Below are 109,734 nucleotides of genomic sequence, written 5' to 3' on the forward strand. Positions count from 1 at the left end.
AAGCAGCAACTTTCGAGAACACGTCACAAGTTCAGTAAACATATCAAATAAACAAATAAATAAGGTAATTAAATTACGGAAAAAACACGGTTCTCCGAAGCGACATATAAACATATCTGGCGTCCTAAAAGTGAGACTTAGAACGAAAAGTAGTACATAATGCTGTACATATGTCCGTCTCTAAACAAAACATTAGACAAAAGTACGATTTTTCGTGACCTTTTGTTTATTTTCCCTTTTTGTATAATGTCAAAATATGTCTGTGTCTGTTGTGAAGTTATAAATTTCAATTAACTTGAGATCAATTTAGAACCTGTAAATTATTAAGCCAAGACTTCGTTGTCAAAAGTTTACTAAATTCTGTCAAAGATTTGATTTTGAAGAAGTTTAATTGTACCTGCACAGTTTAATTACAAACATGATATCACATACTCATTTGTATGGTAATGTTATTTATCAAGCGCGATTCAGATCAATTAATAGTCGTTTGGATAATGTTATTCCTTTTCAGACAATATTAATTTAACATTGCAGTAAGATCTTTGAATATTGTTTAATCCTGTACTAACATTGATTACGTTTTTGAAAATCAAAATACATATAAAAGTCTATGGTTCTACAGCCTGTCATATACCATGAACTAACGTGTTAAAATGGCACAATACTATTAAAGTATGGTATGAATATTGCTGAAGGCCGTACAAATTCTAATAGAGCTTGAAGAGTCATTTATTGTAAAAATGCACATCTGATGCAGATAATTGGTACCGTTAACCGGTGATCATAAATGTTATCAAATCAACGTCATTTAGACCCCAGTGAATAGAGGTACCAATTACAATCATGCCGATTCTCTTTATTTTATATATTTGAAAAAATCAAAAATAATCAAAAAGTATGTACTGCAAAGAACGTTGACCAATATGAGTGTGCAACATTTGGAGTTACAAATGAAAAAAAAAAGATTGAAATAGAATCATGGTCAAATAAAATAAAAAATTACTTTACTTCAACAGATGCCTCATAACTGAGGTTTTCTCATGCATATGGAAAGCCACAGTGAACCATTTTTTTGTATCCGTGTATTTTTAAAGGAAAAATAATAATAATCGGGGGTCCACTGTGGCTTTCCATACATGCAACCTGTTGAAGTTGTTTATGTTATTTAAGTATGAAAAGAAATGACTTAAGACAATATAATGTCATAAAATTTTATATTTTATAGTCTTTATTCCTTGTAACGGTCTGTTGGATTGTTTTCTGATCATTGAATCGACTTCAGCAAGAATTCTGTAACTTTCACATTCATGATGGCCGACATTTTCTGGTCTAAAACACTATGTCAATCATATGTCTCCATAAATTTGCATGTAGAAAGTGGAACTACTATGTAATAATGCAGATAAATGTAATCGGTTGCTTGAAAAACTTACTTTTTATCTGTCTCTTTTCTGTTGAGCACGGAAGTGATTGTAAATACATTTTGCTGTTTGTTATAATACATACATAAATTGTATGTACTAACGTGTACACCTGATGTCGAGGATACTCTCAGCTTCTAAAGTCGTATACTATTGGAGTTTGCGAATCGTGTCAGTGTTCCAAAACATAAGCTTGGTTTTTTTGATTAGTTTTGTATTGAAGTCCTGTATTATTATGTTGTCATTTTTATGTTATATTTAACAATGCCATTAAAGTGCGAGGTTTGGCATGCCACAAAACCAGGTTCAACCCACCATTTTTTTCTTTAAAAATGTCCTGTACCAAGTCAGGAAAATGGCCATTGTTATATCTTAGTTCGTTTCTGTGTGTGTAACATTTTTACGTTGTGTTTCCGTTGTGTCGTTTGTTTTCTCCTATATTTGAGTGTGAATTCACATTACTATAAGACGTGTCACGGTACTTTTCTATCCCAAATTCATGTATTTGGTTTTGATGTTATATTGATTATTCTCATCGGATTTTATCTAATGCTTAGTCCGTTGCTGTGTGTGTTACATTTTAATGTTGTGTCGGTGTTCTCCTCTTATATTTAATGCATTTCCCTCCGTTTTAGTTTGTTACCCCGATTTTGTTTTTTGTCCATAGATTAACGATTTTTGAACAGCGGTATACTACTTTTGCCTTTATTTGACAACGTCTTGAATCAAGTCAGGAATATGACAGTTGTCATCTATTCGTTTGGTGTGTTTGAGCTTTTGATTTTCCATTTGCTTTACGACTTTCCGTTTAAAAAGTTCCTCGGAGTTTGGTAATTTTGTTGTTTTACTTTTGACCGGTGCAACTGCTGCTAGGGGTTCGGTATTATATATATTAGTAGTTATAATGCAAATATTCAAAACGCTAATGTACCCCTAACTCCATTAATAGATTGTATAATCCGTGTTTGACACAACTTTATGAATTTTCGGTTTTTAATGTTCATCAACTTCGTTATTCATTTGACCTTCCAACTGGTTTTATTCGAGCGCTACTGAGGGATTTTGTGTCGACAAAACACTACTCTGTGATACCGAATTTCAAGCCTTGTTTACCTTATGAGTTTTAAAAACAACTGGGACGATCCAACTTTATGGTTCGTTCCCGAGGATATAAAGCACGCCAGTATTGACATGAAAATTCATTTACATATAAAATTAAGAAGATTTCTAATCAGACAACTTTCTACCAGATAACATAATACATTGAATTTATACTAAAGGTCACAGTAGACCCTTCAACACTGAGGAATACTAACCCTGCATAAAAGGTCCCTTTAATGACAAATATAAAAAAAATTAAAAAAATAAAACTAGAAAAAATAACGGCATGACCTATGTTCAAAACAATAAACGAAAATCAAATATGATATACAGCAGCAAAACAACAATCAATAGATTATATAGGGTCCTGACTTGGGAGAAGCACATGCAGAATGTGGCGGGGTAAAAATAAAATTATGGCGCCGAACCCTCCCCGCATCAGGGAAAATTGTGTAACAGTACGTAATAAAAACAAAAAAAAACTTAAAAAATCAGTCGAAGGGGCTTTTCTTTCAGTTCGAATCAAAGCAAGGCAAAAACACAAAAGACAAGACGTGCTGATCTGAGAGTATTCGCAGTTACTGAAGGCCAGTTCAAAGCCAATAACAACTTATTCAAAATTTTAGATAGAAAAAAGACTTAGACATCGATTAGTACACATCCATTACTGAAGAATTAAGCGCAAAGACATCAACATCAGTCAGCGAAAAAACATGACTTTGTGCAATGTAAAAACATATAGGTATCAACAATGTAAATGTACGTATGTGTATAACAATAATATTTAGTTTAGTTTTATTATACTGATAACAAAATCATTTTTTATACTGATGAAAACAATATTCATGGATCTAATTACAGTATCGAATTGGTAATCTTTTGAGATAAGTATATATATAGGATCGATTAGTTTTCCAAGATTTGTTCATTTTCTGTAAATTTACTGTAAGTGGCACAACTTTTTGGGAATTTTTTATTTTAAATGCTTTCAACATTACTGTTTCATCAGTGTTATTGTTTGATCTAATAAGATAATGTATAAATTTTTCATTGAATATACATTGTACTATTATTGTAGTAATGGCTCAAAAGTTAGATGTATAAAGCTCATCACTTGTAATGGTTTATTTGTTAAGTGGCAGTACATTTTCTGAATGAATATGAATCAAATGAAATGTATGTACATGTAGTCATATGTATTGACATTAATGACTGTGTAATTTTTTTATATTGAAATATGTAACGTCATGCTCAAGCTATTTTTATAAGTGCTTGCATGTTTTTTTTTTCCTAAGAGATTTTAGTTTCTTTTTAAAAATATAAGAGGTTAATGTATTTATTGACTTAAATTTTATAAAAGTTGTAGTTGACTTTGTGCTGTTATTAGATCCCATGGTCAGAAAGGCCTACAAGAGGAATGTACTATCAACTAAACATCCAGAGAATTTTAAAGATGATAGGCATTATATAAGTTAGCCTTTAGGCTTGAGGATTGAATCTGAGTTTATCGACACTTGTTTAACTGAGCAGCCGTTATTTATTATGTTAGCCCCAACAGTAGCACTATCAAACCTTTTACATATATGTTTTTATATCATAGTTTTAATTGTAAGCTCATTTATATGATTTACTGATTCTGGAATTTAACCAGAAAGGACCCTCTGTATATAACATTTTTATAAACTTAATTATATTTTGATGTATTTGCTGAACTCTTTCTCAGCTGTAACTCATGTACTTTTTCCTGTATTCAGGTTTGAAATAGACCAGTTAGTTACACCTCATGATCATTTATTAGCCAATAGATTTATTTAATTATCCTGGGAGGTATATAAATTCAATTTATTTTATTGATGTTGTTGGACTAAACAAATCCTTTTGTAAAAACTTCTTTATAGAATACTCAGAACTTTTAGAACTAGTCAGTTTGAGGCATATTCATATCAGGAACCGAACAACATGTGGGGTCATATTCATAACAACATCTTAACCCATCAATATACATTAAAAAGTTAAACAGATGATCTAAATATTAAAATAAATACAGATTTTTTACTGGACAAACCGAGTTGTTTGCCTTTCAAATCAAATTAAGTTGAAAGTAAATGTAGGTCTTTTAAGTAATCTAAATATCAATAGATTATATTCAATTGTAAGATTTGAACACATTTCACACAGATAAATTTTCTTTTTCTTTTTGCTCTTTATTTGCAATGATGATGTACACCTCTGGAGGAGAATAACTTCTACAAATAAATCTCTAAAAACATAATCAATTACCAAATTTTCAAATAGACTATTGATACTTCAGGAAAGAAATTGAAATAGCAACAATTTATATAAGTTATCTTTTTAAATTAAGACTGTAGGAGACAAAAACACATCTAAAATTGAAAAAGTGGTTGAAATTGATAAGATAACACATCCAATGGTTTTCAAATTTGTTAAATCATGTACATGTATGTGTATAAACATGGCTTGAAATTTTTACACTCTATCATATTTGTTCAAACATAAGGCATTTTTGACATATTTTCTGTTTGTTATATATATCAATGTGTATTGTTTAACCCATATCCATTTTATATTTATTTTCAAAAACAAATATTTTTCATATAGAGTGTCATTTTAAAATTCTTCGACTTGAAAAAAATTGTGAGATGGGGAAAAAAAATTACTCCTAGCTTTAATCTTCCATTTTCTACATATGAAAATACCTGTACCAAGTCAGGAATATTATAGTAGTTTTCCATTTGTTTGATGTGTTTGAACTTTTGATATTGCCATTTGATTAAGGACGTTTTGATTTGAATTTTCCTTGGAGTTTGGTATTTCTGTTATTTGACTCTTTATTCTGGACACTATTCAATGTTAAATGTACATTCATACAACAACTTGTTAGTATTGTTAGGATTTATATGAGCATATTTAGTTGATAAGTATAATAATACCAATAATTTCAAAGATGTATGATAGGATGCAAATAAAGGAGAATAAAGAGCAGCTGTGCAAATATCAATTCAGTAACTGTTTTTATTATTCTATAGTAAGCGAGTGTCACATTTTCTTGACCATGTCTATTCATCTGCCCTTTGATTTTAATTTTTTTGATATTAACTGTTAGAGAGTAATACCTCATAAATAAGCTGAAAAAATGTGGTATTTCTATGTGGTTTCCTGATAACAGTTAAAACACTTGACCAAATCTTTTGAACACATCACTATGGATCTTAAAATACAATTCAAGAGATATTTCTTTTAGTTTCCTTGAAATATAGATTTTTTTTGTTCCAAGATAATAATGAAAAAACAGTTTTGATTTTTATTTAAGACTGATATAATTTTATGAAATAAAGTCATGTTCAATTTTAATTTTGGTTTTGAATTTCCATATAAAGCAATTCTGCAAGCAGGGGTATCTATGATCACTAGATCACATCATTCTTGTTTTACAAAAGTAACATAAATGTATTTAGAATAAAATTCAAAACAGTGTAGCTGTGGCCATTGATTGACACATTAAAATCATCCATTAACTGGGACAATTTAGGTGAACGTTTGTATGTAACGACCAATGCTCACTATGTACTTTTTAAAGACACTTAAACTATGGGGTCACCAAAGGTTCTCAACACCTAAATAAAGTAATTCGAAAAATTAATCAGAAATAACACGATATTTTGATTTATATCAATAATATAAATCAAAACACAAAGGTTATTCCTGATTAATTTTTCGAATTATTTTATAATTAAAGGCGTTAAGAAACCTTTGGTGACCCCACAGTTTAAATGTCTATCGTAGGTACGTCGTGAACAGTGGTCGTTACAGACAAACGTTCGTGTAAATTGTCCCAGTCAATGGATGATTTTAATGTGTCAATCAATGGCCACAGCTACACTGTTTTGAATTTCATTCTATTATAATTCTAGACAGAAAAACCTATGAGAATCATGAGAATAACTGAAAATTGCTAACTGTTTTCGTAGAAATGCTGTATTTTAAGTTATGATAACCTGGAAGTGTAAAAGGCGCAACTTAGTGCACACAAAGAAGATGCTTGTGCAAACATTTTTTTTTATATCATAGCCATAGCTGCTATTCAATCAAAATCAGAAAAAACTTTTTAAAATACAGATCAAGAACAAATGACATTTCATGTTGATTGGTATTTGCAAGGTGAAATAATTTATTGGAATTGCACTTTGCATAACCTCTCACATTTTAATATAGCTAGAGCAAATACAGATTTAAGAATTCAAGTTTTAACTTTTAAAAAATCATTTCATAATGCCAAGTTCTTGATATTCTCCTTTAAGAATTTTTGGTGATGACCCAAAAATACCACACATGGCTTCCATTTACACATGGCTTCCATTCACTAAACTTAGATACTGGATGAAAATGAATGTTTGTTGTTGAGAAATCAAGTTAATGGCTTACCAAGTTTTGGATACAGTAGAATTAAGTTGTTGAATATCTGCTATAAAAAAAGAAAACTAAAAAAAAAAACAATTCAAAAAATATTGAGCTAAAGGAAGTCTGAATTTGAAATCCCATATAATCAACCTCTTCTTAATATTCTATGATTTTTTATATTGTATTTTAGTATCATCGATATGCTGTTTATTTTTATTTTTCACTCTTATGGTAAATTATCAGGTTTTAATTTAGTTATTTTGATCAAATGATATATTTGTATTGTTATGTTACTGTTAATTATATCCTAATTCTGTTCATTTTAATATACAATCATGATCAAACTCTTTCATCAATAAATGAATTAATTTTTCAAATTGATGTTTTTATTTATAAGGGAAGTACAATTTTTCAAACAGCTTGGATTTGTTTCAACAATATCTCTTGAACATAAAGCCATGATGTGTATGACTACAGTGTAACTGGTTGGTACAAATCTAAAAAAAAAAGTTATTTATCACTGGATCACATATTCATATCATTCAAAAGCATGTTTTTGGGTTAATGAAGGCAACAGTACAAATGTAGTACACTGCTGTTTAAAAGTCATCGATTTAGAGAAGACAATTCTGGGTTATAAAACACTCGCTCAGACCATTCATTAGACTGCTGAAATGAAAACAATTATCAGTAATTCCTTTTGCTATTTGGACATTGAAACCAATAAACTTTTTTTGTGAGGTAACCTTGTGAGTATATACATTTTTTAAGCCTCCAATATATTTTTTACAACATCATTATCTGACACCACTTCAATGCTTACGACAAATTTATAAATGTGTAATGTTCCTTTTATGCATAAACTATTGGCTGCTTTGGGTCAATCCAGCTGTCGTGGCTTCTCCTGATTCAAGGTTTTTTTCCGTTTAAATATTTAGAATTCCTGTAAAATCGTATACGCATATTATCTATACTCCTTAACATCTAAAACTCACTTGGCAAGGTTTTATTAATTTTCCTTTGTTGACCCTGTGAAAAAAAATACATGGAAAATAAAGGCAACAGTAGTATAACGGTGTTCAAAGTCATAAATCGAGTGAGATAAAACAATTTCGGGTTACTTACTAGAACTGAGGGAAACACATCAACTATTAGATGAAAACAAAAGAACAGGAACACTGAAGTACATCAAAACGAATGCCAACTGACATATAAACTAACTATTTGATAACAACTGTCATATTCCTGACTTTGTACAGGACATTTCAAGAAAAAATGGTGAGTTGAACCTGGTTTAATGAATAGCCAAACCGCCTGCTTTATGACTACAGAAAAATATTGCTAAATTGTGAACAATACGTGACAGAAATACAGCTCAATTCTGTTTGAAGGCCAGTACCTAATCATTGGGTTGTGAAACTGTGATGTGATTGAAAATTCGAAGAGACACAAAAAGAGGCAACGTCATTATGTCAATTATGATTATTGTCCATTTGACTTCTATATATTTGCAGAAAAAATTTCTTAAAAATTCATTTTTATGAATTAATAATATTTTCCTTGATGTATGTAAATATATGGTATATACGAACTCTGACTATTAATTTCATAATTTTTGGTCAATATTTAAAAAAGTTTCCCATTAGGTCTCTATGTTAATTTTATTTTTTGAAGTGTTGATTACCTGATGGAGTAAGTATAAGTAGTGTAACGGCCTTCTAAACAAAACAAAAACAACATACATGTGCTTTTAATGTTTGTTTATTTGTACCATGTGACTTTGCATATTTAAATATTAAGATGACCTCTACTGACCATCAACTAAACTTATATTTCATGCCATGTGATTGTAATAGTTGTTCTATCTATGATAAGAAACTGCAATTTCCATTTTCTTTTAAAAAAAAAACCATAAGATATAGTATAAACTAGTAAAATAGTACTTTATATGGAAAGGATATGAAAATGAATATGTTATGTTAGTGGACATTTAGAGATGACAGAATTTACCAACTATAAAAACATTTTTTTTTATTTTCCTAAATTGTTTGCTTCCAAGATGTGCATTTTGCACATTAATAAATAACTGAATGTTTATTAACTGAAATCTGTTTTTTTAACTATTCAGAGCCTCTTTTTATTGTTATACAACTCACCATGCTAAAAGCATGAACAGCTTGTGTATAGTAAGTTAACTTATATAATGATATAAAATCAATAATCAAAACCACAAAGTGATGATCATTTTCATTGGTGTCCTTTAATATTCAAATTGGTATAGTCACATGATACAAATAAACAAACATTAAAAGCACATGTATGTTGTTTTTGTTTTGTTCAGAAGGCTGTTACACTACTTATACTTACTCCATCAGGTAATCAACACCTCAAAAAATACAATTAACATAGAGACCTAATGGGAAACTTTTTTAAATATTGACCAAAAATTATGAAATTAATAGTCAGGGTTCGTATATACCATATAATAATATACATCAAGGAAAAAATTATTAATTCATAAAAATGATTTTTTTAAGAATTTTTTTCTGCAAATATATAGAAGTCAAATGGACAATATGTAACACCTATTTGGCCATCGATATGTGTTATTGAGGAAGTCACAATATCTGGAAGCCTTATTGTAGCCAGATGCAGCCTTCAGTTGTTGAGCACATGTACGTAATTGATTTTACATCTTGTTGAAGGTAGACAACGTACTAAATTTTTGAACATTTATCTCACATGGCATTTGGTCTTTGACATTACTACTGTTATCACTTGATTCCATTTTTTGTTCGTCAGTAAAGGTCTTAAATTTCATAATGCCTTAAACAATTATACATGGAAGATTCTCTACAAACGATGTTCATTCCGTCTCAATCATGCCAACAAAAAAAACTGGCCACCAGGAGCAATCTAGTTGTGATTTAACAATTTCTGTAAATCTTCTACGAACGTTTAAAGTCATAAGAAACAAGTGACCGGTGAAAAATAATGTTCTTCCAATTCTTGAACCAATGCATACTAACATCATAAACTAGTCTTCTGTGCACGAATTTATCATTTTTTTTTCGCATAAATTTCGTATAATCGTCAATTTTTTTTTTCAATCGGTCAGTGTTGTTGTGAAAATATGGCAGGTAATTAAAGTTCGTGTTTTGAAGCCGAAGTTTAACGATTGTCACCTGTTTGTCAACAGTCAACAAAAAATCAACAAAAAAATATGGAAATTGAGCACGTTTTTAACATGCAAATTCAGATAATAGTTCATTTTAAGGACATCCATGCGTATTGCGATCACCGGATTTTTACGGGATGGGTCACACTGAGGTCACTTTGCATACGGAAAATATGTCGGGGGAATTGCTTCCTTCAGGAAGCAATTAAAAGTAAACTTCTTCTAAATATGAATATATTAAAGAATTTTCTTCAGAAAAAAGTATATGTACATAAGTTTTATAATGAAAACTATCCATTGAGTTATAAAAAAACATATGCATTATTTTTTTTAATTTGAGGTTTCTTGTGACTTTAAGGCGAAATGTAAATAAAAAATATTGATGATTCGATAACTCAGTATAAACTGTCTTCAATTAATGTTGATCTGGTGGGAAACATGGTGCGCACATATCCTTTTTGTTGACGCCCATATGCAATCATATTTTTCGCATTTTTTTTTAAACCACAACCACAAGATGATTTTATATCCAAGTTCGGAAAAAAGTTTCTCCTTTTATCATACCTTTTATGTTTCATAAGTAAATCATATATAGGTACAGTTTGGTTTTAAACGGACTTCCTTTTCCATCTATTTCTTGATTAAGGATATCGATAAAAAGAAGGAAGTATTTTTGAGTAGGACATGTGTCCTTTTGTAGGACTTCGAGTGTCAAACATTATACAGTAATCCGGATATCATTACTTTAAAGGAAGTCTTACTAGTCTGTAGAAGTACTGTTACCTCTTATGTCAGCTTTAACAATATAAATCCAATAAACTTTGTATATATAAGCAGCAACTTTCGAGAACACGTCACAAGTTCAGTAAACATATCAAATAAACAAATAAATAAGGTAATTAAATTACGGAAAAAACACGGTTCTCCGAAGCGACATATAAACATATCTGGCGTCCTAAAAGTGAGACTTAGAACGAAAAGTAGTACATAATGCTGTACATTATTGTAACTTTCATGGTGCCTCTGAGGTCTGAGATCCATTTTGGAAACGCTGCTGTAAGAAGAGAAGTTACCATCTACAAATAGAGCTGCTCTTCTCTGAATTCCAAAAGCAAGTACATCTTATGCTTTATACACACAATGATTGACAAATTATTTAAACATGCACTATATCACATTAACAGACATATGAAAAAATCTTTACAATATTTAACTTCATTAAACCACTCTTTTATAGATTGTACGATAACAGCATGACATGAAATTGTTCACAATTAGCAGCAATATTTTAATCACATAGTTTTCTTAACCAATTTAAAGTATTTACTAAGATTGTTTAGTTCTGTAATATTTTGCATATATCAATTGTATCAATTTATAAGTAGAGGGGTGTCTCCAATAATATTGTTGATATAATGTTCCCCAATGTCAACATATTTATAACATTCTAATAAAAAAGGAAATTCGTCTTCGTTGGATCTTGTATATCTTTTTTGTAAATATTATAATATCGTCCTGTCTCTCTATTAAATAATCACAAATACGGTAGTTACAAATATAAAATTAATAGATATAACATACAAATATAAAATTAATAGATATAACATTGTAAAGTATGTATCAAACAAAATTGAATAAATATAATTGACATTAATTTTAAACACCATTTTCTACATAAAGAAATGCCTGTATACTATTTCAGCAAAATGACAGTTGGTTTCTATTTGTTTGGTGTGTTTGGTGTGTTTGAGTTTTTGCTTTTGCTATTTGATAAAGGACATTCCGTTTTGAATATTCCGTAGAGTTCAGTATTTTTGTTACTTACTTACTTTTGGAGACTTCAAAGAAATAATTTGCCTCGCATATAATTGCAGACTTGTTCCTATAATTTTTTGTAACACAGTTAATGGCCCAAACCAAAAAAGATTCATCTAAATTCTTTCCAATTGATAAATTCAATAAGATTTACTGTTATATTGATCTCTGTTATGCTTAGAAAATCAAATTTCTGATATATACATAAATCTGCCAAAATTTTCTAAAGAAATCCTACATTCAAAAATGGTAATATCAAAAGCTGTAATTGTCCGTCTCTAAACAAAACATTAGACAAAAGTACGATTTTTCGTGACCTTTTGTTTATTTTCCCTTTTTGTATAATGTCAAAATATGTCTGTGTCTGTTGTGAAGTTATAAATTTCAATTAACTTGAGATCAATTTAGAACCTGTAAATTATTAAGCCAAGGATTCGTTGTCAAAAGTTTACTAAATTCTGTCAAAGATTTGATTTTGAAGAAGTTTAATTGTACCTGCACAGTTTAATTACAAACATGATATCACATACTCATTTGTATGGTAATGTTATTTATCAAGCGCGATTCAGATCAATTAATAGTCGTTTGGATAATGTTATTCCTTTTCAAACAATATTAATTTAACATTGCAGTAAGATCTTTGAATATTGTTTAATCCTGTACTAACATTGATTACGTTTTTGAAAATCAAAATACATATAAAAGTCTATGGTTCTACAGCCTGTCATATACCATGAACTAACGTGTTAAAATGGCACAATACTATTAAAGTATGGTATGAATATTGCTGAAGGCCGTACAAATTCTAATAGAGCTTGAAGAGTCATTTATTGTAAAAATGCGCATCTGATGCAGATAATTGGTACCGTTAACCGGTGATCATAAATGTTATCAAATCAACGTCATTTAGATCCCAGTGAATAGAGGTACCAATTACAATCATGCCGATTCTCTTTATTTTATATATTTGAAAAAATCAAAAATAATCAAAAAGTATGTACTGCAAAGAACGTTGACCAATATGAGTGTGCAACATTTGGAGTTACAAATGAAAAAAAAAAAAGATTGAAATAGAATCATGGTCAAATAAAATACAAAATTACTTTACTTCAACAGATGCCTCATAACTGAGGTTTTATGGAAAGCCACAGTGAACCATTTTTTGAAAAGCCGAAGATTGTAGAATTTATAATAATCGGCGGGATTGTAAGAGCCGAAGATTTATTTGTATCCGTGTATTTTTAAAGGAAAAATAATAATAATCGGGGGGTCCACTGTGGCTTTCCATACATGCAACCTGTTGAAGTTGTTTATGTTATTTAAGTATGAAAAGAAATGACTTAAGACAATATAATGTCATAACATTTTATATTTTATAGTCTTTATTCCTTGTAACGGTCTGTTGGATTGTTTTCTGATCATTGAATCGACTTCAGCAAGAATTCTGTAACTTTCACATTCATGATGGCCGACATTTTCTGGTCTAAAACACTATGTCAATCAGATGTCTCCATAAATTTGCATGTAGAAAGTAGAACTACTATGTAATAATGCAGATAAATGTAATCGGTTGCTTGAAAAACTTACTTTTTATCTGTCTCTTTTCTGTTGAGCACGGAAGTGATTGTAAATACATTTTGCTGTTTGTTATAATACATACATAAATTATATGTACTAACGTGTACACCTGATGTCGAGGATACTCTCAGCTTCTAAAGTCGTATACTATTGGAGTTTGCGAATCGTGTCAGTGTTCCAAAACATAAGCTTGGTTTCTTTGATTAGTTTTGTATTGAAGTCCTGTATTATTATGTTGTCATTTTTATGTTATATTTAACAATGCCATTAAAGTGCGAGGTTTGGCATGCCACAAAACCAGGTTCAACCCACCATTTTTTTCTTTAAAAATGTCCTGTACCAAGTCAGGAAAATGGCCATTGTTATATCTTAGTTCGTTTCTGTGTGTGTAACATTTTTACGTTGTGTTTCCGTTGTGTCGTTTGTTTTCTCCTATATTTGAGTGTGAATTCACATTACTATAAGACGTGTCACGGTACTTTTCTATCCCAAATTCATGTATTTGGTTTTGATGTTATATTGATTATTCTCATCGGATTTTATCTAATGCTTAGTCCGTTGCTGTGTGTGTTACATTTTAATGTTGTGTCGTTGTTCTCCTCTTATATTTAATGCATTTCCCTCCGTTTTAGTTTGTTACCCCGATTTTGTTTTTTGTCCATAGATTAACGATTTTTGAACAGCGGTATACTACTTTTGCCTTTATTTGACAACGTCTTGAATCAAGTCAGGAATATGACAGTTGTCATCTATTCGTTTGGTGTGTTTGAGCTTTTGATTTTCCATTTGCTTTACGACTTTCCGTTTAAAAAGTTCCTCGGAGTTTGGTAATTTTGTTGTTTTACTTTTGACCGGTGCAACTGCTGCTAGGGGTTCGGTATTAGAGATATTAGTAGTTATAATGCAAATATTCAAAACGCTAATGTACCCCTAACTCCATTTATAGATTGTATAATCCGTGTTTGACACAACTTTATGAATTTTCGGTTTTAAATGTTCATCAACTTCGTTATTCATTTGACCTTCCAACTGGTTTTATTCGAGCGCTACTGAGGGATTTTTTGTCGACAAAACACTACTCTGTGATACCGAATTTCAAGCCTTGTTTACCTTATGAGTTTTAAAAACAACTGGGACGATCCAACTTTATGGTTCGTTCCCGAGGATATAAAGCACGCCAGTATTGACATGAAAATTCATTTACATATAAAATTAAGAAGATTTCTAATCAGACAACTTTCTACCAGATAACATAATACATTGAATTTATACTAAAGGTCACAGTAGACCCTTCAACACTGAGCAATACTAACCCTGCATAAAAGGTCCCTTTAATGACAAATATAAAAAAAATTAAAAAAATAAAACTAGAAAAAATAACGGCATGACCTATGTTCAAAACAATAAACGAAAAACAAATAGGATATACAGCAGCAAAACAACAATCAATAGATTATATAGGGTCCTGACTTGGGAGGAGCACATGCAGAATGTGGCGGGGTAAAAATAAAATTATGGCGCCGAACCCTCCCCGCATCAGGGACAATTGTGTAACAGTACGTAATAAAAACAAAAAAAAAACTTAAAAAATCAGTCGAAGGGGCTTTTCTTTCAGTTCGAATCAAAGCGTGGAAAAAACACAAAAGACAAGACGTGCAGATCTGAGAGTATTCGCAGTTACTGAAGGCCAGTTCAAAGCCAATAACAACTTGTTCAAAAAATAGAAAAAAGACTTAGACATCGATTAGTACACATCCATTACTGAATGAATTAAGCGCAAAGACATCAACATCAGTCAGCGAAAAAACATGACCTTGTGCAATGTAAAAACATATAGGTATCAACAATGTAAATGTACGTATGTGTATAACAATATTGGTAATCTTTTGAGATAAGTATATATATATAGGATCGATTAGTTTCCAAGATTTGTTCATTTTCTGTACATTTACTGTATGTGGCACAACTTTTTGTTGCTTTTGGCCTTCCTACAGGTGAGTATGAATGACGAAACGTGCATTTGGTATACCAATTTATGAGCCAAGTAATCAACACTTTTGTGAAATGAAATATTATTGATACTTATTTTCTATAAAAAAAAAACTGTACATAAAATGTAATTTTTAAATTATAGCTCTTCATCTTTTATATAAGCTTTGGATTTCAAATATTTTGGCCACGAGCATCACTGAAGAGACATGTTTTGTCGAAATGCGCATCTGATGCAAGAAAATTGGTACCGTTAATTTTATTAAAACACTTATGATTAACTACCCCTTTAGATTTTTCGTTTTAAATTCCTTTCAATTTCGTTTTCTTTTGGCATTTCAACTGCTTTGATTTTGATTTTTGTGCCACTGATGAGTGTTGAAGTCCAAAATTATAAGTGGTATCTTCGGTAAGTTTTACAATATTTTTATATCTAATTCAAACTTCGACATTATCTTTAAAATTTGACTTAGTTTTTTGGGGGTACATACATTTGACCATGTCTGTGAAAATGATGAAACCTATTCTAATGTTAGTTACCCCCTGGCTCCAACTTATAGGGTGTGAATTTCTTATTTGTTTTTTTGTGCTTACAGCGAAATTTCATGTTTCAATAAACGAATTACATTTAATTATAACAACTTTTTCAGATGGTCATTAATTGTGAACGCTTTTGCATTTTTTTTTTATCATTTTTTTTAAGTGGAAGTATGATTCAAGCTGTAAAATTTAATAAAAGTGGTAATATTCACACAGTGATATCTTTCCTAAAGATACGAATTTGAAATTGATCTTTATTTTTCACGTTTTGCCTAAAACACTTATTGCTAAAGTTAAGGGGTAAGTTGTTGTTCAATCATTCCATTTGATTTTGTTGAGAATACTGTGGATTCATTTATTCTCGTGTACCAATTTTCGTGGATTAAAGAAAATTTACATGTTCGGAGATGTTTAATTTCGTGGTTTTGCCGAGGTCTGCATACAACCCCTTTAGAAAATTTGTCATTCGTTAAACATTTAATTTCGTGGTTTATCTGTGCCCACGAAATCCACGAAAATTGGTATCCAACGAATAATAATGAAAAGTAAAAGAAACTCGCTAATTTATAGTTTGAATTAAGACAAACAATGTTCCTTTTGTTTATCTACATTGAAGTTTGTGTATCAGAACTACTATGTAGTACTGCATTCGAATGTAGAACAACATGATTTCTTGTAGTTTCTATTATCAAATACTTTGAGCCTGTTTCAGTTGGAGCATTGTTTCTTACGGTATTTTTTATATTGTCTTGTTCGTACTTGAGTCTTGTGTGTACATGTGTCTTGTTTGTAGGTGTATCATGCTATGGAGTTTCATTCCTGTTCTGATTTGTTTTACATATTTCACTAGTATTAATACACTGATCTAGATTATGAAGAGAGTTGAGATCTCACAAAATTAGTTTTCACTCACTACAATCATGATTAAGTGTCTAACACACTGTGTAAAACCTGTCTACTGTCGGGGACTGTTAATTGCTATAAAGTATCGTTTAGAATTTATTTTGTCGTGGCGTTGGGGTTTCAGTGTTCCAAATGCATATGTTCATTAAATGTACAGATTTTGTGCAGTGGTTAGAATAAAGCATAATAGTAACATATCCCCAAACTACGTAACATTATTCCAAATAAAGCGTTAAATTTGTGACATATATTGTTTTTTATACGTTATTTGACATAATTTTCAACAAATAACTATTCAATCGCCAACACAAGTTTTAATTTCTGTGATTTCATATGAGTCGTTTCTATTGTCAAATGAAACTTGATTATTTACAGCTGTAGCTTATAAATTTATAGAATTTATTCCCTTCGGAACTACCATCAAGCATTTCCGTGACAATGACATACTTATGAATTCAGTTGATTATATTGTTCAGTTCTAGGCTTGCCTATTTGTATGTCATGATGCTGTTTGTAGACAAAGGTGGAAGCTTTGCTTTTATCTTTCTAGAATGATTGAAATCGATGTTTTTACTGTTTTCTACTTGACATCATATTTTTCTAATTGGTTTTACAATTGTAGTACTTGATATCCATCAATTATTTTCAGTCTGCGATCCAAGACTACAGTCGTACGTACATGCTTACATTTATAGAAATAATGACAAAATACTTTGGCATTCGTTATTTACTCTTGTTTTCTTTCTGATCCCTCCACACAACAAAGAAAGTGTGTTTATTAATGTGGGTTTTTTTCTATTTCAATTTAGTATATTTGATAAAACTTACTATTGTCTTGAACATATTTTCCCCTTAGATAACCAATTCTCAAAATTATACATGATATTGTAGAAATTTTCTAAACGGGACTAACTTTTAAAAATATTATATAGGCATCAATGATTGTCCTTTTCCAAATCACCCCCAGTTTTCGAAGGGGTTCGTGCGTGTTCCTTAGACTTAAGTTTTCTATGATGAGTTTTTTGTACTATAATTTGTCTGTTTGTCTTTTTCTTTTTTTAGCCATGGCGTTGTCAGTATATTTTCAATCTATGAATTTGACTGTCCCTCTGGTATCTTTTGCCCCTCTTTTGGATATTTCAGTTTTTTATATTTTTTTATTTAAAGTACAATTGGTCGAATTATTTGTGTGGTCTTAGTCATTATAGCTTAAAAAGAACAATGGGAATATCTAAAATTAACTTCCATAAACTGTGTATTAAAATGGTGCGTATAAGGAAGTATACTAATTGATAACTGAGAACAGTACAACACTAATAGGCTAATAGCTGTAATTCTAAAAGTGATGCGCCTTTCAACACTGTTACATCATACTTTCCACCCGTTATTGACTTTCAATGATACATCTATGAATATTTTGGAATGAATTTTTAAAATAATTTTAGGAATTTTCTTTCCATATTGAAAAGAACCTGTAGATTTTTAAAACAAGCTTTCGAAGCTTAATATACTGAAAACATGTATGGTTCCAATGATTTGATTTTGACAAATAAATATTTACCTGGCTGCCGATGAGACGCCTAGTCTCATCACCTAAGTGGAGAACCCTCGCTTCACATTCCCCGGCTGGCGCATTGTCGGGCAGGCAGGTTCTTCCTTACACTGAAGTTGCAAGCTGACTTGCTCAGGCAGGAACTCAAAATTCCGTTTGTATGCTGAGTGTTTCTCAAGGGCCAAAATTAAATGATTTTTTAATAAATATTATTATTTATTCTAACTGTCCTTCTGCTTTAAGCCAGTATGATTTGCTGAGACTATGTTTTGGTTTACACACAGAAACCCCTTATATTTGCCTTGTTTGCAGTTTGTTTTGGAGCAGTTATTTGGTCTTTTTTGCTCATTTATGTGGGCTAGCTATCAAATTGCCATGCTGACTTTAATTGAGATTTGCTATATCAGGATCCCTCAACAGTTACACAAACAAAAGATACACAACCTCCTACTGACACTACAGAAATAATATTCCCACTATGAGACTACAAGAAATATATAACAAGAGTCTACAAGAAAATACAATAGAACATTACAAGAAAATACAATATGAGATAGCAGAATACAAACACCTTTGAAGTTTTGTATAAATAAAGGTTAATCCAAATAGTTATTCTATTAAACATTTTCACCGTAATTTAGAACATTTTTGTGTTGGTAAAGTGTTTAATATCCGCTCCACGACAGTATTTTCGTTGCTTTGGTTTATTCATGACTTAGTGTTGTTGTTTTTATTCAAAATGCATATCCTAAATGTCATGCCAAACGCTGGTTTGAAGAAGAGATTGAATAATTGATTATTAACTATCATATTTAAACACTGTAAAAGAAGTAACATTTTCAATACTCTAGAGACAATAGAAGAATTCGTGTATCATAACCTTTTTCCATTCAAAACTATTATTTTAACTTCCATAAATTTCCCATTGGAATAGATTTTATTAACATGTTCTTTTTTTTATCCAACATATATGATATACAACAGTACAGTTATCAAACAGTAAGTAATATAATACAACTCATCAGAAAATGTATAGAATTTGGAAATAACATTTTGTTGCGATTTTATAATGTTATCTTATTAAGAAGGACAACAAAAAAGTAAAGAGAATTATTTAATAATAATAAAAAAGAAAAGATGGTTAAGAAAAAGAAAAAAAAAATATAAAGAAACTAATTTTGTATAGTTGCAAATCCATCAAATTATCCTGTAAATCCTCCTGGTAAAGATCTCAAGCTTGATTAAACTTGTGAAAACATTTATTCTTAATTGATATCTTCTTCTCCAAAATATAATGATTGTTTATTTTTTCAGTCAATACTGTGAAACTTAATTCTCCTTTAAAATATCTTGTATTATATATATATATATATATATATATATATATATTGTTTAATCCAGAGAAAAATATTGTTTTGAGGGTCACCTTTGCACATTCGTGATACATTTCCAAACAAAGAAATATCTTGTGTAAATGGTATACTAATACCATTCTGGAGAAACCACATTTCAGTTTGCTGAATAAATTTTTCTCTACATAATAACAGTCCCACTACATGTTTTCTTTACATTAAAGATTAGCTTTAGTAGTATGGGTAATTTATTTGTATTCAACACAATCATATACACCGTGTAGAACGCCACATGCGGGGTGTCAGTTGTGTTTGACACGGGGTGGCAGTTTCGAAGCGGAGAAAAACTATCAAAGGAAGTTCAAGTATCAAAATTTTTTTTTTTAGAATTATTAGTACCATATAATGTATTGCACGGAATGAACTGAAACATAATATATTTTCTGCAAGCAGAAGCAGTCGTTTTCAGTGCTCTGTTTCCTCAAACACCTCTCCCTAGTTTTCCGTGTTGCAGATTTTTAGGCCTCATATGCAAATATGCTTTATCTGATACTTTTTAGTTCAAAAACATCTACTATATTATGATAAGACTTTACTTTTCGGTGTTGACATGAATATCAATAATGTGGTCATTTTTATAAATTTCCTGTTTACAAAACTTTGAATTTTACGAAAAACTAAGGATATTCTTATCCCAGGCATAGATTACCTTAGCCGTATTTGGCACAACTTTTTGGACTTTTGGATCATCAATGCTCTTCAACTTTGTACTTGTTTGGCTTTATAAATATTTTGATATGAGCGTCACCGATGAGTCTTATGTAGACGAAACGCGCGTCTGGTGTACTAAATTATAAGCCTGGTACCTTTGATAACTATTTACAAACTAAAGGTACTTCATTATGCTTGTTTTGTTTTTTGTCTTTTAAGACAAGTGCTTTTGATTTCGTAAAAAGTAAAAAATGACTCAAAATACTTTGTTTTAAAGCTGGAAAATGATTTCTTTTCCTGTTCAGTTACTATCATGGTCAGAAAAAAGTCACGGTTGAGGTTCAATGCACAGAAACATGGAGGAAAATCACAGAGCAGACCTCCAAAAAAGATTTGGCCGAAACCACCAACAGTCAAACTCCATCAAAGTGCATCACCATGTTCCTCTCAAAAGCACTCGTGCAAGCCGCAAAAAGCAACCCCTCTAAAACAAACTAGATTGCTCTCTCCAATGAAACACTCACCGTAATCTATTCTTTAACATCAAATGACAATACAGCTTCATGGTATCATAATTTTGCAGTTCCAAGTCAAAAGATACTAATCAGACTTCATCGCTATGCCGTTTATATCCCAAAATCTGACCTCTGACTTAGATATCTTGGTTCTAACGTTAAAACAATTCATCATGTTCCACGAGGCTGTCATGGTTTCCTTGATACGAGATGTCTACTCTGCTTTTATTAACATAATGTGAATGTGTTCCAAATATGTCACTTGCACTAGAAAGAACCGAGTTGAAACAAGTAAGGTCATTTCCCACAAGTTCCGTTAGCTGCAACAATTACGCCTGTAATCCACTGATCACAAACACAAATCTTGATTAACGCCAATTGTCACCTGCAGATCCAATTTCTGGCTTATGGCTAGCTCTTTACAGTCTTTCAGATGTAGAGCTATAACATCTCGTATCAAGGAAACCATGTCAGCCTCATGGAACATGATGAAATGTTTCAACGTAAAAACAAAGATACATAAAACCGAAGCAAGTATTTGGGATATCAAGGTCCATGGCGATGAATTCTGATCGTATCTTTTGGCTTGGAACTGCAAAATTAATTCCTGCGTCTTGGGGATCGCCATTCCGCGCTCACACAATATTTTTTGTAATGTGTCCAATACTTTTTGGTGCACCCATAAAGTATATAAATAAGTCTGTAGCCAGTTTTCCAAAACCTCTTTGTTGTTTCCTTATACCACATTTCCGATGTTATTCTTTTTGACATATGTCTGACCGTCTCCAGGAAAAGAAAGAGAGAAATATTCTCTAAAGAATTACCATTTGGATTAAAGATAGAAAATCAGCAGCAAGATTATTTCTTTTTTAAATTTTGAATCTCTGTTTTGAAATCCTTAAGAATATTTAATAGTGTCATCCTCTTCATGTCTCCTTGAAGCTGTACTAACATTTAATATGAAACATTCCGGTGAGTGTTTCCTTAAAGAAAGTAATCGAGTTTGTTTTAGAGTGGTTGCTTTTTGCGGCTTTCACGAGCGCTTTAGAGATGAACCTGGTGATGTATTTTGATGGAGTTTGATAGTAGGTAGCCTCGGCCAAATCTTTTCTGGAGGTCTGCTCTGTGATTTTCCTCCATGTTTCTGTGCATTGAGCCTCAACCGTTAATTTTTTCTGACCATGAAAGTAACTGAAAAGGACAGGAAATCATTTTCCAACTTTAAAACGAAATATTTTGAGTCATTTTTAACTTTTTACGAAATCAAAAGACAAAAAAAAAAAAAAAAAAAAAAACCGGCAAAATGAAGTACCATTAGTTTGTAATATCTTATCATAATATAGTAGATGTGTTTGAACTAAAAAGTATCAGATAAAGACCGATTTATATACAAATCTATTCTATTTTTATTAAAAGCCTGTACCCCTTGAGACGCAAAATCGGACACCCGAAGCGGCACTTCATATTTTGATGAAAAACTAGTTTCAAAACCAATTAATTTTAAGTAAGAAGCTGGTTTTTGGTTAAATTCTATGAAAGGAATTCAATTTTATATAAATGATACAGGAGGAAGTCGTCTAAAGTAGTTTTTTATCCAGAAATTTGCATATGAGGCCTAAAAATCTGCAACATGGACAACTAGGGAGAGATGTTTGAGGAAACAGAACAATGAAAACGGCTGCTTCTGCTTGCAGGAAATAAATTAAGTTTCAGTTCATTCCGTGCAATACATTATATGGTACTAAGAATTAAAAAAAAATTTGATACTTGAACTTCCTTTGATAGTTTTTCTCCGCTTCGAAATTGCCACCCGTGTCAAACATAGCCGACACCCGCATGTGGCGTTCTACACGGTGATATACCAAATTCAACATATCAATCAAACTTCACCATTAAAATGAATTTTCTATGGGAGGTTTTAATTCAATTTTTGTCTACAATACGATTATATCCCTAATGCAACATAGCTGCGCAACTTAATTATGTGTCGGACCAATGAAGCTTATAAACTTTTTGTTTTCATTTTATACTCACTTGGTTGATACTGCAGCTATCAGTCCCCGATAGTTCATTGGTCATCATTTACAACAAACCTTCCTAACAGTATCGTGTTAACAAATTTAGGAATTATGAAGAAACTAAGGTTTCAAATCAATCCTTAGATGGATTGGGCTATTATTTTATATCCTTTTTGGTCATATATTGCTCTTCGACCGTTTCAGTTCTGCTACATTCTTGACGTTCAAATATTTGACTTTGACCGTTCCTGATAAAGGTAAATTCAGGAACACGGTTCAGACGCATAGACATTGGTAAAGTGTTGTTTCATTATCTAATCGCTTTTTTTTGGCCCCTTCAACTACGACTGTCATACAAGTAAGAGTTGTAGCTAGCTATAAACCAGGTGTAATCCATCATTTCACACATAAGAAAATGCCTGCACCAAATCAGGAATGTGACAGTTGTTATTTATTCGTTTGATGTGTTTGAGCTTTCGATTTTGCCACTTGATTAAGGACTTTCAGTTTCGTATATCTTCGGGGTTCGTTTTTTGTTATATTACTTTTTTCGATACGAAACTGTCTGAATTCGTCAACCAGATTGCTATATCATAGTTTAACCACTGCTTTTAGTCTGTGAGTGTAATGAACAGAGAAGTAAAATAGTTTAAAATTAAGAATGGAAATGGGGAATGTGCCAAAGAGACAACAACCCGACCATAGAGCAGACAACAGCAGAAGGTTACCAACAGGTCTTCAATGCAACGAGAAATTCTCGCACCCGGAGGCGTCCTTCAGCTGGCCCCTAAACAAATATATACTGGTTCAGTGATAATGAACACCATACTAAACTCCAAATTGTACACAAGAAACTAAAAGTTAAAATGATACAAGACTAACAAAGGCCAGAGGCTCCTGACTTGGGACAGGCGCAAAAATGCAGCGGGGTTAAACATGTTTGTGAGATCTCAACCCTCCTCCTATACCTCTAGCCAATGCATAAAAGTAAACGCATAACAATACGCTCATTAAAATTCAGTTCAAGAGAAGTCCGAGTCTGATGTCAGAAGATGTAACCAAAGAAAATAAACAAAATGACAATAATACATAAATAACATCAGACTACTAGCAGTTAACTGACATGCCAGCTCCGGACCTCAATTAAACTGATTGAAAAATTATGTCTTCATCATATGAATATCAGGCACAATCCTCCCCGTGAGGGGTTTAGTATCATACCATCATAACATATATGAGAAGAACATAACCCGTGTCATGCCAACAACTGGTTTATTAAGAATAAATGTGTTTAGTTCCGATGCAAAGACCCTATAAGTGAATCAATATTAACACCAAAATATGCAATCTTTAATGACCTGACAACAGTATCGTAACTATATCCCTTCTTAATAAGTCGATTTAAAGGTTTTGTTAGCTTCTGAGGTGAATACTGACATTTTTGTGCTTTATAAAGAATATTTCCATAAAATATTGGATGTGGAATACCTGAACGTATAAGAAGTCTGCATGTTGAGCTATATTTACGAATGATGTCCTTATACCTTGATAAAATTTAGCAAATGTTTTGACTAGTTTGTGATATCGAAAACCCTGGTATAATAATTTTTCAGTAATACATAAATTTCTCTCGTTAAAATCTAAAACATTGTTACATACACGAGCGAATCGTACAAGTTGAGATATATAAACTCCGTAAGATGGTGACAAGGGAACCTCATAAGGATAATTAACGATAGGAAATGAGAAATCCTCTCTTTTATCATAAATGTTAGTATTAAGCTTTCCGTTAATGATATATATATCAAGATCGAGGAAAGGGCAGTGGTCATTGTTAGTATTAGCTTTATTTAAAGTAAGTTCAACAGGATAAATTTCTTTAGTATACATACTGAAGTCGTCATTATTTAGAGCTCAAATATCATCCAAATATCTAAAAGTATTATTAAATTTGTGTATCAGATGTTGTTTCGATTGGTCTTTGCTGATTTTTGTCATAAATTGTAACTCATAGCAATACAAAAACAGTTCCGCAATAAGTGGTGCACAGTTAGTCCCCATTGGAATTCCGATAACCTGACGATATACGGAATCTCCAAAGCGAACAAAAATGTTATCTAGTAAAAATTCAAGAGCAGATATAGTATCAAAGCATGTCCAATTGAAATAGTTAAAAATACCATCAATATTAACAAAACTTAGTATTACTGGTTGTATACGATTGGAAAAAGATCCTTGTAATTTAAAATTCATTTTTGATACAAACCGCCTACACTAGAATATGTAGTTTCGCAGTAGCTCTGATGTCTAGTTGATATTCACTGTAGAAGTGTTAATACTTTAGTTATAATACTCCTTAGGCGTTTTTTTCATATATATATATATATATATATATATATATATATATATATATATATATATATATATACAACTCGTCTAAACATCAACCCAACAATGTTAGATCTGTAAATTTGCTTTCGCAAATTTTTGGTTCTTCCCTCGCCGGGATTCGAACCCATGCTACTGTGATATCGTGACACCAAATCGCCTGCACTGCAGCCGTCCCGCTAGACCACACGACCACCTGGGCTCTCAAAAAAAGAGCTTTCGGTGGGCATGTGTTACCTTTCCACGTCAGTTTTAATCTAGCGGCGTACTACAGTACATGATATATAAGGCATGAAGATGTTATTGTTACAGATCAGCTAAATTATCTATAGTAAAGGATCCTACAAATTAATGTAAGATACAGTCACAGAAAATAATTATATTCATAAGTACGTCTGAGTCAGTGACAACCCTACAACAGATGTATCCATCGGATCGCCATCAATGATGGTGATACATGGCTGTGTACATAATGTATATACAACTCGTCTAAACATCAACCCAACAATGTTAGATCTGTAAATATATATATAATTAAATATTGCTTGTAATTTAGGTATCCACTGGAGTACAGAACGATTCCGTTCTTAATGTTAAGTCTAAATTCAAGAGTTAACAAAACAAACCAGGACCCCCTCCTTGTATATATGTTGGTTGTCCAAATGAGTTGTCGATTCATCCTTTCTTTATCAAGAAGTTGATACTATTTGATTAATACACAAGAAACGATAATGTTAGATGATTTTTTTACAGGAACAAATAGATATTCATCATGAATATAAAAAGTCAACAAGAAAATCAAGCCTATCAAATAGGTACACCAGACGAGGGTTAGGTTTAACAAGCCAAATATAATACGAAGTTAAAGGGCATTAAAACCAAGAGTTCCAAAATGTTGTGCCAATTAATGCTAAGGCAATTTATGATCTTGGATAGTAAAGCCTAATTGTTCCGTTTGGTCCAAAATTTCGTAAACAGTACATGAGATGAACATGTCAATGATATTTCATTTTAAAAATAATAAGTACTGACAACTGTTATACCTCGGTGATCCAATGGTGCAAACACTCATCAATGAGACTAGGCTGATATATTTTCTATGCTGTAACATTACATTACTATTTTAGGTAAGTGTGAAGGTGGCGACTGTTAAAACGTGTATACACGTTGCTTTTGTTTGCCCCTGTCCTAAATCAGGAGCATGTTGTTCAGTTGTACACGTTTGTTTATACAGTTCATGAGTGTTTCTCGTATTTAGATTGATAATAGACAGTTGTTTTTCCTGTTTGAATGCTTTCACACAGGTCATTGTTGACTCACTGAAAATTTATTTCGTGCATTGACTATCTAACAATGTTATAAACCCTAAGGCATGTGAATCAAATACTAATTGTGTTAAAATATTTGGGTTTTGTTGTCGAGAAATAATGACATTGTTAACCTTAATTGCACTTTTAAGAATTTTTGTACTGATCTTTTCAGCTTGCCAGTATGTCAAATTGATATTCATGAAGTCTAACAGCAGACCTAGTAGCTGAAACCTTTTATAGCACACGCTAACAGAATCTGGTTAATAAGTTATGTCATTTTGTCGGCTGTCTGAAGACTATGGAATACAAAATAATGTAGAACTGGTACACATATCATTTCTATAATATTTTGTATGCCAATAAAAGAACAAAAAAGTAACAGATAGCTGATTTTTTTTATGTTGTTGTTGTCAAAATTAAATTGCAGATGTTAACAATAAATATGTTAACAATAAATGAATAACAATTTTAATCTTAATTTTAATTTTTAATTTTAATAGATATTAATAGTTTAAACTGACTTATAAGAAGTTAAGAAAGGTTCTTTTACTATATAGTGTTTCTTTTGGTATTGTCAGCGACATGGCAGACATAAATTCCACTAGAAATGCTATTTATTTAGTTTTTTTTTATACAACTATAATAATTATAAAAACTGTATTTACCGAACTAAAAAAATAAATAAAAAAGGTGAAACCTAACAAAAGCAAATGCTCGACTATGTGAACCAAAGGAGCAAATGAAGAACAACTGTCATATTCCTTACTTGGTAATGTTGTGTTGTCATTTTAATGTTATATTTCACATGGCCATAAAAGAAGAAGGTTTGGCATGCCACAAAACCAGGTTCAACCCGCCATTTTTTCCTTTGAAAATGTCCGGTACCAAGTCAGGAATATGGCCATTGTTATATTAAAGTTCGTTTCTGTGCGTGTTACATTTTAACGTTGTGTTTCCGTTGTTTCGTTTGTTTTCTCTTATTTTTGAGTGTGGATTCACATTACTATAAGACGTGTCACGGTACTTATCTGTCCCAAATTCATGCATTTGGTTTTGATGTTATATTTGTTAATCTAATAGGATTTTGTCTAATGCTTAGTCCGTTTCTGTGTGTGTGTGTGTGTGTGTGTGTATGTGTGTATGTGTGTGTGTGTTTGTGTTACATTTTAATGTTGTGTCGTTGTTCTCCTCTTATATTTAATGCGTTTCCCTCAGTTTTAGTTTTTTACCCCGATTTTGTTTTTTGTCCATGGATTTATGAGTTTTGAACAGCGGTATACTACTGTTGCCTTTATTTGGTACTGGTATTTTCCGAAGAACGCTCTAAGTAAGCAACATGTATAATATATATAACATAAAGAAACAATATTTTGTTCAAAATGTGATCAGTGAAACTATATTTATTTTTACTTTATGGTCATATAAAGGTTACATATTTCACACCTGCCTAGTGCATGGTAATTGTCAGGAATTATCCAAAATAGAGAACTGCTTCAATGGCAGAATTTCATTTATATGTTAAGGCAGATGTCTCCATGAAATATAAATGATAAACGATTGATTATAAACTTTGAATTGTTCCTCAACATTCATGTCATTTGTCAAGGGAGAAGCAGAAACATATATAAAACTATATATTTTTATTGATGTAATCTATAAAATGACATTTTCTATCAAAATCTATATTATAAGTCGTGTACGTGTCTAATAGTGATTCTTGGATACCAAGACCCCGCATGTTTTTAAATATCAAGGAAAAAAAGCCTTGAACATCACAAAATCCAGCACAACTTGAGCAAATAAGCTGAGTGTAAATTAATTTTTTCCTGACCTTTCGATCACACTTTTTTAAGTTGAGGCTACAAAATTGTCCGAATCATACCAAAAGTAAAGCATCTGTACTACCGGTGGCAGTCCTTTTGCACCTAAAATTATTTAAAGGTATCAGTTGCACTGATATGACAATAATCCAAACGTTATTTTCATTTAATCTCTCCGACAGTTGATAACCCAGTTTGTTAGTACAAACAACATTAATATCTAGAAGCCTGAATCACGTATGCTTTAAAGGGTCGTTTGGAAAGCAGACACATACAATGTTGAGGAGCATCCGAACCAAAATTGGCCTAAAATATCTTTTCTAGCATGAGTGGCTTTCCTTAGTTGAAATACAATTACAAACTTTAAGGCAATAACAATGAAATTTACATAATTTATTGCTTTTTAATGTAACAGAATCAAGTTATTCATATAACACAAACAATCACTGTAAAATGTCTTAGCTAGTAGACATGTTTTTATTTTCTAGTAGTCTAGCACCTTTTATACTGTTCACACTATCAATAAATGTTTCTTAAAGTTGCATCCTGTACAATTTAACGAGCTGCCAAGAACTTTTGACCTGAAAATATAAAACAAGAAAGCATATAAATTAAGTTCACCAATGATATATAACATAAACGTATTGAAATTTACGGATAAACGTCATTTGATGAATTTCAAAAGTATAGGTAATGAATTCTGCAATGCAATAGACCATAGGTAAGACATTGAGCGACGAATGATTTGCATAGCAGTTATAACTGGTCCAATGGTCTAGGATAGTATACAGAATGCAGCAGTGGTTTTTCATTGATATTTCAAAAGCGTTAATTTTAATTCTGTAGAGGGAAAAATGGATATTGCAATACACAAAATACCGCTCTAGCATTGTTCGGCTGAGTGTCAAAAAAGTAAACATGTTTAGCGAAAATAGTAAATTTAGTTAATCTAATGTGGTTTTTTTTTATTGTAAATAAATTTACATTTCCTTGAAAGCAAACAAGGGTTTTTTGACAGTTTCAATAGACATAAATTCCTAATGGATTTACGAAATTAGAACATTTTAAAAGTCTGTCGCCATAATTTTCAATATTTTTAACATGGTGAAGCTAGTTATTTTGGTCGGGTTTGTATTTAGTTTTTCAGTGTATTGAACTGATGTCTTTTAATGAGGTGGAAGGCGAGTAAATTTATACCAATATCTTAGCAGTGTTAGTTTTGTAATTTCGATTTTGTTTTGATTTTTTTTTTAAAGAAATGCTATTGAAACAAAATTTAAATTACCTTGTTTTCTTTTTTGTTACATTGACTAATGTTTGTCGTTTTAATACCTTAGTTAAACTATTCTCAATATGATTCAAATACAGATTATGTTTCCACAAAATGTCAACAAGCAAGTAGCGTGGATACTGAATTTGTATTTTAATCAGATTGAGCGTTGCTTTCCTTGACCCAAAGACGCTATATGCTATTTATCTAAAAAGAACACAACAATAGCTTCTAAGACTTACACTAACTATTAAACAATAACATAAATTCAGCATCAGTGCTATACATTTAAATAAACTACCTATTCACAACACCTTCCTTGGTTATTTTTTTTTTCGAGAATGCGAATTTTCTAAAGATTGTTAGTGCTGAAAAAATTGTTAGTGGTTTTATGGCGCGAATAGACATATGGGCTATGATATACATTGAGTCAATGTATTCTAGGAAATGAAAACAACGCATTAGAAATTTCATCATGCGTCTGAAGCGCTTTCCTAGATGTACCTTCATCAGGAAGGTCCAAAGCCGAATATTTGAAAGCAAAGGATGGACATGTGTAAGATTTATAAAAAAATACAAATTACTTTGTTTATTCCATGGAAGTATTTTATAAATAACTATATCGCGACGACTTTGCTTAAAGAAATATTGAACTAAAAACGTAAATGCATAATGACACGGTTAGTTTTTTTTTCCTTGTCTTTTCTTCTATGTTTTGTTTATTTTCTGAATCAGATTCAAAAGGAGGTGGTTGAAAATATTTCATAAACTCCACATTTCCGAGCGCATGTTAATGTTTTTGTAATTTATTCAAATGGTGTTAATGGCAGACGGGAAATTGTCTGTAGATAATTTTGAGTTTGACAGATATTTTTGAAGTCTGTTTGTTGTATTTTTAAAAAGGGGCATTAGCTGTCAAATTCATGTTCACCGATTTTAATCAAATTCTCATATTTGATTCATTACAATGTAAAACATTTATCCCAACTATTAAAAGACTAAAATAAACAATTAACAGGGCACGGGCATGAAAATACGTATCTTCGTTTCGTGTGTATTTTAGTCTAGACGCTATCTAAAGTCACCCGATGACCAAATAAGCGATGTAAACACAAATATAGATATGAATAGATTAATCAAACTCGTGCTGTTGGATTATTCTAAGTCTATTAAATTTCATATTATAGACGAGAAAAATGTTTATCATCGTTTTTACCTATATAAGAATTTTTGTGTGGATTGAATCAGTCATTCAAATGATTTACCTTTGTTTCACTTTCAATGTTGACATTCTTTTTCTTTAAATAACTTTACACATACAATTCACGTGTTATTCATCTCAAGCGAAGGGGTTTAATTGAAGTTCACATGAATACGTATTCAATGAGGTCGAATTATTCACTAGCAAGTGAATAATTCATAATCAATGTTTACGATGTTTAAAGTTATTTGACTGTTTCACTTCAGTGTTCTGTTGTATCGTTGTTTTCCTCTTATAGTTGGTGTGTTTCCCTCGGTTTTAGTTTGTAACCTGGATTTGTTTTCTCTCAATCGATTTATGACTTTTGAACAGCAGTATACTACTGTTGCCTTTATTTACCGTTGGGTTGCAGTGTCATTGTCGTATACATCGCGTTTAACTTATACTTATATACATTGCACAATTATATAACCTTCCCCTCTAAGTCATACACAAAGCCACCAAGTGAAATGAAGTATATACAATTTCCAGCACCATATAATTCTATATAAACTATCTACAGGTTCTAATTTATTTCTAGTTCTACTATATTCTCGGTATCTTACCTGCAATTCTCCTAGATTCTAAATATTCATCATTAAATTTACTTACAAATATTTAGCAATTTTAATCACATTAACAATGAAAGTATCAGCCAATGTCTCAAAACTACTGTTGAAACGCCTTTCTGAAACTTTAATACTATAGTATACACTTCCTGTTTTGCAAATCAACTGAATACATTTCAACTAAAAAAGTATTCACCATTCTTACTTTGCTATTAACGCCAATTAAATTACTGAACTGGTAATTGGCCAATTAAAATGTCGTAGAGGGTATTTTGGAGGATAAGCGGCATGAGGCTCGGGCAGTTATTTTATACTTGCTTTTTTTTTTTTTATCTCTTAATGATCGAAATGACAACAAATAAATATAAAAATTTCTGAATGTTCAAAATGAAATTAAATCTTAATTACCTGTCATAGATTCTGGTTTAATAAAATCGGCCATGGCAGTAGTCGCAAAATTATTTCCTAAAGATAAAATAAGTACATAATTTACAAATATACAAATCAGTCGTATACAGGTTTTTTCATATTTACCTTTTAACAATTGTTATGTATCTATTTGATAATAGATTATATTTCAAAACAGATGTTTTTTTTCTAGTTGAAACGAAATGAATATTGAAACACGACCAATACAAATAAAAAATAATTTAAATATCCATATAATCTAAGTATCATTAGTTTCTGAAAATGTAAAAATGTCTCTGAATACCTTTATCCCAGGCATTACCTTACCCGTATTTGGCACAACTTTTTGGAATTTTGGATCCTCAATGCTCTTCAACTTTGTACTTGTTTGGCTTAATAAATATTTTGATATGAGCGTCACTGATGAGTCTTATGTAGACAAAACGCGCGTCTGACGTACTAAATTATAATCATGGTACCTTTGATAACTCTTTAAATAACGACATTATGTAAATGTGTATAGATCTTTTAAAACATGAAATCTTTTGCAAAAATGCCAATCATCGAAATGCACATGAAGATTAACAAAAGCATTAATAGGTACGTACGTCCAGAATTGTCTGTGTGGAACAAATGACTTGAAGATATTGGTTTCTCAAATTTTCTATCACAGTCCATTATAGTCCGTAGTTCTATATTTGAAACACTGAAAAGAAAATTATCAATTGTTATTTTAATGTGGTATAGAATATCATAATGTTTGACACATTGACATTGTACATCTAGAAGTTTCTTTGCAAAATGCCAAACTTTCAATTAAAATATAATGTTTTGAACATTGATGCTTATTGTAGACAAATAACACATATTCATTCTACTTTCTACGATCTCATTAGGATTTTTCTCCTGCCTTCCATTTAGTTATACATTATGATTTCCCCTTCCCAAACTCTCTTTTTTTATGACAATTGTCCCTAGTCTTTCTTTTGTAGACACTTTGTCTTTGGTATTTGTATTTGTGATTTTAGCCTAAACAAGGAGAATGTACAAGACATGACATCCCTCAAATTGAAGTATTTGAACGGATACAATCTTACGTATAATGTTCACACATGGCGCAGGTGACTGTTTTTATACTCCCTTAATAACCTCAGAAAAACGACGCATCTGAATGCCTACATGTTTAACGTAAAACGTGTTACATTTGAGTGTTTTACCCATTTGGTAACGTTTCCGATTCAGTCATTTAAAAATAAAAGACGATAAGATACTAAAAGGCATTACATCTATAACATGTTTTTTTGTGAACATCAAATTATTTTACAAAATTTCCTTTCTCGGCACAGTATATAGTTATATGAAAAATAATCGCTAGAAACTAAAGGCGCACATGTCCGCTGTCAATGAAATTAACAACGTTATCATAGGTAAAATAGCTATAACAGATTAGTATTTGTTATCTCAACTCGCTTGCTTTTCTCACTTTCGCCGTAACGACTCAAGCGGGAAAATCAATATCGTTGAGATTATTAACGATAATCTATAAGAACGCGAATCTTTTCCAAAAGTTTTATTTACATAATAATTATTTGCTCAGTACTTGATACATTCAAAACATGGAAACAAAGGTTGTGAACTAGACTAGTATAAAAGAAATGTTTAGCCAGTCTGATAACTATTGCATAATTATTGACATGATTAGAACAATGTTTTATTATCTTCACACATAAAAATAAGCTATATGTACAAGTCTTTCTATCCTAATTGGCATCACCAATGACTTACGTTCTTGCTTCAAGGGGTGTAAAATCTGACTTCATTACAGAGTTCCTCATAGCATGTTCCACTGGCAGACGACAGTGGTTATCACGTGCTCTTAAACTTTCATTAGTATTTACTGTATATGGATCATTTGCTTTCAAGTCTTGGGTGTTTTGGCTGACAAAGAAATGCAGGAAAGGTTTTCCTTCTTGTTTTTTCTCAGTCTTCCCAGCAGGCGGGATGTGTCCATCATTTTTCTGGTCTCCTTGATATTGAAGTTGTGATTCGGAGGCGAAGTCAAATGGCTGATAGCCAATAGTGAAATGTGTTTCTTTGCCTTCATTCAATCTTTGTCTGCATACATTTTCTTGTTGTCTGCGTCTACCAACAGCATGCTGCCCAGCCATCAGACTACCACTAAAGTTTGTCTGAAATGACAACAATTGGCGATCTTAACAGTTTATGTTTGACAGCTTCAAGTACAAATTTTAGAATTCAGAATCTGCTATAAAATTGATCTGTGTTCAACACTCTTAAATTCTCAACAGTTTGCAATGCAGGATCTCGTATCTATAATTATTTCTACACTTAAGTTTTTTAATGTTAACATAAGTTAGCACTAGACACAAGTATTATTCGATCAGTAGTGGCAATTCGTGCTCTACCTTATATCATATTCTATGATCATTAAATGTTCAAACGGATTAAATTGCTTTTCCATATCGAACACACACACTTTCACCATGGCTTTGAGGGCACATCATAATTTCTGCGAAATGACTTGAGGACGGATAACTAGTTACTAGTTATTCATTTATTTATTTTATTTTTTTTTATTTTTTTTAAATTGGATGTAAATTTTGTTCTCTAATACTGACGGGTCTAATGCTAATTTAAAGAATAACTGCACTTTCCAAAATTAATTCCTATGTTCCTTATTAAAAAGCATTTGAGAATTGTATGTACCTTAGCTTCTGATGTTCTGTCCACAAGTCCCGGATAAGGTAAGGCATCATTAGGTGTTAAGTAGTCAAAAACTACTCTTGGCTTTTTCATTGCTTCCATCGGTTTGTATCCCTTGGGTGGACCTTTGTAATCTGCATGTGCCACTGTATGATAATAGAAAAGGGTAATAACGAAAACATAGGTTTTTTTTTCATATGAATAAAAAAAAATTTCGCACATGTGTTATTGTTTTCCTTATTCGTTTTAACAAATTGATATTTCCTGATACGGATGTATTTGTGTGCACTTTAGGATAGAAACAAGAATGTGTCCAAAGTACACGGATGCCCCACTCGCACTATCCTTTTCCATATTCCATGGACCGTGAAATTGGGTAATTATCTAATTTGGCATTAAAATTAGAAAGATCATATCATAAGCAACAAGTGTACTAAGTTTCAAGTTGATTGGACTTCAGCTTCATCAAAAACTACCTTGACCAAAAACTTTAACCTGAAACTCCCACTTTCATTTTCTATGTTCAGTGGACCGTGAAATTGGGGTCAAAAGTCTAATTTGGCTTAAGAATTAGAAAGATCATCTCATAAGCAACAAGTGTACTAAGTTTCAAGTTGATTGGACTTCAGCTTCATCAAAAACTACCTTGACCAAAAACTTTAACCTGGACAGACGGACGGACGAACGGAGCCACAGACCAGAAAACATAATGCCCCTCTACTATCGTAGGTGGGGCATAAAAAGATACTGGCTAATTGTTCCTTGGTGAAAAAAAATATTTTTTTTGTGGAACCCATTTCATATAAAAACCAGAAAGAATTGAAGAAACCTTGATAATAAAGCTCTTCAACTGTTTCGGCTTTAAGCGTTCCTGATGAAGGTAAATCCAGAAAATCGCTTCGGACGCATTATATTCATAACGTCTTGTTTTCACTTTCTACAACAGCCTTGCACTTAAAATGTACCTTTATTGTAATGTTTCAGTATATTTAAAACATAAGATATGTAATATGTATTGATTAAAACTGTTGATTCCCAGGGCAATGTTCTGAATCTATGTCTTCCAACAGATCTATTGGAGAAAAAAACTGCACTGTTTAGAACAATTCAATTAACAACACAGTTCAAAGACACAGGAGGCCTTAGAAATTCCCCAGTCCTTAGGGATGTCATTGTTTGGTGGACAAATAGGTAAGTCAAAAGCAAGAATGACATGATTCTTGTCTCAAGTTTAACTTTTAATGTAACTCACAAGAGATTTGTCTGTCAAATGTATGACGATTTGGATCAAAGCTCATTATAACGTTGTCTGTGTCACGTTTTTCTAAGTTCATTTCCATTGCTGTCTGTCCTTTAGAGTTCTGAAGAAGAAAACACACATTTTGTATAATTTTATGAAATTTCTAGTTGTAAAAAACTTAAAGGTATATAATTTTTAAACGTTGCTGTCGCGTTAAAATTATGATAAGAAGTGGAACAGAAACTGAGTTCCTTTCCAGAACTCAGATTTATCCCTATGTTTTAAGTGTTTTTGAGTTGTATTCAACAGACGTTTTTACGCTGTCTTTATTTTTATTTTGTCTTGTCTTTCTTTTGTAATAAAAAAAAAAGAAACAAACGTTCACATGAAGGAGTATGGTTGATGTTATAAGTGGTCAAACATTTTTTGTGATATTTGTTTTCCTTAATATGTAGTTTACTGTGTAGTGTTTTGTGTTTATATGTAAGATTAATTTATGAAATGGTGATGACAGCATTATTTTTTAAACAGAGATAAGGTGTCGTTGTAACACACTCACTACTGGTGTGTGGGTTTATCTTACAATTTACAATTTATTGTTTCGTTAAGAGTTTTCTGTTTGAGTCTTTATCTTCTCTTTTCGTAGGAAATACAAAGCATCTTTTTGACATGCTTGATTCGAGCGACATTGACGATTTTATTGTAGACGAAACATGCGTCTGGCGTACACAATTTTAATCATGGTATTTATAATATTATCATTGTTAAGAAAACACTTATCAGTTGGAAAAAACTGGATCAACCTCATACATGCAACTACAGAGAGACCGTCAGAAAAAAATGGATATTACTCGTATAAGGGGAACTAATTAAATTAACGAAAGCTTAATTATAAGGTTACAAGAGCGCAATTATTCGTAATGCATTTTCCATAGGGTACCACTGGTGTTCCGTATTTTTTTTTTCACGAAGACTACACAAACTAGGGAAAAACGGGTAGCAGTTTCTATTACTAGAAATGCCAGTGTTGCATTACAACCAAAAAATATATAGGGTCATGCAGCTCAAATTGACTTAAAATGCAGTTGAAAAAGATCGTCTATTTTTTTTCGCTTAATGAAAAAAGCATATTTTTAATGGTTCCGACGTGCAGAAATGGAAGATATTCTCTATACTTTGTAAAATGTAAATATGATTTTCGACAACTTTTAAACCTAATTGGATAAGCTATCGATTAAATGTAATTCCAATCTTGTATCATCTTGTAATCAGAAGCCGTATAGGATTCTATTCTGAGTACCATCTTGGGGTAAAAGGTAAAATGTAAACAAATAATTGCGCTCTTTAACCATAAGGCTAATACTCCCAAGAGTATCACCAGCCTAGTAGTCACCATTTTTGTGTTGAATATCATTTATGCGTTTAACAAGTCAGGAATATGACAGCTTTTATCCATTAGTTTGATGTTTTTTAAGCTTCTGATTTTACGGTTTGGTTCATTTTGTGTAAATTTACTGTTTATGAAATGTTGAATTATTTGCATCAACAAAATATTTATTCTCCAAGGAATAGATATGCTTAGTCGTACTTTGCACAACAATTTTCTATACGTCAGGCGTATGACCTTATAGTCCAACCAAACAAGTGTTAATTTTTACTCGAGAAGTTCTATTCATGTATTCTATTGATAATTGTAATTACCTTCCATGGCATCGCAGGAGTGTAACTAAAATCTGTTTTGTTTGATGTAGTAGGTTCTCTTAAGTACGAAGGATCATTGTGGAATAACTGAAAATATATAGTAAATAATGCTTATTTAGAAAATAATCTCGCTTAAAATTTCCACTATTATTTACTTATCTAACAATAAATGAAATCTTCAATTAAACAAGAAAGCATCAATAGTATGATTCATAAATGTAAATGGCCAATAATTTTTTCAATTCAAAACACGTATTATAAGTCGGTTAATAAGAAACAATAACATATTCGGAAGTTAATCTAATTTAAAACAAATGTATCGTATATAAAAACAAACTTACGCTGCCAGCATCAGCTGTTATCATTTTACTGGGAGGACCACGTGTTGTCATAGATCTGGATATGAAGTCCTTGTTGTATATAGAATGTGATGTATCGGGATCGGTTCCAAACTAACAAAATAAAAGCCAATTTTAAACATTAGTATATTATCAATGCTATATAAATTATGTTAACTTATCATTATTTACAATTACAAAAAGAGTAAATGAACTGTACAGTTAATCTTAATTTCAAGACAAAATTAAGGCAATCATTGTCCTGATTACGAAGAAATCTAAAGTTTTTTGTGTGATGCTTTGCAGATTATTGTGTACTTATAAAAATGTTTTTTGAATGCCTTATTCAATTTGGTATGTTTTACTATTAAAAAACTATTTATCCGAGGATTGTAAACGTGTTTCCATCTTTCTTATCTGATTGACAAAGTGTTAACAAAATGAAATAAAGAAAAGATACTCATTTGTGCCTACATAAACAAGTAAAATATATAAATCAAAATTGTAAAAATTTGAATTATTCAATAGTTTTGGCTTTCCATAGTTTTTGTTTTGGGAATTGTATTACTTACGTGGAAGTGGGCTGACGTTTGGTATATTTTGCCGTCTCCTGCATCTGTAAATAGATACACTCATGTGTGTGTTACATTTTAATGTTGTGTCGTTGTTCTCCTCTTATATTTAATGCGTTTCCCTCAGTTTTAGTTTGTTACCCCGATTTTGTTTTTTGTCCATAGATTTACGAGTTCTGAAGAGCGGTATACTACTGTTGCCTTTATTTTTGATTAATATAGAATTAATTGAAATGCTCACTTACAGAACACATTTTTGTTAATAGTATATTTTTATTTTATAAAATGTATGTAAGCAATGGAAATAGTTTCTGAAAAAAAAACCAGAGACCATGGAGCTCTAAACAAAATTCAATGATAAATGGAAAAAGACAGAACTTACAAAAAAATACGGATAAGACTGTGTGTCCTTTTAGAATAAGATAAAGTGATATACGCGTATTCATAAGTATTTGAACACAAACCTTTTAAAACGTTAGGCACAATAACTTGTCTGGCATATTCTGCTAACTGATTACTGTCCTCCTCTGTCTCATTCTTTTCTGAATCCTCCTTAATTCTGATGTGTATAAAAGTTAGAGAAGCTAATGAAATGTTAGAAATAACACATTATAGGCTAGTAATATGACCAAAAGTTCCTTGACTTTTTGAAACAATTTGTTAATATTGCAGCAAACGTTTAATTTTAATGTACTCGTCAATTTTCGTTTTTCATTTTGGTTATGTTTAAATAGAAGTTTGATATGACACATCAAAGATACACAACTTAAAATTGATTGTTACACCAGATGTGCGCTCCAATCACATAAACCTCATAAGTGGCGATCAAACCGAAACAAATGGAAGGTCAAATCAAATGAAAATGTTGAAAATAAAAATTTCCAAGGGGTAGAAAGCAAAAAGTCAGCAATAACAGCATTTTATTTTTTTTCAAAAGTTACATAATGCCTTTGAAATCATCTTAAAAAATCCAATTCTAAACTGCGTAGATTTCTTTCTTGTCAATTTGACAGCTGCGTTAAGGAAGTCCATTTCATTAATTCTACATTTATGTTGTTGATTTGTGCTTAAAGTACATTGCGCTAGATTTAAAAAAATATACTCATATGACCTTAATAAAAAAACAGAAATGAATCATTAATACACATTTTAAGAAATAAATTCAAATATGAAAATTCCTTTTCAAGTAGGATTTAGTATTATGGAAGTTTTTTTCATTATTCTATATTTCATGTACCAGTTGTCTGTTGGGAAGAGGGTACTTTCAGTTTGTTAAATTAAATATCATTCTTGTTTGTATTTTCGGTTTTTAACATGACACAAAATTAAAGTTATAATACAAATCATTACCATTGGTAAACTTAAAAAAAAAATAACTCATCAGAGATACCAGGAGGAAATTGTATAAACCAGACGTGCGTTTCGTTTAAATAAAAACTTTTAATCAGTGATACTCGAATAAAGTAAAGCGAAAAAGATCAAATAAAGCACGAAGTTGAAGAGCATTGAGAACCAAACATTTGAAAGATTTTGCCAATTCAATTGACGCTCAAATTATTTATATGTTGGATAGAACATCTTAGTATTTTGAAAAATTTAAAGTTTTTAAACAGTTAATTCGAAATTTTCATCATATCTATGATAATTCCTATCGACACAAAGTGCTGACTATCGAGATGTTCGTCTGATAACGTTATGCAAACATTCAATTATTCAAAATATTTTCGTTGACACTTGAATATATCTGGTGTGTTTTTTTTTTTTGTAGTCCTTTTTTTTTGGTGGTGGTGGGGGGGGGGGGGGGGGGGGGGTGAAATATGGACACTCAATTCTAAAACGAATATTATGTTTCTGTTCTAATAACAAGATTTAAAATGAGTCAATATTTGTAGTTTTTACACGAATTTAACAAGTCTGAAGTTCTCAACCAAATATGTGACACCATTCAAATATTTTAATACAGATATCCGACAGGAAAATGTTATATCATATCTTTAAAAAAAAAAAGGGAAAAGCATTAATTGTATTCAATAAACTTAGTTTTACCAGTTCATTACATAGTGGGCTGTTAGCTGTTCGTATAATAGTTCTTGTTCAGGTCAATTTCATCTCCAAAAAATCATGTGTAATTGTAAAAATTATGTGTTCTTGTGTTTTGTATATTTTTTTTTACTCACTCTGAAAGTTTTGCTTTTCGAATTGCTGCTTCTCCGGGTGGAAGAGTTCTTGGTCCGTAATCGTCATTAACAGTTGATTTCATTTTGCCAACTTAGAAATAAGAGAAAGAAACCAAATAAAGATATCTTTCAAAACACTTTATAATATCTTATACATTTAGATATGTTTACTTTTTATTACTTTCTCCAACATAAAAAATCCTCATTTCGAGTGTAACATTTTTTTTGTATTTTTCTCTGGTTTTTTATTTTTTGGCTGAGTAGTCCTTCCCTTGAATGACCAAATGAAGATATTTGCTATTATGTTCTGAAATGTATTATTTCTTGTTAATATTCTGGATCGGTTTCGTCAAAGTTTCAAAAAACTAGAATAAAACAATAAAGTCACTGGCTATCTCATTATATTTTTTAATAATTCTGAATTGGTTACACACCCAAAACAATTGTTTGATGTTATTGCTTTATTTATAGTATTTTGTCATTACTGATAGCCTATTTCATTACATTCAAATTGTTTGGAGCTTTGCTCAGTATTTTAGCATTCTTACCAAATTTCCTTGGGTTTTTATATGTATATTTTGAATATTAAAACCAGTAATTGTGCTTATAAAATATCATTTACTTTTATTGTCAATATCCCCCATCATAAGAGTTATTCATATGTTAGAGTTGTTCCAATTAATCGTTTGATTTGGTACGTAGTAACTTGCCACGATCCTCTATTCAGATCATGATTTGTAATTTACAGGTAAGTATAATTTCAGGATTGTACTTATTTGTGTGCTTAATTATTGGTTTGTCTACGATTCAAAACAATTCGGTGCTTTGTGCCTATAATATATCAAAGGTAACTTTATGTTGTTAATCAAATATCATACATTTATTGTGTAATGCTATCTATCCAACCAGATTATGGTAATTATAAGAGCTTATCATACTATCTATCTATCTAATATATTCTTTTATCTACTGCTTCACACGCAGTTTTTACAACCCTTGGTCATCATAATTCTATAAATTTTTCGGTGATTAATCTTCATCATCATAATTACCAACCATTATCGGTACAGAGATGCATCTTTATCATCATCATGAAACTTTGTCTTAATCGTGTAAAGGTATCATCACGGCGTTTTATAATGTAACATAATGCTCTCTTGGTCAATCACAAGGTTTATCAATGGTTTACCTATATTATCATAATCTCCTGTTCTGAATACATGTGATTCTTTCTCCATCAGCTTCATGTTTGTGATAACGGAGTTTTTGCCATCATTTAATCCTTCCATTTTACTTGTAGGTTCATCACCAACACCATAAGCTCTTTGAAATTCGCTAAATACTCTGCATACATAAAGTATATAAATATTAATTATTGCAGACATTTGTTTTGGGAGTATTTGGAGAATATCTTTCCTTTTACTGTATGCCTATATGCATAAGGTTAGTTTAATCCTGTTAAAGCTAGTAGTTTTTTAATAGAAATTGTTTGCTTTCAATCTATAATTGAAATTCACTCACTTGGAGTAGATTTTAAATTTTACACTTTGTCATGAAAATAAAGAGAATTTTCACAGCATGTCATAAACTTTAGCTTTGGTTAAATTTTACTCTTTTTGACTTACTGTGGCTCGTCACTTCCAAATGCTATACTAGTTCCTCGTTGTGGGTGAACATGTTTGGCAGAAAGTGGTAGTTTCATAATAGAAGTGTTTAGTCTAGGATGGTTTGGTGGCAGCGAATTAGTCCTGAAAAACTGAAGTTAGAAGAAGAAGACTCATTAAAGACCCTTTTTTTTCAGAAAATTTCATATTGAAAAATCTATAATTTTTTTTCTCAGAATTTCATATAGAAAAATAGTTATTTTATATCGAAATTGTAATGAACTAGTTGACCAATAATAATGGATCTTTTGCATCTGAATTTTTCGATTCCTTTTTTTCTTTTCTTTGTTTGCCGTTCTATTATCTTAAATTATAAGTATTGCAAATAAACTGTACAAGCGATATCATCGGAGTATAATTAATACAAGCATTAGCCTTTCAAAAAGGGCTAAGTCGACTCTTAGCTGATGAAAATGGAAAGTGCTCTCGCTTTGTAGATTTATTCATTTACTAGAATAGCCACGTGCACCAATCAACAAATTTTACCACACACGTGAGGTCACACGTTATGAAGTAGTATATATCGTTTAACGTTGTTGTTTACGAAACTCCAGAAGATTCGACTATTTATAGATAAAAGTTACCTGTGTACCAATATCATGAATATGCATGATTAATGACCAAGCAAAATCTAATTGCTAAAATGGAGAGGACAAACCGCCGATACTGTACGGGATTGAAGGATATTTACTAGGTTTGGATTGTCCTAACCAATCAATAAACTTTGATTATTCACGTCTCGTAATATCTTCCAATCAGGTAGCAAGGAAAATTCACGCACTGACTGTCCATCGTTCAATTCTTAATATCGACTCCTAGGAGTCGATAACAAGTTGGTGCATCATATGTAATGTCTGAACTTTAGTCAAAATCTTATTATATCGGACAAATATGTTGAAATCAAGTTACTTGGCCAATGATATAAAATGGCTTGAGTCTTTAAAGAAATAGAGTACAATATCTGATTAATTTTGACCTCAGTGACTGTGATATTTAAAGTGCTTCTTATTTTTTTACAACACCTACCTCTGGGATATAAGCATTGGAGTACTCAGAATTTCCAATCTTTCTAGAGGTCATATATCTTGGAGCCATATCCTGAAATTAAAAAAAATAAAATAGATATAGTTCAAATGATAACAATTGTATGTTAAAAGTTCAGATATCTTACTGAAGAAGCTTCTATTGTAATGGTAGTAACAGGAACTAATATATGACATCAATTATCAAACACATAGCTTACAGGTGTATCTTTTAAATTATCGGAAGTATATACTGTTGTGGGATAGATAAGACTAGATAATTACACTTAGTGCCAGAAGGTCAGAGACATATTGATGACACGTAAATTAAAAAGATGCCTTAAAATTGGAATATTGCATTTCGTTTCTTTAAAGTACTTTTTAGAAACAATTTAGAAAAGTGCTAGCTTAAGAATGATAAAACATAGTACTAAGGTGTCAGACCATCGATATTCCCTCAAATTTAGAACGTATGTGAAAGTAGCCCTTCTCTAACACAAAATAGTGCTTTTGATGTCCTTGTTTACCCTAACTAACCAACACATTTGATAAAAACTTTTGGTGAAAGAGAAATATAGTCAAACCATTTTGAGCCAAAAATTATTTGTCTTTGAGTTTGCATTAAAAATTCAGGATTCATGCGCTCCATAGTATTCTACTTTAAGATTTCCAGAAAACCAGGGTTTATTTTTTGGAGTACCTCTGTTCAAAGGTCATTTTTTTCTTTCTTAGAAGGCTTTAAAGGTATGTTGAAAACTTGCATGTAGAAAACTGATACATGTACAATTCAGGATATACCTGGTTTCTATGAAGTTAAACTTAAGGTCAGATATTTAGAAAGCTGTGAAAATTGCAAAGTTCAAAAAGTTCTAGCAAGGTTTTTTGTTTTGTTTCGCATATATCCTTCAGACATTCAGTATTTGATATCGAACGGTTAGTGCGTATTATTATCTAACCTTGTTTTGCCGAAGCTTTTCTTTGTGAAAGTTTTCCTAGAGTTATATTCTCAGGATTTTCTGTTCGATTTTAAATGAAGCGATACACAGACTCCATACCAGTGTTATTTACCTTTCTTTATTTGACATTGGTGATATATATAAATGCTACTCAGTAACAGTAAGTTTTAGAAACCTATTGTACTTTGATTTGAGGTCATTGGTACACCTAAAGGAATTTGAGGTCAAGGTCATATCTTATGAAAAAAAAGATAATTAATATACATTGTGGATAAATCTACAGTGTTTGTAAATGTTTTTCGAAATAATCTTGAGTTTAGAAACTACCTATATGATATAAATGTGAACCAGAGTATTAAAACATGTTCGTTTTTATTTTTGAATTTGTTCCTTGAATGCTTTTGGCTCTTTCACTTCACATTTACGTTTCTAAAAATTAGAAGAAAATGGAATGCTACAACTGTATAGACCAAAATCTGATTTAAATAACAAAAATGTAGTATTTAATATAAGATCATATATACTTACAGGCCAATTTATTATCTTGCTATCCAGTATCATCTCAGGCTAAAAATAAAATCATGAGTTATTATCAATGACACAAAACAGATTTCTGCAATTTGGAATTTCTTTTAAGACGTGGATAATGAATGTATGGACCTTTTCCCCTATGGATATCCTCGTTTAATTGTTTTGAGTTCTTCAACCAATCCTTATTTTCAATTTCTAGATTTAAGTCAAGATATCAGACAACCTTTACCGGATGGAAGGCCTCAATGTTCTTTGAGATGAAGAACAGCAACAAAAGCGCGGTTTCTTTGGGTTTTTTTTTTTTTGTGTGTTTTGTTGCTCTGCGTGAACTGATTGTGTGGATATTCCATATCATTTGTTTTTCTATTTTACTGTATCTGTTTATTTCAATTTCGTTTTGATAGCTGACATATCATGTCCAAAATCGGAAAATCTAGTTAGAGGACATCATCAGTCTAGCGTAAAGTAAAGTAAAAAGGAGTTAAAAAAAGGGATGATGCTAGCTTCTTTTCGTTATTCATGAGAAGCTCGCGATTAATGTCCGCTTCAAAACAAATATGAATAAGGAATAAAATCGGTAAGAAGTGCACAGCTGGTTCTCATGTGATTGTCGGTTGAAAAACATAACGCATATGTTGTCAATTAGAAAATCAAGTCAGTGTCTTTAAATATGTCCGTGAAAGAGGTATACAATAAGGCAATCCCATTAAAGCTCTAACCATAGTATGAACAATCACAAACCTCAAACTCGTGGCTTTAATAATAAGCCTAATGTATGATGATCATTCATTCTTGCTGTCTGCATGGTGTGTTTTGAAAATTTAACTTGATGCGGAACAAATAAACATTTTGATTGATAAGGAAGAAAATTCAGTAATTAAACACGTTTTTATACTAACCTTACTTGGTGGTTTAGTCAGGAAATCAGCTTTAGTCGTACTGTCTCTGTATGTCTCCATTGGAACATTTTTACCACTGTCGTTTCCAATTTCAAAATGGTGAGAAAGCTTAAAATATAAAAATTCAAATATTGTAGAATTTAGAATGGAAACGGGGAATGTGTTAAAGAGTCAACAACCTGACCAAAGCATAAAGCAGAAAACGGCCCAAGGCCACCAATGGGTTTTTAAACCAACTCGAAAGTTCAGCACCTGGGTGCAAGCAAGACTAGTAAAGGCCAGAGACTCCTGATTTGGGACAGGCGCAAAACTGCGGTGAGGTTTAACATGTTTTGTGAGACATCAACCCTCCCTTATACCTGTAGCCAATGTAGAAAAACACACAGCAATACGTACAGTAAAACTCAGTTTAAAGGAAGTCGGAGGTACGATGTCAGAATGGGTAACAATATAAACTTAGCAAAATGACAATGATACATAAATCAACAAAGGACTACTAGCAGTTACTGACATGCCAGCTCTAGCTTCATGTTTGCTTTCCAGCAATTTTACACTTTTTCAAAATAATTGTATTGATATGATTAAAAAAAAAGGTTACAACATAAAGAAGAAAATACTAATAAAGCAAAAGATCGTAGAACTGATTCTTAGGTAATTGCTTTAGGAGTGATTCGTGTCACATTCTATAACTCACTAGATGAGGGTGTTTTGTTCTTTTTTCCCGTTGGTGATTTACGGCCTGTATATACTGTGACGAGTCATGGTAATTTTGTCCATTTTACGTGAAAGTTATATATATCACATAAACAGCCATTAGCAATTAACATACCTGTTCCTTTGTTTCTGGGAAAAAACTGGGGTCCAAAGACTGTCCCTGAAAAAATACATACGTGAAAGAGTTTACGTCAAGATATTGTAACATATGTCTTGCATGCACAGCTTGCTCCTGTTTTTATACTTTGTTTGGACCTGTCCTTTTGTTATTTGCTTTCTTTAATTCAAGGAGAAAAGATAGTATACGTGTTATATATAAAGGAGATGTAGGTATACTTCAATTAGAAAGCAAAACATCGAAATAAAAAAAGTTATATGCGAGTCAATGTAAAGTTTTTAACAAAAGACAAATGTCTTTACAATATGTTATGTTTTAAATCGGTCTGCTGAACTGCTCCAATCCAATAAATGCTTGCTTTCAATTCCAAAAACATACTACTTTATTTTTACTAGCATACATTAATCTGAAAATAAGGGGCAAAAGTATGGAACACCACAACTTAAAACATAGTGCCGCTGCTTTGTGTGTCTGTATTTAATTAAATGTTTCACATCGGTTGATGAAGTGTATACATAAATTTCTATTGTTTGTGACTTTGTATTGAAAAGATATTCTTGTGTTATATAAAAAAACTATGTAACATTCTTTTTAGTACTTTTAATTTAGGATATTTTTAAATCTCCTTGAATGGAATACAATCAGTTCTGTCATGGACACCTGATCAAAGATACCATTTAATTAAATAAGTTTATTAACGTTTGACAAAAGATAAGATCTAAATTTATGTAATACAGCCTGCATGAAAATACAATTCAATTCAATTCTTTATCAACGAAAAACGTGATAAGAACAAATGTGACATAAGATACTATAATGAATATATCAAATAAAAAATAATTAATCACAAGTGAATTTCACTGAAGGAATAAAAAAATCAAAAAAATCTGTACCAATCACTGTGTCCAAACTGTGTAACCATAAACAGACAAAATGTGCAATCGACTATGCTTACGTAAGTGCACTTTCACCATTGCTATATATATATATGTGAAGCTCAAATTTCAAAACCATAAAACACCTAAATGAACTAGTAATGTATTTTACCCGAGCATTCTCATCATTAATAGTTCGTTTCCACTGAAATATACATAAATTGATGATGACTGTGTTCAGTATTTAAGACTCAGTTCCCATATTAGAAAAATGAAATCAAGGGGTGTTTTAATATAGATATTTATCGGTCGTCCCTCTGTCTATATCACTCTGTTCAGCTCTTAATATTATTCCGTATCATGTCTTTGTGACGTCAAATACGTTGACCCGGCCTTAATAACTTTGACCCGGACATATCAGCGACGTCATAATGTTTGAACCGACGTTAATAACTTTGACCCGAACTTATCAAGTCATCTTTTGTGTGCTGGTGAAACAAAGAAAACACTTCTGAAACACGCAAATATAGCCCGATAAATCGATTATCAGATTATCTGCATATTGATATTGTAAAATATCAGCTGCTTGACATTATATGAAGGCTTTTTGATCTCGTTCGCTACGCTCACTCGACAAAAAGCTTCATATTATGTCTCGCAGCTGATATTTTACGATATCAACATGCAGATAACCTGATAATCGGTACATATATAGAAACAAAATTGTATTGAACGTCTTGCATCCAAATCAGCCGTTACATCTTATTTTTGGAGCTGTGCCTCTTTTGCATGATCAAATGGTCATTATTGTCCACATATTGTCCAAAATATATGGTATGATTACCTAAGTCAGACAACTATCCATTGCAAGCCTATAGGACAAGAGTGTTAACAAAAACATGCCACCCTAGGGCCTTTGACAGTGAGTACATTCATCCGGTTACCGTATATCGTAAGATTTGATAAACACTCTTGATCTACCGTTTTAAAGTTTGGTTATGCTGTTGCCTGTTTTTATTGGACATACAATTGTAGATAGCCCTCAAAAATTGATATTCCTCACTCCTTTTTCAATGCTTAGTTAACAAATTTCTAATTCTCATCTATAGCTATAGTCTGTTATCCCCACGGGGTCATATTACATATTTTGGGGGTCTCAATACTTTGATAACCAAGCTTTCCGCGATGATAAAAATTATTAAACTTGTTAACATGAACATAAGCAACTATATTTATTAACAAAATATACAACTTGAGTAATTTGACGATTCAATATATATATATTAAACAATGCAAAACTATACCTGCAAAACATCTTCATAAATAATGAATGCACATAAATTATAAACTTACAGGAAAATCTGTTTCATAACTGGTGCCGAATACACTTTTTGAAAGTCCTTTTGGAGTAAAATTATATTCTCCCTCCTTCAGAACACAACTTTTAGATAAATTTCGTCTGATTTCTTCCACTCGTAAATTCCTGTCTGGACCATATAAACGATTTCTCCTTGCATCTATGGATTCCATTTTGGTATGTTTCGAATTCTTTACTATCCCAAATGTAGATTACAATATCCTAATCTGACAACATCATCGGTAATGTTGGTTTGTTTTTCTTTATCTTATTGGGATTATATTTTCACCTGTTACATACTTAATAATTTAATAACAAAGACATAATGATCCAATTTCGAATTAATACTATTGTCTTCGGTCGCCAAGGAGATGACCCGCTAATCCACCCGAATAATGCAATTAATACGATACTTTTGATTGAATTAAGTAGACGTGTGATCCCTTCGGTTTCTTTATGCTCTAACGGTGCACTTCATAAATTAAGAAAATATTTCATTAAGGCTGTTAACATTTAGTTACTGATTTTTAATTTTGTATATTAGTATAAAATTTAAAAGTCCGATACGGTTCCACCAGACAAAGTCAATAGTTAATACAAAGCAAGTTTGATAACATTTGGGATATTTTACAATTGAGCACAAAAACATATGATATTTGATAATAAGGTTAAATTATTTAACCCTTTTCTTTATTAGCATGTTTATCATACTCATACAGTGAGAAAAACGTTAATTCAATGGCTAATCTGGTCTGTGCTTCATCTAGGTTTAAAGCTGCCAAAACTACAATGAATTAAGATTAAAGTTAAATTCATTTTAGAAATAATTCTCAAACAAAATATGATCATTGAAATAAAGTTAATGCGGTTTAGATTAATGAAATGTATTTTAATGTATTCGTCTGTTTAGGAGAGAATATATTTGGGAACAATTGTTTAACAAAATTTTGAAATGTCTGTCATATCATTGAGTTGTCATCATAAATTTTGAACTGTTACGTAATTGTATTTTTCTTCACACAATATATACCTTATATGGCTTGTTTATGATTGGCATATATTCATATTAGATAACGTAAAGTTTTAAGCTCAGAGGAGGTAATTATAACACTAGGTATGTTATATCATTCTATACGTTGTCGATGGTACAATGTACTTCACAAAATACGGTTATTACATGCTCTGATATATTGTGCATTGTCATTCTATACAATGGTCGATGACATTCAAATATAATTTTGAGTACTAATAAATATAGATTGTTTTCATTCCTGTCTCAATATCAACCAAATACTCCAATATTTTTTCAATAACTTGGGCCATACGGTCATGCAGGATCTGAAATGGCACACTGATCGATGATGATGTCTAACACCGTTGCATGAGCATTTCCTGAAGTGGATTGAGATTATATAAGAATTAAATAATTAATCACATGCAAAGTGATTTGCAGTTTTTAAGTATATATAGTCTCAACATTGTAACTGAAGATGAATGAAGAATAAGAATTGAAACAACAAAAAATAAAAAAAAAAGAGTAGAATTGATACTTCAAATGAAGATAGCCTTATTAATAATATATTACATGTGTGTTATATGGGATAAAAATGAGGATATAAGTAACTGAGACCAAAAACTAACACATTTGTGAAATTGTCATTTTTAAACAATCTAAAATATGCTTAAAATGAAACTAACACAAAGTGAAAATGCAAAAAGTTTCGTCTTCCACAATTGAGAAATGTCTATTCCACTACGCGAATCTTAATGTTATCATACTTTTATTCACATTTTTATTCACATTTTTGTATGGTTATATCTCTTATAATCTATCAAAGGATACATTTGAACAAATAATCGCCGAGTACATAGTGAGATCAGAAGAGGCAAACGGTTAAACTGGACAATTTGAATAACCAGCGATATCTATATACATCATCAAATATTATCATGTGAGTAATACATCAAATGTTACAGTGAGGTATGGATTTTTGTTGCCTGTTTGAAACTAAGTTAGTGTGAGAACCAGGCGTAATTGACTTTGAGCACGGTAAACTTATCATGACGAGAAGCGGTTAATCGTATGAACAAACAACAGATTTTTCTATAAAACAATATTTCCCCGTGATTTTTTATTTTATTTCTGATTCTTCCATAGTATGCTATCTGAGGCTTTTGTTACATTGACTTTTGTTTCATTGACATTTGTCCCGAGTGAATATCTAGAAGTATCATTTGTAACCCATTTGTAATACTAGATATACAAGTTCCGAGGGAAATTCCCATGTTCTACCCGATGATAAGCCCTTTCCAATATTTTGTCAATGAGTATTGTGGCTGTATTATGGCTGCAATAAATTAATGTATATATAAGCACCTGCTATATTGTTACTTTAAACTTTATTTACTAAGCACACTTATATTATTGATCACATATGTTATCATACTTAAATAAGAACAAAACTGTTCATGACATTTAAAACAAATGTACTAAACATGTGCACACTTTATATGAAACAATTAATAGAAGATTACATATGCACATATTAAGGAATGAAACAATGAGGAGAGATTAAATATGCTCCAGGACAACGATTGATAGCCTTATTATGGAAAGCGCAGCTAAAGTGTTAAACACAGGGATCGTTAATGTTCTTGCTTCAAATGTATCAAACAACACAGGTTTATTATTCCCACATTTTAAATTGAAGGTAAACTATTTATATCTATGACACAGTAAGATATTTTCCGGAGACAAACCGACATCGACTTGAAATTACTTTTCTCAACCTTAGTTTTCTCCCTTAGATAAACACATTCCATGACAGCAGTAATATTTGTAAATTGCTTCAGTTGATCACTTAAATTACAACTCATAGAAATGGCAGATGATTTTGATTTTGGCGAATCAAAGAATGCTAAGGTAAATTTAGGTTATACCTGTCAAGAAAAACTGCTTCCTACACGTAAAAATTATAACCTGATCATGAATTTATAAAAATATCTTTGATACATTTCTGTGAGTTTTTTTTTGTTAGAATTTTGTCTTTAGGTAAGAGGAGAAGGAATTGAGAGTAGGGAGAGGGAAAAGAAAGTAGGAAAGGGGGAAGGTTAGAAACCAAGATACTCCTTGCCCCCCCTTTTTATTACAATGTATCTACAGAGGGTAGAAATGCCATGTGTCAAACAACCATTTGCAGCTACCGTTAGCATAAAATTGGTTAAAGTTTTCCCTTGACTTGTCAAAATTTCCCTATCAAAATTTGTTAGAGGTCTAAAATAATAATCTTTTGTGTCAATTTTGGAAAAAATGAATGTGATACATTTGTAAGTCAAAATTAGTTGATTTTTCTTTTGTCTACAAAAAAGTGTACATTTTATCGTCATGCACCAAAGAACTTTTACCCCTATTCATCATGAAGGTACCCCCATTACTACTGTCATGTATGTGTCTTATCATTTTATTTTGATTATAGGGTACTGCTAAAACAGGGAGAAGAGCCCAACAGAAAACAGCAAATCCACCAGATGCTCCTGATTTTGAAGCTAGCGTAGAAAACTCACCAAAGGCACCAAAGTCAAGACAGCCGGCTGGAAGACAAGAACCTGTAGGTTTTCTTTATAGTCGGACAACATTTTGACAATAAAAGAAAAAAATGTCCCATTTTATACATGAATTACCATGATTACCCAAAAACAAATTAAATTGAGAATGGAAATGGGGAATGTGCCAAAGAGACAACAACCCGACCATTGAAAAAAACAACAGCAGAAGGTCACCAACAGGTCTTCAATGTAGCGAGAAATTCCCGCACCCGGAGGCGTCCTTCAGCTGGCCCCTAAACAAATATATACTAGTTCAGTGATAATGAACGCCATACTAATTTCCAAATTGTACACAAAAAACTAAAATTAAAATAATACAAGACTAACAAAGGCCAGAGGCTCCTGACTTGGAACATTAATGAATTTACATATATAAAATAAGGATTTATATGACTATCAGTCACATTGAAATGAAGATCCTGTGTCCATGTTTTACTACCAATATATGTATATGACAAAGCTCAGCTGACGCTCATGTTACATATTTAAACACATTATATTGTGAATAACATTGGTAGATTTAATGATTATCAAAACAGAAGGTAAAATCAAGTACTAACAAATCATCAAAAGTCAAAAATTGACTCCAGATTTGTATTTGAATCAAATTACTATGTATGAAATATTGAAAATGATGTTGACCTGTCACACCTTAATCTAAAAATAAAAGTGTGCACCTGTCTGATATTGCCACTCCAGCTGTGCATAGTGTCCTATGGGCACATATTCTTGTTATGACATGCCATAATTATAAGCAACCTGAATTTAGTAAGAATATATATTTTGAATATCATCATTATTTTGCAAGTCAAAGATACTTTCTACTTCTCTTGAATGGTTTTATATACAAATATAGGAAACAAGATACATTTGTAGATTTCTTTAAGTGTTAATATTTAGCACAAGTTCATAAATAATTAATTGTATATATATGCTCCAAAAAAAAGAATCATCTTATCCATTTTAAAGATCTGTTAATATTTCAGGATGAGCCGCCAAAACCCTCAAGAGTGTCTGGATGGGGTGAAGATAATCCTCGTAAAAGGTAAGCAATATAAAGTATTAACACCTTAAATTGAATGTTATCAGCTACAATGATTGAAAATGCAAATATTTAATTGCATAAACTTAAGAGACAGGAGAAAATGCAAAGGCTTTGTGAACTTTTCACCTAGTACGTAGTGAGCATAAAGGAGTATCATATTTTTGACATTTCAATAACAAGACCCCAATAATTACACTAAAATGAAATGTGACGTAAACTGTCTTTGAATATATAATCATTTGCTATTAAAAGCAGCATTAAAAACGTATACAAATATGACATTAATTATTTGTGCACTTGTATTTGTTTGTAGGATAAGAAGAAAATATAACATTAGTACTTGAGGCGGCAAACTTACAAAAAAGACTTAAATATGAATACTATAAGGACAGGGCTTCCAAAAAATATTTGAACCACTGATACATTTTAGGTCTTATCATTAGGCCATCTTATACATTTACTCACTAGATTCATATACATAAACATTGCTTGTTTTTCATTTAAAATTTCAATGAAATAATTTGTAGTATGCAAAACATTAATTTCTCTCTTCATGTTTCAGTCGGAAACTTGGTGAAGGATTTGAAAACTTTGAAGAGTAAGTGTTGTTAAATTGTTTACTTAATAAACAAGTCAGAATCATTGCATCAAAATATGTTCATTTGCACCATGATCAAATAAAAGTAAACATATGTGTAGTTTTGATATTAGTAGATGAGTGCATTTTCATTTAGATGTTTGTCTGACCATATATGTTAAAGAACAAGCGTATTTGAAAGAAATTTACCTGAAACACTAGTCTGATATTCTTTAAATCTAGGTGAATTTTAGTTAAATTCCATTTAAAGTGTATTTGATGGAATATGAGTATTACATTTGTTGGAATAAGGCAAAATTGTGAAAGTAATATGTATAATATAAACTGATATATGGTACTTGTGATAACATTTACTGTTTGATAAAATCGGTTTTTTTTTCAAATACTTTTGTTGATATACAGTTATATAAACAGATTGATGATATTTTGAATGTTAAGTGTTTGCTTTGACTTAATAAATTGTATATATTTAGAGGCAAATAGCAACCTTTGTGACATTTTACAAAGTCAAATATCAAGATGAACTTTGTTTTGTTCAATTTTCAAGAAATGTCTTGAATAGCATTTTGAATACGTTTTTTATTTATGATAGAAAGTACTTATTCCAGAAAATTAACAAATAAATCTGATGATACCTATAGCCTGATTAGTGATTTGTAATTTAACACACTACAAACAACAAATAAATCTGATGATACCTATAGCCTGATTAGTGATTTGTAATTTAACACACTACAAACAACAAATAAATCTGATGATAAAATTGAGAATGGAAATGGGGAATGTGCCAAACAGAGACTACAACCCGACCATAGAGCAGACAACAGCAGAAGGTCACCAACAGGTCTTCAATGCAACGAGAAATTCTCGCACCCGGAGGCGTCCTTCAGCTGGCCCCTAAACAAATATATACTGGTTCAGTGATAATGAACACCATGCTAAACTCTAAACTGATGATACCTATAGCCTGATTAGTGATTGTAATTTAACACACTACAGGCAAAACAAAAATAATACAAAAATTGCCTTAGCAAATCAAAATAGAAAAAACTCTCAGGATCTGTTCACAGAATAAAATGACATCAGATTGAAATGATAAAGATTATTTTACTATACTAGCTCCTTATTTTAATGCCTCCAATATTTTTAAGACAATTCAGATTTAGGATATGATACTACATGCATCTAGTATCAAACACAGCTACTACTGCAGAACTTTTTTTGTACACTGAATGATTATGCCAGCTTTAACTTAGCTAAACCTAATTCAGCTCAAGAGAATTAAAGTTAAAAATTCTTCTCTTTTTTAACTACATAATACAGTTGTACTGCACTGCTAGTCAGATCAATAGTTTGCTCCGTCAATCATGTCAATGTTCAAGGTTGTAATCTAGAAAAACTTATTAAAATATAAATGTACAACATATCATAGTACATGTATATATATTATATTAAAGCCACTATGATTTATTCTTTGTGTATGATTGTTTAACACTATAGTGTATTCATCCTTATACTTTAAGTTTTGTTTCCACTAATTTTCTAGAATTATGTTTTTGATCTTTTCAGCAGCAAGAAGTAAGCTGCATGTTCACATATATCTAGTCAACCATCTGCTTCATTTACAGTCAAACTCAGCAACTTTGAACTAAAATATCTCAATATCGACTAGAATAAGAGTTTAAAACTTAACATCATACTTATTTTAGGTAAAATCATTAATGGTGCAAAATACATTTAAAAATGAATTACATATTCGTCAACAATTGATTCAGTTCTACATTTTTTCTTTGTCCAGTGAAGGATTATAATATAGTTTTGTGATGAGGGAGAAAAGAAAGTCTAAATTCTCAACTAGATAAGAAGATATGGGAATAACTTTAAAAAGATTACGTTTGCAAAAAAACATAAATCTTTACTTTTAGATCAATACAATTTGTTCTATTGAATATTTGAGGTCAGACTAGCAGAGTTTGATTGAACTTTTCTCTATCAAGATTCTGGAAATGTCTCTCTGGAATCGTGCATACAGCTCTTGCATGGAAGCAAAATTAGTCTTTAACAAGATGTTTTAGTAAAAATTAATTTGCAAATTGGACAAAAAATCTTGAAAATTGCATGCAAATGACAAAGTCAGTCTTAAATTTAATGCCTTAAATTGTTCTAGTTTGCAACAGATATTTAATTGATAATGCAGGTAGATTGTATGAGGAAATACAGAACTAGAGTTACTAGACAGCATACAGAAATAAGAAGATGTGGTATGAGTGCCAATGAGACAACTCTCCATCCCAGTCACAATGTGTAAAAAGTAAACAATTATAGATCAAAGTACGGCCTTCAACACAGGGCCTTGGAGGCACACCAAACAGTGAGCTATAAAGGCCCCAAAATGACAAGTGTAAAACAATTCAAACAGGAAAAACAATCTATATAACAAACAAGAAACGCTTATGAACCACATCAACAAATGATAACCACTTATCATTTTATATTTAACATACGACATAAGATACAATAGATAGAGAAGAAAAACTACTATTTTTTTTATATAAATTTAATAACTATATATATCATGTATATTGGTGGAAGGTCGCTTTCAATGCTTATGGTTGTCCAGGTTTCAATAGCTAACAAGCTATATAAAAATATTTAACTTTTTTTTTTTTTTTTTTTTTTATGTTTTGTACTATAAATCATACATGTATAGAGTTATATATTTTATATTATTCTTAAAATTTTGCAAAGCTTCAAATTTATTTGAAAAAAATGTAAACAAAAATGATTAAATTTTGAAAGTATCAAAAAGTTCTAGAAACCCCTTGAAATTTTTGGAAAATATTGCTGTCTGATTTTTTTATCAAATATGATTATAACAGATTTTAAGTATTATGAGATTTCAATTATAGATGGAAATTGTACAAATACATTAGATCTGACAAAATTTGAATTCGATTAAGCTATTCATTTATTTGAATAATATTTTTACCACAATGACATCATCCGAGGATTGGTCTATATTTTTTAATGTTCTTTATGAATTTTATATTTGTTTAAAAAAATAAGCATGATTACTTTTAACAGGTTATCAAATAATTGCACCCTCTATTGGTAAATAAGAATGAGACAGCCAACACATGATAACATCTTTCAACCAACATTTTCTCTCTTTATAATTCTCTGCATGGTACCTTTTGCACTTGGGCGCCCGCAAGTTTGAATAGAAGATTGAAAAAAAATGTGTAAATACATGAATTTTTACTGTAAATATAATTTTGATTAATATTCATTGTCAATGAATAATTTTCTGCATGATTAAAAGGACTTGAATAATACATTTTATGGTGGTAGATCTGTTTCTGCTATTAAGCAGTGAGTATTTTAGTCTTGCATAAAATGTCTTAAGGTGAGTTCCACTAGATGTCCACCACCAGGTCTTGTACAGGTGTTTGAATGCTAAAAACTGTACAAATTACAGGATTCATGTTTTGTATGCTGAATAAATTAGAATTTATTACATAACCTGACATATTGGTAACTTTGTCGAAACAGACAGATTAATATTCCCCATTGTCTAGAAATGTGGAAATATGTCTCAGGAGGCAAATTTTCAGGTGTTTTGCTCAATTTTTTTTCAAATTTTAATTTATCACCTTAAATATTTTGTTTATTTAAGTTCATTAATTGATTTTATTTTCTCCTCAGTGATGTACTAGCAGATATTGACGATATTGTTGGGTAAACTTTTACAAGTTATTTGTCGTAACTTTTAATAACCTTTCTATCAACACAGTTCACCGAGAGCACCTGTCTTAATATTTTGGATTTTTGAACTTATATATCATAGTTTTCAATATGGGAGTATTTTATTCCATTACATGAACATTGTCCATCTTTATTATTGAAATGAATTTGAGTAAAGGTGGGAGTTCAGTATAACAAATTGATTAATGAAAAGAAGCAATGTTAATTGTGTAAAAGGTGATGTGGACAATTGTCATGCAATAAGGCTACATATTGTAATGGGAACAATTCTATACCGAAATAGAAAATTTTGATAATGGGGATTTTGGTAACTTAATAAACTAGATTTTACAGCTCTTTTGCTTAAAGAATATGGTGATGTATTAGAAGTCTTAATAGAATATTTTAAATTAAGTCTAATTCATTAGTTCTAAGTAGAACTTTTTCATTGGACACAGAACACCAATTATATAAATTATTTAGTTTATTTTTAATCATAGCCTCAATAGATTTGTATGGTGAAGAGGAATCTAGATTAATTTTGATGCTTAAAAACACAAAATCATTTGTATTAACCTCACTTAGTCTTAAACTGAGCTCATGTGAGCTGTTGTTGTCACTTGGCATCCTTCATCTATTATTTTATGGATAGCCTTCATCTGAAACCACAATGGAATCTTCAAGATCTTCAAATACCTTCATTGTCACCAAGACTTGTCTGCTGGCCCATCAGAATTTACATTTTTAAATGTACATGCTTAGTAATTGTCATCTAAAATGGTTTCTACTCCCAATTAATAGTTTACATGCCAGTAGTAATTTGAATTTGATATATATTTATAAGGTGTAATTTTAAACCACCCACCAAGTTTTGGCAATCTGTATAATCCTTAGGGGTGTCTCTATTAAATTCAAGCCATATTATCTCATTTAACAACTGACTTGACATTTGCTGTATTTTTTTCAAACAATGAATAAAAAAATTGAAATGTTATAATGCATATATGTCATTCATATGATCAGCACTGAAAAAGTTTTATTTAAAAAGAAAACAAGATCCGTTTTCATACATAAAAATTGAATCAATATTTTTCAAAGATTGAGGTCAGCAATACATGCTCAGACAATTTTATTTATGTGGAATTAAGGAATAAAGGAAACCTTTAGATACACATTTAACTCAATTATTTATGATTAAAATAAGAATTATTTGCTTCCTTTTTTGTGTATATTTTATTTCATTTATTTAATAAGAAATGCACCTTATTTTGTTGTGTGATTTATTTAAATACCGAGCGTGATTCCTGTTTGACCCTTTTGCCACCATTTTTACCCAGTTTGTTTTGTGTTTTTATCTAATTTAAAATCATAATTTTATTAATTTAATGCTACTTAAGTTTAATGAACCAAGTTGTATTATTTTAATGCTGGTTTTTTTTTTTATGTAACATTGCAATATAACATCAAAAGAGCAGTTTAAGATACAAGATGGTTATTACATGAATTAAAAAGAAAACATTGAATACATGAATTTCATAATTATAATTATCAACATGTACCTTTATAACCCAGGATTGTTGATACTATATCAGTTAAAAAAGAAAGCCATGGTTAGTTTTTTAGTTGCAGAATAATTTTATATTTTCAGTGAGAGATTAAGACCTAGAACTCCTGAAGATGATAATGAATCTGATACAGGTATGATTATAAGTTTACATGTTCAGTTTTAAAAAATACTTTGAAAGTTTAAGAAATACTGAGATTTGTAACTTGAATGAAAAGATAGGGCAATATTATTGATAAATTGTCTCATGAAACATACAATTCTCACTAACATGCTTGATAAATTTTCTAAACAGTATCTAATACACTCCATTTCATAAAAACAATGTTTGGGAATAAGTATGATCAGTTTTCTTCAGACGATTTATCTGTCTTTTTTAGATATACCTGTTATACCAGATCTAGAAGAACAACAAGATGATGATATGACAGTTAAAGTAGCTATAGCTCCTAAGTAAGAACATGTTTTCTCGTTTGTCTGGTATACTATATAACACAGTTATATAACATGAGTGAGCAAGCAGTTTAATGTTTGAGTTGGCCATTATCTGATGCATGAGCTACAAAATAAAATTTTTGAGAAAATACTGACAATTGTATATACCTGTTAACAAGATTATGTACTGGCAACATGTATAGCTGAGAAAAGATGATTCCTATAAGGCACAGTTCATATAAAGATAAAAAAAAAAAGAATTGCCATTGTAAATGTAAATACCAGCTAATTTGAAATTGCTACAGTGCTTTGCAATTGAACCTATGATAGCACCTAGCACATGGAATAAATTAGATACAGGTGTATTATTTAGAATGCAACTCAAAATAAGAAAAATTGCAGTAAACTAAGTATATTGAATAACCTTCATTGATAGATTTGACATAGATTCAAAATAAATATGTAAATATTCACATTCCTCCTTCAAACTGTTTTGACATTAAGAAAAAATACTGGAAAAGAAAAAAAATGTGAGATCCAAATTTGAATAAGATTTTGGGCCTCTCTTACACTATTAGGACAGTTCTATATACTGAGTATGTAAACTATCAACTTTGATTGATTCTGTGAACCTCAATCAAGAAAAGCAATTCAGATGCACCAAAATCATTATCTATCAATTCTAAAAAATGTAAAATATTTAATTGCATTATTGTGATAAGTTTATAGTAGGACATGTTACTTGTAAGTATATAACTTTATCAAACTTTATTAGGTTATAACATGTTAGTGTCATCAACCCTTTTCTCTTATTTCAGTGTTGCAGTTAACAGAGTAGCAACTTACAGAGAACTAGATAATGACCTTTTAAGACAGGCAGCTTTTACAACTCTGGTATAATTATTATGATTTGTAGAATTTTTACACTGCCACATACCTTTAAATACATTTTATTTTGTCCATGTATTTGTATAGGCTCAGCAGCCTCTGCATTTTATACAACTTGTATCAGTACCATCACTATTGGTGTACAGTTCATCTGTGATTTTACCTTGTCAAATTAAAAGATACACAAAGTGTGAAAAATACACAATGTTTTATTATCTTAGTCTCAGTAAGTCTACTTTTCTAATACTAGAAAATACCTGTATTATTCACTCTAGTATAAAACCTTTAATTACAAATTTTAATTTTTTGGTCTGTACATCTGTAGTTTGTTTATTCATTCGTATGCCTGTCCTGCTTCAACTTAAAGTTTTTGGTCAAGGTAGTTTTTGATCAAGTTCAAGTCTAATCAACTTGAAACTTAGTATGATACCATCTTTCTAATTTAAATGCCAAATTAGAATTTTGACCCTAATTTCACAGGTGGGGTATCCTTGTACTATTGACACATTCTTGTTCAAAAACATATAGTCTACATCACCATCTAATGCCATTAATGCTAGGCAATACTTGCGATTGAAAATTAAACAGTTTCTCTTTTAAAAAAATATTGGATCTCATTTAATAGAATTTGCATGTAGCTGTATGAAAATTAAGATAAATACCTAATTGTTATTTTTCAGGATAATGATATAGATCTTAAGTTACTGACTAAGAATTTATCTACAGAAGCAGATTTAATAGAGGTGAGTATATCTAAAATTCCCTACACACACTTAATTTTTTGGCAGTTGCTATTTGTCCGGCTAGCCGGACGAATAGTACCAGGACTATTTGTCCGGCCAATACAATGCGCATGTCATTATTTGTGTGTGCGTGTTATATTATCTTCAGCAGCACCAGGGGGTAGCACATGTTTGTAATCTTTATTGTTAGGGCCTAATCTTGTTACTAGTAATTGAAATTGTTGTTTTCTGCATACCAGAATACATTGTCCAATCAATGACGAATAATGATAAAAAAAATCATGTATATTCCATATTTTTTAAATAAGTAGAGAGAAAAAAATACTAGTAAACAAACTTAAGTATTGTTTGACTCAGTAGAGAATTTTAAGTTAACGTAAAGGATTTTGCGTAGCTCAAAAAGGTACAAAATTATTATGTCTGTAGCTGTCAAATAGAATTATAGACCCCTTGACATAAAGTTATCCATATTTTGAGTGAGAGATGGGAAATTTTTCTATAATGCCCCCCCCCCCCCCCCCCCCCAAAAAAAAAATAAGAAAAAAAAAGTGAACAACACTGTTAAAATCGTGTTTAGACATTCTAGGTTGGATTTTATTTTATTTACGTCAGGTGACACGGTGTGCTTCTTTTCCCAAATTACTCTTTTCTTTTTTCTCCTAATCCCATCTTTGTTGTCCCCTGTATTTCATTGTCCCACTATTTATAATCCTATATCCAACATCCCCACTTCAAGGTTGTAAGCTCCCCCCCCCCTTTCTTTAGTCCCTTTCATAAGATAATATCATTTTTTGAAGTTCATACTATCGTTTTTCATTGTCAAATTCCGAAAACTGCAAGATTTATCACAAATATTGCTATCGCCGTTTTCAGCCATGATTTTAAAATTGAAAAAATCAGTGATCGGATTACACGCGCCCCCTCGGTGCTACTGAAGATAATATTACACACTTCCAAAAGCACATTATATGACATGCGCATTGCAATGGCCGGACAAATAGCCCTGGCACTATTCGTCCGGCTAGCCGGACAAATAGCCACTCCGTAATTTTTTCCATGTAAAGTTATATCAGGCATGACTGTTACTGATTAATCTATCCTGATAACTGGACATTGGGGCCGGCATGAGCAGAAATTTTCCAGTACAATGACTTTTTGTCTTGCAGGCAGAAATGAGATCATGTTACTAGGTATAATGAAAACTTGAACAGAAAAATTGTCACTCAATGCTTTGCTTAAAAAATGGAAAAAACACCCTTCAACAAACTAATGTAGCAATATAATTTTAATTTTTTATGATGTTAATGGAATGGCCTTGACAAATGAATAAAAAAAAAGATTGAATGAAACAATTATATATTTAAGGCATATAAGAACTGTAGTTGAAGAAATCCCAGCATCAATGGGGAAGTTGGCCCTAACAAAACAGTTTTATAGATGAGGCATAATATTGTTTTAATCTAACATTTATAGGATTCCAGCAATTTAATATGGCAGCTCAATCATTAGCTACAATATATCAATTGTTGATTTGACAGTAAATTTCGACCATTGAAAAAAGTTGTTACATAAAAATTGCATTTTAATAGTAACTGTTTAACTGTACCTATATATACAATTTTTCCTTGTAGGAGGACAAGCCATGGGACTGGGATAGACTGTTTACAGAAGTGACGTCAGAACTGTTATCACAACTAGACACTACTGAAGAAACAAGTGATAACCAAGAGATCAATCAAACCGTGTGATATTGTTGTTATTTTTGTTATTATTTATATTATTAATTTTGAATGAGAAGATATTGTATAAAATAATGGAAGTGACTAGACATCATGTGATATTGAAGTTTTCAACAACATTCCCATTATTGATACAATTCTGTAAAGAAATTGGTGTTTTTAAGAATGTCAGTGATTGTTGTGTGAAGATAATTCTTTAAAAGATTTTTGAAAGAAAATTTACACCTGATACACACATGTGACATAACATTTTAACAGAAATTCTTCTTGTTAGATCCGTCCAACATAATATTTTTCATGTACTACAACAATAAATTCATATGATACTGTATAATAATGTTGGATATTAATTACAAGGCAAAGAGTTATTCATCATACCACTTTCAATGCAATGACAAATGTTTTCACTCATCCTCAATAAATTGTGTGTTCACTACAATCCAATTAAAGACACATGGTAATTCAATATCTTGTTTACATAAAAGACCACTGACCATGAAACATAAGTTTACTATTCTTGAAAGATGACCACATGGACAAGTTGTACAAAGCTTTGTATTTCAAAATAGATGTAAGAAGATGTGGTATGAGTGCCAATGAGTCACAATTTACAAAAGTAAACCATTATAGGTCAAAGCATGGAAGTATTATATTGACAGGAACTACAACGATTAATTAGCATTTATTTATAACCCGGGTAGCCCTGAAGAAAAGATATGGAAACTGTCTAATTAGTACGCTGTCGTTAATTTCTTTTGTGACTATCTGCGATGCCGCAGTCATAAATTGACAAGAGATACTTCTTATCAATCACATGGTTTTAATCGTGACAGCTTTACAATATTACCTGTCGGAAAACACCTTTACTTATTTCAATCACGTCGGTAGACCTTTATTCGTGAACAACTTATTTAAACAAATCGACTGATGCATAAAAAATGAAAATCGGCCCAGATTTAGTTATTCTACAACAATTTGAAATAGTGAGTGACATTATTTTATTAGTTTGTGGGTGAAGTTTAAATCGCGATTAAGGTGTGTTCCGGTTACTGCCGGTAATAATAAATATATTTGATAAATATTAAAACTGTGAAGTTTAGAGTAATATATATGGTTTACCGTTAAGTTACTGGATAATCCTGGAAAGTAGAAATTTCCAGTTTACAAAACAAAAATTAATCGAGCAAGTACCAATCAACAAAATACAGTAGAAGAAAACAGAGATCTAACTACGTTATATAGATATTTATATTATACATTTCTGTCCCCTAAAATATGTTATCACTATCCGACCAAATGAAACCGTCCAAATGATACTGGTAAATATTATTGAACAGTCGCACAAGAATTTGTACAATGTCACTATACAAATACTTCAGTCGCAGTACTAAAAAAAATTCAACACATTGGGGTTCAGCTGAACATTCGTATATACCAACCAATGATCTTACCCTACCTTTATTTAAAATCTCTTTGATCTTTGATTTTATCAGAACGATCATTTACAATCATCTTAAATATGCAGGAACGTGTGCCACTCAATGGAGTAAACAGTAGTTATTATATAATCACAACTTGCGATATATATTACATATAGTGCAATTTCTACCGAAAAAATAAATCAATAAAAATGGGGCATTTATTCAATAAATTTGGTACAAGTTTCCATCGTCAACGTGTTTTTCTATAGAATTAATGATGACTCGCATTAATCCATCAATCACTCAATCGGCACAGTTAGGTAACGGAATCTGACGAAGTTTGCCGATTGCTGTTTTCTAAGAATTTATCACAACTTTCGATTTCTTCGTTTATTTCCGTAATCCTGAAATCAACTGAGAATGACAATATTGTAGGGCACCACACGCTGCTATGTAAATAACGTGCCATGTTTCAAGTTAACTAACATGTCATTAAATTGGGCGCGGCATCGCAGATGAAACGTTTGAAGTCGGGTCGTAGTAGTTCCTGTCAATATAATACTTCCATGGTCAAAGTAAGGTCTTCAAAACTGAGCCTTAGCTCACACTGAACAGCGAGCTATAAAGGGCTAAAAATTTTACTAGTGTAAAACCATTCAAACAGGAAAGCTAACAGTCTAATCTATATAAAAACAAGAAACGAGAAACACTTATAAACCACATCAGCAAATGACAACAACTGAATATCAGATTACTGACTTAGGACAGGTGCAAACAATTGCAGTGGGTTTACATGTTTTAATGCCACCAAACCTTCAAAAGGCAGGATAACTTACAACAAAAGTGCAAATGCTGAAATGTCTCACCTGGTTTACTTATCATTGAATTTATGTTGAGAGTCTGTACAATGATGGTAGTTTTACCCCAAGTATCACATATGAATCTTCTATGCTAATGATGTCATGATCAGACGAAATAGCCAAGACAGACATGAACACCTTACAATCATTCATTACACCAAAATTGTTGACCTATTGCTTATAATATAGACTGATAAAAATAGGAAAATGTGTCATTGACCTATGAACAATGAAAATGAGGTCGAGGTCAGATAATACTTACCCGACAGAAACGCACACCTAACAATCATTTCATACACTAAATTTAGCTGAACTATTATGATAACAATTTGTAAAACAGACAGAAACACAAAAACTGAACTTGAGCCAATGAACAATGAAAATGAGATCAAGGTCAAATGAAACCTGCCAGACTGACATGTACCTATTACAGTCATACACCACATATACCGGTAATTATTCTTCTGCTAATAGTATTTGAGAAAGGATCTTATCATGCAATTTTACCTTGATCACTGATCCATGAAATGAGGTTGAGTTCAGGTGAATCCTGTCTGATGGACATGTAAATGTTGCATTAGGAATCCATATACCAAATATAGTTATCCTATTACTCATAATAAGTGAGAAATTCACATTAAAAAAAACTAAAAAAAAAGTTGTCACTCTTACATACCACAACACACGGACTGAGTTGGAACTTGATCATTAATGGCTTACAGTTCTAGAGTTATGCCCTTTATAACTTGGAAAATTGCAAATGATTTGCTTCCACACTCAAGCTTTAGTCAGCCTCATGCAAATTTTATAAAACTCATATACAATGCTAAGAACCACAAAACACAGGCAAAAATTTAATATGGGTGGCAGTGAGTCATTTACCTATCTAGTGTTATGCCTCTTTTAAACTTTAAATGGAGTATTGTCTAAGGAGTACTTGTAGTAGCTAATAGCTATTTCAAACCAAATTCAACTACTCTGGAATAATTATTATCCGAAGGATATCATAGGATTGCATGGGTATATAAGGTAAACATGAATTTAAATGTTCTACAAAGATAACATTCCTTTAGGCTTATATGCTGACTTCCAAAACCAATATCAACAAAAATGCAAATGTTCCTAATCCACAAAAAAAATAAAGTAAGTTATAGATTACATTTTTCTTGGCTTGAATTTAGAAAATTGTCTCCCCTGCTTCAATATCAGAACAAGTGAAACTGCGAGCTACTGCTCACTGATGATACCCCTGCTGCAAGTGGATAATCTTAATAGTGTAAAAATATGCAAGTGTTCGGTAAACAGGAATTTGTCAAGTGATGAATCTGAAAACGCATCACACGGTAAAGCAGACTTATATAAACCCTGAAATCAAATTTCTGAAATCCTTGTATTGTAGTTCCTGAGAAAAATGTGACTTCTGATCTGAACAACAGGACAAATGTGCCCTCCTATAAAAGTTTATATGCTTCAGTATTAATCAATAGAAACTTTCAAAACAGTTCTAGTGATCCAAATTCCCAAGCTTTCTATCAATAACAAATCTACCCGTATATTTCACTCATTGACAGCTATGAGTAGGAACTATTAGGATTCAAATATGCACAACTTTCTTGTACATACTTCTCGCTAGGCAGAATAAGTGGTTTTATAGTTCATGTATACCTTAAAAAAAAAATTAAAACCTGACCTCAAAGTATATGAAACTGAAATCATTTAGGCCAATGTCATTAAGACTTTTAGTAATTTGTGTCATTGAAGCTGTCTCAGTAATGTATACCACACTTCTCCTTTATTCAGACATGTAAAGTAAAAAATTGTAAACTACCTCTTTGCTGGCTTTAGAATGTCAAATTAACAGATAAATAACTTTATAATTTTTATATCAATATGTACTTCAACAAATTTAGATTCTATCAAATAAAATAATATACAGAATTATCACAATATCACATTTTATTCAATTGCTAAGTAAAACAGCACAATAAATTACAAACAATATTAGATATTAGCTAAGACACCTTATGCTATTCTTTTTATTTTTAAAATGACATTTCTCAGTCACTATATATATGTAAGCAAAAATAAAAATATCACCAAAATCTTTTTATATTGCTTGTTTCTTATACAACAAGATAATTAGATAAATTATAAGACTTTCCTAAAAGATAACTAGTACAAAAATTAAATAAATTTTGTTTTGGTGTGTTAGAACAACATTTTTTATTGTAATTTTGAGGCAAAGCAAAGTAATCAATAAGTCTTCTATGTCTCAACTATGTAAACAAAGATCTCCTACAACACCTTTTCTGTCTCGATTCATTCCTCTGATTCATACATCTTTTAATTGTATTTTGTATTACTGATTAGGAATATGTAGGGACAAAATCTGGAAATCCAGTAAGTTCCTGAAACGTTTCATGCACTAAGGAAATATGAGTAAGAAATTGAATCAAAGGACACAACTTTAATAAAGAGAAGCGTATAAGTCATTACTTACATAATGGAATAGTTCTTGAAACTTAAATTTGTTTTTCAAAATTTGTATAAAATCACTAATTACATGTACAAATTTCCATATAATGTTTTCATGTATAAAAAAACCAATGCACAACTGGTTACAAGAATTCATGATTTTTAAAACATTCTTGTATATAAATAAATATAAATATAACATCACAGCTCATAAACATAGTATAAGATTACATGAACATCTTAAATTCCAACACTTTTATGCTTTTTCCTTAGGTCTCCATCCTTGAACCATCACAAATTGTCATTTTTTTCTCCATTCTTATAGTAATCACACTTGTCCTTGTGAGTATGTGTCATTCAATTTATCAAACATAGGGATGGGTGGGACCAAGGTTTTGAAAGGCTGAAAAAGAAATAAAAAGAATTAGAAATAATCTGGTAAAAATACAAATTTTAATCTTTAAAAAAAATAGCAAATGCTACAATTTGGGATTATTGGTACTAAAAAACCTTTAAATTTCTAATTTCAATAACTGAAACCCATAGCTGCAACAAAAATCAACTAAAACTGTGAGAGAACTCTAGCAGGATACTAGGTACACATGTATGTACCCCAAATACAATACTATTATTAAAGTGAAATAAATTGGATTATCTACCCTTTATATGTTAGACCAGGATTATAAATATGCCTGTATGCACGTCCTCATTTTTTTCTACAAATGTGTAAAGTTTCATCAATATATGTCAAATGGTTTAGGGAGGAGATTATCTTACAAGAAAATATAACCACAAATTGCAGCTAGAAGTAAGTAAATTTTGTCATCTTCCCTTGCTCGCAAAAATTATCTCTATGGAAATGCATCTCAATTTAACCTAACACGTGCAGTTGATTGTGATTTCTGTATTCAAAAATGTACTATAGGATGTGCATGCAACAGCTTCAAATGCAACATATAATCCTTTTAAACAGAAAATGTGTAAAATATACCCTAGGTTTCAATATTGTACTGATAATTCATTTATTGGAAATTTCAGATAAATATGTTTTGGTGAACTAATTATTACTGAATTAATTAAAAAACAACTTGATATCTGTATCAGTTTAAAGTTCCCAATAATTGAAATAATTTGTTTCAATGTATCCAGTATTCTTTCTCATTTTTTTTAAACTTAATAGTATTATTATAAAAGTGCATTGACAAAAAGTACTCTTTAAATAATCCAAAGATTACCTACTTTAATGCATGAAGGGCTCCAGTTGAAATAGATTTAACTGTAAATTTTCAATACCATAAACTAATGCACATTAAATATGTAATTTATTCCTTTGCACTGCCACAAAAGAGATTTACAATGCTACAACACTCAAAATATTCCCACAACCTTAAACACATATATAAATCACACTCTTTGAACCAATTCCTCACACATTTGTACCTTTGTAGATGGTTTTAATAGAGGTATTTGCTGTTAAATATATCATTTTACTTTTAATATTAATTATCACAACAAGTAATTCACTTGTAAGCATGATATTGCTGCAACTAAGATGAGGCCAATATGAACTGATCTTGATTTTTTTAAAAGTGTTTCCTAACAATTCTTAACATTTTTTTTTTATCATATTTTTTCTGTTATAAATTGTACTGGTACAAGCCAAATGTTCAAATCAAAAGCAAAATACAAATTTTTTGAATATTTTTTGTCAGCTCTAGGAATTTTTTTTTGACCAAATGTCTGTTCAAATAAGAACATTAAGCATACGGCAAACTTTTTCCTCAAATGTAGAGAACATTGTTTAATTTAATTCTGTTTCGTTTGAATTTGTATTAGTTGCAGCAAAAACATCAATCAGTATCAACCATGACAAAATGGTTGATCACAACATAAGCAGACAGCAATACAGCCCTCACCTTTTCCTGATCCCCTCTTTTAATAAAAAGTATCAATTCACATGTATGAGTATTCTCCTTGTTCCATTATGTCAAACAAAAATAACAAGCTCAGATATGTTTAGTTGTCACTATAACTGAGAAAAAGAATAATTCCAAAATTAAGTTTGTAAGAACTTATTTTTTTCCCTTTTAAAAATTTCAAATTTCTAAAAATTCATTTAAAATGTCAACTATAAAATATTTGTGCCCAAAAATATAATTTAATTACAACAACTTTTCTTCCTGAGCTTTGTAATTTTTGTTTGCCCAAAAAAAAATTATGACTGTCAACTTCTTGTTTTACATTTTTTATCATCAACTGAAACTTGCCATGTCAAACTTAGATGTCATAGGAATTAAGGGTCATATGCAGTTTTATTTAATAAACAAATTTTAATAGTCAGGGTAAAAAATCTGTGATTACATTCTAAATCTAAACTATTTGAAAGCACTCAAATCTAGAAAAAAAATATACAACAAAATGTATATTAACTATATATTTGACTGTGCATACAATTTAAGTTTGTCGTAAATACTGACACAACTAAGTTTGATTAATGAGCAAGAAAATCACATAAATATTTCCTTTTAAGCTCCTGTAATTAACTGTTAATATTTTCCCGATTACATTTATACTGTAACCTCATACAAACATACTCATTCTATTATTTCTGGATCTTGCATCATATAAAATTGCTTAAACAATAACAAATAAGTTAATCAGATGTTCAACAAGAAAAGTAAAAAATGTACAAATAATTAATCAAATTCATTTTCAGTCATGTCAGTCTCGTAAAAAATAACCTAATTTTGGTAATAAAAAATGTAAAAATATGAAATCCATGTACTTAAAGAGGATCTCTTTGAAAGGTTAGGATCATTTATCTGATACCATTCTACCTATGTTCAATGAATTTTTTTGCATTGATTCAGTTAGTGAAAAGAATCATAAAATAGGACCTCTATGGAACTAAATTATCTATATCAGATCCTTTATAGGCTCGATCAGTATGGATATTCACACCATATATTCCAAACTCAGCATATAATGTGGTAAATGGCAGACAAGTGGCAACTCTGACAACAATGTTTATCCACTGACCAGTAACTTTATCTACTAAACACTTTCCTTTTTCCTTATACTTTTCAGAACATTATATTTGAAACTCATAGTATACACACTGAAATTGTGCATGACCCATCATTATACTGCTAAACGTAATAAGTCACATTTTCCAAAAAAGGCCAGTTAACTACAAAAAATCTATAAACATACTGCTACTTAATAACTTTTAAATGTTTGAATAATATGAATTGATAATAAAAATATTTATATACAAAATTAAATACTAAATAAATATGGAAAAAAAAAATAAAAATTAAATATGAAAAACTAATTGTAAAATTACCTTTGGTGTAATATGTTTATCAAGAAATTCTTCTCTGTAATATTTTGTTCCAAATGGCAAATGACCAAATTTGGAAGTTGAGTGTAACAGTGGCTCGTATTTACGATCTCTTCTTTTAAAGGGTTGAAATCTGTAATATAAACATGTGCCTAATATAATCATAAAATTTCATTTTTGTAACCAGGGAATATTTGACAATATCCCGTATTAGTACTAATAAATAATATAGGAAATAATTATTTTGATATGAAATATTGATATATTGATAAATATTAGAGGTATATTGTATTTTTTGGGTGAAATATTTTTTGACATACCATATTCGTTACTTTTAAACTAAAATGTCAATGGGCGAAGAATGCCGCCACATATATATATATTAAAGAAAAAAGGTTTAGAAAGTTTACAAATATCTAGAAAAATGGATGAAAAATAAAAACTTGTTATTTTCAGAGCATTTTTTTTACATATATATATGATGCAGCTTTACAATTTTATATATAATACATTAAGCAATAAAACATCAATAAGGCTGCTAGTTTTCATGTCTGAATTGTGGCATGGGGTATAAGCTCATTGTTGAAGGCTGTACAATGACCTATAGTTGTTAATTCTGTGTCTTTTGTTCTCTTGTGGAGAGTTGTCTCATTGGCAATCATACGACATCTTCTTTTTTATATAAAACTTTTTTTTTTTAAATACACCTTTACAAGGCGTCAGATAAGTGACTATTTTGTTATTTAGTACCTAATCTTCAGTCGGAAACTTACATATCATCATTAAGTCTTGTGACCCATTCCTCAGCTTTCAAAATTTGTCTGGCTTCTTCTAGTGATGTAAATGATGTAGCTACACGTAAGGTTGGCTGGAATCCTTTGTACCTCTGTTTCTGTACTTCTGTTGGATCTCTGAATGGACCCTAAACAATAAATTTCAACTATGAAATACAAGATTTGATTTAAAAATACACCTGTTGTTCAGTTTGTCTAGCATTGCATGTTAGTCTTAGATTCACTCTTGCATACAACTTTACTAATTATTTTAATAAAAAAGAAGAAAAACAACAAATTCTACAACAAAAATTGGAGAAATATTATTCTTTTGAAGTTTCAAACATTATATCTAAAGCAATCAGTAAACTCATTTCAATTAAACTGAAAACAGGTTGTTTACATTTGCTGCAAATTGCATAATTGTAGAATATCATTATTGGCTTCAAGATGGGCTATGACATAACTTACCTGTGGTTTCACAACTATAGGTGGTAACTGTTTAGGCTTTGGACATTCGTAGCTTCTACATGTAGGATCATATGAATGTCCTATTTTCTTTGTCTTTTCATGTTTAAGTGGTGCTACACTTCTCAATAAAAATTCTTGCTCTGATGGATAACTAAAAACACAAAAAAATTACAGTTATTTAAATATCAATAGTGGTTTTCATTGATATATTTTTTGTCAGTTTGGTTCTAACCATACATTTAACCTTAACATAGGGATAGCAGCATACATTAATCTTATTTATATTTAGATGTACACAATATTATGTATGATCAGTCAAAGTGTAATATTTCTTTCTGTCAATCCTAATGATTTTTTTTTTCTCTATTTTCTCAAATTATTTTTGTTGTTGTTGTTGTTTGTTATTTACTATTAATTATTTATGATGATGATGATGGAGGTCTGTTTAACGTCAAGTGTATCATGTGTTGAGGTTTTGCTTCCAACTAAAAACTCTATTTTTTAAAACAAACAAAAATTTGGGAGGTTTATAGAAAGGCACCTGTCCAGTGTCCACGTGTCTTGTATGCACATCCACTCCTTGATGAAATTGATCATAATTGTAGAACACAACCCGAGGATAATCATAAATGAATATGTTAAAGAGGCAATAATTGAATTTACTTACTAAAATATTTATACAAATAGTATGAGTTAAGGGTATCCTTTTGCGAATTTAACAAAACTCTAGGTTTCTTTCATTCTCAGCTATTTTTATATTTTCAATAAATGTCAATTAAGATTAAATAAAAGATTCCAATTTTCAGGATATTTTTGTTAAAATTTTGCATCGATAAATGCTTTCAAAATAGTGAACAATAAACTAACAGGTATTTTGTGAAAAACTGTTTTTACGTGGTTTTATACACCCTCATGTTTTATTCTCTATCACTATTGTTATGTAACTCACGGGTTGAATGGTGAATTATAGATTCCTGGAATAACTTCTGTACTGATGAGATGATGATTCTTACGAGCCAAAAATTCATTTAATTTTCTTTCTTCATGTTCTGTTTGTCTTCTTCTTAAGTTTTCTTGCTGTTCTGTATAGTCTTCTAGTTCACTCCTAGTATTAAAAAAAAGAATATGATAAAATATGAAGAAATTAAAAAACTCAAGGTAAAACTTTCATGATATACATTGTAGCTACATAATAATACAAATGTTATGGCCTACTATGCGTTATTGGTTTTACTCATTGTTGAAGGCTGTACAATGACCTATAGCTGTTAACTTTAATGATGTTTGGTGTCTGTTGGAGAGTTGTCTCATTGGCAATCATACCACATCTTCTTATTTTCATATACAAAACAATCGTATGTCTTTGATGATTCATTTTGTACTGTCCATCAAAACAGGAGATTTAAAAAAAAAAGGCAAATATGTTAGAAATAGAAATAGAAAAACAACTCAATAGTGAGCCATCATCTCTCAAATAGAATCTTATGGTATAAAAAAAATGAATAAGTTTAAATCAAAATAATTAAACACAAAGCAGTTTCCAACTAATTTTCCACAGGGATATAAACATTTTAATGGTACTTGTAATATTATCTTTACCTCACTATAGCATTCTTGACAATAAGTGCTTCCAGATATCTCTTTTGACTGTAATAGTTATACACATATTTCCTAACATAATATCCTCTCCATATCTTCTGTACCTAAACAAATGTATACAAGTAAAATCATTATAGATTGAGTCTCCAGATTTCAATATGAAATGCAATTAAAAATGTTGACAGTAAAATTACATTTTTATTTGTAAATGAATACCATGGCCATGACAGGATATCAAAGTCTCAGTACAAAAATTCAAACAGGTTTCTTCTCTTTCCAAATAAATATTAAGTAAGAATAAGGTATATATCAGTTTTTCTTAATAAATTTGTCATCCTTTCTTTTTAAATTTACTTTACAGAAAACTGTGTTGAAGATTCACTTATAAAATTGAACAAATCCATTTTTTTTTATGTTTTCAAATCAAATACAATTATTTCTATATTTTCACATGATTTGTACAAACCTGGGTTGCCATAGCATTGAAATGGTTCAGTTTCATAATCAATACACTGTTCTGAAAAAAAGAAAAAAAAAGAAAAGTAAGTTTGTGAATTTGTTTTAAATGACCTTTATAGAACATCATATACATGTACATACTGAATGATTCTAGAATAATAATGTTTCAGCTAATATCTTCATTAGTTTTATATATGTTATCATGGTTTTAATTAATTGTAGACTGTAGTTATTTTAGTTTATAAATATTTTTTACTGATTTAAATTTTTTTTAAATTAACAAAAACATGCATTTAGATGAAAAACCTATCAGTGTTTGCTCAAAATGAAGTTGCAAAGATTCAATACCTATTAGGAATGGTTAACTAATATATATTTCTATATTAAATTTTTCTCAAGAAGACATCCTTTTTAGTTTTTGTAAAAAGTTTCAGCTTACATGTATAAATAAACTGCATGATTTTAGGCCTCCCAAACACATATGAAAAACATTCTTGTATATTCTTATCTGTCATACAAGTGATCAATATAATTTGGATTTTCATCAATATTTACCTTCACAATAACTCTGAAAGACTGTCTTCCAACATACCCTCTCCAGCTCTTTTGTATTACTGTAGCACAGTTATTTAAGTGTCTAAAATAATAAATAATTCAATTATAATTTAAACATTTCACTTATTAGCTCATTAAACATGTCACATCCAGCTTTATTGAAGAATGATTTCAGATATATAAAAAAATTAGCACATTTCCTAAAAAGACTCATTTCATTTAACATTGAAACTTTTTTGGAAAACCCCATTCTAATGTTTTTCAAAATTATTCATAAAGTTTCAGAAGAACTTTGCCTCTGGCAAAAGGACTATTATGTTATCATATAGATTATAGATGAGTAAATTACTATGTTTATCATAAAAATTTACTTACGTGAAGTATGATCGTACTTGAGATCCTCTAAAATTGGCTTGAATTTTAACAGATGATAAATATTCTCTCTGTCTCTGCAGTTCAGCCTCACTGAAATATGAAAGTATAAAATTAAATACATATTTTAGGTACAATGTAGCAATAAACAGTTTGGAAAAATATCAAAATTTGCCCTCATAAATTTTACCATCCCCTTTTCATTGCTTTCTTGCTTAATTTTAATGGTTCACCTGTGCCCACCAAAATTGGTGTCCAACACATATTATGGGGACATATATATAGTCCAAAATTATGGTAAAAAATAAACAAAAAAAATCAAAAACTAGATGTGTCAAAGCGACACGAATGGCCCTGTCTCAAAAAGTTGAAAAATCTGCAATTTCAATAACACATGTGGACACAAACATGATGATAGTCACACATATAAAAAATCAGCCCAATATCTGAAAGCCTTTAGATAAAGCGCCATATAACTGTGATTTTCACTAAATTTATCAAAGTCCAAAGCCCGAAATTACAGCAAAAATTAGGCGAGCGAAACGAAACTTAAACTTGGATCTGTAACTCATCATGAGTAACTCACATACCAAAAATCAGCTCAATATCTTAAAGCGTTTAGAAAAAAGTCTGAATAACTATAACTGTGATTTTCAACAATTTATCAAAGTCCATAGCCTGTAACTTCAGCAAAAATTAGCTGAGGAGAACAAAACTTTAACTTGATCTGTAACTCATCTTGGTTAACTCACATGCCAAAAATCATCCCAATATCTGAGAGCATTAGAAAAAAAGTTTGTATAACTGTGTTTTCAACAATTAATCAAACTCCAAAGCCAGTAATTTCAGCAAAAATTAGTGGAGCGGAACAAAACGAAACTTAACTTGATCTGTAACTCCTGACATACCAAAAATATACAGCCCAATATCTGCAGGCGTTAAGAAAAAAACTCCATATAATGGTTTGTTGCGGAATGACGGAATGACAGAATTACAGAATGACGGACAAGGGTAAAATTATATGGCACCGACAACTTCGAACTTTTTTAATCCCAGCATCTGCGCAGAAATTTTCCTTAAATCTGCACTGAAGTCTAAATGAACTCAAAGTATTGATAGTCCCTTACCCAGCCCCAGGTAGATGTAAGGAAAGAGAATGGATTACTCACTCGGCCCGATTAGGGTTATTTTATCTTATAAACCGGTATTTAGGTACATTTTCTGAAATAGCCAGGGATTGTTTTCAATATAATCATTTAGGAATGAAGTTTTATTTCGCTTACTTTTTCCTTTCGTACGAATCTTCAACGATTTGGTCAGTCTGCCGCAGCAATCTGACCATAGTCGCCATATTGTATTGTTGTTGTCAAGAAAAAATTTGTAGCTCTACTTAAATGAACCTGATTACTTTTCGACCTGTCAGAAATGAAGCAATTATTATGTAGAAATGATAATTAAAATTTATAAAATAGATCTTCAGTCTTTTTTTGTCTCTTCTTACAATAATGAAGTACGAAACAAAACTGCCTATCCATTTAAAGATAAGTATAAAGGTACTCCGAATGATATCGCTGTGGTAACGTTTATCAACAAATATGGCGGCTAATTAAATGGTTTCCCTTTGAAAATATCGGATACCCGTAATTTCAATAACAATGACGCTATACATGCCACCGTTAGCCCGTAAAAAGCGAGTACCAGAACGATACAAGTAAGAAATAGTAAAATCTTAATTTATCATGCCAGAAAAACGCGCTGTTATGTTTAAAAATTTGTTTAATTTTCATTTAAAACGGAATATTTTTTGGTGTTTTGGTTTTGATGCCTCCAATTATTTTGTGTATTTGGCTCCTACAACTTTTGACCATGATGAATGTCAACCAATTTAATAGTTGAATTGAATTTTCGATGGGCTTATTTCTGAATTTCCCTTAATTGGGCTCAAATAAATGTAAAGTACCAACCAAACATGATCAATCTAACTTATAAAAAAATAGGACAAGTATTGTAGACTCTAAAGTGGTTTCAGGTACATCTCATTTTTTTTCATATTTAAACTAGATTGGGATTATTAGACGATTCGTATATAAGTCTTTGATAATATGCTTTATGTCATGTACATATATACAAGTTTTTCTGATGACTGTAAAAGGACCCATACATATTAGACTCCAAATCGATCCCTCTAGAATTTATGCTCCTGAATGACTGAACTATCGAATGTTTTGCAGGCCATGTGTTTATCATGATCACGCTTATCTGTTAAACAAATTGATGTCAGACATAAATCAGATTGGTACATGTATAATTTTTACAATTAATTTTACAATAATATTTTTTTATTTGGCAATTGGGTATCATGTTTGCCTAAAATCATATCTAGTTTACTTACAATTTTGCATATAAATATGGAAAAGGAATAATACATGTAGCCAAACACACACGAACGACTTCAGAGACAAACAGTTTGATTCTTTCATAGCAAGTATTTATATCAACTTTTAAACTTATCTCAATTCAGTGCCACTTACGTCATATACATAAATGTAGATAATATTTTACCCTCCATTTTTTACTGAAGTTAAGATACTTTACAATCTAATTTTAGAGAGCATACACATTGTAGAAGATATGATTAATTGCTCCATAATAACGATATTTTGGAAGTTCAATTAATTTACAGTAAATCGTAGATATCATACATTTTTATAAGATTTTGCTGACAACTTCTCCATGACAATCTTGATTTTAAAACGAAATCATATCTATCTACTACTTTCCAAAATACATGTATTATTGTTTTAATATTTAAAAAAATAATGTACATATTTATGATTAAAAGACTGCAAAGCAACGACAAACATAACCAAATGATATATAGAGGGTCACATACATATACGATATTTAAGATGAGTGCATGTATTTGTATGTTTGAATTGTTGGTAGAACGTTTGTAAAAAAAAATAAAAATGATATTTTTTTCAATCCATACATATTTCTTCAAATTTGATATGTGTTTGTCAGATAAATTTCCGTTCTATCAGCATCAGCAAATCCAACAACTCGAAAATGAACAACATCAGGCTGCCAGATTTGCCATTTGCCATGGGGGATTTCTTTTCGAGGAAACCTGGCCATGGTTGCGTAACCAAAATGAACCAGCAACTAGGTTGGGAACCACTGGAACACAAAAGAGCCAGGAATAGAGTTATTATGTTCTACAAAAAATAATAAATCATGTCGTAGAAGTTCCTGTTCACTTCCTGCTCAACCACCATAACACCAGAACCGGTGGTTCCGTATCTAATAACATTAGCCAAACTAGATTGTTTCAAGTATTCATCATTTCTGCCACCATCATATCCTGGAACAACATACCTTTCGACATCCGAACTTCCCCGGGCGCGTGTTGAACATTTTCGACACGCTATTTAAGATGTCAGCATGTCGACACTACTCCACATCTAAACTACAGCACTGATTTTAACTGTAGATACAGTTTTCATTTTAACTGTACACACTTTAAGAATTTTAGTTGTTCACTCACGTTGGTGTATATTCACTCAAAATGAGTCCCCTGACGGGAAGGATATAGATAGATAAATTTTCGTTTGATATATTAATTATAGAGGACAATCAACGACTTTGTTTTAAATTTATTACACTCTTTTCAAACCTGTGTTTGAAGTATAAAGGGGATTTTTCACCATAAAGCTCCAGTCTGAGGGATATGTACAAAACTTTAATAGCAACCTGTCATGCATCATCGCTATTCGAGGGTTACTATCCAGGAGGGAACTGGATTGTACTTTTACAGAACAATAAGATAAAGGATACATTGTAATTGTCAGTGCAATTTAAATAACGAATCAAGGATTTAAATGATAATATTTTTATGTTTTTTATTCCGTATTTGACATATATTAAAATAAAATTCCATTAGACATAAAGCTATGAAATACCTTTCACATACAAATGAGTTCACTTTGGTTACTGATGTCATTCGATACACAATTGCACAAAAACATGTTAATATTCAAATTCCATCAAGTTTTATCAAATTTAGGAGTTTGAGTCTGGAAATGAAACCAGGAAAATTGTCCATGGTGGATGTTTTTTTTCAATTTGTCAATTAAGGAACTAGTTCTTACTCAAGGATGAAATAATGGTGATAACTACAATAAATTGGTCACACTCTAGGAAAAGTGGACACAAGATTGCGACAGATATTATAAAACGGGCAACCGTAAGATTTTCGAGGGATAATTTCAACGTCATCTCTTGGTTAAATAACTTCATAGTAAACAACAACCATAGCTGTACCATGAAAGTCATGAAAGGAAATGGAAGCTCTGGAATATCGTATGATTATCAAACGACATGAGATATATAAAATATAATCCCTAAACAGGCGCTGCTAGAATTTTGCTACATAGAAATGAAAGTTCGAACTTGGGAAGCTAAAGTCCTCTCTTTGTTGTAAAGTTTTATTCTCAACCTACCCTAATTGTCAATTTCTAAATGTAAGTCAAAATATGCAGTATGGTAGGATAGATGCATTCAACATTGTCACCAAAAACTTTGAATTATTAAGTGAGAGGAACGAGAGCCGGAACGAGAACCGGAACGTGAAGTATAAAGGGTAGAACATTCAACAAACGAGCAAGATGCAAACGAAATATGTTGTATGGACTCCAACATATCTTCGGAATCACTTTATACCTTGTTATTTTGTTCGCTGACGAAAGTTAGTTGAAGCATATTTATTTAAAGTGGATTTGGAAACAAGTTATTGCAACTTATATTAATCCCTTTCCACTTTGCGGGTGCGAGTGCTGCCTTCCGACGGACTATCACCGTTTCTCAAGACCATAATATGACGAAAGTTGGTTAATTTTCCATATATTTTAAAGCTGTACATTAATTTAAGTTCTAAGGATTTACAAGACACATGATACAAAGACATACAATTGCACTGTAACTATGCACTCTAACGCGTACTTTTTTTAATGAGAATTTTGTTATAGATATGTATATCAGCAAGGCATTGGGCGAAGTCGATGACCAGTGCCTATTAACTGTTTTTACTGGGGTTATGCCCAGTGGAAAAAAGAAATTACATGGACAATTAAGCGCTCTAGATCTAACGACTACATCAAAGGCAGGTCAAACAACTACTTCGTGTTTTCCTATACTTTGAATTATGGGTATGCTTAACACAACAAAGTGAGCACTTTTGTTGTAATTATTGCTCTTGGAAAGATAAAATGTATGCATCGTCAGATGACACTGAAAAGCTACATGCTTTCATCCATATGATACGAAAGGAGAAACACACAGTTGGTCTTAAATTAATAGTATGAAAATTGCTGTAACATAATTGCTAATTTATGGTAAGAAATGAAAATTTTGAGTACGGTATTACAATGTTATTAGAATGAAATTCAAAACAGTGTGGCTGTGGCCATTGATTGACACATTAAATTCATCCATTGACTGGGACAATTTACGTGAACGTTTGTCTGTAACGACCACTGTTCACGACGTACCTACGATAGACATTTAAACTGTAGGGTCACCAAAGGTTTCTTAACGCCTTTAATTATAAAATAATTCGAAAAATTAATCAGGAATAACCTTTATGTTTTGATTTATATAATTGATATAAATCAAAACATCGTGTTATTTCTGATTAATTTTTCGAATTACTTTATTAAGGTGTTGAGAACCTTTGGTGACCCCATAGTTTAAGTGTCTTTAAAAAGTACATAGTGAGCAGTGGTCGTTACATACAAACGTTCACCTAAATTGTCCCAGTCAATGGATGAATTTAATGTGTCAATCAATGGCCACAGCCACACTGTTTTGAATTTCATTCTAGTTGTAGGAAGTGTACTGGTTGATACTTTTAGTCTGTGAGAACATGATTTATATATTAACTATTATTGAGTTCGAACTAGTTTTCAGTGACTGTGGGCTCTAGTATTGCAGTTTACAGCAGAATTTACTATGACAATATAGTTTAATAAACTGTCTCCTTCTATAAGGTCACTGATTTTATTTTTGTATTTATAGTCCGGATTCATTCAGAGTTATCAGTACAAATGCAGAGGACGATCACCCAAAATTTCCCGGCGACAACAAATTCCCAGTTCCCGACCGGGAACAACTAAAACGAGGAGTAGCACTACCAGACATTTATAACCGATCAACACAAGTCTTACCGAAGGAAGTACCAGATTACCGAGTTCACAGACCACATCCGAATAGCTGTGGATTCCTAAGACATAATGTTAGAATATTGAACGAGCCTATTTGTAGTGTATACACGGGCGAAACACACGATGAGCAAAACTTATGGTGGCCTTCACGGACATCTGACGAACCATTACAGATACCCCCAAAAACAAAAGATACAATATATAGAGAAGGATATATGAGGGATTCCCCATTTTCAGCTAGAGGATTTACACGACATGAAGCTAATCCAAATAAAAATGCCGCTCATGGTGTTGGTATGTAATAATAACATTTACTAAAAGTTATTATTTTTATAAACTACCTTCTTTTCAACAGTTTCACCAAATGACGTTTCCACTGCAAAAAAAGTTTGCGTTCAAGTGAGAGACTATGTTGATTATCATAGTTCAATTTTGATAAAATTTAATCAGGGCGATTTTGAAAAGTCTTAAATAATCTTCGAAAAGAACATAGTTTTGTATTTTTTAAAGATAGAATATATATATATATATATTGCAATGTAAAAGAAGAGGGACGAAAGATACCAAAGGGACAGTCAAACTCATAAATCCAAAACAAACTGACAACGCCATGGCTAAAAATGAAAAAGACAAACAGAAAAACAATAGTACACACGACACAACATAGAAAACTAAAGAATAAACAACACGAACCCCACCAAAAAGTAGGGGTGATCTCAGGTGCTCCGGAAGGGTAAGCAGATCCTGCTCCACATGTGGCACCCGTCGTGTTGCTTATGTGATTACAAATCCGGTAAATTGTCTAATTCGGTAGGTCATATTCATGAAAGGGAAGGGGATTGTAGTTACGACGTAAAGAACATATCCGATATCATTTGTGAAACGGTTATTCCATAACGGTCAACCAACTCGTGATGGCGTCCGTAAAATTTACGAAGGGATGATTTCAACTTCACCATTTGGAACTCTTGGTTTAATAGCTTCCTTGTTAGCAGCAAACCTCTATCAAGAAAATCATGATATGAAATGCAAGCACGGGAATATCGTATCAATTGGGAGATATATACCCCGTATGCAGGTGCTGCTGGAATGTTGCTACTTAGAAATGGAAAGTTCACAATTGGAAAGCTGAAATCATCTCTTTTGTCGTAAAGTTTTGTTTTCAACCGACCCTCATTGTCAATTTCTAGATGTAAGTCAAGATATGAAGCCGACTTAACTGTATCTGTAGTATCCTTTATCTCTAGTTCGATTGGATAGATGCGTTCCACATAGTCACCAAATTTTGAATTGTTTAGTGAAAGAACATCATCTATATAGCGGAAAGTAGAGTTAAAGGATATTGCTAACTTCTTATCTTTCTTCCTAAGAAGTTCCTGCATGAAGTCAGCCTCATAGTTTCAATGCTGATTATGCATACACCAACTTTATCTCTTAATACCTGTCTTAAAAACTCATTTTTACATTTTAGTTCCAGTGAATTTTCTTGGGGCAACAGATGGTCAGAAAAGGATTTTCCAGGAAAAGATATCATTTGAACATCAATATAATAGTCGATCAGATCCTAATTATCCAATTAGAAATAAAGTGAGTTAAACACGTCCTTTTACATGGCCTTTAAAGAGTATATCTTTATACGGAATTATACATAGTTTTTCTTGTACCCTTTTTTCGACTTCCTGTGATAGCTTTATTAGATAGGGTCTTGAATACTTGATATGCAAATATTTTTAATGTTCTTCCTTCTGTGTACTTTTTTCCTTCACTCATATAAATGGAAAACTGGGGATAATCGTGCACTAAGAACACAGTTTAATATCTGCCAAATGTTTATGTGCATGTCTAAATCTATGGCCTTTATTTTTTAGTCCATATAAGAATTCGGTTTTGATGATATATCTTATTCTAACCCATTATACAGACTCGAAATGATATAGAAAATTATTTATTGTTGAAAGCTGATTTTGACCGTAACAATTAGATACAGAAGTAATTTTATATGTTGAATAATATCAGAACGGGTGTTGTAATAATTTGAACTGTTTTGCCATTGCAAAATTTACTCTTGGATCAATATTTGTAATGAACAGTTATGAATATTAATGTTCACTTTCTTTTTGCCAGAAAAAATAGCAAATTACAATATTTGCGTCGGAAGTTAATGTGAAATGATTGTTGGTTCCTATTAGTTTTTTAATTAATTTTTATTTACATAAGTTTGAAACTACTTTGCGTCAGAACAAAATTTAATTCTGTAATTGAACATATTGCTTTCTATTTTATTGACTCAGTTTCAGAAGTATCCACTAGTAAGTAAAACAAATATCACGCGACTTCTCACGCGACGAACTCGCATCTTGACAGTTTTTGAATTTAAAAGCTTCCATTAATCTAACAAAATTCATTCATTCCTATTATAAAAGTCATGCATATCCGCCATTGTCCGCGATAGTATCTGAATCCCGACGACAGTAAATTATTGTCGCTAGACGCCAGACTATCGAACCTTTTTAAAACAAGTCATTGCGAAATAAAGATACATCATGCTACAGGCAATACCATTAACATTTACTTCTAATGCAGATCATTGTATTTTACTGTTTTGCCAAATATTATCATATTTTCTTAAAGTATATCTCCTTCTTCATTAATTTTCATTCATTTTAAAATTGGTTCAAACATATTTTTATTTTTACGGGATGTGAAGTTAAAACAATCTGAAATTTAGAAGAGGATTTTGTATTTGAATGATCAATTAAGTGCAAAAATATCGTGTAATTTGTTTTGGAACGAATGGTCACATTTTTATGTTGCCTAAAGCGTTTTGGTGGGACCATAGTTCTTGCTTTTACCAAAAACGCATATTGCTTTAATCATATCAACTAAACATGCTGATTTATTTTAAAATTGAACTCGTTCTCGTTCATCATGCCAGATTAATATTTAATGCATACGTGTGGTATGTATGAAGGAAATGCATGTATGTACACCATGTTTTAAAAAATGTTTTTGGGAAAAAAGTATTATCACAAAATATCTGAATCACATATGATGTTTTTAATGTTGTTTGTAAAGCATGTAGAGGAGATATGACAGCATGTCTCGAACAAATGTTTATTTTTGATAATGTAACTTCATAATAATCGTTTTCATATGCATGTACTGGTATAACTTAAATCAAAATTACTTTGATTATTAGTGTATGTGATTAACTATTTCCTATAAAAAAACAAACTTATTTTTTTTTGTATAATTGTCGAACTTTTATTAAATACAATTGTAAAAATATGAACTCGCAAACGTATTAAAGTTTACATTCTATATTTAAAAAAAATTGTACACAAAAGATCCTATTTCAGAAAATGTTCTTCCAATTTCTTGAAATGAAGCTGGTCTCTTCTACCTTTAAACAATTACAAAGACGATTTGTGTATAGTCTTCCTATAAAACCTTTTATTAGAATATGTTTGTTTATTTTAGCATTGCATATCAATAAAGAATAATGTTATTCTGTTTTCTAGCGTCATGGTAGTTTTGTTTGGGACCAAGCTTCAAAAGAACAGGCAAATAAATTCGTACAACAACAAAGTCATATAGAAAGCAATGACAGAGCTGAAGTTAAACCTTTTAATGGTGCTACATTAGATACCCATCCAGTGATACCTCCCCCTGAACCAATTTATGAACCAACGTCGAGGTCACCACCCAAATCACCTCCGGCGTCTACCACTCAGTCACCTAAGAGAATTACCCCTCCTGCTACCGAATTGGTGAGCTGCAGTGGGGGTAGTGTCTCAAAAGAAGAAAAATGTGAACCAAAAACTAATAATGGGACAACCACTTCTGTGAATGAGTCCGGTGAAAAATAAGAATGTTTTAGAATGTTATCATTGAAAGACAATGTAACTTTATTATCACTTGTTAAGTTTTGTTATTCTTTCTTAGTTTATTTGAAAAGGCCTAAGGCTTTTAGGGAACATGCATAGTTTTTGTTGTAATTTTCAGGGTAGAAATTCATTCTAAATGGTATTAGCGAAGTAAAAAATAGCTATATAATGTTAGGGTTTATTTGTTTTGCTTAGATTTGCATAATATAAATAAGCATATGCAAATATGCATTTATAGTATTAAAAGGGATTGGCTGAGGAAATCTTCTAAAGCGAAGGAATAAATCTATTATTTTCTTTAAGTATGTACCTTTTCCCTTAAAACAGTTAAGAGTAAGTTTGATTTCGGTTCGAATTAGAACAGAAGTTTTCGATGTTATACGTTAATTGATGTGGAGTTGTTCAGTTGAGTTTTTTTTTGTTCTTCACAGTTTTTTTTCAAAATATATATTTTTAATGCAATATTTTAAGAATGCTGTGATATTGACTTTCAAATGAATGAATCATTAAAAAGGTATTAATTTGCCAAGAAATCATATTTTGTTAATCTGTATTTATTTTGATACCTTTATGTGTTTTTTTAAACGTTTAATGCAATTTTTAAACCGTTTTAACATCTTTATATATACATTCATGCTCGATTTGGAGCACATTGTTAAGCATGACATTTAAAGGACCAATAACAGTCATTAGCGTTACATTTTACATTTTAAATGTATTAGCCCTAAGAAAATTAAAAAAAAAGTGTAAAAATTTCTTATACAAAGTGAGAAGTATATAAATATGAAATCCTTTTCACATTAATTAATGGGAATTCAGAAACAATGAAAAGTTCTTCATTGTCCTATTATTAATCCAAGCCAAAACACATGTTTTTATTTTTGTTTCACGTTATTGTCAAAAGTTTTTATATATTATAAATTTATTTTATATGCATTTCTGAAAACTGAAGTATTATTACATGTTTTTCTAATAATAATGTATTATTTACATAGATTGGACAATCTAACAGTTGACAATTTTAACATAGTAAGGACTTGACGAATTGAATTTGATTATTCTAATTTTTATATGAAGATTGTTTGAAAAAAAAATCAACAATGTTAAATTTGCATAATATAACAGATAATTTGGTTTGTATTTGAAAATAATAATGCTTTGAATCACACTTCTTTTCTAACAATTATTTTCATTTTTTATATGGAGTTTGACTGTTGTAAAAACTGCCTTGTCACAATCATTGTTTACACTGGTTAATGTATGAATTTTTTGTTTCTTGGTTGAAAATGTTTGTTAAGCATTTTGAATACTAGTATTATGTTTGATTTGTAACATTGTTAGAGAATATCACCACTGCTGAGAAGTTTGCATTTAAATCATGTTATGTATAGTGACTGTATACAATAATGTTTCAATATGTACTGCTATACTGTAAAATCGATTAGATTTTCATTATATTTAAAAATTTTAAAATGTACTTTTCTAGGGCTTTCAGCAATGATGAATAAAATACATTTTTCTTGATCGAAAGTTGTTTAATGAATAAGCAGGAATTATTTTAAGTCTATTAAGACAATTACAAATTGTATAAGTGAAATCAATCATCCTACATATATATATATATATACAATAGAAAATGAAAACGGGAAATATGTAAAAGTGTCAACCGAACTAAAGAGCAGAAAACATTGTAAGGCCACCAATGGGTCTTCAACCAAGTGAGAAAAAATCCCGCAGCTGGAGGCGGACTCATCTATCCCCAAATAATAAGTTCTAGTTCAGCGAAATAAACGCAACAATAGCATCCGAAGTCTACAAATGAAAAGAAAGATCTCTACCCTTCCCTATTCATACCTGCAGCCAATGTTGAACAAAAAAAACCCCATACACACAGAGAAATACGCACAGCCAAAATCAAGTCAGAAGAAGTCCGAGTCTGCTGAGTTATAATAGGTAACAGAAGAAACTAAGCAAAATGATTAACAATGATAAGCATACAAAATTTAACAAAGGACTACTAACAGTTACCGACATTCCAGTCCAAGACTTCAATTAAACTGATTGAAGTATGTGTCTTCATCATATGAAAATCAACCACAATCCCTCCGTTTAGGAGTTTAGTATCATGCCATCATAAATTCTTAGAGATGAACATTACCCATATCTTGCCAACAACTGGGTTTACAATAGATGAAAGGGAACTCATAAAAAAAACCAGAATTTGATGTATACGTCATTTAGACAGTGATCAAAAAAAAAAAAAAAAAAAAAATTATTTTAAGGTGAGCATTCGTTCCTCAACACGCAGAGTTGTCGAGAGTAAAGAGGTATGTTTAGAAATCAGTGTAAGAAACAGTTGAACTTTATGATATACTAGTGAAAAAAACACAAACGGCACTTCTATACCGCCTCCATGCCACTGTGCACCATTTACTAGGTTAGGGATACAACCTTTTATTATGTCGATGCGGGTAAACATCATCAGACTAGTGAAAGCTATATTTTATAAAGCATACTGTCAGAGTGGTCTACTGTGCTCGACAGTGTAAATAAATCCATCTGACTAAATTACATTGTAACTTTTATATGTAATTAAAATAAGCGAACTTTTCAAGAACCAGACTAGTAACGTTTAAAGCCTGGTAAATATTATATTATACGTTGGAAAAGTGTAACCAAGCTGTTAATGGTTGCAATGGTGATTGTTTATAAATTTCAAATAACCGACTCGAGCACGAATCTGCTCAAGTTGACGCCCCAAACCAGTGACGTCTACATCCATTATGATAGGTATTGTAGTTCCCTGTCAAACCATTCGAGATGTTATAGATTATACATCTAATTTAAAATTTAACATAACAGAGCACCATTACTAAATAGAACCAAAATAGGTATACTAATTAAGTCGTTGCAATATATGATAGTAATCAGAAGAAACATTCTGTTAAATTTAAATAAAAATGTACATGTTGGCCTAATTCTACAGACAGTGCATACGTTTTTGGTCTCAGTGAAAAAAGTTAAAGGTGGTAAACAATGTATTAGATGTTTAATTAAAAGACAAATTTTAGAAAACTAGTACGTCATAAATATAAAACCATTGACGAGGCGTAGAGATTATTGTGTTTTTGCGCTATAGAATAGCAATAATAAAGTAGAAAATGAAAATAAAAATATATTTCTGTGTATTGTTTTTAGCAATATAATAAGTTATCAAATGTACAAGACTTATATAAAGGCAACAATAAAATACCACTGTTCGAAAGTCATAAATCGATTAAGAGAAAACAAATCCGGGTTACAAACTAAAATCGAGGGAAACACATCAACTATAAAAGGAAAACAACGAAACAACAAACACACTAAGTGCAACAATAGTTTGATACGCCAAACACACGTTTTATAAGACTCACCAATGACGCTTAGATCACAATAGTAAGAAAGCCAAAACAAGTACAAAGTTGAAGAGCATTGAGGACCAAAAATTCCAAAAGGTAGTGCCAAATACGGCTAAGGTAATCTATGCCTGGGATAAGAACACCTTTAGTATTTCGAATAATTCATACTTTTATACAAACATTAAATTTATAGAAATGACTATATAAGTGATGTACATGTCAACACCGTTTTGCTCACTACCAAGCTGGTGATACCCTCGAGGACGAAACGTCCACCAGCAATGTCGTCGACCCAGTAGGGTAAATAGTTTGCAAAGGTACCAGGCTTAAAATTTGATATGCCAGACTCGCGTTTTGTCTAAACAAGACTCACCAATGACACTAAGATAACAATATTTAGAAAGCCAAACAAGTATAGAGTCGAAGAGCATTGTGACAATAGACAATACCAAATGATTAGCAAATGAAAGGCACAAATAAAATGACTTAACCCTCTATGAAGTAAACATAATCCAATATCCTTTTTTGTTTTTCAATTTTTGTTGTTGAATTGTAACTGCTGATGAAAAACATTTATGAGGATTTTGAAATTTCAAATCGGATATAGATTGTATCCTATTACATACTCAGAGGCCTTGTTCACATGTATTTAAAGTTAGAAAATAAGACGACTATCGTGAGCTTTATTTAAAAAAAGTCTTTACAGATTGTACTCACTAACAACGTAATGAAACATGATAGAAAACCATGTTTTTGTTGACATGTGATTTATATTACAGCTTTGTGGTATCTTAGTGCTCCTACTATTGGTCAAATGTGATTAGACCATCTCATGTAATATAATTGTATTAAGGTATTTGACAAAAAAGAGGGCTGCAACTTTTACCAAGTAAAACCTTGATAGGGAGGTTGTCTTGATTTTAAAAGTAAGGGGGGGAAAAGGGGGAGTAAGTCTATAGCAAAGTCAGTATTCAAAATTGACCTTTTTGAACATCTGATTTGGCATATGCAAAATACGTGAACTACTTTAGATGAAATAAGTAAAATGCAGGTGTAAATAGTTATCAAAAGTACCAGGATGATAATTTTATACGCCAGACGCGCGTTTCGTCTACACAAGACTCATCAGTGACGCTCATATCAAAATAGTTAAAAAAGCCAAATAAATACAAAGTTGAAGAGCATTGAGGACCCAAAATTCCAAAAAGTTGTGCCAAATATGGCTAAGGTAATCTACTCCTGGGGTAAGAAAATCCTTGTAACTTGTGAAAAAGGTCGAAGTCGATGTTATTTACATGATTCCTTTTGGTATTCAGATGATAGAAGATTGCGGGAATTCATTATAATTACCGCCTCCGTCAAAAGCGTGAAGGCGCAAATTCAATTTAAAAAACAGTTAACTACTTTGGACTAACTAATATACTTGTTTTTTTTATTGTTTGTTCTCTTATTATTATTATTATTATGAGGATCTCATCATCTATAATCGGTATATTTGAAAATTTGGAATTTTCAACATGGCTTTCAGTAATATCTCCAGCTCCTTTTATTCTGGTTATGTCGCATGTTACAAATAACGACGATCATTACATCGTAAATACTTAAGTTGCACACATACTCATTTGCTTTCTGTTTATTTTGGTTTCTTTGAAAGTTACAAGGAAGCTATAAAATTAGTGATTTTTGGCAGATTACAATTATATATAATGTTGACCTTGTATTTATTATCTAACTCATTTATTTCTCTATTTATATGCATAGTATTATTAGTTGAATTGATTGGATAGTCAATTAGACACTTTTGATATACGTTTCTCTTTTCAGTCCTTGACAGGTTCAATACATATAGGTACCTGAAGATTGATAGAAATACTAGATATGTTAGATGGCTATTTAACCACGGAATTCTGAATACTATCATACGATATAATTACCAAGTAAAACGTATATCATTTACATAACCATTCAAAATATTACATGACATTTTAAATATTTATAGAAATCATAGCGAAAAGTGAGGGACGTTTGTCATTCAATAGAACCACTAATCATTTTCTAAATTTATAATTCATAAGTATCATTTTTCACTTAACTCATCAAAACGGAACGGGTTTTCTATTGTTAATTTGAATACTATGCGTATTTAAAATCATCCAAATTGACAGACATTAAGTCTAACATTTCGTAGTGTAAGGTTGTAGTAACTTTAAATGGAATTTATTAGTCAAAATGGTAAGTATGCTATACAGTTATCCATTTTTGAGTTCTTAATGAGACTTGGTATGCATCAAATGATGTTTGAAAATTGATAAAATTTGGCATAAGCTTTATATATTAGTATACCCAAATGGTAAACAATTAGTAGAAACACATTACGTTTAATGAAATAATCGCCTACATTGTAACATTGTTTGGATGTTCGTTTCACTTATTTTCGCATAAAAATTTGAATAAGTTATATATATATATAAATATGGTTGATAATAGAATCTCATTTTTTTTATTATCCAAGAATCTTTAGTTAATACTTCAGTTGGAAAAAAACACTAAAAACACACACAAACATATTGGTTATAAAAAAAAACAAATAAGCATTAAACGAAGACTGGTGCGTGAGATCCACATGTAGAATAATGGTCGAGATCGTTGCATGCAACCGTCATAAAAGGGGAGTCACTTTTCACTATAGGAAAGTTTAACATAAGTTGAATACAAAACTGATGAATTGTAAACTTTTTTTTATATCTAAAACCAACGATAAATCAGAGATTGCTGAATACTACATGCATTTATATTTTTTAACGTTATGTACCAAAAGGCAGCATACTTCTTTTAGCCTATCTAAAAACTTATGATATTTTCTTCGACAGATTGAAAATTATCTGTTGTCAATGGAATCTTATACAAAAACAACCGCATAAACTGAATCAATTTGTAAACTACCTGTTTATCTCACCAGACAAGCACGCGATTTGATTAAAAGGAATAAATATTGAACCAAGTGTTTCAAGTTCAAAAGGGATATTTCGAGAAGAGCAAAACAAGGGGATTAGCAAAGTTTCGATATGTTTGATTCTGACCAAAATTAATAGTAATTGATGATGTTTGTTTTGGATATACCGTTGGACGTTGGGCGTTATCAGCTACGATAAAATTCATTATGAATCTTTTGTAATACCTGCAGAAGATTTTAAATGATGAATATATTTGAATTAAAGAAGGTGTAAGGTACACATCACTGACAAGAACTTTAAAAAGACTATTGGATGTCAACATACTGCCGTCACTAATAGACATCAAGAAATAATGGGAGATGTTTGGTGTGGGTTAATCAAACAGTCACAACAGTCAAAAACATATCTACAAGTCAGCAGACACTTTTTAATAAAAGACAGGTTTCTTTACAAGATGTTAAGTTCTAAACATCATCTTGTTCTAAATCGATGATAGCTTAAACAGTTTGGATCAACTTATCAAATACTTACTTAAATCTCTCGTAAACGTCAGATTATGTGCTTACTTTTACATTGCTTAATTACTATCGATACCCTCTTTGCTTTCCCAACTTGTATATTTCTTTGAGATTAAGACCAATGCTAAAATTTGTTCAAAAAGACCGTTCTGAGTAGAAGTTATTGAAATAAGTTGTCCGTGTGTAAATATCATGTAACATAAACCAAATTCTAAAGCCTCGGTCATACCTTACCGGATAACTCGAACGGACGCCTAACGGATAACCTTTTTTCAAACTATTCATGTCTGTTAGACGTCCGTCCATACCCGTTGCATGACTAAAACGGAAGTGTTAAGCCTCGGTTACACCTTACCGGAAAGCACGAACGGACGCCTAACGGATGAAAATAAAAGTTGTCCGCTGACAAAATTGTTATCCGTTGGGAGTACGTTGATGTACTGACCGAATAAAACGGACGTGTAATGGATGCATAACGGACACACACCGGATATGTAACGTACGAGAAACGGACACGTACCGGACAGAACGGATGTCGAACGTACATCCAACGGACGAGTACCGCATAAAACAGACACCTAACGGAAGCGTACCGGATAAAACGGATGAGCAAGATATACGGAAAAATCAAAGGCGACAATAATAATACATGTAAATCGCATATATAGTCAAAATGTTTCTGTGTAACTGGTTTTGGTTTGGTCTTCAAAATTCCGCCAAAGGGCAGTGTCTCGCCTGAATAAGAGCTGCTTGATTGTGAAGACGTGCCTAATATCGTTTATTAATAATAAGAATTCATGAACCTTAGGAAATCTGACATACCAATAATTGGCATTTCTGACGCGAAATTTTTAATTGGCATTTATCCGTTTCAGATCCGTTCATCGTCCGTTTTATCCGTTATACGTCCGGTATGAGTCCGTTTCTCATCCGTTCAACATCCGTTTTATCCGTTAAACGTCCTGTAGAAGTCCGTTGGTGAATTTATCTTTCAGACCTCCAACGGATGTTTAACGAACACGCAACGGATACAAAACGGAAACGAAACGGAAGCGAAACGGAAACGAAACGGAAACGAAACGGAAACGAAACGGAAACGAAACGGAAACGAAACGGACGAGTACCGTACAAAACGGACGACTAACGGACGTTCAACGGACATTTCATCCGTTGGACGTCCGTTCAAAGTTTTGAACATGCTCAAAGTTTTTCACCGGACAGAACGGATGTCGATGGATAAAACGTACGCTTAACGGACATGCAATGGATATGAACGGACGTCTAACGGACATGAACGGATTGAAAAAAGTCATCAGTTGAGCGTCTGTTGGAGCTATCTGGTAAGGTGTGACCGAGGTTAACTCATGATACCGATTTAAATGAGAGACAGTAGATTTTACAAATAATTCCAAAATATATATTTTTCGAATTTTTTTGGAATTCGTTTTATATATGATCATTTTTGCTATGTTGATTTAGTTAAATCAGTTATGCATAAATAGAAGTCGTTTTTACATGCATTATAATTTGAATTTGAAACATGCTCCATTACTGGCATATAACAGGGGTGTGCTCCTTATACAAATACTGCAATAGATTCATAAAAAAAGAAAGAATAAACAATCTTCGAGATCTCAAGTCTTTAAATGCAAAAAAAAAAGCGTCTGATCTGTAATTTTAAGAATGATTATGACATTCTGACCTGAGTATGATTTCGTATGACGGGTGATATAAGCATAGAAGCAAACGCTTACATGTCCACGCATCAGGCATATCGTCCATTTAGAGTTCATGCGATTCCTTCAGTTTCGGAATGTTACCCTGATTTGTCATTTACGAGATGCGATCATCGATATTCTGTTGTCGCCTTAATTCATATCCTCAGTTGAATTCTATATAAATGAACATAAGCAGGTCCAAGAAAAGTTCAAGCATATGTTTATAAAACCTCACTTTTGTAAGAGAAATGTTGCTGTAAAAACTATGGATTTGAGTGAGAAAAAAATTCCAATTACCATAAATGAAAATGGTTTTCTTGTTCACACAGCATTGTTTTATTGGCTAAAACGATGAAATCATTTATTAAAAAAAATGTACAGCGCTGCAATGCCTTTCCATGTGTCCTAATAATTATTCACGCCTTCAACTTATTGGAAGCTAACTAAAGCTCCTTTCAGAAAGGAATAGGTCCGGTAAGGGCAGATTTTGGCCTCAAATTTCAGGTTCATCTAACGAAAGTTTTTGGACACTTTTTAAACACTTAAGTGTTTATTTCAAGTAATTCGATTAGTTTATGTGAAAGATTTTAACTGATTTAGTCATTAAAAACGCTCTGATTCCAGCTTAAATATGAAAAATCTATCAAATATGCCAAAAAACGTAACTTTTCAGATGGGTTTTGTCAAAAATGAAAGTGGCCGCATCCGTGTTCATACTCAACATTTATATATATTTTGTATTATCATCAAATACAACTTACATTTCAATATTATGAATGAACACGAATGCGACCACTTTCATTTTAGACGGAAACCGTCTTAAAATTAACCAAAATGCTAAAATTTGAAGATTTCAGTATTTAAGCATGACTTAATGATGCTAGAACGCGATATTTGTGCATTGTTTTGTAAAAAACAGCTAATATTTATGTAGCAGAAGCATTTTACTTTCCAAAATATAGCTTAAAGATTACATTTTCACAAGTTTCCAAAACTGCTGTATTTTGGGGCCAAAAAGGGGTCTTACTGAACCTACTCCTTTATTCGACTGTCATACAAGTAAGAGGTTTAGCTAGCTTTAAAACCATGTTTAATCCCCCATTTTCTACATAAGAAAATGCCTGTACCAAGCCAAAAATATAGCAGTTGTTGTCCATTCGTTTGATGAGTTTGAGCTTTTGATTTTGTCATTTGATTTTGGACATTCCGTCTTCAATATTCCTCGGAATTCAGTATTTATATGAATTTAATTTTTTCAGCTGGGTCAGCGCGAATCACTTTTTAGGTTATGCCTTTTTGTCAAGGTAATTTTAGTGTAACTTGATGCGTTTTCGTCCTCCGAAAATTATCGATATAAACACATCTGAAATACACAAGCGTTCTATATTCAGTTAATTTACTTTCATGTGTCTATTTACTATTATAGGATGAACATCAGCCGCTCACAGACGAAGAAATAAAAGGTTACGTATTATAAGGACGTGTAAAAATATATTTATAATTGCCTTACATGTATTTTTTCACAAGAAACATTACTTTTTAAAGACTGGTAACAATCGTGAATCAAGTTGTGTTTCTCAATATGATACAAGGTTTATGCATGTGACTCTTTCAGTTTTTTCTGATGGTGTAACCAACAATTTCAAGGAAATTATTATGAACTGTTTTTTCTTTAACACTTACTACAGTTATATTAAAACATATGAGTTGTTTCAATAATTAGCTAATTCCATATCGTATTGTCAGCTATTGTCATTTTCAAATGACTTCGCGGCGATTTTATATGTTTGTTCGTGTCTTCGTATAAAACCATATCCAGATTTGATACCAGTATCTATATTCGTGTTACTTTTTCTACTTGCGAACACATCTCAGAGTAATAGCTGGTTAACACTTATGCTCCCTCTTGATTTTCTACCTTCGAATAATAGTTGTTTAGACTTCTACTTCTCCTTTTGATTTCTAGAATTCCAGAAGACTTATAGTATGTTCGACTATGATGAAAATGGAACCATATCTACCAACCAGCTAGGGACAGTAATGAGGGCTTTAGGACTGAATCCGTCGGACGGGGAAGTACAAGATATTATAAATGAAATAGACGCTGAAGGTAAGTGTGGTTTATCAATACGTCCAAAATGGAGGAATATTGTTTATTGCCTGCATTTGTAAAAAAACAGAAAGAAAAAAAAAACCCGGCGCGTTACACTGCGTGCTGTTTTAAGTATTTGTAACAGTTTGCGTTGCACATGATCTCCTAGCCTTCAAATTATGAAGTGAAGTTTGTTTTATTTGAGCAGGCTTTAACTTATATACTTCCTTGTGTATTGTGAATGGTCCTGGTAAGATCATCTCGTATTTCTTGCCGCATTGTACATGTTGTCTTTGAATATCAATGATCTTAGTTCGTCTATCATCTTAATTACATACAAAAGAGCGTATAAGTAACGAGTTGTGACATCATTAAAAAATGTCTTTCAATCGACGATGTCGATTCCTTTATTTAAAAAAAAAGAATCAGGAAAATTACTTTTTTTTTTATTAATTGCGTAATCAGAATGAACCTCGTGAGAGCGTTTAACCTTTCATGTCGGTCAGTACATGTTTTATTTGAAGGTTTATTTATTTTAATTTTTCAAACAAGTCAATTTGCTGTTCTAAATTAATTTGAATCAAGAATCCTTAGATCAAATTCGTAGTAAACTTAAAATACTTAGTATATAACATATAGGTAGAAATAATTGCAAAATTGATGACCAAAAGGCTGCGATAGTTATATTGTAACTGTTACTTATTTAAGTGAATCCATTTTTGTAAATGTGGGTTAGTTGAATTCAAATGGTTTCACGGATGCATTGCACATTTATTACACATTCAATCATAAAGAAACACAATTTATCAGACTGACGTGTAAAGAACTAGAATTGAAGTTAACAAAAAAACAAAACACTTTCAAACAAATGATTTCAATAACTGGGAATTTACAACTCCCCAACCACAGTTTGCTGATATCGGGTCATAAAATTGTAGCCGATACATTTATCAAAAGACTAAAATATCACATAGCAAAAATACAGATTTCGCTTTGTCCCATTAAATGAAGAAATCGTATACATCTATAATACTAAAATTACGAGGTCCAATTTGTCAGCCGTCATCGGGTAAAAACGACAAATCAAAGAATTCAACTCTATATAGAAGTAATATAGGACAATGGTGTAGATTAAAAATTACACCACTCCAGACCCTTTTGTTTTCCACATAATTAATATTGCCAATAATTAACAAGTTCCGGGTCGAATCCGATACCGATACCAATAGTATATTCACCTGTTAGCTATTACCTTATCTGTACTTCCGCATTTGACAGGCGCACCACCAAACGGTGTATTTAGGATTTTGCTATATACACGGGTCATAATCAAAGGGCTGACACTACTAAATTCTATCATTGTCAAATTGTTCCCTATTGTAGTTTTATTTAGCCATCAGCAAGACTTTCTAAGATAACTAATATAGGACAATGCTGTTGATTAAAAAATACTCAATTCCTGGATAGCCAGGACCTTTTGTTTTCCAAATAATTAATATTACCAATAATTGATAAGTTCCAGGTCGACGGGTTCAAACAGAAAGATTTGAAAGCAAAAAAAAACTGTGTATCTTATAATCGACATGACTTTATCAGATGACAATACCAATTACTTAGGCATAGATATATACTTTAAGTCAGTCACGGACCCGCGATATCATGGGTGTGTACTTGTGTACATTATTTTTGTGAAGTATGCCACTGTTGAGGTAATGATTACAATACCACACATGAATTTACTTTCAGTTTTAGGTTGGTTTTTGTTAGCTTTAGTTTTCTATTAACTATTTTCTGTACTTTCTTTTTCCAATTTACTTTCTTTTTGCCATTTTGTAGTCCGTCATTCTTTTAATAATAGGTTTAAATTGAACCCTTGGTATCTGTCTCTTTTCTACAGTACGTAGGGAAACTATGACAGCAGACTCGAAACATGCATTTTCTGACAATTAGCCGATCAGTATTTATTTTTTAGTTCAAATAATTGTAAAAAAAACCGAATACAGAACACATGTCTTTTGGCTTCCGTTGTTGAAAAGAAACGATATTGGGTAAATTAATGACTATTTTCTTAAAGTTTGTGTTCGTTTTAATCTTACAAAAAGACAGATTTATTTAGACATCATAAGGATACTTCTGGACTAGATTTGATTTTTTCTTCCCATTGAATATTTGTGTGTGTAATTGAAGGAGGTATGCAAAAACTTCAAAATTGAAGTCCCTTTGAATACTTAAACCTTGTATAATTTAATTAGTATGTATGACGATCTCCGTTTATGCTCTTCAACTTTGTACTTGTTTGGCTTTATAAATATTTTGAAATGAGCGTCACTGGTGAGTCTTTATGTAGACGAAACGCGCGTCTGGCGTACTAAATTATAATCCTAGTACCTTTGATAACTATTTACACCACTGGGTCGATGCCACTGCTGGTGGACGTTTAGTCCCCGAGGGTATCACCAGCCCAGTAGTCAACACTTAAGCGATTAAGTGTTGACATGAATATCAATAATGTGGTCATTTTGTAAATTTCCTGTTTACAAAACTTTGAATTTTTCGAAAAAACTAAGGATTTTCTTATCCCAGGAATAGATTACCTTAGTCGTATTTGGCACAACTTTTTGGAATTTTGGATCCTCAATGCTCTTCAACTTTGTACTTGTTTGGCTTGATAAATATTTTGAAATGAGCGTCACTGATGAGTCTTATGTAGACGAAACGCGCGTCTGACGTACTTACTTATAATCCTGGTACCTTTGATAACTATTATTGTAAAACCAGTTGTTGGAATGACACGGGTTATGTTCTTCTCATATATCCATGATGGTATAATACTAAACCCCTAACAGGAAATATTGTATCTGATATTCATATGATGAAGACATAATCTTTCAATCAGTTTAATTGAGGTCTGGAGCTGGCATGTCAGCAACTGCTAGTAGTCTGTTGTTATTTATGTATTATTGTAATTTTGTTCATTTTCTTATGTTTAATATTCTGACATCGGACTCGGACTTCTCTTGAACTGAGTTTTACTGTGCGTATAAGTGAGTTTGTTTTTTCTACATTGGTTAGAGGTAAAGGGGAGGGTTGAGATTTAAAAAAACATGTTTAACCCCGCCGCAATTTTGCGCCTGTCCAATATCAGGAGCCTCTGGCCTTTGTTAGTCGTGTATGATAACTATTGTAAGTATAAAACATAGGTAATTGTAAACTGTGCATTTGCACTAAATGAAATCTATATTTATAGGAAATGGTGTGATAGAATTTCCAGAATTCCTGACAGTGATGTCAAGAAAAATAAACGAAATCGACAATGAAGAGGAAATAAGGGACGCTATAAATATAATTTTTAAGGACAGAGAATATGTGAGTGCTGTAGAAATATGGTATCTGATGAGAAAATTTGGCGATAAATTGACTGACGAAGAAGTTCAAGATTTTATAAACCAATCAAGAACTGACGGAGATGGTAAAATCAGATACGAAGGTATGCTATCTGTACACTGAAGCTGAACTCCGATGCAAAAAGTATAAATTCTTAAACCGTCGTTTTTTTATTGTACAACGCTATAACGGTCGATTCCTGTCGCTACTATTGGGCTTTAGATAGAACGTATTGCCCCTTATTTGTTGCTGACATATCAGATATTAAGGAGGCCATATCAGTAAAACGAATTGGAATGGAACCGGTTTAAACTCTAAAAGGTCAATGTCAATAATATGCGTAATTAGTTTAATAGATATTCAGACAAATGTGATGTTCTAATCATAAAGTTCCAGTTTAGATTATCAAAGTAATCAATCGATATTTTTTCACAATCAAACATTTGTTTACAAATAGACTTTTAATTCGATCATGTATAAGTTGAGCAAATACAGTTATTCTATTTAAGATGAATTTAAGTAGGTTGTTAAAACTGGAAAGCTTATTCATACTATAAAAAAACTATACAAGGTTATGTACATTCAATACATAAGAAATTGGTAACATCTGAGATCACCTCAGTTATTGGTGGGGTTCATGTCTTAAGTTTCCCATGTTGTTTTTTGTATACTGTTGTTTTTGTTTTTAGCTTTGGCGTTGTAAGTTTAATAATTTTTGACTAACAAGTTTGAATGTTTCTGTGGTATCTTTCACATCATCTTAACACGATATCAAGCAAAACGTCCATTAGTGTAATGTTGACGGAGCGTTATTTCTCGCCCAAACACTTGATTTGAAACAAAAACAAAATAAAACAATATTAAAGACAAAAAGAATTGAAAAAAACAACTAGTCCCAATGTATTTTTTTAAATTTAAAATTGTAATGTTTACGTCCGTTGAAAATCCTATGGACCAACATGTGCTAAATCTAGCTAATGTCAATTATGTCTGGGATATTTTAAAAGAATCTTTCTTAATTTAGGCAACAGTAGTTAATCGATGTTTAAATATCATATACCTATTATGTAGACAAATCAAGGTTAGTCTATTGCTGCCACGCGAATCCACACCTGGTATCAATAGATACTATTACAGATAAGACGAGTATTCTGGTATCAAAAGTTTTTAGACTATGAAAGCAAGTAAAAGAGGGACGAAAGATACCAAAGGGACAGTCAAACTCATAAATCTAAAACAAACTGACAACGCCATGGCTAAAAATGAAAAAGACAAACAAACAACAGCACACACGACACAACATAAGTAAGTATTGAGCTGAGACACATACAATATTGTATCGGACAACCAGAACGTGATGGTGACAAAATTCTATCGTTTATTACTCATAACTATGTTTTTCTATGTTGTGATGTTATGCTATTGTTTCAGGAAAAGGGAGAAGGTTTGGATCCATTAAAACGTTTAATCCCGCTGCAAATGTTTGCACCTGTCCTAAGTCAGGAATCTGATGTACAGTAGTTGTCGTTTGTTTATGTAATATATACGTGTTTCTCGTTTCTCGTTTTGTTTATATAGATTAGACCGTTGGTTTTCCCGTTTGAATGGTTTTATACTAGTAATTTTGGGGCCCTTTATAGCTTGTTGTTCGGTGTGAGCCAAGGCTCCGTGTTGAAGGCCGTACTTTAACCTATAATGGTTTACTTTTTTAAATTGTTATTTGGATGGAGAGTTGTCTCATTGGCACTCACACCACATCTGCCTTTATCTATTGAGCATTTTAGTGTAATGAGCACAACCTTCTAAAACCGTCAATATACGTTATCAATGATATTTCACGTCACGCTGGAGTTTTGACTACAGATGTTATGATACAATGGGAGACAAAGGGTTGATCTGGAGTGAAATCTACCCAGTTGTTTCAAAAAGGAATCAAAGCACATGTAAGACAAAATCAATAATAAAATTGAGGAACAACAAAAACCCAAAATTTTCAGGTGTTGTAAATCTGACATAGGTCATTTAGGAGATAACTGTATTGTATTTTAAGCTCAGACGGCATCAATTGGGGATTTGATGGTCGCAAATTAAGTTTACTGGCGACGCGTTAGCGGAGACAGTAAACGGGTATTTGCGACCACCAAATCCCCAATTGGTGCCGTCGGAGCTTAAAATTGAATATTGTTATCTCCATTTTAATGAAACTGACAGAAAACCACGTTAAAACATGTAATAAAAATCTGTCAAATGCCGTCTGCGCTTGCGCGTACGTCCCATAGCATCACTTGTCAATTGATGCCATGTAAAAAAAGTAACGTTATCCAATCAAAATGAACGTTACAAACGTTGTTGCATTATAATTATGTTTGGATAGAAGTTTTTTTTATTACTGATAACAGTCAATTTACAGAAAGAGACTGTATGATCAGAGCTGATAGATATCTAAGATAAAAGTTGAAATAAATTGATGTGAATGTATTAAGAGAATAGAATCGAGAATGGGAAAATTTCGAAAGAACAGAAAACAGACCAAGGTCACCAATGGGCTTCAAGGTAGCGCAAAAATACCACAGCTTGCTCCTTGAAAATAAAATATATTCTTACTAATCAACATATAACAATGTAGAATTAAACATGTCTCATTTTGAATTAAGGGATATATCTTCCCGGTTTAAAGTCCTAATTAGTTTACCGGATTTGACTATATTTTAGTTCGTTTTTGATAATACTAACTCTTCCATGGTTGTGTCAGGTTTTGAATTTTTGGTCCCAATCATCACTAACTAAAAGAGACATGAAACATTACTTGTAAATATGGGCGTCTGGTGCTGTAAAGTTGGTGCCGCTTACAACAAATGGTCGATTGAAATATTATAACTCAAATGATGCAATTGGTTTATGTTTGTATCAAATGTCTCTGTGATAAGAAATTATGTTTCAATTCAACTCACAATTGATTAAACCGTATATATGTTTCGATTACAATGAATAAGTGTATGTCTTTAAAATGAATCTAATATGATATTTTATTTTTCTTCAGATTTTCTCAAAGTAATGGGAGTTAAACCGAAGTGTGACTGAAACAGCAATAGAGTCCTCCGTTTAATATTAATAAAAACCAACACATTTTTAAAGTTAATTTAAATGATGATTTATTTTTTAACTCACTTTACAGAACATAATTTTTGCATTGATCTCAGATATATATGTAACACTCCCAAACGTGTCCTGTCCTCCAAACGTGTCCGATTCCCCCAAACGTGTCTATTCTCCCTAAACGTGTCCGTAATATCCAATATTCCCCAAACGTGTCTGATGTATAACCCCCAAACGTGTCCGATAATTGTTATTCGCCAAAACGTGTCCACTATTTAACGCCAGGACGTCTCACGTCTTTTAGCGCTAATACATGAATAAAATCAATAACGTTTACGGCAATTCTATAATGGGGGACACAGTTGATGAAATGATCATTTATTAGTATTAGTTGGTTCAATGCCGGTTGTTATTGCAAATTTAATCTGTAACATATAAATCGACTTTTGACTGAAATTGCTTATAGTCCAGTTGCAAGTATTATGCTCGTTTAGAGCGCACAAACATGTACAAACAATTCTAGTTCAGTTGGATTAAGCGTTTACCATAGGATAACACCAAATTAAATTCAAATATAATATATTCAGGTTAAACTATGCCTATACATATTGTTTAAAGATGTCAGTCTTATTTACAAAGCTTGTATTAACAATTACACAAACAAAGCAAGCAAGCCAAACAAAGTTTTACTTTGCAAGCATTAGGAAATCAGCTGTAATCCGCGAATACTGCACGGTAGGATTTTAAAAGAATTGACTTCCTTTTTTTCAACAGTTCTGATATTTTAAAAGATATTCAAATCATAAACTGGTTATCAGGTATTTTAATAAATTTTAGATTTCCAGCATCACTACTAAAGTGAAGACATACAAACAAGAGTCATAAGTCCAGTGCCAAATATTTCATGCATTCACTTCACTAAGAAACTATTTGATTCTCTCAAAAAAATGGAAAAAAAGCTCTAAAAATTATAAACTGGTAGTAAGGTTTTTTATTATGAACTTTTAGTTTCGAGCATCACTTAAATACACGCAAACAAGAGACATTACGTCCAGCGGCAAATATTTCATGCATGGACAGGACGACAACATACTTTTGATAAGTTATATAATGAGATGCAGAAGAATATTTGCCGGAACTCTTAGATTGTACCTTAATTATTCTGGGAATTTGGGATTAGGCCTAAATGAATTGTGTACAGTTATAAGAATTTACACTTTACGGTTTTTAGGTATCTACACTAATCGTAACTCGGAATTAAATTATATTTTTTTTTGGAGCGGAAAAGGACAGTTTTATTTTTTCGGAATATCAGTGTAACAATCTTTTAGTTCCCTTTATATTATAGGACAAGTTTGGGGGATTGGGCACGTTTGACGGATTGGGCAAGTTTGGGTGTTTATTAAAAATGGACACGTTTAGGCGTTTAAATAATACAACTGACACACTTTGACGACCTTCTTACAACTAGACATGTTTTGTAGTTCAGTGACGTCGATGTGGACACGTTTGGGAGTATCGGACACGTTTGGGGGGAAGCACACGTTTCTGAGTGTTACATATATATCATTTTATTTGTATAAACCAAAAATATGAAATCTTATGAATCAATTGTATCTTTGATTCATCGAATTTCAATTGAACATAAAATATTAACAGTACAAATTTTAATGCACCAGACCTCCATGTCTACAACACTATGTTAATGCAAGAAAAATAGCAAAGACATCTCATTTCTTTATTTTCTAACTTGACAAAACAAGACATCATCTATATTTCGATTAATACTTTATGTGTATGTCACATCTCATGTTTATGTATCTAATACTATGTTATTCTAAATGGAATGTTCGATGTATTTATCAAGTAATAATAAAAGAATTGATTTTATTTTACTAACTGATGTGTTTAATTAGTTGCTTGTTAAAAAAAATCGGTAAACACAGCCCTCCACCACAAACAAAAGAGACGAAAACAAAATAAACAAATGCTAGAAAACAATCAATTACAAAATTGTTTAATCCATGCAATAATTTCAAACATATGAAGTACGAACTGTCAAAGAAATACCTCAGCGGTAATCTATCGCCAAACACTATTTTATAACAAAAGTTCAAATAAAGTACTGAAAGTATCATGAGTAAAATTGAGAATGGAAATGGGGAATGTGTCAAAGCAACAGCAACCCGACCATAGAGCAGACAACAGCCGAAGGCCACCAATGGGTCTTCAATGTAGCGAAAAATTCCCGCACCCGGGGGCGTTCTTCAGCTTGACCTAAACAAATATGTATACTAGTTTAGTGATAATGGACATCATGCTAAACTCCAACATCAAATAAACTTATTTTTCAGCCTATAAATGAGGAATTTGTTTCTAAAAGAATTGGTAAAATAAACGTTAAAAAGGCTACTGGTATAGATGGTATATCACCAAAAATTTTACACGCTGCTAAACCTGTAGTGATTAAACCTATCACACAGCTTGTAAATTTATCATTATCCACTTCCATTTTTCCAGACTCATTAAAAATTGCCCAAGTGGCACCTGTTCACAAAAAAAACAGTGTTCTTGAAAAGGGTAATTATAGACCAGTTAGTGTTTTACCTGCTATATCTAAAATTTTTGAAACAGCCATAGAAAATCAACTTACTAAATACTTTGATGATATTTTCGACCATTTTCTTGCGGCATTTCGAGCTGGTTATGGCTGCCAGTCAACATTACTCAAAATTTTGGAAGATTGGAAAAAGGCACTGGATAACAATAAATATTTAGCGGCTATATTAATGGACCTAAGTAAAGCCTTTGACTGTCTCCCACATGATTTACTTCTTTTAAAATTGGAAAAATATGGCCTTAGTCCATCTGCTCTGGAATTACTCAAAAGCTATCTGACTGCAAGAAAACAGTGTGTAAAAATAGGCCAGAGTATCAGTCAAATGCAAGATATATATAAAGGTGTTCCTCAGGGATCTATACTAGGCCCTGTATTATTTAATGTTTTTATAAATGATATCTTTCTTTTTGTCAAACACTGTGATTTATACAACTATGCTGATGATAACACCCTCTCAAAAACAGGTACTACTTTGGAATCAGTTATTAAACCCTTAGAGGAAGACAGTAATTCCCTAATCTCATGGTTCTCTTTCAACAAAATGCAGGCAAACCCAGAAAAATTCCAGGCAATTTCCATAGGCAAAAAAACACACACCCAAAATATTACTTTCAACCTAAATGGATTCAACATAAAATGTGACGACGAAGTGAAACTTCTCGGTGTAACAATAGACTTTAAACTGGATTTCAACACTCACATCTCAAATATTTGCAAAAAAGCTGCACGACAACTAAACGTTTTAAAAAGAATTGGCACTCATCTCACCAGACTTTCAAAACTTACAATATACCACTCATTTATCATGTCAAACCTCAGCTACTGTCCTCTTACATGGCACTTCTGCAGTGAACAAAACACAAAGAAAATAGAAAAAATACAAGAAAGAGCACTCAGATTTATTTACGACGACTACACAAACTCTTACAATACACTTCTTGAACAATCTAAGCTACCAGCACTAAAAATCAGAAGATTGAGAACCATGGCATTAGAGACATATAAAATAATAAATAAATCAAGTCCAGAATTCCTACATAATTTAGTAAATATTAAAGAAAATTCATATAACTTCAGGTACAAAGGCATAGCAGATATACCACGGCCAAAAACAACAAGGTATGGTAAGAAAAGCTTTAGTTATGAGGCAGCAAAACTCTGGAACTCCTTGCCAAATGAGGCAAGGAGCTTATCAACTTTTGGCCAGTTCAAAAATTTTATCTCCACCTGGTGTTTTTCAGAAAAATGTACATGCAGTTCTTGTAAATAATGTACTTACTTGCTGCCCCATAACTTGATCTCGAAGCCTGCTGTTTGTTTGCTTTTTTTTATGGTTTTATCTTTTTGCAGTTATTTTTAATTTTTATTTAGCCATTTATTTCTTTTGCTTATGCATTACCTTTGCTATAGCTGCATGCAGTCTTTTGTTTGTGCTTAAAGTGTTTAAGTTTGCATGTGCTTCTCTTATATAAATACTATGTGCTACTATATATGTGCTGATATTAGACATTTGTTTTAATATATCTTGCTTAGCTTTTATTCTGCATGTGCTATCTATGTATTAATATATATGTGTGATGTCTGTATGTTTGTGTTGTATGTGTATCTAATGTTATTACATGTATGTTTTGTTTATTAATATCAGTCGGTTAAAGAGCTCTTAAGAGCTCATGTTCTTTGTTATTATGTATATATGAAACCCCGACTTTAAATAAAGATTACTTTACTTTACTTTACTTTACTTTACTCCAAATTATAAACAAGAAACTAAAATTAATAATCATACACGACTAACAAAGGCCAGAGGCTCCTGATATTGGACAGGCGCAAAATTGCGGCGGGGTTAAACATGTTTTTTGAGATCTCAACCCTCCCCTATACCTCTAGCCAATGTAGAAAAAAAACAAACGCACTAATACGCACAGTAAAACTCAGTTCAAGAGAAGTCCGAGTCCGATGTCAGAATATAAAACAAAAGAAAATGAACAAAATTACAATAATACATAAATAACAACAGACTACTAGCAGTTGCTGACATGCCAGCTCCAGACCTCAATTAAACTAATTGAAAGAATATGTCTTCATCATATGAATATCAGGCACAATCTTTCCTGTAAGGGGGTTAGTATTATACCATCAAGAATTATATGAGAAGAACATAACCCGTGTCATTCCAACAACTGGTTTTATAATAACAGTTATCAAAGGTACCAGGATTATAATTTAGTACACCAGACGCACGTTTCGTCTACATAAGACTCATCAGTGACGCTCATATCAAAATATTTATCAAGCCAAACAAGTACGAAAAGAGCATTGAGGATCCAAAATTCCAAAAGGTTGTGCCAAATACGGCTAAGGTAATCTATTTCTGGGATAAGAAAATCTTTAGTTTTTTGAAAAAATTAAAGTTTTGTAAACAGGAAATTTAGAAAAATGACCACATAATTGATATTCATGTCAACACCGAAGTGCTGTCTACTGGGCTGGTGATACCCTCGGGGACGAAACGTCCACCAGCAGTGGCATCGACCCAGTGGTGAAAATAGTTATCAAAGGTACTAGGATTATAATTTAGTACGCCAGACGCGCGTTTCGTCTACATAAGACTCATCAGTGACGCTCATATCAAAATATTTATCAAGCCAAACAAGTACGAAGTTGAAGAGCATTGAGGATCCAAAATTCCAAAAAAGTTGTGCCAAATACGGATAAGGTAATCTATTCCTGGGATAATATATGTGTTCAATTCCGATACAAAGACCCTATAGTGCATTTCTTTCTAATCAAAGTTTCGTAAACGTTGTGTGGCGTTTGTAATAATTGTTAAACGTTACAGAGGTAAACAGAAATGCATCGTTTAATCATTGTTTACTAAACCTGTTTGAATTGTCAAAACTAGATGCACATGCTGTTGGTATTTAAACTTATTAGGCGGGAAAATAGTTTCTGTAGTAGATGTTACAGACACAGAGAACATCGCTTATCTATGCATATTCAATTTTATTGTCAGTTCTTCGTCTTCATTAGATGAATGTATGAGGATAGTAATGATAAAGCCTCTTTTAATAACAAAAAAAAGAAGCAATAAAAGAAAGGAGGGCGATATCTAAATTTGATTCATTTTAGACATTGTTTTGAGTTATGACAATCAAGAACATACCTTTTTTTTTAATGGGAAAAATATGTTTAGATAATTCATTAAATGTTTAAGTTAAAAAGAAATGCAGCTTGTGTACTAACAAACGACGAACGACAAAGTGTAAACGCGTTTTTAACGAGTGTATAGTGTGTCAAAGTTTATGTAATTTTGCAAACGTATGTTAGAAACAAATGACATAAAAGTGTGCGTGCTGAACCGTTTGTGTTAGACAGAAATGCACTCTATATTATTAATTTGATCTAGGAAACGTTCAAAGAAAACTGGTAATTAATAAGAGGCGTTAGAGCGAAATGCTTTGAACTTGTATAAAACAAATCTTGTAGTTGATAACAATCGAAGGGAATACATGTATGTCCAGTTGTCTTGTAGCAATAGCTACTGACTGTGTGTAAAATAAAAATAGCAAAAATGCGGAACTCCAAGGCAAAATCATAAAAACTGAAACACTATGAAGTAACGGAACTACTTCAAAACAACTACAATATTCCTGACTCGGTACAGGCATTTTTCGAAGAAAAATAGTATCGTGTGAACAACAGTTACACAATAATTTTATCAAACAATTCGTTGTTATTTATTTGAACGACACTTGTTAATGCATTTAATTATTTACGTTTAGGAGCATAATAGAAAAATACATAAAGTGTCAGTCATATCATCTAAATTATCTCATATTGTGTTACATGTTATAGGCGAGCGGTTATACCTTGAACATTTCCACTCAGCTAGTAGCGGTATTTAAACCCTGAAATGAAATGAAACTTGATATCTTAGTTCCTGCTAAGAAAAGGTGTAGCTCTTATCAATTTATTTGCTAGAGAAATCCTTTGTTGATTAACTTTATTGCACAGTGATATTATTCATCCTTATTCGATGGTGCGGTAACAGTATTTTACGAGTTCACCCTTAGCAAATAAGTGTCTTTGTTCGTTTTCTATCAGGAAATAAACTCGTCTTAGATACCATGATTAAAATATTATATTTGCGCTCGAATAAAAAAAAATAATG

General features: G+C 31.4%; 5 protein-coding genes across 11 annotated transcripts; 3 read left to right on the top strand and 2 right to left on the bottom strand.

Annotated features, from left to right (window-relative positions):
• Window positions 1-28,988: 28,988 nt before the first annotated feature.
• Window positions 28,989-49,526, bottom strand: LOC143068154 (uncharacterized). Of its 3 annotated transcripts, XM_076241969.1 has the most exons (20): window positions 48,982-49,526; window positions 47,801-47,833; window positions 46,751-46,795; window positions 45,922-46,029; window positions 45,020-45,058; window positions 43,540-43,611; window positions 42,475-42,605; window positions 42,039-42,193; window positions 40,850-40,940; window positions 39,137-39,231; window positions 38,673-38,716; window positions 38,104-38,214; window positions 37,763-37,849; window positions 36,074-36,182; window positions 34,825-34,967; window positions 33,883-34,286; window positions 32,706-32,803; window positions 32,098-32,154; window positions 31,687-31,704; window positions 28,989-29,191 (listed from the first exon to the last, which is right to left on the bottom strand). In XM_076241969.1, exons 1-20 carry the CDS (start codon window positions 49,156-49,158, stop codon window positions 29,166-29,168), a joined length of 2,043 nt encoding a protein of 680 aa, XP_076098084.1. In that variant the 5' UTR covers window positions 49,159-49,526; the 3' UTR covers window positions 28,989-29,165. The 3 variants fall into 3 exon arrangements, with proteins under 3 accessions (XP_076098084.1, XP_076098085.1, XP_076098086.1); XM_076241970.1 differs by lacking the exon at window positions 31,687-31,704 and having other exon boundaries at window positions 48,982-49,524; XM_076241971.1 differs by lacking the exon at window positions 47,801-47,833 and having other exon boundaries at window positions 48,982-49,522.
• A 1,961-nt stretch (window positions 49,527-51,487) lies between these two features.
• LOC143068163 (intraflagellar transport protein 43 homolog A-like) lies at window positions 51,488-63,684 on the top strand. 3 transcript variants are annotated; one of them, XM_076241985.1, is made up of 10 exons: window positions 51,488-51,696; window positions 52,462-52,593; window positions 53,578-53,636; window positions 54,199-54,234; window positions 57,940-57,972; window positions 59,627-59,676; window positions 59,923-59,995; window positions 60,796-60,871; window positions 61,546-61,608; window positions 63,240-63,684. In XM_076241985.1, the coding sequence occupies exons 1-10, from the start codon at window positions 51,595-51,597 to the stop codon at window positions 63,354-63,356; spliced, it is 741 nt and encodes a 246-aa protein (XP_076098100.1). In that variant the 5' UTR covers window positions 51,488-51,594; the 3' UTR covers window positions 63,357-63,684. The 3 variants fall into 3 exon arrangements, with proteins under 3 accessions (XP_076098100.1, XP_076098101.1, XP_076098102.1); XM_076241987.1 differs by lacking the exon at window positions 51,488-51,696 and adding an exon at window positions 51,751-51,908; XM_076241986.1 differs by lacking the exon at window positions 57,940-57,972 and having other exon boundaries at window positions 51,491-51,696.
• A 3,810-nt stretch (window positions 63,685-67,494) lies between these two features.
• Window positions 67,495-77,112, bottom strand: LOC143068155 (spermatogenesis-associated protein 17-like). Of its 3 annotated transcripts, XM_076241973.1 has the most exons (11): window positions 76,959-77,112; window positions 75,679-75,768; window positions 75,304-75,385; window positions 74,756-74,806; window positions 74,290-74,393; window positions 73,640-73,795; window positions 72,691-72,841; window positions 72,220-72,368; window positions 71,450-71,579; window positions 69,544-69,573; window positions 67,495-68,506 (listed from the first exon to the last, which is right to left on the bottom strand). In XM_076241973.1, exons 1-11 carry the CDS (start codon window positions 77,024-77,026, stop codon window positions 68,432-68,434), a joined length of 1,086 nt encoding a protein of 361 aa, XP_076098088.1. In that variant the 5' UTR covers window positions 77,027-77,112; the 3' UTR covers window positions 67,495-68,431. The 3 variants fall into 3 exon arrangements, with proteins under 3 accessions (XP_076098088.1, XP_076098089.1, XP_076098090.1); XM_076241974.1 differs by lacking the exon at window positions 69,544-69,573; XM_076241975.1 differs by lacking the exons at window positions 67,495-68,506; window positions 69,544-69,573 and adding an exon at window positions 70,683-70,736.
• A 127-nt stretch (window positions 77,113-77,239) lies between these two features.
• On the top strand, window positions 77,240-86,089 carry LOC143068156 (uncharacterized). The gene is made up of 4 exons (XM_076241976.1): window positions 77,240-77,386; window positions 81,751-82,190; window positions 83,368-83,483; window positions 85,418-86,089. The coding sequence occupies exons 1-4, from the start codon at window positions 77,331-77,333 to the stop codon at window positions 85,763-85,765; spliced, it is 960 nt and encodes a 319-aa protein (XP_076098091.1). The 5' UTR covers window positions 77,240-77,330; the 3' UTR covers window positions 85,766-86,089.
• A 5,219-nt stretch (window positions 86,090-91,308) lies between these two features.
• Window positions 91,309-103,073, top strand: LOC143068157 (neo-calmodulin-like). The gene is made up of 5 exons (XM_076241977.1): window positions 91,309-91,413; window positions 95,798-95,834; window positions 96,338-96,481; window positions 99,711-99,950; window positions 102,888-103,073. Exons 1-5 carry the CDS (start codon window positions 91,411-91,413, stop codon window positions 102,926-102,928), a joined length of 465 nt encoding a protein of 154 aa, XP_076098092.1. The 5' UTR covers window positions 91,309-91,410; the 3' UTR covers window positions 102,929-103,073.
• The last annotated feature ends 6,661 nt before the right edge of the window (window positions 103,074-109,734 follow it).

This window comes from Mytilus galloprovincialis, chromosome 3, assembly GCF_965363235.1.
Source record: "Mytilus galloprovincialis chromosome 3, xbMytGall1.hap1.1, whole genome shotgun sequence".
In the NCBI taxonomy this organism is placed as follows: domain Eukaryota; kingdom Metazoa; phylum Mollusca; class Bivalvia; order Mytilida; family Mytilidae; genus Mytilus; species Mytilus galloprovincialis.

What these genes read in the sequence shown, in the direction of transcription:
- LOC143068154 (XM_076241969.1), bottom strand. Translation starts at nt 49,158, where the DNA reads ATGGAATCCATAGATGCAAGGAGAAATCGTTTATATGGTCCAGACAGG. An exon ending in TGACTAAACCACCAAGTAAG is followed by an intron (nt 45,059 to 45,921) that starts GTTAGTATAAAA and finishes TTTTATTTTTAG; the next exon opens with CCTGAGATGATACTGGATAG. An exon ending in ACACCCCTTGAAGCAAGAAC is followed by an intron (nt 32,804 to 33,882) that starts GTAAGTCATTGG and finishes TTTTCTTTTCAG; the next exon opens with TGTTTCAAATATAGAACTAC.
- LOC143068163 (XM_076241985.1), top strand. Translation starts at nt 51,595, where the DNA reads ATGGAAAGCGCAGCTAAAGTGTTAAACACAGGGATCGTTAATGTTCTT. An exon ending in GGATTTGAAAACTTTGAAGA is followed by an intron (nt 54,235 to 57,939) that starts GTAAGTGTTGTT and finishes TTTTCTCCTCAG; the next exon opens with TGATGTACTAGCAGATATTG. An exon ending in CAGAAGCAGATTTAATAGAG is followed by an intron (nt 61,609 to 63,239) that starts GTGAGTATATCT and finishes TTTTCCTTGTAG; the next exon opens with GAGGACAAGCCATGGGACTG.
- LOC143068155 (XM_076241973.1), bottom strand. Translation starts at nt 77,026, where the DNA reads ATGGCGACTATGGTCAGATTGCTGCGGCAGACTGACCAAATCGTTGAA. An exon ending in TCAATGCTATGGCAACCCAG is followed by an intron (nt 74,394 to 74,755) that starts GTTTGTACAAAT and finishes ACATTTGTTTAG; the next exon opens with GTACAGAAGATATGGAGAGG. An exon ending in CTATAGTTGTGAAACCACAG is followed by an intron (nt 72,369 to 72,690) that starts GTAAGTTATGTC and finishes TTTATTGTTTAG; the next exon opens with GGTCCATTCAGAGATCCAAC.
- LOC143068156 (XM_076241976.1), top strand. Translation starts at nt 77,331, where the DNA reads ATGACGCTATACATGCCACCGTTAGCCCGTAAAAAGCGAGTACCAGAA. An exon ending in CGAGTACCAGAACGATACAA is followed by an intron (nt 77,387 to 81,750) that starts GTAAGAAATAGT and finishes TTGTATTTATAG; the next exon opens with TCCGGATTCATTCAGAGTTA. An exon ending in ATTATCCAATTAGAAATAAA is followed by an intron (nt 83,484 to 85,417) that starts GTGAGTTAAACA and finishes TCTGTTTTCTAG; the next exon opens with CGTCATGGTAGTTTTGTTTG.
- LOC143068157 (XM_076241977.1), top strand. An exon ending in AAATGAAATAGACGCTGAAG is followed by an intron (nt 96,482 to 99,710) that starts GTAAGTGTGGTT and finishes CTATATTTATAG; the next exon opens with GAAATGGTGTGATAGAATTT. An exon ending in TGGTAAAATCAGATACGAAG is followed by an intron (nt 99,951 to 102,887) that starts GTATGCTATCTG and finishes ATTTTTCTTCAG; the next exon opens with ATTTTCTCAAAGTAATGGGA.